At 42.0% G+C, this 114201-nt stretch overlaps 4 protein-coding genes across 4 annotated transcripts; all 4 read right to left on the bottom strand.

The window, feature by feature from the left end:
• Window positions 1-6761: 6761 nt before the first annotated feature.
• LOC308308307 (putative ribonuclease ZC3H12C) lies at window positions 6762-23386 on the bottom strand. Its single transcript, XM_080753694.1, has 6 exons — window positions 23122-23386; window positions 12059-12961; window positions 11117-11256; window positions 10683-10917; window positions 10217-10323; window positions 6762-9397 (listed from the first exon to the last, which is right to left on the bottom strand). The coding sequence occupies exons 2-6, from the start codon at window positions 12844-12846 to the stop codon at window positions 7872-7874; spliced, it is 2796 nt and encodes a 931-aa protein (XP_080609820.1). The 5' UTR covers window positions 12847-12961; window positions 23122-23386; the 3' UTR covers window positions 6762-7871.
• On the bottom strand, window positions 19353-45491 carry LOC308307480 (interleukin-1 receptor type 1-like; the record flags this gene model as incomplete). Its single annotated transcript, XM_080752745.1, has 13 exons — window positions 19353-19377; window positions 21202-21313; window positions 22112-22215; window positions 34973-35117; window positions 36677-36883; window positions 37666-37830; window positions 38981-39115; window positions 39678-39817; window positions 40876-40927; window positions 42163-42337; window positions 42502-42673; window positions 43164-43368; window positions 45464-45491. 13 exons carry the CDS (start codon window positions 45489-45491, stop codon window positions 19353-19355), a joined length of 1665 nt encoding a protein of 554 aa, XP_080608871.1.
• A 4644-nt stretch (window positions 45492-50135) lies between these two features.
• LOC308307479 (interleukin-1 receptor type 1-like) lies at window positions 50136-60887 on the bottom strand (the record flags this gene model as incomplete). Its single annotated transcript, XM_080752744.1, has 11 exons — window positions 50136-50785; window positions 50920-51314; window positions 51431-51601; window positions 51972-52112; window positions 54668-54789; window positions 57984-58128; window positions 58358-58423; window positions 58922-59093; window positions 59547-59739; window positions 59970-60198; window positions 60815-60887. 11 exons carry the CDS (start codon window positions 60885-60887, stop codon window positions 50492-50494), a joined length of 2001 nt encoding a protein of 666 aa, XP_080608870.1. The 3' UTR covers window positions 50136-50491.
• An 8244-nt stretch (window positions 60888-69131) lies between these two features.
• On the bottom strand, window positions 69132-84033 carry LOC308307820 (interleukin-1 receptor type 1-like). Its single transcript, XM_080753124.1, has 12 exons — window positions 83892-84033; window positions 77573-77647; window positions 76859-77111; window positions 75797-75989; window positions 75126-75297; window positions 74305-74373; window positions 73463-73601; window positions 73152-73306; window positions 72112-72255; window positions 71607-71774; window positions 71116-71435; window positions 69132-70974 (listed from the first exon to the last, which is right to left on the bottom strand). The coding sequence occupies exons 2-12, from the start codon at window positions 77643-77645 to the stop codon at window positions 70681-70683; spliced, it is 1980 nt and encodes a 659-aa protein (XP_080609250.1). The 5' UTR covers window positions 77646-77647; window positions 83892-84033; the 3' UTR covers window positions 69132-70680.
• Between the last annotated feature and the right edge of the window lie 30168 nt (window positions 84034-114201).

The raw sequence follows: 114201 nt of genomic DNA, 5'->3' as shown, positions 1-114201 counted from the left end.
GCTCTCTACGTGCCGATTATTAAACTGTTTTATGTTATAGCGCTGCACTTCTTCCACTTTATCACAGATGCAATCTGTTACTGTTTTTATAATTAACAAAATAATGTCTATATTAATCTACTCGTGCAGACTCAGAGGGCTTGCCAACAAATAAAATGAATAAAGTGGGCGCAAGGGAACTGAGTAGCCTACCAATTCATATGATTTGGGCTTTTACATCTCATTCAACCTTAATATGCAAACATGTTTTGTTTTGTTAATGTTATGTCATGATGGCGCAAGCAACTTGCCTGCATCGTCACCAACTTTCACCACTTTTCTTGGCACTTAATCCATCCATTGCTGTGATCAGACAGTCACTGTTCTAGCTCGTATCCAAGTGGCACTTATTCCACGACCCATAGAAGTTTGTATCCCTGTTTTATTATCCTCAACCGGGTCCGGTTCAGATCACGCCCGGTTCTGTTTGTCATAACAGTAAACCTAAACCCCGACTCCAAGCGAACCAAGAAGTCCCGTACGCGAGTGTGTTCCTACCATAGGAGACGCGTGTGCGTCCCGTACACCGCGCTGATAAATTGGAAAAATGTGCTTCGAGCCTTCGCCGTACGACGGTGTTTCTGCATATCTAAATGGCAGATATACAAGCTCTCAACCTGGCGAGTTGAGACGTGTTGTGAGCCTGTAGCTCTGATATTTTCAGCGCGCAACACCATCGTACGACAAATAGGCTGATCTATAACAGCAAGCTGTCAGGACAGAGAGTCCGAGCACGATACAAACTTTAAACGATTATGAATTTTTAATGGTTGTTCTACTTTATCGAAATAATAATAACAATAATAGGCTTAAACTATAAAATAGCCTAATAACAGCATTTGGCCAGGCGGCCACATAGCCGGTGGTCTTTATAATTAAGAGCCAATTCAATATTTTAACAGTCAATGGCATATATGCCTATTTATTGAAGCAAACGTGATTTGATTCTTATTAATAGACTTAATATTTATTTGTTTGTTTGTTTTTATCCCACGATGTTGTAACCCATGTTCGGTGTCAATTAATTATATTATCTAATGTAATCCTGGGCGCTACCTCTGCCAACCTGGAGACAAATAACGGACTATTAGACTTACTTCTATAGCACTTTGTAACAACTGTGGATAGCATGACGTCTTCCCAGCCGTTTCGTAGGCCTATCAGGATCGGGAAGACAAATTATAGGCCTACCCCCATCTAAAATTAGTTTGGACCTCCTCTGGTCCTCTATTTCTGTAATCTGTACTCTGTAGCGTATTGTTTTGGTGGTTGCAGATTTAAAATACATGCTGCACGGCAACAGGCAACTAAATCCTTCTTTAATGCATTTGACACAACAATGTCACGGTCTAATAGATAGCGTCTTAGATGAGGAACATTTAAATTACTATATTGGTCATCTGCGTCCGTCATCCTCCAAGACTATCATCAAACCCAATTGCGGCTCTGAGATGCGCCCCTAGCGTTGGATGCGCATGGACCCAAACAATCCCAGAGACCTTTGCGAATACCCGGAATGCATTGCGCCATATCCAAGATGGCGCTATTTGCGTACTGGGTTATTGCAAACATCTGTTTTGCACAAAAAACATTCCTTGGGCTAAAACGGCCCCCTCAAAAGTGTGAAAAGAGTCCAAGATGGCGCTATTTGCGTACTGGGTTATTGCAAACATCTGTTTTGCACAAAAAACATTCCTTGGGCTAAAACGGCCCCCTCAAAAGTGTGAAAAGTGATGACTCATCACTTTTCATCACTAAACCATGTCGTTTTTAGCCCAAGGAATGTTTTTCGTGCAAAACAGATGCTTGCAATGGATTCAGAATCATGAAAAAACCCTAGTTTGACCCCTCATATCTGCTACTTGAAGCAGATACATTTTTACCTTTTTTTTCCCTGTAATGTAAAGCTACAGAAACCTACATCCTAGCACTAAACGTGTCTCAAACAACAAGGCTAAATATTGACTTTTTCCAAATAAAAGATGCTTACCCATTCAAAGACTGCAACTTCATCTGAAGCCTCTGCAGGTGGCAGTTTCTAAAGAAAAGTGACAACATAAATATAGCTAGTCAAGTGGCTAGCGTACTAGCGTTTGCTATAATCTATATTTCACAAGTTGCTTTCGGCATTTTAACTCCAAACATACCTCTGGTCTGCTTCTTTTGGCAAACAGGGGTTGAACAGCAGTCGAAGTGTACGCCTCAGGCTCAACGTCACTAGTCAGCAGTCTCTTGGGGGAATATGGATGGAACCACGTTCTCCTTCAGGATAGCCCGGGCTTTCCTGGTCTTTCCCTTGTCCATCAGTTCTTCCATTAGATTCCTATCGAAGTCCTCGTCCATAAAATGTTCACTACACACTCACACTCGCAGAGGTCAGAGTTATCGCTGGGTCTGTATTTTCGTTGTAACGTGGGTGTTTGATAGCTCTCAGCCACTGCTTACAACGCTCCCGTCGCCGGTGACGGCCGGTCCCCCTTGTGTGATAAGACACGTGGGTCATTTCTTCCTCTTTCTGGCCTCATAACATCCAGGCACAAAACAAAACAACGGCTAGTACAACTACTGCTACTATAGTGTGTGCCAGCGCCTACGTCATTGTAGTCCTTAGCGGCCATTTCTTGGGTAAAACACAGGTGTTTCAATTGTTTGATTGCATAGAACTAATGCTATAGTTTAATCAGAACACCTGTGTAAGGCTGTGTTTACCCAAGAAATGGCCGCTCTTAGAACTACGTCGACTCGACTGTTGGGCGAGTCGCGTAAAGCACTGTGGTTAGTGTAGGAAGTGAGGTCATAGTTTCGCGTTTCGAAAAAATGTTCAATGTACCACCACAATAAAATCCCTTTTTGTTTTAAGTTCGAATATCATAATATTGTATTACAAAAGCCCTTAAATAGCGGCGAAGTAAGTTACAGAAGCATGTGACTGTGAGGGGTCTAACTATAGGGTTTGATTCTGAATCCACCACAAGCATTTGTTTTGCACGAAAAACATTCCTCGGTCCAAAAACGGACCCACAAAACTGTATAGTAAGTGAAGGGACCCAAACTTGAACCCCCTGAATTCACCTTGATCCACCAAGAATATAGTGGGAAATTTTAAGATGTTTTTGGATGACCCTAAGGATCATAAAAAACCTTCAACCATTACTATTGCAATTTCTTAAGCCTGAACCTCACAGACACCAGGATACTGACACCATACTGACCAGTACACTTGCATCAGGATACTGACACCAGGATACTGAGACATAGCAACAAATAATAAAATATATATTGGGCCTGACCATTTATGGTTTATGCAGTAATGTATCACAAAAGTAAACTATTTTTTTAAACACAAGGCTTCATTCACTAGTGGTGATCTGAAGTCTGTCTCAAGACCTGTCCTACTCTGCCTCTCATTTGTGGTTGAATTAACCAAACAACCTGTTCTATAATGTTTACGGTATCAACCTGTGGACATGTTTTAATGTTTGACTTAAGAATAAAATGTCATAACATTACATGTATTTTCTTTATTTATAAATACAGAAAATACAAGATATATCTTGATAGGCCTACAAATTATATCAATTATTTTCCCGTCTACAAATGACAAAATACAAAAAAAGGATTACTTATTTCAAATACATTCAGGCCGGGTACACATTTTAGTGTATGGGAGGGGCTTACAGTACATGTACAGTATCAACATATTTGTTTTTGTAGGCTAATTTCTGATTTGGGCCTAACTATAGGTTAGGCCTAAATGGGTTAAAATACTGACATTCTCTGTGTGTAGTCAAGTCTATAGCTTTTAATTCTTAACTGAATTGTAACGCTTTTTTACTGTATTTTATTTCTCCCCTTGTCACAACACCAAATTGGACCACAATGGAAATGGCTTTTTTGCGTCGATCCTTTTGATCAAAGAAATCTGTTGTTTTGTGCATTCTATGCTTTGTTGTCAATAAAAAAATATAATCAATCCATCCTGTCCATCTTTGCGTATAACAAGTGCACTGCAAATATGAGAACAAAATGTTAAAACAAGCTTGAGTAGCACTTTATTGCTCAGTTATACATAACATTGAGAGTTCAACATATTTCACTTTTGGCCACAGTTCATTTCCCTGAATGTGTTTGTGTGGCACGCAGGCCAAAGCATTCAAAGGTTTTTATTTTTATTTTTAAGCTTTCATTTTGGGTTTCATTGCCTAAAGCTCTGTTCATCAGCAAACTCTGAAGTGTTTCACTTCAAAAGATATTTCAAATCATTCAATTATTTGTTATATTACAATAAGACAAATTATATATTTTTTTAATATGTAAATGATGTAAGATTAGTGTTTCTGACATGAAAAACACAAACAAACAACATGCAGAGTTTCCAGCTCCAAGACCTTTCTTTAGCAAATACCATTGTTGAGGACGGGGCAATATGTTATTGTAACTAACTAGGGGTAGGTTTGAAAAAAGTGGTGTTAGCATTACAGCTGTATATCATTGGAAATGTTTTGGCAAACATTTTAACACTTTTACAAAATGTTAGAAAAGATATTACAAAATAATATTAACAGTTCTTTTTTGTAAGTATTCTGATTGCATTCTCTGCTTTGAAACATAATGATAATTTCTTCTTATACTCCATCTGACCCTTTTTGACCAGTGTCTTCAATAACGTTTCCATTAAATTAAGCACAAATTAGATACTACTATCATATTTCTGTAAACTTGTTATTTTATATATTTTTGGTTGCCTTTGGCTACTTTTAGTGACACGCAATGACACACATGTTGAAGTATCAGAAGTTTATCAATGTTTTAGTCTGGTAAATGGGCTATTTGAGTTACCGTATTAATTTGTAACACTCGTTTTGGAATGTAAGAGTGACAAACAAGTGGAACACTGGTGTTTAATTTTGGTTCTACATGACCACACTGATCCATATGAGGCCATAACCCAGATTTCTACAAATCAGGGTTACAATCTACACGCTCACAAACCCATCCTTATTTATTAAAAAAACGAATTTAAAAATGTCTCTCTGTAGCAAAAATAACATTATATGAGCAGACAATCACAAATGAACTGGCATTGATATGTCCAAACACATCAGCACCAGAGTATTTTGAAGACTAATAAAACATACAATCCTTTTAGGCGACAAGACCCTAATGATTTTTCACACACAAAAAGAAAACTCTTATTGCTGGTAAACATCACATTGAAATGTAAGATAGAAAATGTTTTCTCTCTTTTACTGAACATGGTTCAGAATATCCAGAGGTGTGTTAACAAAGCACATAACCATGTTGTTCTTAGATTGTGCCCACACACACTGGTACACTAGCACACAGTGCTAGACCACCAGGGTGGACAAAGCAGGTTTCCCCATCAAGGTGCTTCTGCAGGGACAGTAATGTTATGCCGAATCTAATGTCCGTCATACAACGGATAGCCAGTTAACAAGCCGATTTACAACAAGAAAATGCAGTAAAAAAGTGGAACCTCTTAAAACTTTACATGCTGTTGACAAATAAAAAAAATAAAAAATGCATTTCATGCTCTCAAAATACTTAAGGCCCCAGAACATATACTACAGGCTAACATGCAGTGGCAAAGACAATATTTGCCACATACACTCAAAGCAATACTTTCTTGTATAAATATTCTCATATAAAACAATGATCTGGTATTACGATAACAGGATACAATTTGTATCAACAAGAAGAAGCGTTCTCCAGCCACATGTTGCTTGTGGTCATTCAAGGCTAGATTTACACAGAGGCAGGACATCTTTTAAAAAAATATATAATTCCCATGTTCTCCAAAAGGTAGTTGCTGTACCAATTCCCTCTAATCCGAAAATAGATGATCTACCAGCTCACAATGCCTCGTGCAGCTTGTAGATCTGCTATTTTTGGCTAAAGTTCTCAGAATATGGACACTGGGGTTCAAGTGGTTAATATAAAAAAGGAGGAAAAAAACATTCTATCACTCAAAGATTTGGAGGACCCCCTGTAGTAACTCTGAGGAGGGGTTCCGGACCCCTTGTTGAAGACCCATGCACTAGGGGGGGGACATAACGCATATCCCTGCCAGTTATACTTCCTGCTGAACAGGTTCCCCGACCAACCTGTAGGAGTCATGAGTGCAGTGACAAAGAACACCCTGCCAGATTCCCAACCATGGACACAAAACTGTATTCATTGGAGTGTTTTACCCCTACAGTCAAAAAAAAAAAAAAGAAAAAGAAAAAGAAAAACATTTCTAAAATTCTGAGATCTGGATTTTCCTTGTGGTTTGTGAATAGATAGAAACCAAACCACTATCCATGATGTGGTCTTACAGTATGTCGTCGACACCTCTTTCACATTTCAGTCATCAGCCAACTATTTAAGTCAGGGAAAGCAAGTATGAAAGTATAACATCACTGTCGGGCAGAAACCTCGTATCTCCAAGTTTCAAGTTTGTACGTTTTTTCACCAAGCAAAGCCCTGCTTCATCATACAAGGCTGTCGCACAAAAGTAGTGAAAACAGCCACTCTACAAGCACACAACGCCTCGCGGGTGCGAGGCGTGGTGTGCTTGTAGATCTGCTATTTTCACTAGTTTAGTTCATTTTTAAAATGATAAATACAAAACGAACAGTCTTGGACATACAAGGTTTCCACCCGACAACGACGATAAGTAAGCAAGCGTTACATGTATTTGAAAGTGGTCACTGAAGCAAGCGGTATGCAGGCCTGCTGCAGAGGCCAGAAATACCCTGTTTCATCTGCCTGGAACAACACGGTGCTGAGATAAGCTCCCTGGTGACGACAGCCTTGACACGTGCCACGGCCCCATCCGACAAAATCACCTCCACTTTAATATACAGAACAAAAAAGACAAGAATAAATTAACACTTATGTTTAAATAAATAAAGATAATTAAAACGCCAATTAAAAACAGTAGTTAATACCTACTCCAGTGCACCTGCACTTTGTTTCTCAACGGCCACTTGAACGTTATTTATGTTTTAATTCAATCAATATTGCAACCTCACAAACTGAAGTCAGCTGACAGGGCTCTCCCAGTAAGAGGAAGTGAACACGGCTTCAAAAATAAACAAAGCAATAGGGGGTTATTTTTCCCTTTAAGACATTCAGCTGTTTCACTTCCCTGAAAGGGAAATTCATCTAATTTAACCACAGCCACTCTGAAACAGGTGGAAGACCTGTTTAGAAAAGAAAACCAAAACCTCTTCTGCTGAGATAATTCATGCATTATGCATGCGAATGTTTGGTAGGAATGTTTGATTTTCTTATATATATTTTTGTTATCATGTGATTGCCGATTTAAAATGAAAGCTGGTTAAATAATAATTGTAATAATAAAAAAGTGCAGAACAGATACACAAATAAAATAACTTAACATAAATAAATAAAAAATGCACAACATAAGAAAAACAACACAGCCAACCTTGAAACACAACAAATCCCTCCCTAAAGCACATTGCCAATGCCAACAAACCTAGCTTGATGTTAAGTGCTGAAGGTGCTCGTGAGCAGAGAAGCAACTTTGAAGATAAAAAATAAGGTACTGTACTGTCCACATCCTCTTTAAATAGAATTTCAAAAAACACAATTTCTCTTGGTCTTGTGGCCATAATCTATAGACTATTACATCCAATAAGCAGTAGGAGATTCATATCTTAAACCTCAGGCCTGGCCGTAACCTTTTCAAGTTGTCTATAAGCTGCACAAGATCAAAACGACCCAGATCACTTAACAAATTTGAATCGTCAAAGTGTGGACCCACACATTGTTTACGGGAGCCATTCTCCCCACGGTGATTACTATCAGTAACCCTGTTGGGACTTCTCCATCAAAATGGCTGCCGCCAGCTGCTGAGCATCCGTCACATGGGGGTTTCTGCCCATCACCACCCTCACCAGATCTGGAGGGAAGATATTACACAGGTTGACAAACACATTCTCCCTCAGGTCCTGGTATCGACCCAGGATAGGGGACTCCTGATGCTGGGGGGCCACAGACGGGTGGTTGTTGCTGTGAGGGCTGTGGGACAGAGGCAGAGAAGTGTGGGGGTGCTGGGACGTCGATAGACCGCGAGGTGACACGTGACCGTCCCTGGCCCAGGGCGAGTGCCAGCCCTCGTCACGGCCCTCCGGGATGCTCTGGCAGAGAAAGGGTTTGGAGGGCTGCTGGTACTGCCCCTCCCACCCTGACAGATGCTGCTGCTGCTGCTGTTGATGATGCTGGTTCAATCCAGCATAGTCCCTCCTGGCGTGAAGGGGCGACCCCTCGTACAACCGGGAGTCCTGGGGCCTGCTTTCCTGCCACGGGGAGCCGAATAGACTGTGGCCCAGAGCGGAGGTCTGGGGAAGTGCAGGCGGAGGGGCTGGGTAGTCCCTGGGACACCCGGCGCGGTTGCTTAGGGACGAATGCTGCGGGCGGAGAGGCAGGTAGAACACAGGTGACTTAAAGGGGTGTGAAGGGTGGGGGGGGTAGGAGGCCGGAGGAGGCTCCTCCGAGCCAAAGCCAGGTAGCCTCCGGAGTGTCTGAGGCAAGGGGTAACTGTAGGGCGGGTGAAGGCCCACGCTGTTAGCGGAGTGGCTGGCCGGAGGGTAGGAGCAGCGTTTGGGGCAGTGGTGATGGTGGTGGGAGTGGGTGGTGGGGCGGTGGTGACGGTTGCATTTCATTCTGTCGTCCGGCGGGTCAGGCGAGAAGGAGTCCGAGCTGACGCTGCCCTCGCTGCTGCAGTCTGACGCCAGCGACCCGGCCCGCAAGTCAGCCGGGAAGAACCTCTCTGGACTCTGGGGAACCAGACTGAGGCTGGAGTAGGCCCTCATCAGGCAGCTGTAGTCCAGCTCGGGGGACTCGCATGTGGGGTAGGTGTCAGTGTGGCCTGGCCCCGATGCTCCAACGACCCTTGTGGTCCCCCCATCTCCTCCCCTGGATTGATCCCACCTGTCCTGGCTTCCTATTGGCCCCCCTGGAGCAAGGTGGCCAAGGATAATGCTGCTGCTGCAGCTGCTGCTACTGCTGCTGCTTCCCCTGCGAGTATCAGCTTTGGCCCGGACACCCAGCCTATCTTCCAGGAAGTCACTGAAGCAATCACTATGAAGGCCAGAGTCCAGATTTTTCTTTGAAGGGCCCCGGCCAAGTTCTGTCTCCACCAGCATCCCATCTGTTTGGCCCTTGGGTAAATGGAGGCTCTTTATCATCAGGGTGTCTCCAAGCAGGCTTTTGGCAGACAATGAATTTTTGACGCTGGCTCTGAGCTCATCAGCCACTGCACGCAGGGGCTGGTTGCCTCTCTCTGGGTGATAGAACTTGCACTTGTGGCCATAGGTGCATTTCCTCCCTAAGAGAGAACAGAGTTTTTATTTCACCTGCATGTACAATGTAATTACTAGGTTCACCACATGAACCCTAGCGTCCTTCAGCAAAAATAGCCAATCTAAAAGCTGGGACGCGGTGTGAGGCGTGAGCTTGTAGATCAGCAATATTTGGCAAAGATATTTAGTTCAGACCAAAAACATGAGTGGGCATTCAGGTTCAGGTTCAGGTTCGGTTTATTAGTCAAATGCGTATCCATACAAGTACAGACAAACAATGAAATGCTTGTGCCAAGAGCACTCTCAGCCTTATTGCACACAAAACAATACGACAACAACAGGTCACCCAGGACAACCCAAAAAACAACAAAACAACCATACAGTGTGACAGTGTACAGTTTAAAAACTGCGTATATTGCACATGACTACCTACGTCTCGCTTCCATCTCTTCGTTAAGCAACCTGATTGCTTGAGCATAAAAACTATTACTGAAACGGGTGGTGTGAGATTTGATGCTCTGGTAACGTTTTTTTGATGGGAGGAGATAGAACAGGGAATGGGCGGGATGACAGCTGTCCTTTAATATGGGGGACCCAGGTCAACAAAGTATATAGGGTTTAAGTGGTTAAGTAATGTCAGTGCTGATTCTGTATAATACTGATGAAGTGATTTATAGACTAGTTATAGAAAAAGACTTGTTGAGTGTGGCGCCTGGCATCATTTCACTTACATCTGAGCTAGGCCAGAATGCCCGTTGGGTAAGGAGAGATTCTGGAAATTGCAGCTTTAATTAATTCGTGTCACAAACTGTTTTATGAGCGTAAAGGGATGTTGGTGTGCTTACCGTAGGGGCAGGGCTGCTTCCTGTGTTCAGGTATGATGGCTCTCTTCCTCAGGAAGTTCTCCAGACTGGGCCCATGTCGACCCAGAGGGTCATCAGGTGGCATAAACCTAAATCCACAGGTAACAAGTTGAAAAGTGTTATTTTTGTAGATAGTGTAAAAAAATAAAAAAAGAACACCAGTTGTGTATTATTGCTTAGATTTTTGTCATTATCCTTAGCTCTATACGTTTTCTACATAGTAACATTTGTTTTCTATCTTTAGCTGTGTGTTCTTGTAAATCAAACAAACCAATCAAACAATCTCACAACATGCACTCCAAAAAGTAAGATGTGCTTTGGGGAATCTTCAGGGCTCTTCAGTTGCAATCTTTGGGGAACATTAGAAGGTTCTCTTTGCAACTATTTGTCAGGATCTTCACAGAACTCTTTAGTTATAGTTTTGTTACAGTGAGAAGAGAACTCTTACTTGTCGTTCACAAACGAGTACATTAGTAGCCTCTCATCAATGAACTTCTTCCACTCTGGCTTCTCATTGGCCAGGTCACGGTAGTTGTCATTGGAAACGATGATGCCGTCCGACTCATAGGCCAGCTTGACAATGAAGCGGTCGTCATAGCAAACAACCCGACGACCCTGAACGCGACGGGAAGGAGTGAAGACCAGGATCTTCTCTTTCTCCAACCTGCGCAAGATCTCTTGGTCTGCATGGGGAGACAGTACCATCACAGTGGTTTAATCATCCATGTCTTGGAAAGGGTATGGAAAGGTTTGGGTCCCAAAGCCTTTCCATACCAAGGACCCCAAATAACCATTGCCTCTGGCTGCACAGGAGACAGCGTTTCAAATCTGGGGTAGAACAGGAAAGTGACATAATACATTCATATGAAGGTTGTCTGTTACCTGTTATGAGTGCATCAGGTCGTGACTGTTCCTTCCTCCAGGCAGGAACAAATACTGTGATGTCACGGTGACCTCGCTCCAGGAACCAATCAACAGCGAGCTGGATACCTTGACAGGAGAACACTTCCTTGTTTCCGTGACTGTGAAGAGGAACAGAGCAAAACATAACATGGTTATTGTAAAAGCCTATTCAGATCAGAATATTGGGGAGTAAAGAATGAGAGAAGACCGACCAGGGTTCTCACAGTCATGACATTCCTGGAAAGATTTTGAAATGAGAAAAACTGTTTTCCAGGTAAGGAAGGGGTTTGGAATGAACAGCTGTTTTGGAAAAGGTTTGAATATAATTTTTGTTTTGGCTATAGCTTATGTTCATAAATAAATGTGCAAAACACATAACTTGTATTACTAATACAATATAGTGCATGAGCCAACACTCATAGTTTCCCCTCCCCATAAGGTGTGTTACTCAGCATCACAGTGAAAACCTGCATCCACTCAGGCACATTAGGGCTTGACATTAAGGCTTGTCCTGTTGTCCGGGACAAGTAATAAATCCTTCTGGACAAGTTCATTAAAACTGTACTTGTCCGTTGGACAAGTGGCTCTTGGCTTAACTTTTTCTGTGACGCTCCTAGCAGCTTAGTGCTGTATGCAGACTATTGACTGCCCATGGGGTGGAGGGAGCAAGGGGGGTCGTTACAGTCCTTTTGTTATTCATTCTATTTAAATATCTGACTCCTATGCATGCATTTAAGAAAGAAATGACTGTGTCTCATTTTTATGCGTGACATTTGTGCTTTGACAAGTGAATGGGAAATGTACTTGAAGGACAAGTGCCTCAAAAAGTTAATGTCAAGCCCTGCACATGACAGGAAGCCCCTGCAGGTCGTAATGACAGCATGTTGTCCCATTCAGTAGAGTAGACCCCCGATTACTCACCTCATGGCCACGTTGCTCCCATCCAAGACCACCGGCCTCAGGTTGTCCTTGTCCTCCAGGAGCCGCGAGGGACACAGCAACCGGTAGGAGTCCAGGGAGGAGGTGGAGGAGGAGCAGCAGGACGAGGAAGCGGAGGAATGAGCAGAAAAGGAGGAGGACTGGTGGTAGCCTGTGGGACCTCCTCCACCCTCTCCTAACACACCGACCTGCTGCTCTGTCTCCGTCTTTGTTGTCCCCAGTTTGACCAGCTCTCCCAGTATGTCGTTGATGAGAGCGTTGGGACCCAGCTTCCTCAGCACCAGCAGCACCAGCTCTTCAGGGTAGCCGAGCTTCAGGGCAAAGTCCACCTTGGCGCGATAGTCCAAGAGGGGATCCGATGCGGGGGCGACCGGTTTTGCTGCTGCCGGCGGCGGCTGCGAGGGCATCGCCGCTGTCGGAGGAGAGGCCCGGGGGGATACATTCTGTCTGGAAGCGTCCTGGTGGGGCGTGGTGGGAAGCCGGACCCGATGGACCCGTTCATCATCGCTGTCTGAGACGGCACTTTCCTCCGAGCAGTTGCTGCTGATGCTCAAACTGCTGCTGGTACTGCTGCTCCTGCTGTTACTGCTGGTGCTGCTGTCGTTACCAGCTCCCGCCTCCTCTTCTCCCCCGACCTGCGGGGGCCCTACGTGCCCTGCGGTGGCGCCCCGGGCGGCGTGTTGGCCTCCTTCCACGTGGAGGTAGTTCAAATCCAGCCCCAGGCTGAGCATGCAGCCTGTCCCATCCTCCAGATGGTCGTTCAGGCCCATGAAGCTGCCTCACACATCCAGTCCCTCGCCTGCTAGTGCCTCCCTGACCGCCCTGACGCCTGGGGGACCCCGTCGTTACTGCTGATAACTCACTGACCAAGCCTGAGAGGGAAGCCTAGGGGAGAGGGGTTCAAACAGAAAGGTTTAGTGCATGGGTCTTCAACAGGGGGTCCTCAGAGTTACTACAGGGGGTCCTCCAAATCTTTGAGTGATAGAACGTTTTTTTCTCCTTTTTTATATTAACCACTTGAACCCTAGTGTCCATATTCTGGGAACTTTAGCCAAAAATATCTACAAGCTCACAACTCCTCGCGCTGCGAGACGTTGTGAGCTTGTAGATAGGCTATTTTTGGCAAAGAGCTTTGGTGTAGAGGGGACTAAGTACAGAGTTGAAAGGTCAAGTTTATTAAGTATTGGCGGTTCAAGTGGTATGAATATCTAAAAACACAAATTGACATGAATCCAAAATACACTCACTGATTGTCTGTCAAACAATGAAACTATTAACTATATGGAATCTATGATAAGGTTGTGAGGGTCCCTACTTCATCTCTCTCTCAACAAAGGGGTCCTTGGCCTGAAAACATTGAAGACCCCTGTGTGTTTGGGTTGTGACTTGTGAGTAATGAGATTGTACCACATGCTGTTTACATTTCTGTAAAGTAAAGTAAATGACAAAATAATTGTATTTCAGAATTAAATTAACACTTCAGGATTTGATTCTGCACTAGGCAGACATACTGTGCTCATACAAATTGGAGAAGGTTGTTCTTAACCCCAAAATATATTTTTTGCAATCGATTACTCACCCCATGCAGACTTGAATTCATGGATATTGTTTTGTTTCTGGTGCATTCCTAAGCAGATGGTTTGAGGAGACTCTTTGTGTCTCTATAGGCAGGGAACACAGCTCTTTGTGTCTCTATAGGCAGGGAACACAGCTCTTTGTGTCTCTATAAGCAGGGAACACAGCTCTTTGTGTGTCCATAGGGAACCACTGTTGGTCATCAAATTATTGGCTTAGGAATGTGACAAAAACAAAACAATAAATTCAAGTCTCCATGGGGTAAGTAATCAATTGGAAAAAATATGTTTTGGGTGAACTATCCCTTTGAAGTACAGGAGGTACTATACTGTAGTGTACATGACAGTAATCCTGACGTGACAGTCAAACTAGACTTGTGACATTTTCTGTCGGCCAGTCCCTGTGTGTAATTTGATACAAAGCTAAGGCCAAGGGGCATTTCATCAAAGGCAGGTTGCAAACTGTAATAATATGTCTCCTCCCTCTGCACCTGATTTGCATTTAAGCAGCAAATGTCAAAGTGAACAATCAATCACACCTGAGGTGAAATACCAGAACAAATCCTGCTTTAAACAAATCACTGAACTATACCGATTTCCATGTGGAATAAGCCAATGACTAATACCTTTTATGAATTATTGACTTTAAAGGGGACTGTCATGGGTGTATTATTATTATTATTGTTTTGGAGAGCGACTGTGTGCAGACCTCTTTCTGACAATAAGCCACTTTGGGCTACTTGCATACTTGGTATTTACTTGTTTATGAGTATTATGGAAACCTCACTAAAGTCTTTGATTATACATAGGTGTAAAGTGACTAGGTATATTATTTACTCAAGTACTGTACTGCCATTTTAAAGGTATTTTTTACTTTACTTGAGTATGTCCAATTTTCAGTATACTTTTACCTCTACTCCATTATCTCAGAGGCAAATATTGTACTTTTACCCCACTACAATTATTTGACAACTTTAGTGTATTGTGAGTGCATTGAAAAATCATTCAAGTTTCGTTCAATGCTTTTCAATGAGAATGGAGAGGTTTGCTGCCATTTGTGGATTTCTCATAGGTAAAAAAGTGTGTTGTGACCGTGCCCTTACAAGTAAAAGTACAGAATTCTAAATTTACTGGAGTAAAAGTATTGGCAAGTACTAAAAGTAAAAGTTCTCATTGTAGAATGTCCCATTTCACAGGTTACACATGTACAGTATAAAGTTCAAAGCTTTAAAAGTTTAAATAGGGTTGAAGTGGTTAATGTATGTTTTGTAATAATCCAAATCTAAAAAGTAAACTAGTAAAACTGCCAACGTACTACTGTACGTTTTAAAACCTTAACACCTACAGTATATCCTTCAAGGACTTCAAAGTCCCTCAGGGGTCTTTCCTTGAAATTCCCTTGAAAAATGATTGAAACCCCTAAACTCCACGGTGGTGGGCTGCGTTTAGTTGTGGGATTCCACAATAGTTATAATCCTTAGATTTTTTAGTTTTTGTTTTAGACTCTATGACACTATGGGACCTTGGTTTAGTCGAATCAAAGAGGGACCCGTTGTGTTGGAGAAGTGCTTAGTGACCTTGTTAAAACAAAAAAGACATAATTATGTTCCTCTACACCCCCCCCCCCCCCACACACACACACACACACACACACCTTTCTCTCATAAGTCACATGCACGATTGCACGCATGTGCACTCTCTTCGTCTCTCTTCTTCTTCTCTACACACAATCTCTCTCCCTCCCTCCCTCCCTCCCTCCCTCTCTCTCTCTCTCTCTTACTGCAAACCTTTTGCTCATTGTTCTGCAGATTAGGCAGAATGCAGAACAATGTTAGATCAGTCCTTTATTCATGAATACATGTTATTTTCTTCAATAAAAGAAAGCTTCAAGGAACCTTGTAAATCAAGCTGGTGGTCAGCTGTTAACCACTTAAACCCTTGGTTGACCGGTGTCCCCTGGGCTTCATACTAAGCCCCCTCCTTTTTACCCTAGTCTACACCAAATCTCTTTGTCAAAAATTGCCCAAAACCATTGCAGCATATAGGACCTGCTATTTTCACAGAATGTTCCAGAATAGGGACTCTAGGGTTCATAAAGTCTATTAAACAGATTTGAGTTCAATGAAGAGATTGTGTCCACATCACCTGTTTTAGTTGAGCCACCGGATAACAAGACAGAGATCATAGCAAAGTTCAAATATCTTTTTTATATATATTTTATATATATTTGGCTCACAGGTTTTGCTTTACCAATGACTCTAATATGTTCCTCTGTCTGTCAAAAACCATATGTCTGATGAAGACCTAAACGGTTGAAACATCGACCTTTGAATAACCAATAATATAGTGGTGTTGCCAATGTAGAATAATTACCGTAAGCAACACTACTGATGACAGTGATTTGGACATGATGCAAAATGCCAACGAGTCCAACTGCCAACACAGTACCAACTCAGTAACATCTCAGTTAAATTTACACTCAGAATTCTACTGTGTGCTTGGACATGGCCTAGTATATCAGTATTATAAAATACTGTATGTGGTCATCGCAAAGTGGGATGGGGGGTGTGGGGGGGTCTTGTTGTCAGCCCACCGGAAAACGGGGGCCCCCTTAATGACCCGACCCCCATAGCATCCCAGGCTGCCGCGTCACTGTTTGTCTCCATGAATGCCAGAGGAGGGCTGGAATAATTTAGTCCTCCAACAATGAAAGTAGCACAATAGGAGAAAGCGAGAGTGTGTGTGTGTGTGGGGGGATTGGCGGGGCTTCTCTCGCGGCGGGGAGAGAAGTGTGTCTGGCTTGCTGTCGCTCAACAAAACAGCTGCCAAGCCAATCTGTCCTCCCGCGACGGAGGTCATTGTTCACTAGAACTATACGGCATGCACAGACGGAGGCTGCATCTATTCATGCAACACCCGTCCCCACACACACACACACACACACGCATGCACGCACACACGCGCACACTCTCTCACACACACACACACGCGTACGCACGCACACACATACACACACAGCCAGTGACCCCTAGTAATAGAGCGCAGGCCTTAGTCACCCGACAGGATTCCAGGGGAATCAACTAAAAGAACGATGACACAGCAGCACATAGGAAATGTTCCGAGACATGTTAACCACATGAACCACTATACCACCCCTATATTCTGCGGAGAACATTTGGATCCATTTTGGTTCCATGTGTACACGCAGAGTTAAATTGACAGTATTTTACTGTGTACACACTGAAGTGAAAATACTGATGATCTGGTGCATGTGAACAGTCCTGGGGTGCGACATCATAAAACATAATCGATTTTAATAAAATAATACATTTTCTAAAATAGCTAAAACACCTGACAACACATTACATGCGACATGTTGTGAGTTTGTAAATCTGACATTTTTACTATTTTTTTTTACACTGTTCAAAATAGGGCTTAAAGTCGATTATTTCAAAAAAGCTATTCACATTTTTATCGTTTGATTTATTTTTTTCAAGTTGAATCAACATCTTTTCAAGTTGATTCATTGATGTATAAAAAAATACACTGTGGATAAATTGCACAATGTGGATAAATTACATCCACACACAAACACTCACAGAGAGCCTGTCACAACATCAATTCCACCCGCACTGGCTTGTAACATCTTGCCACTACAATAAATGTTTTTTGTGAAGCGATCTACCTGTGTCCCTTAGTGTTGGAGGAACCCAAGCCATAGAGGTGGCTGGCTGCTATGAATAGAAAAGGTTATTATAATCTCTAATCGCAGGTTTTCCAAGAAAATATTCCTAGTCAGATGCTGATTTCATTCCATCACTTCTGCCAATCAGTCACCCAGGACAGGGTACCAGACCAGTGATAACAATGCAAAATGACATAGCACAGGGGACCAGACTAGTGACACCACTGCAAAAATGCAACAAAGTCACAAAAACTCAATACTGACCACAGCAACACTGGGATCTTTGCACTGGAAATGCAACAATTCTATTTATCATGCAGATGTGTGAGGATTTATGGCCTAAAGCAAATGGCCATTGTAACGGAATTAACAAAATATGCATGTGTGGTGGCTGTATAACCTACAACCAGCTGCTCTGCCATGGTATACAAATTACTGGCTAGAATGTTGTGAAATGTTTCCAAGAGAGAAGTATTGTGTTCTAGATTCTCTAATATCAAACTGTACTAAATTATATCCAAACAAAAATGAAATAGAATGGATTTCATGATTTACATAATGTACTTCTCTCAATACTATCTGTTGTGATCTCTTGGCATGAAAGTAAGATGAAAAAGTCACTAAAGCATCCAGATAACAATTTTGACACATTTGTGGCAAAATATTTGTAAGAAAGTATATATGCACATAATATAATGTCAACATCCCAAAAGTTAATGGGGTAAAAGACTGTTATTCCCACTTCACATTTCACACCTTGGCATGTAGCCTAGATAGGCAGCTACATAGCAAATGACTATCAGATTTTAAATTACCTCGCCTTAATAATCCCGTCATGAGGACTAAAATTATGCAAATTATTACTGGGACCACATTAACAGGACCATACAAAGCACAACATTGGATAATGGCAGAAAGTTAATCTAACTAAAAAACAATTGTGTACTTAACCAATCATCAAGGACGATGATACACGAAAGAAGAAGAAGATGATCTGTACACACCAATGCGTCGCATAACTTGCATTATGTTACATTGTGGGCTTATAGATTGCCTATTTTTGCAATTCATTGTACAACAAAGCATATAGAGGGTATGCGCATGCATAATGTGAATGGCAAATCGAGTGGCAAAGTGAGTGACAAAGAGAGTTTAACGTTGTTTAATGCAATCAGATAGGACATTTCTGTTCGGATGTATGGGATGTCAAGGCCAGAAAGTAGTTTTTTGCCACTCAGACATTCCCACATAACCTCCGGTGTATGATGATGATGTCACACGCATACCCTCTATCCACCTGTTTCCGCAAGACTTTACTGTAGCATTATCTGCGGGACACTTCCGGTTAACAGCAGACATGCAGTACAAGCTCACGCCGCGTCGCAGATGCAACCGTTGTGAGCTTGTAGATCACACTCGGCAGCGACGCCGGAAATGCCGCTCGCCTTCTGCGCAATGCACGATGGGATGTTGGAAAGTTGTGGATAGGGCTTAAGTGAGCCAGACTCAGCCTGGCTCATCTGTACTTAAACTAATTTATAAACAATACAACCACAAAACATTTTGTCTGCATAACAGATTTGGCAAAGGCATGGCCTTCAAAGCATGATCCAACACTCTAACCTTCCTGATCACTTAGATCAGCTAGAACACAGGAATGCTGTATGTGAGCCTTCCCTAACACATCCTGGACCCGGACAACGCTCCACATGTCCCAGATTGTTCTCCCTCCCTGCTCCCAAACTGTGGAATACACTCTTCATTAAGATTCGCCTCTTCAGACTCCACCTCACACCCTATCCACCTGTTTCCGCAAGACTTATTTACTGTAGCATGATCTGCAGGACACTTCCGGTTAACAGCAGACATACAAGCTCACGTCGCGTCGCAGATGCAACCATTGTGAGCTTGTAGATCACACTCGGCTGCGACGCCGGAAATGCCGCTCGCCTTCTGCGCAATGCACGCTGGGATGTTGGAAAGTTGTGGATAGCTCCTTTTGGAACCTCTCCCTCTGCTATACGTATAGCTCGATCTCGGAGCTATACGGAGGGAGAGGTTCCAAAAGGAGCTACTCACACCCCAGCACTTCTATCCCTTGTACCCCTTTTTGTCACCTTTTCTTTCCACTGATGCTAGTCCGGTATATGCAGACATATTATCTTCATGTCACATGATTGTTTTTGTTCTGTAGGTTAGTTTTTCTCTACCCTAAATGTGATTTAGATAGCATGTTATTCAGACAGGTAAATTGTTTCTTGAGGCACTGACTATTGACTACACTGTCCTCTCTGCACTCTATTTAGGGATCAGTTCATTGTTTATAGACTAGAGTTCATGCTGACTATCTCTGCTTATTCTGATCTCACACTTGTAAGTCACTCTGGATAAGAGGGTGCCTAAATGGTCAATTGTAGATGTGTTCTTATTTTACTTCCTTTCCTTGATCCGATATCCAAAGGGATACAGGTCAATTTCAACAACAAACAATTAGAATACAAAGCAGCTTCAAAACAATGGTTGGTCACCTGCCAAGCGGCTAGCAGTGTTAAAGAAACCCAGCAGTTACGGATTCAAATTACCATCATTTGAATGATGGTAATGGTGGTAATTCCTCACTGAATACTGTAAATACTGCTCCCACAACCTGTTAATTCCTCACTGTTTTCCCCTTTTGGTTTTAGTCTTAGTTTTAGTTAACACTGTACTGTAGTGCTGCTGTGACAACCAAGCGCATCATAAAGGATGTCAGGAGAAAAAAGAAAAAGAAAGGTCAACATGACATCAGCAATATTTGAAACATTGCGATGCCATTGGTAGTAGGGTTAGAGTTTACACATTTTCAAATGAACACAGAGGATTTTTAGTGTGTAGCTGATTATTAGCTTTTTGGTAAAGAGCATAACAAATATTTACCACTAACTACATCAAAAAGAATTGCCAATAATAACCACCTTTCTTTGCTATAAAAATCTGATTTCACTTATATACTAGCCCTATACAGTATATACTTTGTCATGCAATGACATGCGAAAATAGCCAATATATACAACAACTGGCGCCCAAAAATATGGATGACAGGTTGACAAAAAGGGTATTGATCCCTGAGAGTGAGATGATCAGTTCTCTATTGATGGCTTGCTCCAAGTGAGAGCACAGGGGAGCAGTTAGGGGTAAAGTGTCTTGCACAGGGACCCTTAACCAGGAGTCACGAAGCCAGGAGGAGCCAGGGATTGAACCGGGCACCTTCCGATTCCCAGATGGCCGCTCTACATCCTGAGCCACTGCCGCTCCAAACGATGTATAGGCCTATATATGTTTATGTTGTGTGGTTGTTGTGACCGAGTGCATGACACTAACATCCTTGCGCACTTCCCTCGCGTCGTTTCCTTGAGACTTTGCACCTTAAAATGTAATGATACCCTCACATCCTCCTCACAGGAGAGTGGTAGGATGGGCTTTGAGGCTCGTTGTTTTATGGAAGAAGAAGAAAAAACTTTCATGGGCTTGCAATTAGGAAAACATTCAGCTTGGAGTTTGGGGTTAGGCATTTAGAGGTTTGGTTGAGGGGTTGGGATTAGGCATTTAGCAGTTTGGTTTAGGAGCTAGAGATAGTTATGGCTGATTTACGTACTTTAAGCGCTGGTGTTGATCACTGAAGATAGCAAATCTACACATTGTGAGCTTGTAGATCGTCTATTTTCGACTCTAAGGTTAGGGTTCAAAAAATGGCAAAGAAATGTAAAAATGGCATGTGCGTGCGTGCGTGCGTGTGTCTATATGTCTGGGAGGGGATATCCCCCTGGGGTCCTAGAGAGAGAGTAGCGGGGGTGTTAGGGTGTCTTGTCGCTCCCCTGAGGCCAGACCTGTGTCTCTCCCCGGGGGTTTGAAAGCCGCGGCTGTGCGGCTGCCATTTGCCGGCTGGGGCAGAGGAGCCGGACACAGCCGAGCGGGTCCTCCACCACACACCAGTGACGTCTGCACGGGACAAAAGGGGACGACTGTGGGGGGGAGGGGGGGGGGGGGGGGGGGATTAGAGGCAGCAGGGGCAACAGATGCCTACTGAATCCACAGGGGACCATCCTGAAAGCACAGCCTCACACACACACACACAATCCTCCTCGTCTTACTTCTACAACTGCGTACTCTCCTATACCCCCCCCCCCCCCACCCCACCCCCTTCGGGCAACTGGTTCAGGTTCACGTGATCTCTGTGGCGCATCCTGCATCATCATGCTGATGACTTCAGCGTCATGTGATGGGAGCACAGAGTGGTTGAGGAAACTCAAAAAAAGTTCCAATTTTAACTGCGTTCATTCCATCACTTCTGCCAGTCGGTTACCCAAGACAGGGGACCAGACCAGTGACACCACTGCAAAAAACACTCTCTCCCTCCACTCTTCTATGCTCTCCCTCTCTCTCTCTCTCTCTCTCTGTGGCCCAAATATCTGCTAACTTGAAACATATCTTTTTAGATAGGTTTCCATTACCTACAGAGTAGCCTATATACACAACAGCAAAACAAGCAAAAGGAAGCACAGTTTGGAACTCGGACAGAGTCCAACCGTAGTTTACATGCAGATTAAATATTCAGTTAGTGTTGGTGACTGTTTGCATTTCTATGTTGTAGTGTCTTCTAGTTTAGAAGTTTCAAAACAATTGATTGCAATGTATTAGGGCTGCATGATTATGGCTGAAGGTGATAATCCCTATTATTCCATTATTAATCACAATGAATACCTGTTAAAGATAATGTATTTGTTGCTCATAGTTTACCAGTATGGTATGTGATGACCTCCATGATTTGATCTGATTGTGTCTGTGTGAGCCTGATGGATGGAGAGATGGCTGTGTACACAACCATCTCTCCGTCCATCAGGCTGACACAGACACAAAATAATAAGCACACGTGTGCTTATTATTTTAACCCTAACGCAGGGGTCTTCAACGTTTTCAGGCCAAGGACCCCTTAGTTGAGAGAGAGATGAAGCAGGGACCCCCCACTACCTTTTCATAGATTCCATATAGTTTAATCGTTTGACAGCCCAATCATCAGTGTATTTTGGATTCATGTCAATTTGTGTTTTCTGATATTTAACCACTTGAATCGTCAATATTTAATAAACTTGACCTTTCACTCTGTACTTAGTCTGCTCTTTTTCCCCTCTACACCAAACCTCTTTGCCGAAAATAGCTGATCTACAAGCTCACAAAGCCTTGTAGCGCGAGGCATTGTGAGCTTGTAGATCTGCTATTTTTGGCTAAAGTTCTCAGAATATGGACACTAGGGTTCAAGTGGTTAATATAAAAAAAAGAAGAAAAAAGTTTCTATCACACAAAGAATTGGAGGACCCCTGTAGTAACTCTGAGGACCCCCTAGGGGTCCCAGACCCCCTGTTGAAGACCCCTGCCCTAGTGTAATGCTGAGGAGAAGAGGCCACAGTGCAACAGCTAACCAATTCATAATCACATAATGGTGAAACATCACAATTTCTATACATTTTAGTGGGTTCATACTATGAACCATAGCTCAGATAGATTCATATAAAACTGACATTTAGGTTAATAAAATAGAGTTGTAGCACATAAGGTAGATAAGTAATAAAATAACAAAGAAAGAAGTAATAAGATAACAGAGATGGAAAATAAATTCTGCAACAGCATGGAAATGACGTGACTTTTTACCAATACATATAACTTTCAAACTAACCCTGTGGAAAATAAGAGAATTAACAATATACCATAACAATAAATAGGTTTGTGTACGACATGAAACAACAACTTACCAAAGGGCTCCGGTGAGAAATGACAAAAAGACTTGACTTCCTAGAATTGCTCTCTTGACATATCTTTGGTCATTCCAGCAAGCTGAGAAACCACATACACTTCTGCATGAATTCCCCAAATTTGGCAGCAGAGAATGAAAACTCCTCTATTATTTAATTATATCTCTGAAATCCAGCAGAGAAACTGGGTAAAGAAAACAAGGCTGCCAATCCAAATGGGAGAAGAGAAGAGCAGTGTCCCTCTAGTAGCAACAGTCCTTGGGGTTTCTTTGTTGTAGTTTTATTTGGTAGAGCTGCAGAGTGCAATGCCCTCAGACAGGCAGGTTCAACAGTGTGACTGAGACAACAAATGCAGCTGCAAAACTTCTACCATTCCCTCTTTGCAACAGAGGACTGCCCACCAGCCAATAGGAACGCAGTGACTTCACAATGAGGAGGGCGCATGCATGCATTCATGCACGCGCCCACACACACACACGCACGCACGCACGCACGCGCGCACGCGCGCACGCGCACACACACACACACACACACACACACACACACACACACACACACACACACACACACACACACACACACACACACACACACACACACACACACACACAAGGCACATGCACAAAAACATGTATGCAAGTCTCAGTTAACTTTCTTCTTCCAGACCTACTATGCATGCGTATGCAATTCAATTCACTTCAATGGAGCTTTATTGGCATGAGTAAACATACGTTTACATTGCCAAAGCAAGTGTCAAAACAAAATAAAAACAGTTGAAAATGGGGAACATAACATACAGTTGGAGCTGGTACAGCATTGCGTAAAAAGACTAAAAGAGCTATGTCACATTTTGTCGTATGCACAGGCAGTGTGTTCTCTCAATTCAGTTCAATTCAAACAGGCTTTTAATGGCATGTGAAACATGAATTGCCAAACACTAAACAAATGTGAAAAAATAAATGTTAAGTATGTACAGTTGAGGATATAGCCATACAAGAAGGAAATGTATGATGTAACCCTAACCCTAACCCAAACTCCTACCCCTCACCCACAGCCAAAAAGGACACATGAACTCAATGCTCCACTACTATCAGCAAACCCCCCCACCAGCCCATCCGCTGGCTCGAGCCGTGAATGGACAAGGGGGCGTGTTGACAATGGTGTGTGTGTGTGTGTGGGGGGGGGGGGGGGGGGGGGGACACGACACAAAGGGCCCTCGGAGAGTCGGAGGGCAGCTGCACGCAGACACACTAGGCCCAGGCCCATCACATACGCGCGCGCGCACACACACACACACACACACACACACACACACACACACACACACACACACACACACACACACACACACACACACACACACACACACACACACACACACACTCAAGGATATATATGCGCAGTCGCACACATACAAGACACACATAAGAAAACATGCATTGTGCACTGGCGCGCGCAACACATATGTGTGCATGCAGACGTACGTACTTGACCGAATGCACATATGCACACAAACGAACACAGATATAAGAGAGGGCCTAGAATTGAGCCTGTCTCCCTTGGCCTCTTTGTTACATACATGGGGGGGGGGCTGAACTCAGATAAATTATGGTGAAAGTGATGTATGTACCTTAAATGGGTGTTACAGGGTGTGTACATCCGTGCATGCGTACTTGTATGTACATATGTGTGTGTGTTTAAGAATGTGTGTTTACCCTAGCACTTGCACACCCTCAATGACCATACATGAAAGTTAGATAGCATTTTTTAGGTTTTATATCATTTTTTACTGAATATGTGCTACGTTCTTTTTTTCTTAGATTACTATTTATATGCATTTGATGTATTGATGTTGTTGTATTTTTATTACCTTGCTTATTGTAAATCGCTCTGGATTAAGAATGCCTAAATTGTAAATTGTAAGTAAGAAAAGTTGTGGGACGGCGGGTGGATATAACACCAAGAGCCTTATTTACCCTCTGTAGTATGGCGGTGTCAGTTTACAGTTTAGGCATTTAGCTGACGCTCTTAATCCAGATTACAGAGCGATTTACAACTAGAAAGATGCAATTGGAAATTGCAAGTATGGTTGCCTATTCAGTGTCTGGGTTTACTGACCAATCCTCAAGCTTGCACCACTCCCTCATTGAGCTCAATGGACTTAATGGTGACCGAGAATGCATGCTTCCTGAATGGCTAAAAGTTTATCCAGAACATTAAAAAGTAAGCTGGGTTAGAACTATAATGTGTTGCTTACAGCAACCACACTAATAAGCAGGGTAATACATCAATCAATACATCAACATCAATACATCAATTGCATAGAAATATCAATCTAGAAAAGAAATAACATAGGTATACCAAGCACCTAATCAGTAAAAAACGTTAAATAAAATTCTAAGAATGCTAAGTAGCTTTCATGTAGCCTACGTATGGTCATTGAGGGTATAGGCTACGGAAGGTGCTATGGGCTTAGGTGGAGTCGAAGAGGTGAGTCTTCAGGCCATGGCGGAAGCTATGGAGTGAGTCTGTTGTTCTACTTGCGACAGGGAGTTTATTCCACAGTTTGGGGGCCAGGAAGGCGAATTGTCTAGGACCAGTGGATTTTTGTCCTTGGCTTTTTGGAGAGGGTTCTGTCAGCATTCCTGTGTTCGCTGATCAGAGTGAACGGGTGGGGTTGTAGGGGTTGATCAGGATTTGGAGGTATGGAGGTGCTATACCATTGGCTGCTTTGAAGACCAGCATTAGTGTTTTGTATTCTGTCTGGGCTGGGCCACAACCGGGAGCCAGTGGAGGGTGGAGGGAGCCAATAGGAGCTTTACTTCAGAGATCATACTTCATGCCACCCTGGCCCTGCATAACTAAGTCAGTTCCATCGAGGCCAAAAAAGCCTGAAGACGCCTGTAATTTTGAAGGCAAGGAGCAAGCAACAGCCTCACTTAAGCTTTGAGCTGAAAGAGAGAGTAAGAAACTGGGAGGGAGAATGTTGAATAATCAAGGGCGGGGACAAAAGAGCAGAGGGGGGGGCATTTATTCTTTGGACAGGTTTGACAAAATAGTGGTGTGTCCTCAAAGGATTCAGTGCTGTGCTATTTCCCTAGCACAGAGGGGGGGCTGAGGGTACGTATCCCCCCCGCCGCACTGTTTGCATGACTACACCTGACCCTTGTTGCAAATATTTTAGTTTGAGCTTGTAGATTGGCTCGTATGATGTGTCAGGCAAAAGTGGTTGATGACTGCAGTTTGCGAAGCATAGAAGACTTTCTTTAGAAAATGTTAAGCATTGCCTTCATTTACATAAAAGGCCTGACCGACACCGCGGTCTTAACAGCATCTGCACAAAATGGTGCTGGTTTGATTTTCTCGCCAGTCATGGAGGCGGGCTCTCATTAGAGGTGTGTCGTTCGTGAACGAACCGAGTCGAATGAACGGCTCTTTAAAGCAAAAGCTGTGCGTAATGTCTGTCCTAGTCGTGTACTCTAGAGAGATGTTCGTTCAATGCTACTAAATATATATTTTCTGTTTTCTTTTTTAAGAGCTGGAGAGACAGGGAGACCCCTGTTATTGACCAAACACTCTGTAGCAATGCTTTAACTTTTCCCAAAATAAACATTTTGCTTTTGATTCAACCTGAACCAACCTGATTCAACCTGACTCAATAACTAATCCTCATAAATGAGCCATCGCCAAAATAAAAGTTTGGTGTGAAATAATCGCGTGCTTATTTGTATTGTTTATTTGCGCCGCTCCTGGTGTAATGGCCTACGGTAGTAACTTATATTAGAGATCCCTGATGCATGTCTGAACTTGAAGTGTAAATGGTGTGTGTTCTGTGTAGTGAAACTGACAGCGTTCTCTAGCCTTGAGTGATACATGGCCAGCACACAACATTGCTCCTGTCCTAGTCTCGCGTGGTCAGACTGTTGCCTCCGCGATTTGCAAATGCTCCCGGCATACAGTCTGGGGCACGGAAATAGATACGATGAGTGCGAGATAGAGCGGATGTGACGCAATCGCTCCCTTGGTGCAGTAGCAATAACATGTCCTACTGGAAGCGTTATGTCTCCTTTCAATATTTTTTGGGGGCATTATTTCGTCTTTCTCTGGTGTTGTTGGTGTTACTTCCATGATGTGTTCAAATGTTTTCTTAAACTAGACACCCATAACAAGAATATGCTGCTCGAATGACTCTGTCTGTGCGAGTGTGCTTCTGTTATGTTTCCAGTGGGACTACAGTTCCGTCAACTTCCGTGCAGCAGTGGCTACTTCCGATACTCGCCGTTCGGGAGCTGCCGTTCCAGACTCTATATAGCATTTGGAGATTGTGGAATAGTTGTCTGGCTACGCGAGACTACTCCTGACCTAATATACATAATGACCAAAAGTCAGTGGACACCCCTTAAAGTTAGTGTTTCTAATTTATGTTCTTTTTTTCTGCTGAATGGAAACCATAATGCTACAGCTATAATTGTATTAGGCTTCTGAATTCTGTGTCAGCAGTTTGTGGAAGGCTGAATGACACACTCTTTTCTTTTGATTTCTCTCTCTCTCTCTCTCTCTCTCTCTCTCTCTCTCTCTCTCTCTCTCTCTCTCTCTCTCTCTCTCTCTCTCTCTCTCTCTGCGTCTCCGCTGGTTGACTCGTGGTGACTCTTTAATTGGGGCTCAGCTGACAGTGTCTCCCTCAGGGGACTGGGGGCAGCACGGACCATCTGCTTCCAGAGCCAACATAAACAGGTGTCCCCTACTTCCTCGCAAAACAGACTCCCCACACTCGCATGCGTGCACACACACACACACACACACACACACACACACACACACACACACACACACACACACACACACACACACACACACACGCATGCACGTTACAGCACAGCACAGCGCAGCGCAGCACAGCACAGCACAGCACAGCACAGCACAGCAGAAATACTGTTTACACAAGATACAACCTGGAATCACGCACAACCTGGTTGCCCCAAGGTGGATTTAAATCTCTAGTTTGAATAAACATGTTCTCCACTCACTGAACTGTTTCCATAACACGTCCCTGTACAGCACACACTTCTGTCCCCCGTCCCAGTCCCCCCCCTCCCCGTCCCCCTCCCGGAGCAGGGTAGGAACGGAACCAGCCTTTAGCACTGTATTTCCTTTATAGAGACAGATCAGCACTGATGTTAAAGCCTAATTTATACTCCGTAGAAGGACGGTGACGCTTGCCTGAAAGAAAACTGATCAATCAGTTCTTTCAGTCAAGTGACACCGTCTTTCTACATAGTGTAAATTAAGCTTTAAGGGAAGAAGCGAGCACAATAGAGATGCATGCGAGAAGGCTCCGGAAGGCTTCAGGCCTTCTATAGAAGTGTAGGTGAACATGTGGTGGCAGGGGTTATAAACGCTACACTATCTGTGGGCACAGCACAGATGCTGTTTGCACAAGTAAAGCCTGATCAGCTTTGTTTTCCCTCCCATGGTTTAAATATTTCCAGGCAGTGGTTAAACACTGACTCCACTCGTCTCACTTCTACTTTGTAATATCCACAGGGGACTTCCTATTATTGCATGTCTTAAAGCAGTGCTTCTCAAACATCATGTCAACGGTAACATGGCACTGGTCCTTGTGAGCGACCCCTCAAAATTGAAATTACAATGGACCCACATTTGATTTTGTGCCAGCCAGGGACCCCATGAGAGAGTACTATTGATGCTAGATTAGTACAGCATTCTACTATCTGTAGGTAGGGAGATAACAGTGAAGAGTGAAGCCTATATCATCGTAATGAATTATTTTACCATATCTCATTGGGCTCAACTTCTAGCTGGTGAAAAGCCATTCATTCATATTAACTACAACTACAAGTACGTTCAGCCTGGCGATAGCAGATCCTCTGTTTTCAAACATTTTCGAAAATATAAAATAGGACCTTAGTGGTTAAACTACTGTTTAACCTCATTTAGCTGGGGAGCCCCCTGGAACCCTCTGAAGGTTATTATTATAAAACATACATTAACCCGCTTCAACCCCATTTGCATTTTGTCCATTTGAAAATAGCCGATCCACAAGCTCACAATGCGTCGCGATGCAACGCATTGTGAGCTTGTAGATCTGCTATTTTCAAAAAGATACACATTTGAAAACTTGAAATGGGACATTGCACATAATGGGTACTTTTACTTTTGGTACTCAAAGTACATTTTGATGCCAATACTTTTGTACTTTTACTTGAGCACATTTTGAATTCTGCACTTTTACTTGCAACAGAGTATTTTTATATTGCAGTATATTGATACTTTTACTTATAACTAAAACATTTTAGTACTTTATCCACAACTTTCTGCTGATTTTCCAAAGCATCCTAGCTGTGGATTCTTGAATTCTCAAGGAAGCCACTGGGATTCCATTCACTGGGGTGTAACGGGGAGGCCCTGGGTGTTTGAGGAGGTCAAAGAGGGGTTAATGAAATAGAGAAGCCTTGCCTACACGAAGGACGAAGACATCAGAAGAAAGGAAGGAAAGAGAAGAGGAAAACACAAGTTTAGATCAATGAGTTGCAGTGGAGGAACAGAAGGACAGCCTATGGCTCTTCCCCCTGATGTGGAAACACCTTTTCAGGCGGTGGGGATTACTCCAGCCCCCAGGCTACACGAGGCCTTCACTGGAAGCCAAAGAGAACAGATATCTTACACACGCACGCACGCACGCATGCACGCACGCACGCACACACACACACGCACACAAAAAAAACACACACACACACACACACACACACACACACACACACACACACACACACACACACACACACACACACACACACACACACACACACACACACACAGTCAGGGGATATTAATAAAACCTGGGAATAAATTCATTACCAAACAATTTCTTCACCAATGTGTTCATAAAGATGTCTGGTAACATATCTAAAAAAGACTGAAATTCAACATCCCTTTCTGGGTCTCATTCACTTATTATACACTATACTATAAAAATATGCTCTAAGTAGCATGTGAGGGGTCTAACTATGTGTTTTTTTTATTATTCTGAGTCCATTGCAAGCATTCGTTTTGCACTAAAAACATTATTGGGCTAAAAAACAGCCCCCAAAAAACAATGGTTTAGTGATGAGTCATCACATTTCACAGTTGTATGGGGTCCATCTTTGGCCCAAGGAATGTTTTTCGTGCAAAACAAATGCTTGCAATGGATTCAGAATAATTAAAAACACCCAGTTAGACCCCTCACATCCCATTGAAAGCAAATGTTTTGGGAGTAATTCTTTCCCTATAAGTGAATGAATTACCCTAGCTGTCAAAGATTCTCCTAAGGATGTTGAATTTCAAACTTTGTTAGATATATTACTAGACACCTTTACGAGCCTTTAGCTCTTACAAATGCTCCCACCTACAGGGAGGGACAGCAAGCCAGACAAACCCATAGCTAGCCTAGCCAGACCACATAGTTAGTGTGTGTGTGTGTGTGTGTGTGTGTGTGTGTGTGTGTGTGTGTGTGTGTGTGTGTGTGTGTGTGTGTGTGTGTGTGTGTGTGTGTGTGTGTGTGTGTGTGTGTGTGTGTGTCAGAGGAGGTGGGGTCGGGGTCATAAGAATTGGAAGGTACAAAAGGATGGCCTTAGGCCTAGTGCCCTCTGGGTCACTCAAGGAGGGCAGTGCAGAAGCACATGCACACACGCACACGCGCGCGCGCACACACACACACACACACACACACACACACACACACACACACACACACACCACCTGCTGTTTGCAGGCCTGTGTTTGGGGTAACGCTGATGGAGTGAGAGAGCCTCCAAACTAGAACCAGACCAATATATATATATATATGAGCCAGAGGCGTACTGTATATCCTCCCTTATTTGCCTTTTTTGATGACAACTATACATATTGAGTGCTTTCCCGAACTTCTTCGTGATTTCAGAACCGGGTGGGTGAATGTTAACCAAACCCTGACCCTAACCTCAGTAACCGTGACGCGGGTGAGTAGCTAACCTGCCGACGCTCATAGTCGAAAGAATGACCCATCGAAAGAGCGAGATTTCCCAGATCGAGAAAAGGTTGAGAATCACTTCTGTCTGTGGGAGAATGGCATGTGCATTGTGCACAGCACAAAATCATCATGACTTGAATCATGGGGGGAAAATGATAATAAAAATACAAAATGAATACACAGCAGCCTCAAACTAGTAACATTATATTTAACAAACCGCTGCAAGATATTGTTGTACGTCAAAACAAGTAGTTAGCAATCAACACACAGCAACAACACTACCAACGCAGTATGATTTCCATTTTTTTAGGCACACACACACACACACACACACACACACACACGTAAACGTACACACACACACACACACACACACACACACACACACACACACACACACACACACACATACACACACACACGCGCGCACACACACACGCACGCACGCACACACACACACGCACGCACACACGCACGCAAGCGCACTGCCCATTCAGTAGGTCAGGCCTTTAGGGGACGATCTATCATGACTTAATCAGAACGCTGTGTGTGCGTACGTGCGTGCGCGTGCGTGGAAGTGGAAGAGGCTTGTACTGCAACGATCTGTGGTCGTCGGCTACCGTTTGTTCAGGCATGTGATGGCAGGTGTGTGTGTGTGTGTGTGTGTGTGTGTGTGTGTGTGTGTGTGTGTGTGTGTGTGTGTGTGTGTGTGTGTGTGTGTGTGTGTGTGTGTGTGTGTGTGTGTGTGTGAGAGAGAGAGAGAGAGAGAGAGAGAGACAGAAGGGCGAGTGCCATGTCACCGGGTCCTGAGGGGGACAATAGCAGGGCCAGGTCCCCAGTGATCTGTAGCCAGCTGCTGGAGCCAGCGTCATCAGAGACAACCCCAGCCTGCCACTGTTCAAGACCCCTTCCCTTTCAATGGGAGTGTGCCAGTGTGTGTGCGTGTGCGTGCAGACACACAGACACACACACACACACACACACACACACACACACACACACACACACACACACACACACACACACACACACACACACACACATACGTATGAGGACATTAACATTTTATAAAATGTCATCTCATTTTTATTTTAAATCTCGGCTCGCCATTTTAACCCAAATCCTAAAGCTGACAATAGCTGATCTACAAGCTGACACAACACATCACAGCGTGATCACACTGATGTGTTGTGTGAGCTTGTAGATCTGACACTGGTGCACAACCAATATAAATATGGGAGGTCTCCAACCCCTAAACCTAACCTCTAAATGTCTAGTCCTAATCCTAACCACAATTTAAAATTGTTCCTATTTCCAATTTCTCTTGAGAGGACAATGTCTACAGTATTTCTCAAATTCTACTATACTTGTGGGGACATATGGCTGGGCAGGGGACGATATAAAAATTTCATATCATGATTATTGTGTCAAAAGAATATTATCGCGAATATTATCGCGATAATCAAAATTCATTATCCTGGGGCAGAACATTTGCCAAAAAATAGCAGATCTACAAGCTCACAACGCATCGCAAAACGACGCGCTGTGAGCTTGTAGATCGACAATTTTTTGTCAAAGACATTTGATAGAGGGTGAAAAAAAGACTGTATCATAAATAAAAGGTGAATTAAACCCAGGCAGTGCATGACGGATGACGATATCACCATAAATTAAATCTCCACGATACGATTATCATGAGTGTTTTTATCACGATAAACAATATAGTCCCATCCCTACATATGGCCCGCACAAGTATAGTATTACAAGTACACCCACACGCACAAAGGCACACGCACACACACACACATACACACACGAGCGCACGCGCACACACACGAGCGCGCATGCAGTCACACACACACGAGCGAGTGTACACGCGCGCACGCACACGCGCACACACAAACACACACACGCACCAGCGTCCCGCCCAGGCGAGCACGGTCATGTCTGGAGCTTGCCGCAGTAGGCGAGAGGGGGCACAGGTCACGTAGGGACATATGCAGAGCATGCACGGATGCACCGAGACACACACACACACACACACACACACACAGACACACACACACACAGACACACACACAGACACACACACACACACACACACACACACACACACACACACACACACACACACACACACACACACACCACGCAAATGTTTATTTTGTTATGTGCTCTGTAAAATGCAAGCTTTATGCATTTTCAAGAGAAGGCTCTCCCATCCTGTGCTATAGGGAGAGACCACCATTGAGCTGTACTGTTTCTCTCAAATACAGTGATTTTTTATGTTTTATAGTGAGTTGTATTCTTTGTGGAATATTTCATGGCAATAAGATTTAAGACTTTAAATGGATATCTTATCTGTTTATTCATTATTTAAATATATCCAACAAATACATAGTACATACATAATACAAATATTTCTGTATTTTCTGGAGTGCTGGGCACCGAGTGCCGCGCTGCGAGCTTGTAGATCTGCTATTTTTGAAAAAGTTGTGAAAATGTGTGCAAATCTTTGTGTATGTATTTTTAAAGCGAACGTTTGTAACTCAAATTTTGCTTCTGGGGGGTCCCTGGAACTAAATATTTTGAGATGGGCGTCCGTGGCCAAATAAATATCAGTTTGGGGGTCCTTCACATGAAATGGTTTGAGAACCACTGACATAGTGTCTCTCAAGAACAGACTAACTGAGCTCCAGTTAAGTGAAAAGGACCTTTTCTTTGACGATGGCTGGCCAGATTGCTGACATAGAAACATATAGGTTTTTCAAAAAACCTTAGAAGGATTCAAAAGACACTTATAGAATCGGGTCAAAATTCAAATTTTCACAATTTTTCAAAAATAGTAGATCTACAAGCTCGCAGCGCGGCACTCAGTGCCGCGCTGTGAGCTTGTATATCTGCTATTTTTCAATAGTTAAAGCATAAAATAATGATACACATTATAGTGTACCCGTTCTGAATGGGTTAAGTGATTAGCCAGAGAGCAAGGTAATGTACTGGCCAGTGCTACTGGAGGACATGCAATCCAAAACTATGAAAATGATGTTGCTATGTAAATTAAGCCAGCAAGCACGGTCAGGACCTGGACCAATCAGTGACGTCTCGATTGGGGCCAGATCAAGTCAAACCATGACTAGAGAGATCTGGCTTAGAATATCACCTGATTTCAACCAACATAAATCTTGTCCACGAAAACGGACGTCCTGTATTAATCAGAGAGGGTCCGATCGAGGCCAGATAAATATCATAACTAGTCAAATATGTCCCAGAATATAGCCTCACGTGCTCATATTTCAACTAACATTACAAACAACAACAATAATCCTGTCAAACTAAAAATTCCATATGACGTCCTGGTAATGATGTCAAGATCATCCCCATATGGGCTGTGATCTGGCCTAGTTCTAAACGTCACGGGGGTCACCGGAGGACGGTATCATAAAGTCATCATGACGTCATTTGGCTTGCAGGGAAGATGAAGATTAAGATAAGAGAAAGACTGTGTGCCGAGCTGCTGATATACTTTACAATACAAAATAAGTATATCTATCTATGAATTTCCAAAGGCATTTTCAACATCTTTGTGTTTTTCACTCTGGTGTCCCAGAAATGTGCATTTTGGAGATAAATCACTTCACAGTACACGATGGAGAGTAACTTTGGGCCATTTTTGCTATGCGTTTCCAGTGTGTTTTCAGAATCTGTCAATCTGGGCTCCCAAATATGGTACACAAACTTCCTGGTTTGGCTCCGAGGCTGAGAAAGGGGGTTTAACAACACCTGGTTTAGACCACAGTGCTGAGGGGTCTCCTTCCAGGCACTGGGGGCATGTAGTACCTCAGGCACTTCCAGAAATGTCCATTAGAGGGCAGTCTGGTGCAGCTTTGGTTCCCAGAAGAGGCTGTGTTCCATTGTAGCGCTCCTTGTTGCTTCCTGATGTAGCGTAGTGATGCTGAATGGCCACTGTAATCCAGGGGACCATCTGTTAATAAAACAGAACAGCACAGGATACACAGTACAAGATTAGAACAAAACAAAACAAAACAAAACATAACTGATTAAAAGAGAATGGAATAAAACAGAATAGATTATTAGTCTGACAGCAAGTGATTAAGCAAACTGTATATACACCTATATGTTACAACCCCGGCTTACATGACCGGCTTAGTTTTATCCAGCATTTAACTTGTTCCAGAAATGGACCACCCTTATTAAAACATGTGTAACCTTTAGACCAGTGGTATGGTGTGCTAGTTAAAGCAGACACAAGTCCAGGTGTGCCTTGGGATTGCAATAAATAAAATAAAATATTCAAAGAAGTTCTAAATTATGTTTGTACATTATCCAAATTCTATACCCTAAAAAATAATGTAGATATACCACTTTCAACTTGCCACAAAATGTTTGACATTCTACTTTTCTTTTGCTTTTCCACTCATTTTCTACCCATTTTAGTTGTTGCCTATTATTCCCCAATGTGTACCATGGTCCCTACCGTTTCCAACCCCCTCAGTGTGATCTGGTGGAGGGTGTGCAGACTGACATGCCCCCTCTGATACACTTGAGCCACCAGCCACATCCCGTCCGCAATAACACTGTGTGCCAATTGTGTTTATCAGGGCGGCCGGCAAAGCCAGCGGCACTGCTAACAGAAAATTCAACGGTCGGCACATGTTTTACCTCTATGCCAGGTTTTCCCAGAGTGGGTGACGTGGCACCCTAGGGTGCTGTGATACCAGTCAAGGGGTGCCACGGAATAATTGGATAACATTTGGAATCAAATATCACTACATCAATGTCACTTCTTCTTCTTCTTCTTTCTTTTTAATAAGGCATTTGCCTAGAAGGACCTTTTGGATGCCCTTTGTGCTTTTAACCCTTTTTTGGTGACCAAATGTGCTTTTAAATCTTCCATGAGATGTGTTTAATAGGTGCATTGTTCTTATTTTAAGGATTTAACAGTTTTTACCATGTTAGTCCTTTTTTATTAATCTTTTGTTGGCTCTGTTTTGCTTTTGCTTAGTTTTTTTGCCATTTTAATGTGGCACTTTGAGATTTGTTTCAAATATAAAGTGCGTTACAAATAAAATGTATTATTATTATTACTTCACTATGCTTAGTAAAACAGACCTGATTTGCACTGTACTTACTTTTTCAATCTACGGTCAACTCTCTTCACCAAAAATAGCAGATCTACAAGCCCACAATGCGTCACAAGTCACAACATGACGCGTTGTGGGCTTGTAGATCGGCTATTTTTGGTGAACCTTTCCCACAGAATAGGGATGCTGGGGTTCAAGAGGTTAAACGTCAAGTATAACGTTATTTTCAGTCAGTTCTGATGGAAACGGATATTTCTCCAATAGGATGTACGATTCTAAAAATTAACAGGTTAATACAGGGTTGCCGTGGATGAAAAGCTTATTTACAGGGGTGCCCTGAGTCAAAAAAGTTTGAAAACCCCTGCTCTATGCCACATGGGGGCTCCCTCAAATTCCACTGTACTTCTGATTTACATTAGACATCAGTGTCCATTCTCACCCATTTCCACCAGGATTACACGAGGGTCATTTTGCATCAAGGCGTCATGCAGGCCTATCTTCTGCTCGTAGCTTTCGTGGTTTTGGCTTTGCTTCAGCGGCAACACTTCTTCCATGCCAGCGTTTTTGGAAGACTGAACATCTGCAGACATGATGATGATCAGTCTGCGACATCCGCGAACCGACGCCGCTATCACATCATGTATCGCTGCAAGGAATGAAACACACCTGTCACTATTATTGTCCCCGTTTTTACTGTAACATGGCCGGATGGTGGCAAGCAGGCAGAAATGTGCGTATTGAGATCTGGCTATGGAAAAGTAGCCTAATCCTCTGTCCTCTATGCTTCTTTCTATATATAGTATTATACCAAAGTTTTTAATATATGAAGATAGTGCAACCTCATTGGATCCACTAGAGTGCGACATGCTACACAAAGCCTACAAATATCCTCCTAAGTGGGCTGACAGCAAATCTGGCAAACGTCCTGTTTACTGGCGCTAGATCCCACAAGAGTGTGTTGCTGGGACAGATAAAGGGCAATAATAAAGTTGATTTTCTCCTTTTTTGTGTCGCTGAAAAAAGCCATTTTAGTATGACAATTCTGTTAAGATTATGTGGCTTGTGACTATCGGGCCCAATATTTAATTCAGTGACCATGGAGCTAAATAATAGTTCAGAAGCTGTGTTCACGTTAGCTCTCTCATGAATAAGACTCCAAACATGCTTCCGCCTCCTAAAAAGTTATCCACCTACGTCACACAATACGGAAAGTAAACCGGAATAGCCACCTCTTGCTATCCCCTCTTGGATTATACAACAGATACATAACAGTCAGTGTGTAAGCTTGTCTATATTCCAAGTAACAGGAACGCATTTGAAGAGAATATCTTACAATGTTCAACTTAAAATTGTAATTGTTTAATTTTGACATAATTACATTACATAAACTCAGTGTCTTATAAAGGTGCACTGCACACTGTCTCTGACCTTCTCCTGGACAGTCATCCCGTCCTCTGATGTAGAGGCGGTAGCCATGTTGTTTCTCCAGCACCTCAGGAAGAACATGCAGGGCAAAGGTCGCCGTCCCAGACGAACTCACATCATCACCATGGAGATAGCTCACATATGCATCATACTCTTTACCGTCCGGAACTAGAGAGGAGAGGAGATTGTTGTTACTTGCGCAAACAGAGCGTGCAAGTACTGCGATCGGCTGGGTATATACTGTATGTATGTCGGTGTCCTCTCTTGTTTAAGACTGTAGCCCAATCAGGGACCAGCATATCTTGTAACGTCATCATTAACATGTATTCCTGGTGATGCCAGTGGTGAGCGCACCTCATGACGTCTCTACTTCGATCCCAAAGAGGATTTAGACTAGCAGTTGTACCAGGTAGTCTCAGCATTTAGAACAGCAGTTGTACTAGACATTAGTCACCTCATGACGTCTCCAAAGAGGATTTAGACTAGCAGTTGTACCAGGTAGTGTTTTTTTGGAAGCGGTGATGCCTACACCTCATGGCGCGCTCTGCTTGCGCAGAAGTAGGCCATATATGGCCTGCTTGTGTCCAAGACGACAAGCGGTTGTTTCATCTTATGCAGTGTCGAAGACATGGGGGAAGACAACCAACAATGCCCGACATGAAGACAAGCATGTTAGAATCAAATCGTCTAGTTGGATCACTTTGTGTGACAGCTTTCTTTATAGGTTTGATTGCACTCGAGATAAGCTCAGTGATGTTGACCAATCAGAGAGCCGTACACTCTACATCAATGGTTCTCAACCTGAGGGTTGGATCCCCCAGGGGGGTCCCCAGATGATTAACTTAATGTGCAACCTTGTTTTCTCACTCAACAGTAAACAAACCAACATAAAGTTTAAGTGTATAGAGGGTATCTGCACATTTCTAAAGTGACAATTTAAGGACTTGTTAATAGCTCTAAAATGACAAATTAAACATTAGCCAAATTGTCAAATATTAGAGGCAGAAGTTATGAAAATAGCTGATCTACATGCTCACAACGCCTCGCATTGTGAGCATGTAGATCTGCTATTTTCACAATAGAACCGTGTTATACAAAATGGAATGCCTCAACAAGCATGGGGGGTTAAAATATGATTTTTCGGGGGGCGTGGCCTGAAATGTAGAGTCTACATAATGGAACATAAAAAGACTAAACCTTGCGGATGTAAAAAAAAAAAAAAAGAAAAGTGTTGTCCCTCCATAGTTGGAGTTATCAGCATGACATCAGAGATCCACAGGTAACCTGTTATAGACCCCATGAATTTTACGATACTCACTTTGTTGATGAGGACACAGCTTCCTGTAGGCCAAGACCAGATCCACCCTGAAGAAGTAGCCAGACAGCAGAAGCACGACAACAAGGCCGAAGGCCAGGCCGACACCCACACAGGTGTGCAGTTCAGTGTGGTCCGCTAGTAAAGCATGAATGAATGGTGAGATAAAAAAGACAGTCTGTCAGAATGGGCTGCAAACAGCACAAGACGACGACAAGCGATGCTTGATCAACGAATCGATGAATCACTTAAGCCCTATTTTATTTTATTTTAAAAATAGTTAAAATAGTGAATCTAAAAGCTCAAGATGTGGTGTGGTGTTATTTTTCTTATCTTTGAATAAATATTTCATTTATTTTTCTTTTCTTTTCTTATCTTTTTTTTATTTCATCTATAATGCTGTGCCCAAAATAGGGATACCAGGTTGAATGTGGTTAAACTGGTGTAGCTCCATTGGACTTCATAGTACATTTATGCTGTATTTAAAACAGGGGAAACATTTTCTTTTCTTTCCTCCCGAGGTCGATTACTTTTTATAAAATCGGTTAAAATAAGTTTGATTAATAAGTGGCAGTTCAGAGTAAAGTCCTTTATGTGCTGCAGATTCGAGTGTTCTGCCATATAAACAGTGCTTCTCCTCCTGCAGAAATACTCGCTTGAAACTTTAATACAAGAGCAGAATGAGAAACCCCATTAATACCTTTCTGAAGCCACAGCCAGCCCTCAGCCTGGTTTGTGGGGTTCCTGACAATGCAGCGAATGGACACGTTGAGGAGTTCAGGGATGACTTCAGAGATTTTCAGTGTAGACACGCCATACACACCCTCACCCTCGTGGATGCTAAGAGTAAGTTCACCATATAGCAATCAATCACCAATTCAATCAAGCAAGAAAACGGTCAATCGACTGACCAGGCACTCATAGACATCAAAGTGCCCTCTCCAGACTTTGAATGCAGCATTTACTATGGTGAAAGAAATGCAAATGCAAACTCTCCTGAACTTGAATGCAGCATCTTATGTTGAAAGAATTGCCCTCTCTGTGTAGAAATTCATGCCGTACGCCACATCATTGACTTGATTATGCTTAGTTCAGTGTGGTATCAAGCACCGAAAATAGCAGACCTCCAAGCTCACAAGGCTGCGACGCGCTGTGAGCTTGGAGGTCTGCTATTTTCGAGATTTTCACCAAAGTGCCATTTTAGCAATTTCAGCCCCTGCATTCCCTGCACGTCCCTGCAACTGACCATTATGCACATGATTGCCATTTTGCTCTTATGTCATATTCATACTTTTACCCAAAGTGCTTATAGTAGGACGTTATGATATTAAAGGAAACTGGAAGAGAACTCACTAGACAAAGGGCCCAGTACTCAATAGACCATGGACTCTTGGGTGGTCATCAATGTGAGGGACATCAACCATCCAGTCCATGAAATTCTCCTCATGCTCACTCAAACCCAAATGGGCCTTACATCTTAACTCAGCACTGGAACCTGTCAAATGATTACAGTAAGTACAGTAATGTGGCAGGCACTTTACATTCCTTTATATCATAGTATCACCTATTGTGTATACATGTAACAACAAATACCAATATAGATATAGCGAAGTGTTTCTCAAACTTATACATTTCAAGGTCTCCCCTTAACTCTGACAGTGTACAGATGGAACCAAAGAGACGCGTTAGGGTCCATTTGGTTCCATTTGTACACTGTCAACGCAACAACATTTTGCTGTTTTCTCTAGAGACCGTTGTCGTCCCATTGTTGTCTGAACGTGGCCTCAGACCCCCCTGAAGGAACCCACAGAGTCCCTAGAATCCACTTTGAGAAACACTATAGAGGTTTTCTTTTGCTAGAAAAATGCACAGAGCTCTGCAAGGCTGGGTTGCCCTACCAAGGGCTATGTGAGTCGTGGAGTGCAGCCAAGGCTGACTTCCTCCAAGAAGCTGCATGGGGAAAATAGAATTTGTACGACAAAACAGTGCACCCTTTTGCGTTTGTGCCGCCCCTATCGGCAGAAGTAAAATCGCTTTTAGTGGTGCACAGTCTGCACACTTTCAACATGCGATTGCAATTTGGATATGATTGGATTTTGCGCCCCCACAGGTTTTTGATGCAAAAGTCTGTATCCAGGCCTGCCTGGGAGTCTGCACCTGAACAACCTATTGGTTTTTGGAGCCGTGGGCAGAGCCCATGGTCTCCCTCTGAGTGGCTTTGTGTGTCCTGTCTCACCAGTGAGAAATGTCCCGTTGAGTTCGAACAGTACCTTTTATGACCACACATGTTAAGGGAGGGGCGCTGTTTTCAGGCCAGGCACAGTCACCAGTGAGAAATGTCCCGTTGAGTTCGAACAGTACCTTTTATGACCACACATGTTAAGGGAGGGGCGCTGTTTTTGATTGATTGAATGATTATTTTATTAGTCAAAAACTGAGAAAGTACAAGTATAGTCAATACAATTGAAATGTAGTATAGTACAAGTACAGTTAAACACCCTGCCTAAAAATCTCAAATAAGACCTTTTACGTTGGAAGCCCTCAGTATTTAATTCATGGACATAATAAATAGCAAGCAAAGAAAACATTCAATAATATCGCATTTATAAAAACACTATGTACAGGGGAATGGTCAGTTCAATGGGAGTTGGAATGGTCAGACAACTCAGACGCCCTCTAAAGCAAGGGGCAGAGCAGACTGTTATTTCTAAGGAGGCTTGGGTCCCCTGGTGTGTGCAACAGGATGCTGCAGATGTTCTATGAGTCTGTCCTTTCTTTGTGCAGGTAGCCATGAAGATATACAACGACGCACACAATGGTCGCTTTGCTGGGATAATAGACTTAGGTCTAACACCAGTAAACCTTCACTCTGATCTTCTTGCACTGTATAGTAGTAGGCTAATATCATCAGTGGATTCTATTCCCCAGTAACACAGTGCAAAAAGGGGGTAAAAGATTATTGTCTACTCTAATTAGAAATTAATTACAAAATAAATTCTACTTACCTAGTTCAACCAGCCTTGTGTCGTTGTTAGGATACAACAGTCTGGGTGGAAAAATAACACCAGTTCCTGACAGAATCAAACAGAGAGTAAAGCAGAAGAGAAGAAAAATAAATGTATAATCTACAACAAATAAAGTATGTGTCATGGGACATACTCTCTAACCATTCTAATGAAACGTACTATTATGAATGTGGAGCTGGATGCTGCGTGCGGAGGTGTGGGTTTGTCCATCCAAGGTGATGTTAATTAGACAGGTGTAGACCCCATCATCGTCTTTCGAGGCTCCATAGAGCCTGAGTCCGCCCTCCATGTCGACTTCAACAGTCTTTCCATCCCGTTCCAGTGGCCTGCAGTCCTACAGTAGACACGTACAGAACGATGGCATTGAAGTAATTGCAAAACTGTTTCAACGATGTTGTGTGTGTGTGTTCATTAAGTGTGTATGTCCTTCCGCTCCTCCTTTCTCCATTTCTTTACAAATAATTTTGTAAGTGGCAGAGTTATTAGCTGTGCAGCTACCTTGAGCCAGCGTACGTGGGTTGTGTTCTTTTTCAGTCTAAGAATGTCCATCTGCTTGCAGGGCAGATCATCTGTGGTTCCCTGTTTGAATTCTCTGCGCTCAGCTGGATCAGGACACTGTCCACTAGTCACAGACACCATGAACTGCACCTCCCTTGCTCCTCTCTGGTTCCTGCAGACAAGGATATGCAGTTTAAACTCAACACTGATTAGGTGCGAATTAAAGTTTGGATATTATTTTTGTCATTGCTATAGGCTTATAGGGATTAACATTACATGTAAGAACAGAGCAGGTATAGTTGGTGTGAAACAGATTAGTCTTGCTATAGGCTACAGTAGTACCATGCTGACAAGTCACACAAGTTCATTTTGTAGTTGTAGGGCGGCAGTGGCTCAGGGGTAGAGTTGCCGTCTTAGAACACGGAGGGTTCCTGAAGGGTTCCCAGTTTGATCGCGGGCTCCCCCAGAGTTAGTGTTGAAGAGTCCTTGAGCAAGACTCTGAACCCCTAGTTGCTCCCGGTGAGCAGGTTGGTGCCTTGCATGGTTTCCACCACGATCGGTGTCTGAATTTGTGTGTGAATGGGTGAATGTAATACACAATCTCTGTAAAGCGCCTTGGATAAAGGCGCTATATAAATGCACCATTTACCATTTAGTTGTACCTTATTTCACATGTGTAAGTGCCATTATGAGAAGCATCCACGGGTAAAAACCACAGGTCTCCATTCCTGAGCTCCGTTCCAGAAGGGAGGCCCATGGTGTGGTTCTCCGCTCTGCTCCATGTAACATTGGAAAGACGACCCACGGTGCTCCCACACCTCAGCACATAGATGTGTCCAGCACTCACATAATGTGGCCTCCTGTGGCCTAGATGTGACAGTGCCAAAAAGAGATTTATCCTACTCCATTCAAAAGGAGATTGTGATCAATTGTCACAGTCAGACCAGGAGCTCCTTATCACGATTGAAACCAGAAAGAAAGTAAGACTGAATGACTCAGGTTGAAGTTGATAGACAGCACAGAGTTTAATTAGGGTTCAATGGGACACATTTGAACAAGTAGCCTGTAGGCTAGCTTATCCTTTTTAAATCTGTTTTATTCTGAGTTATTTGGCCTAATTCTGCTTGTTTTTATTTTTGTTTTAATATGGCTATTGTGTTATTATTGGTCATCCTTGACTATAGAAAGCACTTTAGGTCAATGGATTGTTTTTAAATGTGCTATGTATATTCATATATTTAATTTCATATTTTTTGTTGACAGCGTTTTTTTCTTCTTTTTTTTTTTGCGTAACAGTGAGAAGCATTTACCCAGGAGACCCTTTTTTCTGTCATTAGTTTTGTTAGGAAATAGTTAGCTGAGCTCTTACAGTATATGAACCTCTCCCTCTGCTATAGACCATATTCACCGAGCCATGTTTGCATTTTGCATTGAAAAAACAGGGGTGGCAACCACGGATATAAGCCTCTGAAGTCTGAAGTTCATTGGTGCGACTGGTAAAAAAGGACTGGTGGAAGTGCAGAAGTGTGGAAGGTACTCTGCCACTCAAAGTGACTACTGACCAATCACAGCGTGTCTTTTCGGGACTCACATTCAATTAAAAGCTTTATTGGCATGAGGAGACAAACATTTACATTACCAAAGCAAGTGCCTCTGGGAAAGAGGGAGTCCCGCATCTGATTGGCCTACCGAACGTCCCCTTCTGTGACGCATGCGTAAGCTTGCCCCAGAGCCAGAGGAGGCGTCTACCTTTCTATGGTGGCAACGGGGTGGCATTTCATTAACTTAATGGCAAGATGGCCGCCATGTGTATATGGTGTACCCTATAGCTCCGAGATGAGGTTCCACCCCGGCCCGTGGGCTGTCCATATCTGAAATCTCTGGTGAATGTTCGCCACTATACATGATTCTCACCTTTTTCGGCATATCGTATCCAAAAAGTAAAAAGTAAGTCCCCCTAATCTCAGATGTTTTACATTTTGCACATAAGGAAGGAAATTGAAACAAGCGTTTAAATCGGATATTTAGTCAGCCTGTGGCCAGTCAACCCCCCTGTGTTTTACAACTGTTTTTCTTTAAATATATTTTCTGCATAGTACTGTGTTTTATTTGTCTTGTCATTCAATGTTGAGTTGTAAAAAAAGGACCCCGATTGAAACAAACCCAAAAGGTTTCTTGATGTGTATCCTTTTAGTTGACCTTGTACTATGACACTGTACCTTTTCCTATGCAAACTTCTAATAAAGTCTTCAATCAATCAATTAATCAGTCAATCTGCATGCACATTACTGCTTCCATAAAATTGCATTGGCAAAACATGGCACATGCTGACTAAAACAGCAATTTAAACGCTTGTTTCAACCCATCGGTTAGATTTTCTTGGCCGCAAAATTCAATTTAAACATACGTACTTCTTGGATACAATGTGCGGAAAAGGAAAATAATCATGTATCGTGGGAAACCGGTATCCCGGAGCTATATAGGCCTACTGTAGAGGTGTGAGAGGTTCCAAATGGGGCTAGGAAATAGTATGAATTAGTAACTACCTTACAATAAAAAATGAAAAAGTGCTTAGTGCTTCGAGACAGTGAAATCAGGAAATGAAAGCAGCACGTCGATCAGGCTTTGAAGACAGTTGAAGCGTGCTCAGTCAGTGCTCAGTCTAAAGGTCAATTCCAGTGTTTGCTTGTGCAGAATGTGCATTGTGCACTGTAGGCTATGCATTCGAGATGGAAACTCCCTGGTCTCTTTAGAGAGGCCCCTGCAGCAGGGTTAGGGTTAGGGTGCCTGAACATAATATACTGTCATCAGTGTTTCTCACTCCCGTCAGAATCGAACTCCCTCAGGATTCTGACGGGACTGAGAAAATGACGCTACACCTGTCTACAACAGCTGTTATATTTCAAGACAGTGTGTGCGTGCGTGCGTGTGCCTGGCCTGCTCAACAGCGCCACTTAGTCACCCAGGCTGGTCACCAGCGGTATTGCCATGCTCATACATAGATAGTAACAGAAACATACCTACACACATGCCTACAGACAGCCACTCTAAGAAGACGGTGACCACCGCTCCAAAAATATTGATATTAACATTGTGATACCTATGGCAGCCGCAGTGGCACATGTGCTGATTTTCAAAAACCCCAAATGGACAAAATGTGAAGATTGTCAAAAAATAGCAGTTCTATTAAGTCACAGCGCTCAGTAGCATTGACACAGACAACTTTAAAAATTCATAGGCTAATATTGATACTGAAGTAGACCTACCTGGTCAAACATTATGATAAAATTGTGTCACCATATTGCTCAACCAGTAGCTAGACATCAGGTGAGGTGAGTGAAGAAAAGTCAGTCAAGTCACCTTTATTATTGCATATTTAAACACCAGCCAGCCATTGACCTAAAGTGCTTTCCTTCCAGTCAAAGATGACCAGCAACAACATGATAGCCAAATAAAAATAATAAAACGACCCATTTCTTGTTTACAAACATTGAGACTAAATGCATGCAGGTGACTGTATCATCCCAACAATCCCCAAACCTGTTGTTTTGGGGAGCGCTGGTTTCATTGGCTCATATTTGGTACCGACCTGCGCCCGCATCTAGGTTTTTATCAGTGTAAAGTGGACCAGAAATGCATATAGAAGCCTAATTAAACTGTGTGTGTGTGTGTGTGTGTGTGTGTGTGTGTGTGTGTGTGTGTGTGTGTGTGTGTGTGTGTGTGTGTGTGTTGTGTGTGTGTGTGTGTGTGTGCGTGCGCCAGAGAGAGGGATAAGGGTGTGTGTGTGAAGTTCATATTCATCACATGTGAACCAAGGAACCAATCAATCGAAATGAGCAACTAATTAACAGCCTACAGCGAACCCTATACCGACCTACAAGCTCACAACAAGTCAAAGCTCGACGAGTTGTGATCTTGTATGTCGCGCAAATACATTAAGTAGCCAATAACAAATCATTTATCAGGTGCTCGGTATTAGGCTACTTACTGTGTCCAATAGCAGGCGACGAACAGAGCGCAGATTGTGTAAGCACTGTAGCCCAACGTTGTCATCGTGGTTCGTGCCTGCATAAATTACTTTGATTAAAAATCGGCTATGCTTTTATCCTCGACGATAAGAAAGGCTTCTTCAGGAGTTACTGATATTGAAAGTGAGACAATTATTGCAAAACCAGAAGAACCAGTGACTTCCCATAAGGAAGTGACAGGACATGTTCAAGAAAATCCTCAAATATTTCCCCAGTGCCATAAATCTCAGCAACGTATAATAATAATAATGAATTGCATTTTTTATAGCGCTTTTCCAAGTGCTCAAAGCGCTTTACAATGGTTCATTCATTCATACATTGGGAAGTGAAGCGGCGAACATTCGACGCCAGCGTCCTCACTTCCCACATGTATGATGTATGATAATGGGTGGGAAATTCTGGGATGAGGTCGTAAATTCTTCAGTGTTAATTTAATTAATATCCTACATGTAGGCCTATTTGATTGAATTAATACAATGAGAATCAAATTTAAAGGAGTAGTTCACCTTCAATTTTTCTATTCATTACCGACGCCATGGAGACTTGAGTTCAATAATATTTAGTTTTTGTTGCATTCCTAAGACAAGACAAATATTATAATAAATTAATGATAATAAATGGGGGTACATTTATTTTAATCAAATTATTGTCTTAGGAATATGACAAAAAACTAAAAAATATCATTGAACTCTAGTCTCCATGGAGTAATCAATAGAAAAAAAGTCATTTTGGGGTAAACTGCTCCTTTAAGCTATATTAATGAGATCATATACTGCACTTTCCATTAAGTAATTTATAACAAGTATACAATATAACATTTTCTGTATCGGTTCAAAAATACATTAATTATGATCCTTTTTTAATCAATCCAATCAGATTATATGGCAGCACACAAAAAAACATGTAAGATTTTGTTCTACCCATCTGACAAAAGGTTAAATAAAGATAAAATATGGTATTTAATGCCAAATCAAATTCATATAGCCTAGAGCATATTTGATAAGAACAACTTACCGATTAGACTTGTCAGTGTGAGTGTGTAGCCAACTGTCAGTGTGTGATGCAGAACACCTTTGCTGTGGATTTTCCTGCACACAACCCACTAACACAGTTGGGTTTTGTCTTGACCTATTAAACATTTCCACTCAGCATTTCAGAAAGAGCACTCATAGTTCTAAAGAGATGTGCTTTTACCTGTTCCCTCACTGAAACATCTCAAAACAATGAACAAATGACTTCAACAATGTCCATATCACAGCATCGGGCTTACAATTTGTTTTTATTGTTGGTCGTGGTAATGGTGCAAATGTCTACATGTACTTGTTTTTGTTCCTTGTTTCTGTCAGAGCTGCAACATTATATGTACTGAAACTAAATACCACCAACCTGGTTGTGTGGCAATAAAAGTAACTTGAACTTGAATATATTTGTTTGTTCTCAGAAATCAGTATAGTACAGTATGTGATTTATAGTACAGTATGTGATTTTTAGATGGGCCTGACTTCACCAGGTATGCACCTATAATGAACGACAATAAAGTGCAGCCTTTCTGTGTGATGTAGAATCATTTCATGAGTGTAATTTATACTTGTTTACTCCTAATCTTTACTCTACTGCATCTTATCTCTGATACTAGAATTATCATTATCAGTAAGGATAATGAGTGACTGGCGCCACATATTTAGCAGCCATACTGCAAGAAGGCAAAAAACAGTCATTAAAAAATACTGTGCACTAAAAATAGATGATCTACAGTACGTGAAACACATAGACATACTGTACATATATGTGTGTTGCATTGTGACACGCTGTGAATGTTTTCCCCACACTATGCTTATTTTTATGGGTATTTCATAACGTTTTGGGTCATTGTAATGTCTACTCAGACTTTTCTGAGAACCCCAGACAGTTTTAAATTGTTTGATCACACAAGGCTGCCATCATTACTGTCAATACTGTTGTATTGTCTGTTTACACTGCAACAGCATCATAAAACGTGCAGATAACACCAGATTGATTAGATTAATAAGCAACAGTGGCAAGAGGGCTTATCTAGGAGGGAAGTGGAACACGTAAGTAACCATATGGTGCCAAGGAAAGCCCAAAGCTCTTTTTTCTTATTCTTTGTGCTTTTCTGTGTGCTTTTTCTCTAAATGTACACAAGACAAAACACTGTACATCATTGTTGACTTCATAAAGATCAAAGTAAATCACTTTCCTATTCCCATCAATGAGTCTTCTGTTGAAATGTGTGTTTTAATCTTCCGCGTAGGGTTTGTGTAATTTATGTCTCTCTCGGCTGGTGCTTGTCTCAGACATCCTCACATGGTCTCTCAACACCAACTGGATCCTCAAGAAAGCACAGCAGAGACAATGCTTTCTGAGGCGTCTCAAGACAGGCGTTTGCATTAGTTTCTCCCTGAAGCTATTCTGTGACTTGATTGATTGATTGATTGATTGATTGATTGATTGAATACTTTATTAGAAGTTTGCATAGGAAAAAGTACAGGAAAGTGCAGTTCAAATACAAGGTCTACTAAAAGGATTTAAACCACAAGAAAGCATTATGGCTTGTTGGCATTGGGGTCCTTTTGTACTCAATTTATAAAAACATTATGACATACAATTAAACACAGTACTATGCAAAAATAACAAAACAGTTGGTAAACATAAATACAAATTATAATTGGTATTTACAGTAAAAAAAAAAGTCAGGGGAGGTAAGGATAGGCTTTGTCTTTTTACCAGTTTCGGGTTGCAGCCGCTGCCCTGAAGGTGACTTTTCAGACCTTCCATCATTGTACTGTACCATTGTTAGTGTTTGAAAGGGTGTAACACAGCATGGTTTGGCAACCTGACTGCTCAGGGCAGACTGCTGCTAAGGACCGTAGACAGCAGCCTTGTTACAGAACAATCATATTTCATATAACATTTACAGCATGCCCAAAACATCAATAAGGACACTAACCGCCTGGCTCATGTTCTGTTCTCTCTCTTTCCATCTAAAACACCTTAAGGGAATATATCAAATCACACTCCACCTGTATCTGTAACAATATAATTCCACAGGACGTCAGGTTGCTAAACAGGTTGCTAAACAGACACACCCATGAACTGTACATTGTTATTGTAATATGTAATGTTATCCTGTACTGTAATTCAATTCAATTTTATTAAAGTGTCACATCAAATCAAAACAAGTTGACTCAAGACACTTTACATGTAGTAGCAGAGACCCGACAGTGTAGCCTATATTGTGTAATATATACTGTAAATGTTATACATTGTACAAACTACAAAGTCTTGAGTGTCTGTAGTGATATTACATCAATTTGTGATGTGTTTCCTGTGTTGTATACTGTACGTTGTGTTGTGTTAAGGCAGAGAGAACCAGAGAGCAGTATTGTGTAGCCTACTTGTGACAAGTTGTTTATTTTATTTGATGCAGATTATTTTGATCTTTACTTATTTCATAATCATTTATTTTATAGCACTCTGGTCACTGTTTCTTGTTTTAAATGTGCTTTATAGATACTCTGCCATTAGCATAGCACAGCCAATATTCATTCAACATATTTAGAAGTCATTTCACATGTGTACAGTCATTCACTGATTGATTCATCTTTAATTTTCCCCTCATCTTGATCATCCATTTTTCTTCCAGAGTGATCTACAGTACGAAAGCGAGTCCGAAGTGCGTCAGGGGGGTGAAGCAGTGGGGGTGAGGACGGGTTGACAGTACACACAACTGGAAGGTTGCTGATTCAAGAAGCAAAACCCAGCATAGTCTACACTGTGGTCAGAATGTGTTGTGAAATTCTTCCGTTTTGCACATACTGTAAGCAAGTCATCCTTCCCCTTTCTCCTGTGTTGAAGATATGTTCCCCTTCTTGTGTCTGAGGCATATTAAGTTTTGCCAGGAAACAGCTGCAACAGCCGTTAGCCACATTATTATGACTCCATCACAAGGCCAACAGCGACATATTCTCTGGACGCCCGGCCCTTTTACCCCTCACAGGCATGTGGTATCTAATCTCCTTCCAAAACCCGGAGGACGGTGACAGAGTCAAGGATGAAGCCTCTGGTCCTCCTTGCTCCTCATCGCCTCCCCTCAAACATGCCCCCCAGCCTTGAGAAAGCCTCTTCTGGTTCTTCCACCAGCGCACTGCTCCTTGTTTCTTCCACAGGTGACGCACCGACTCTGGGAAGAGAGCCAGCTGGGCCGGGCTGACCTCTTCCATCTCCACCAAGACCACCTGCAGAATGAGAAAACAGTAAATTATGCACAGTGAGCAATGTTGATCTGATATCGAGCTGCGTTTAATTACATTCATTGTACTGAGATGAAGAGATAAAAAAATATACAGACAGACAGACCAAATATATTTACCTTCAGGGATCCCTCCATCAGTGCTCTGTACATGGCGATGTCGTGCTCAAACTGCTGGCCAGGTCCTGGAATGTCTTCATCGTTGCAGGAATCTGATCTGGTACAGTTGTCACTGATGTTTATGATGTGGTAACTGCTATGACCACTGCCGCTGTCGCTGTGACCCTTGTGGCTACAGCTGTCGTTGGTACATTTGAGGCTACTGCTGTTGATCCTATAACCGTCTGAGCTTTGACATGTTGGGCTCTTGCTGTCAGCTGAGTTACATTTATCATCACTACTGTTACACTGATCGTTATTGTCACTGGTGTCACTGCTGTTGAAGGTGGAGGCGGTGTAGAGCAGGAGGAGGCAGCGACTGGCCTGGATGTTTTCCTCCACAGAGTCCACAATGGCTGGAAAGGAAACCAATAGAGGAGAGAATTAGAGTCAGAATCACTACATTTGGGAACATGCTAGCTGACTGGATTGTGCAGTTATACTCTTGTTATATAAGATATGGTACCTGTACCTTGTCCAGGCAGGCTGTCACGGCCGGCTATAAAAAGCTTGTAGCCACAGGTCCTCTCTAACACTTGAGGCAGCGTGTGGAGAGCAAACATCTCCACATCTCCACTGGCTCCACCAGCCGCAAAGCACCGTGGGTACGCTATGTATGCGTCATAGCATTTAGCATCGGACTCTAACAGAGAACACAGCATTAAGTGCAGAATACTGTTTGTTAGCCCTACGCTGCAAGTTTTTTTAGGATTTGGATTTGTTTGACCGCATCAAAATCTATCAGTTACAATGTTAGCTTAATCTGATTTCTGAACATTCAGTCCTGTCAATGATCATGTAAAAACTAAAAACAAAAGTGAACTATCAGCAGTGTTTTGCATTGTGGTGGTGATTTGATCTGATTGCACTCATAACCTACATGTGTGGCCAGATGAGTGTGTGTGTGTGTGTGTGTGCGTGTGTGTGCGTGCGTGCGTGTGTGCGTGCGTGCGTGCGTGCGTGCGTGCGTGCGTGCGTGTGTGCGTGCGCTTCATTGCTGTGTGAAATCTTACCTGTGTTCTTGTAGAAAACAGGAAAAGCCCATCTGAACCATAGCACAATGTCGATCTTGAAAATGTAGTAGAAGACAACGCTGATGAAGATAACAGTGACACCTCCCAGCACCAATCCAATGGGCAGCAGTATGTTGGGATCTGAGGGAGTGGAAATTAAACAAACCGGTACACATGGGCCATAAATTGTCAGTCACCAAGTTTCATATGCACAAGAGAAGTATCATCAAGGATGTTAGTGGTCTTTAGTCAGAGAATTTAAAACAGTCATGATGGCCTTTCTCAGAATAGCTGTTAGGAGAGTAGAATAGAGTCTGCATCCCATTTCAAATGGCCAAATCATCCAAGATTATTCGGATAGAGCAGAGTTGCCACTTTTTTTTCCCGCGCTACTCCTCTCACAGTTTTGGTGGCACGCACTTGGGCCATATGTATGTCAAATCGACCGGCTTCATCGGGACACGCATGCGTGCATTATTGCGACCAAAGGTCGCATATACTCTGAAGAATCGTGTCGCTTGAGTGTCCTTCCTTCCTTCCTTCCGTATCCTCGTGACCGTCCTTCCGTATCCTCTGTGATGTCAGTGTGATGTCAGCGAGTTGTGACATCACTTCCTGTACAGGGCGGCTACACGAAATGTGGATAACACTATATATGGAGATAGTCCAGTCCATCATGTCATATGGGACTACCGTCATAGAAAGTAGCCATTGTTAGGCCGGAGTCATTGGCTGTCTAAACATGGAGATGTGGATAACACTATATATGGAGATAGTCTAGTCCAATATGTCATAGACAGTAGCCATTGTTAATCCGGAGTCAATGGCTGACTGTCTGTACAGGAAGTGATGTCACATGACATACTTTTTATGCCCATATATGAGTCCTAACATGGAGATGTGGATAACACTATATATGGAGATAGTCTAGTCCAATATGTCATATGGAACTACCGTCATAGACACAGCCATTGACTCCGGCCTAACAATGGCTACTGTCTATGACGGTAGTCCCATTATGACATGGGACTGGACTATCTCCATATATAGTGTTCTCCACATTTCCATGTTTAGGCCCCATCGCTCACACCCTCGATGGGGTTGGCGATAGGGCCTTTCTGTGTGGAGTTTGCATGTTTCCCCGTGTCTCCTAGGGTTGATACCCTCACAAAAACATGAACAAACTCCCCCCAGAATGATAACAAATGTCAGTGTAATGTCAGCGAGTTGTGACATCACTTCCTGTACAGGGCGGCTACACGAAATGTGGATAACACTATATATGGAGATAGTCCAGTCCATCATGTCATATGGGACTACCGTCATAGAAAGTAGCCATTGTTAGGCCGGAGTCATTGGCTGTCTAAACATGGAGATGTGGATAACACTATATATGGAGATAGTCTAGTCCAATATGTCATATGGGACTACCGTCATAGACAGTAGCCATTGTTAATCCGGAGTCAATGGCTGACTGTCTGTACAGGAAGTGATGTCACATGACATACTTTTTATGCCCATATATGAGTCCTAACATGGAGATGTGGATTTTTTAGGTTTAGGTTTAGGTTTATTAGTCACATGCATATCCATACAGGTACAGACATACAATGAAATGCTTGTGCCACTATATATGGAGATAGTCTAGTCCAATATGTCATATGGAACTACCGTCATAGACACAGCCATTGACTCCGGCCTAACAATGGCTACTGTCTATGACGGTAGTCCCATTATGACATGATGGACTGGACTATCTCCATATATAGTGTTCTCCACATTTCCATGTTTAGGCCCCATCGCTCACACCCTTGATGGGGTTGGCGATAGGGCCTTTCTGTGTGGAGTTTGCATGTTTCCCCGTGTCTCCTAGGGTTGATACCCTCACAAAAACATGAACAAACTCCCCCAGAATGATAACTAGAATCGTCAGAGAAACACTGTGGTTGGCCAGATTTAATTTTCTCCATCTCCATCTCCAAATATGGAGATGGCTGACATCATATATGTCTGACATCATAGACCACATGAGACTGACACAGTATGTCCATATATGGGCTTTCCAAGATATGGGCTTAATATTGATGACATCAGGGATCACCATATAAGAGCATAAAAGGGACAAGGACTGACACAGAGATCTCCATATATGGCAATTAATTTATTAAGTGAATTAATTTTCCCCATTTACTTGAATGGGGACAATTCAAATGGTAAGGCGAAATTTGCGTCACGGCAACCACACTTGCAATTTCCATTTGCATCTTTCTAGTTGTTTAATCATGGAGGTAGGTAGTCTTTTTCTTTCCTCTTCATCAGTGCTATCTCAAATCTACTCAACTCAACTCATTCACTTAGAGTACATATACAGGTGTACACAACCGTTTTGACATTTCTCTCACCTTTCTGTATGTATTTTAGTGGCATGTGTATCCACTAAATGTGTTTAAATACACAATTTGAGCTTTAAAATGGTTACTCTAGTCTAATGACAAAATCGTATTTCATATTTGCAGTTATATGATATCTATTTAATTCTACTATGCAGTATCCAAGATAATCAAGTAACAATTCAGTTATAAAGCCATCACCCGGGGGAACAAGTTATGGTACTTGTATGTGAGAAAGAAAGTGTGAGAAAGAAAGGAAAGAGTTTGTACCTGCTGGCAGCAGAGTGAATTGCCTTTGATGATCACCTGGTCTGTCACTAGCGGCCACGCAGGTGTAGTTCTTGTAGAAATCCTGCTCTGTGAGGTGAGAGAACTTCAACAGGCGCTCCAACCACTCACCTCTCCATGGACTCTCTTCTCTGGTTGAACTAGGAGAGAAGAGCATTGTGAACAGGAGTGGCTTTAATATGGTTAAAGACTTAGTGGGTAGTTTAGAAATGAGCATAAATGCAATCATTTTATAAATAGAGAATATTGATTGATTGATTGATTGAAGGCTTTATTAGAAGTTTGCATAGGAAAATGTACAGATTCATGACGGTACAGTTCACTGGTACAAGGTCTACTAAAAGGAGATCCATGAAAAGACTAAGCTTATTTCAACAGGAAACCATTTAAGTATCTCATATAACATTGAATGACAGACAAATAGAACACAGTACTATGCAGTAGATATGTAAAGAAAAGGGGGGGAAAAAAGAAAAGAAAACAGTAAATCTAAACAAACAGTAAGTATATACAAGGAATATACAGTAAATCTAAACAAACAGTAAGTATATACAAGGAATATACAAGTATACAAGTATATACAAGGAAGGGGCAGGGAGGGTAGGGTTGGGCTAGGTTTTTTACCAGTTGCGAACGGCTGCTGCCTGTAAGTGGTTTTTCAGGGCAATTTTAAAGGATGCTAGTGATCCACACTCCTTTATGGCCTTCGGTAAGGCATTCCACATTTTTGTGGTATAGCAGAAGAACGAGTTCGACCCTTTCTTTGAGTTGACTCTGGGTTGAACGTGATCTGTGGCACTGCCTCTGGTGTTGTAATTATGGACATCCTTAACGTTTATAAAGTATTTTGACAGGTACTTGGGTATCATTGCGACCGTTAGGGAGCAGTTTACTACCAAAACCTCCACCGGCCGTCCGTCCGTCCGTCCGTCCGTCCGTCCGTCACACGTCACACGTCACACCTTTGTTTGTGTACGGTGTGATGTCATATATCTTCAGTATGACATCACACCACATGTGTACACAAACCTTTGTGTACGTTGCTGTGGCAAAAGTCTGTTGTTGCTGGTCTGTTAGTGTACGTTAGCAACCACCTTAGCAACCATGGTTTTACCCTAGCAACCAACTGTTTACCCTAGCAACCAACTGTTTACCATAGCAACCATGTTTTTTTACCCTAGCAACCAACTGGGCATAAAAGGGATTCTGTTAGGGATCTCCATATATGGGCATAAAAGGGATTCTGTTAGGGATCTCCATATATGGGCATAAAAGGGATTCTGTTAGGGATCTCCATATATGGGCATAAAAGGGATTCTGTTAGCTGTTAGTGATCTCCATATATGGGCATAAAAGGGATGCTGTTAGGGATCTCCATATATGGGCATAAAAGGGATTCTGTTAGGGATCTCCATATATGGGCATGAAAGGGATTATGTTAGGGATCTCCATATATGGGCATAAAAGGGATTGTATCCCAGATGATGCCCTGTTAGGAGATCCACACTAACAGAATCCATATATGGTCCTACCGACAGCTGCTATAAGCCAACCCTGGCGATAAGGTCTGAGTCGAAGAAATGCTTCTTTCCTGGCAAGAATTGCCCCTTTATACTGTAGGGCTCGTTTGTGTATTGTATGACATCACGCCACATCATCGGCTGAGGACTGTGTGATGTCATCATATCTCCATATATGGAGACATAAGTTGCTCATGCCCAAATATGGGCTGGTGAGGTCAGACTTAGTGTGATGCGTAGGTTATCTCCATATATGGAGATTCAACTTCAATGAGTAACCATGGCAAACTGTCAACTGCCCGTATGTCTTGATAATTGGTAAAACAAACTTTTGGCCTATTTGTGGAGATAAGCGACCAACGGTCGCTTATCTCCCGATTAGGGAGTCTTACTGGTAGTGGTGTAGTGTATCTTGTACACCAGGCTCATTGCAAGTTGCTGTACTCTGTCATCTACTCTGAGCCACCCCACTCTTAACTGGTGAGTAGCGGTGAGGTGAGTCTGATAGGGAAGGTTAAGCAGGACCCTAATTAGTTTATTTTGGGCTGTTTGGAGTTTAGTTTTAAGGGCTTGTGGGGCATCACGATACCATACGTGGACTCCGTAGTCAAAGAGGGGCTGGATTATTGCACCAGCTATGGTCTTCAGTGTGTTGAAGTTGACCATTGGGGCGATCCTCTGTAGGAAACGAGTTCGTTGGTTGATTTTTTTTATTACTTTTGAAGTCATCTTTTCGCTGGAAAGATTAGCTTCAAGGATACATCCTAAGTAAGAGATTTCGTTTTTTCGTGTTATGACCTTGTCACCCACTTTGATTGTGAAGTCATCTACCTTTTTGAGGTTATGATTTGATCCAAAGAGGATGGACTCGGTTTTTCCCAGGTGAATTGATAATTTGTTGTCGTTAAGCCATGTGCAGATCTTACTCAGTTCAGAGTTAAGTGTCTTTTCAACCTGCAAGTGGTCCTTGCCCGAGACTAGGAGAGCCGAGTCATCCGCGAACAGGAACAGGTTGCAGTCGCAAGCAGATGCCATGTCGTATGAGCCATATGAGCAATGGATTCATAATAAGAAATAAAAGGAGCAAATAACAACAACAACAAACATAGTGTGAGAGGGGTGGAGTGTGAAAGGGGTGGAGGCATTCATTTCTATACATGGTACAGAAATAAAGGTACAATTTACTTTTAATGGAAGCTCCTATGAGAACAACTTACCAAAGTTCTGCGGCAACCGTTAGCAAAGTATTTGAGAATATGAAAATTGCTCATTTGATACGGTTCAGAAGGCTAAACCCTTTTGAGAACATTGAGATTCATTAATAATTGTAAACCATTTTGTGTGCTCGGGTAGGCTCAGACTGGCATGCTCAGAACATCCATAGCCTACTCACAGTATATCCTTTGTAATCTTTGTAATTATTATTGTTTGGAACATTTATTACGACTTACTCTCTCCATTGCTGGTACTGCTATGCCATAGGTAAGAGGGAATGCCTAAATCTTGTTTTTGCTGTTTAGAGGTAATCAGGATTAGCGAAATAGACTTTTAAACTAAGGGTAAACCAACATTACTAGCTACATAAATTAAATATGCCAGGGAAGAGGCATGGTAGAATGGGGGAATTAGATAGAACACATGATATTGCTGAGGAGGATCGGCTGAAGATTAGATCAAGTCTCAAGAGGTGTTTTCATGTCATTGCCTTGTCCTAAATGCCTTGTTTCTAAAATACAATGGCGATTGGGCCACCGTATACCACCCAGACAGGAGAATAAAAGTAATGTTAAAGCCATACTGTCTGCAGTATAAACCTTTGTAAAACCATGTAAATGCGGTCAGAGGGGTCTTCAAAGATGTAGGTGTCTTCTTTGGGGCCGGGGATAAACCAATAAACATCCACATTGGACTTCCCCACACAGGGCACAAACACTCGACACCGCTTAGTAAAGCTGGACCCTGGGGCACACACACACACACACACACACACACACACACACACACACACACACACACACACACACACACACACACACACACACACACACACACACATGGAGAGAAACATATTCATAAAATGCACCATGCAAGTTACTTTGTGCACTTTTCATTGCACAATACAACAATTGTAAAAATAAAAAAGCTTATGTGTAATTACCGGTATTCATTTGGTTTCCTTTCAACTCACCCAATTTAGCCTTGATAAACTCATTGCTGGATGGCTCATGGATTTCGGGAGCTAATTCATAAACCTCTGAAAGTAGGAGATCAAATGTGATTGATTTGAATGTTTTGACGATAATTTGTGTGCACTTATAGGGACACACAACATTGTATGTTCTCCTTATTTAGAACATTTCTCATTTCATCTAGTCTCATCTTATCTCCTCTGATCTTATTGATTTTCCAACTCAGTACACACAATAATTATGAGATTAAATAATAATAAATGCTTTTAATATGACTGCTTTGATTGTCCGTTTTACAGGTCTCCCTAAAAGATCGACTGGACAACTGCAGTTGATTGAGAACACTGCTGCTCGGGTCTTTACTAATACCAAGAAACGTGCCTTGTCTTGCCCTGCTTTTGGTAAAAAGTTGCTTTATGAGATCTTCAATGATAAAACGTGTGTAGTTAATGTGTTCTCAGATGATAGTACTTTGTCATGTGTACATAGGTTCTACTGGACACATATGCAACATAGTCCTACAAAATGACCCCTCTCATCCGGGGGCTGGACTCTTGGCTCACCTTTAACCGAGGCAAAAATGGTCTCTGAGATGGAGACTGTGAACCCTGTGAGGTCAAAGGTCAGAGTGCACGTGTAGAAGTCCTTGTCCTGCGGTTCCACTCCTTTCAGCGTGAGCAGTGTCACATCACGGTAGGTGAACTTGCCATGTCCATCCTCTATGGGTGTACAGTTCTGGAAATTGCACCAGAAATGTACAATTTATTATGTAGGCATTTAGCAGACACTCTTAATCCAGAGCGATTTACAATAAGCAAGGTAATACATCAATACAATAAGCAAGGTAATACATCAATACATCAAATGCATAGAAATATCAATCTAGACAAAAATAACGTAGGTAGACTGAGCACCTAATCAGTACAAAAGTTATATACTGTATAAAAAATCTGAAAAATCTAGAATTCTCTGTATGTCCACACAATGGTAGACTAGTATGTCCCCGCAAAAGAAGACCAATCACTGCAGTGAACTATACCTACCTGTAAGTAAAAAAAGTCTACAGTACATGCTTATCTAAACCCGTCAGTACCACTCATGGTTCAGTTGGATCAGGATGAATGCATCAGCTAATTGTCTAAAATGCAAATGTCAGCATTTAATCATCTACTACATGCCACAACTCACCTTGTACCATTTGAGGGAGTAATCAAGCGAGTAACTCTCCAGTTTTTCTATGATGTCTTTCAGAGGGCAGGACAAGTTGTCGTTGACACGACTGGTAAGTGGTTGGTTAGCAGTATGTGGTCTGCCGCACTTTCCAGGGAGAGGCTTGTCTACGATCAGCTTTGTGACCTGTCTGTAGCACTGAGAAGGAGTGCTGTTCAAAAACAAAAGAGAAAATGTCATGCCTTCTTCTGGACTGACACAGAGATCTCCATATATGGCCATAAATGTATTACTGAATACATTTTCCCCATTGACTTGAAAGGGGAAACTTCAAATGGTAAGACAGAATTCATTTGCAAGTGTGATCTGACTCGCGTCACACCAACCACACTTGCAATTTCCAATTGTATCTTTCTAGCTCCAGAATGAGACTGTAGTTACCTCACAAAGCACACATAGTCCCCAGCATCCTCCAGGGTCACATTGAGGAACCAGAGTGTCTCCCCGCACACCACAATGCGTCCAGTCTCGTTGCCTAGTTGTCTGCCCGATAGCAGGTGGTACCAGGTGATGTTGAAGACATCTGGGGACTTTACTAATGTGCTGTTCAGCATGGCTGCGTCCCCAGGAACGGAAAACACAGACTTTAGCTTGGAGTCAGTACAGTTCTCTGAAGGAGGACAAAGAAAAATGCAATTCTCTAAACCAGGGGTCTTCAACGTTTTCCAAAATAGACGATCTACAAGCTTACAACGCCTCGCAGCATTTTGACTAATGTTCCACTCAAAATAGGGATGCTAGGGTTCAAATGGTTAATGTAAAAAACATGATCCTATCACACAAAGATTTGGCGGCCCCCCTGTAGTAACTCGGAGGACCCCCTTTATATATATATTTTCAACATATTGACGTAAAAACTGGACTTTTGATGTCAGTATCTTCAAATCAAAATGCACGTTGTCGATTAGAGGGTATTGGATTCAGCAATCAGGAAAAGGGGGCACTGAAGCCCAAAAAGTTTAGAACCACTGGCACCTCTGATACTGATGGCCACAAGGGGTCACTGTGGAGCTGCTGTGCTTTTAGCTTCTGTTCCCATTTTGGTTCATATTTTTCCACATATACGTATACTTGGTTCAAATATTTTTTACAATTGTAGAATTCTAGACACATACACATAATTACATTATTATTATTTATATACACTATTTATTGTATTGTATCTGTTTTCAGTCTCTTTCTCTAGTCTTCTTCTGTAATACGATTTGAGTAACAGTACAACACACCTCCTGAAGCTGAGGAGCCTCCAACCAGACACAGCAGAAAGAGGACAGCTGCCAGTATCTGACTCACGCCCATGACTGAAAGACAGATATAGGTAAACAAACACAGTCATTTACAATGTAGGCCTACATTTACAACATCGTATTTAAAAGATAAGAGTACATTTAGAATTAATGACTGACAGCTTACTGGAAAACCGACAGGGACACATAATGGCTGTTAGTAGGTGGCCTTAAGTGACAGCTAGTGTTGCCATGTTCGCTTATTATAAGCCCCTTTAGCTTGTGTTTCTGTAAAGTCTGTTGTTACTATGACAAGCTCCACCGGCTGTCCCTCCCTCCGTCTGTCTGTCTGTCTGTCTGTCAGTCTTTTGGCCCTACTCATATCTCCGCCAATGTTGCCCCTATCCATTCCAAACTTTGCACACACACTCCTTGGCTGGCAAACCACAACCTCCAGCCCTGATTTCTCACATGGCCCTCTTTTAGCGCCACCATGAGGCCGATTTTTGCAAAACACATTTTTGAACACTGCTCCTACAGATTTTGCCCTAAAATCACGCAAAGCAGTAGACAGTATCTCTAAAGTCATGTCATCAACATGGATCTGTCCCATTTCCCATATTCCCTCCTGATTGGCTACGAATCTACTATTGCATTCTAAAGTTTGTGTATGCGACCTAATCTCCCGATTAGGGCATCTTACTGGTAAATATTGGTAGTTGCGGGTTGCAGATTTGTTATTTCTAAAGTGTAGTTGCTTATTTTGGGCGTGCTTCCTAATGTTGTTTAAACCAGTGGTACTCAAACATATTTCATGTTAAGGACCCCCAGATTAATATATGTATTAGTTTTTATTGTTAATATCTACATGCTCACAACATGTCACGATGCTCCATAGATCTGCCATTTTCAAAACGTTGATCAATTTGCAGTGTGTGTGATCATTGACGAGGTGAAATGATATTCTTATGTTATGTTGCTTGGCATCGATGAGTTTGTATTCTTAAAAAGCAGGGACGTGCAGAGAATGTTAAAGAGGCAGGGGCTGAAACTTCTAAAAGGGCCTTTTGGTGAAAATATCTAAAATAGCAGACCTCCAAGCTCACAACACGTCGTGTGTAACCGTGCTTGCTAAAAAGATGTAGAGTTGCTGACCCATTTCTTACTCTACTAGGCTACTGTACTTTAGTAGCTATTATATTTGGAGTACTTTCTTGTGGAAAGTAATTAAGTACATTTATTCTCATACTGTACTTATAGCTAGCTATATATTTGGAGTATTTTCTTTTATAATTCCCTATAGTGCATACTTCTACTCCACTACATCGCAGAGGCAGTGTCATTTGACAGCTTTACATGTAGATTATTAATATGAAGCATACAATAACTGATAAATCGTCGTTGTCGGGTGGAAACCTTGTATGTCCAAAACAGTTTGTTTTGTATTTATCATTTTAAAAATGATTTAAACTAGTGAAAACAGCCGATCTACAAGCACACAACGCCTCGCACCGCGAGGCATTGTGTGCTTGTAGATCTGCTGTTTTCACTACTTTTGTGCGACGGCCTTTATGATGAAGCATGCAGGGCTTTACTACAAATTTACACATTTGAAACTTGGAGATACAAGGTTTTGTGAAATGGTCCAATTTTGAATACTATACTTGTAAGATATTATTTCTACATTTTGGAATGGCTACCTTGAAATTAAAATCTTCTTCCACCACTGCATGTCAATATGTCACATTCATACAGGCTGTATCATGTTCATCTTTCTTTTCATTCAACGTTCTTTCAGGGTAGATGGTATAGATACCGGTAGCTTATCTACGTATTAGAGTTATTTCTCTGCGGTGAGCTATACTGTATAACGGTAGAGACCTTTACCAGAACGCAGATGCAGTCGCATTCGATGGAAACCAAGATGAGAGGCGTGCGATAGGAAAATAATCTGGTTTCAAGTCTCTCTATGCCACAACAGGAAGACTTTAGGGTGTAGACATATGAAGAGTTCATTTGCAAAAACAGATAAAAGCCATTTTGGAAAAAAATGAGATGACTATTGTAAATAACAGTTAAGTTAGAGTTTTATTTGAATATAAAATCAATTTTGTTGTTAAGGCAGATATATCCCATTCTAAACGCCCTCAAAGATCAGGTTTTGTAGCAAAAACAGACAAGTGACATAGCTCTTTGTTTGCAGAAACAGATAAATCCATTGGGCAGCGTGTTTAGACCATGTGATCCAAGATGGTGCCCCATTATGCACCAAACTTGTCTCAAACATTGTTCAGGGGTCTGCCATGAGGATAGTCAAACCAGGGGCCATGTGTGGCCCCCAGGGACCATGTGTGGCCCCCAGGTGCCTCTGGGTGCCACAGGCGCACTTTTGCCCCGTTTTGCACCAAACCTCTCTCAAAGACTGTTCCAGGGGTCTGTCATGAAGATAGTCACACCAGGGGCCATGTGTGGCTCCGAGGGGCCATGTGTGGCCCCCAGGGGCCTCTGGGTGCCATAGGCGCACTGTTGCCCCATTATGCACACTGTTGCCACCATTATGCACCAAAAGTGTCTCAAACACTGTTCAGGGGTCTGCCATGAGGATGGTCACACCAGGGGCCATGTGTGGCTCCCAGGCGCCATGTGTGGCCCCCAGGGGCCTCTGGGTGCCATAGGCACACTGTTGCCCCATTATGCACCAAACTTGTCTCAAACACTGTTCCAGGGGTCTGCCATGAAGATAGTCACACCAGGGGCCATGTGTGGCTCCCAGGGGCCATGTGTGGCCCCCAGGGGCCTCTGGGTGCCATAGGCACACTGTTGCCCCATTATGTGCACTGTTGCCCCATTATGCACCAAATGTGTCTCAAACACTGTTCAGGGGTCTGCCATGAGGAAAGTCACACCAGGGGCCATGTGTGGCTCCCAGGGGCCATGTGTGGCCCCCAGGGGCCTCTGGGTGCCATAGGCGCACTGTTGCCCCATTATGCACACTGTTGCCCCATTATGCACCAAAAGTGTCTCAAACACTGTTCAAGGGTCTGCCATGAGGAAAGTCACACCAGGGGCCATGTGTGGCTCTCAGGGGCCATATGTGGCCCCCAGGGGCCTCTGGGTGCCATAGACGCACTGTTGCCCCATTATGCACCAACATTTTCTCAAACAATGTTCAGGGGTCTACCATGTGGCCCCATGTGGCGTGTGGCTCCCAGTGGCCCCTGATATACAGGGGCCCCTGATGAGGCCTGTGAGGTGGCCCCTGGTGTGACTATTGTCATGGTAGACCCATGGACAGTGTTTGTGCCATATGTGGTGCAGATCAGAGCAGCAGTGCGCCTTTGGCACCTGGGGACCCCAGGGGCCACTGATATGGCACACTGGGGCCCCTGGTTTAGCCCTTTGTGTGACTATTGTCATGGCAGACCCTTAAACAGTGTTCATGCTAAGTTTGATGCAGATTGGAGCAATGGTGTGCCTTTGGCACCCCGGGGCCCCCGGGGGCCCCTGATATGGTACACTGGGGCCCCTGGTTTAGCCCTTTATATGACTATTGTCATGGCAGACCCTTAAACAGTGTTCATGCTAAGTTTGATGCAGATTGGAGCAATGGTGTGCCTTTGGCACCCTGGGGCCCCCGGGGGCCCTTGATATGGTACACTGGGGCCCCTGGTGTGGCCTGTGAGGTGGCCCCTGGTGTGACTATTGTCATGGTAGACCCCTGAACAGTGGTTGTGCCAAGTTTGGTGCAGATTGGAGCAACGGTGCACCTTTAGCACCCCAGGGGCCCCTGAGTTGTCCCCTATTGTGCCCCCTGGTGGCTACATGTGGCCCCTATAAAAGTACAGACTACTTAAGTATGTTGTCAAAACTTTGTTTTTGCTCTCCTGTAAAATTCTGGAAATCCTTTTTGCGTCCTCGAAATGGCAAAATTCAATGGTGAAACATCAAATGTGGAGTTATCTGTTTTTGATAAAAAACTACTTTTGGAGTTATCTGTTTTTGCCAAAAAAATAAGTTTAAATTAAAAGAAAAACTATTTTCTAATAAAGTTACATTTTTTATGATATATCTATTTTGTTAAGTCATTTTTACTTAGTCAAATCCACCCAACTTCAGTTTGATTGATATTACTTTGAGTGCACAATAAAAAAACTGGATTTGTGAACATTTATAAAAACGGAGTTATCTGTTTTTGCAAATGAACTCTTCATATACAGATAGAAAGAGAAACAGCAAATGAGTGGTGACAGAAACATTTGTGTGGTTCAGGTCTCATGCAATGCAGCTGAGGTTTTGAGGGTTTGTGTAGTCTTTTTTTTTTTTTTTTACTTAAGTTTGTATTCACACGAGAAAAAAAATAAAACATGACCTAGGCATACAACATCAAAAAGACAAATTAAAATGTACAATCTAAGGGAATAAAAGTTGACAGTATACACATAACAGTTGTGGATCACAAGGCTATAGCTTCCCTTGAGTTATACTACTAGTTCCTACATCCAAAGGTTTTAACTTCTCGTGTTCCATCTTAATCAAATGTGTCTCTTGGAGTAAAAATATCTCCTTTCTTTTTTTTTCTTCAATTTGTCATAGCCCACCTTCTCTTTATGTGACTTCAACCTCTTTACATTCAGTATCTCTTATTTGAGCATGTATTAACTTTAGTTGTCAACTCACAAAAAAAGAAAAAGACAAACACAGACCAACAACATAGGCTACTGTACAAACCACACAAATGTGACTTCCAACTCTGGGGTGATATGAGGGTTTGTGTACAGTCTACAGTACATGCTAGAAAAAATAAGATAAGTTAGCCTAAATAATTTAGAACTACAATTTACAATTTAAGCATTTTGCAGACACTATTAATCCAGAGTGATTTACAGTAAGCTAGGACAGCACAAGGTAATACATCAAATGAATGTCATTTATTTCATTTCTGAAGATACCTTTGGTTGCTTTGTACTAGGCCAACATCAGTGTTTTGTATTCTGTGCGGGCAGTAACTGGGAGTTTATAAATAAATAACGTTGTTAGGCTTAGATTAGCCCTTGATTATGGCCCTACCAAACCCACAATAGGAATAAATATTCACAAATGTATAAATATATATGGCTAAAGGCTATCAATAAATATATAGGTACAGTCTATGTTTAAATATATATGGGTACAGTATCAATACATGTATACAGCTATCAATAAATATATATACGGCTACTAAATATACTGTATAATGCTACAGTCTATCAATACATATACTTTAATCAATATATTGTTAAAGTATTATCAACAGTTGAATGAATTATAACTATTAGAATGCACTACTGCTCTTTCAGCTTTCGGTTGTTTGCACTGTGCAAAACATTTCCTTACTCATGGTCACACAAACTCGCCTATTAAAACACACTGCAGTGCACACTACAAGCGTTGAACCTACTGTGACACAGAAAATGTAAGTTCAACATACATGCAAAAGTTTAAATTCAGATGACAAGGATTGCGTATGATAATTTGTTCTGTATTAGCATCATGCATTCTGGAGCAATGTTTCTTAAACAATGGCATGGGACCCACAGTGTTCTGACAAAGGTCTTTTATTTCCACAGCCTAAAACAGTTTGACAACAAGATTGGTGGGCGTGTAAAAGACTAAAATGGGAACTGAGATTTTTTTCTGGTGGGAATTACAAAAAATATACATATATTAGATCGTATTTGTCAGTCAAGTCAGAGTTTACAGCGATTTGAGGAACACTTCTTTCTTTCACAGAGGCACTTACAGATGTTCTGAAAGTAGAAGAACTTGAGTAAAAACTCACCTCAGGGAGAACACACACCTGCGCCGTGGAGATAGAAAGCCAGAGTGAGGAAGGATGTGAGCGTTTCCTAGAGAGAAAACGGTTGGGTGACCTTGGTAAGATGTTTAGGGAGTAACCAGATAGCTCGCCACAATTCACACTCGCCCTAATTTCTTTTCTGCCGACCTCACGCTGACTGCTCAGCGGGCGGTTCTTGTATTTGTGTTTTTGTTATTCTGAGGATAAGGTGGTTAGAAATACCTTCATGGGGGGCACGGAGGCGCAGTCGGTAGTGCTGTCGCCTCACAGCTAAGGTCCTGGGTTCGATTCCTGCCGGGGGACGTTGTGGGGGCTGGGGGGTGTGTTCTCTCCTCCGCGTCATCAGCGCCCACACCCTAGATGGGGTTGGCGAAAGGGCCTTTCTTGTGCAGTTTGCATGTTCTCCCCGTGTCTCCTAGGGTAGAATCTACCCGGTAGATATCCTCACAAAAACATGCAGTAATCCTGGTCTCTATATACTGCATCTCTATACTGCGGCCAGCCGGGGTGCCTGATGGAGGGGAAAGGAACTGGTTGGAATAACGTGTTCCTTCCACGCGCCAACCGGGGAAGCTCCCCCTGTCGGGTGTTAAGAAGCGTGAGCACTGAAGGAAGCATGAGCTCTCCCCAGGTTGGCAGATTACAGCTTAGGCAATTGGCACTGGGTGAAAAATGGGTTACAAAATCTTGGGATAAAAATTTAGAAGAAATATAAATAAATAATAAAAACAATATCTTTAGGGTTAGGCATAGTTTTACTGGGTTAGGGTAAAGTTTTGGTACAGTTTTACTGAGCTTAAAGGAGTAGTTCACCCCCAAAATGACTTTTTTTCTATTGATTACTCATGCCATGGAGAGAAGAGTTCAATAAATGTACCCCCATTTGTTCCGGATGGGGACCCGTTTCGAAACGGGTCCCCATCCGGAATCAATGGGGGTAAATTTACTCGAATCAAATTTTTGTCTTCGGAATGTGACAAAAACCAAAAAATATTATTGAACTCTACTCTCCATGGCATGAGTAATCAATAGAAAAAAAGTCATTTTGGGGGTGAACTACTCCTTTAAGGTTAGGTTCGTTTAACCGGTTAGGCATAGTTTACCGAGGTTACATTTAGGAATAGACGCCAGAGGCGAGTGTGAATTGGGATAAACTGAACACACATTTAAATCAAACAATGGAGAGAGACGAATAGACTGAATGACAGCACAACATATAAATAAAAATAACAATGCCTCTTTAATTTACCTTAATTGTGGTAGCCCTAATCATTATCATATCATCATAAATCATAAGCTACAGTATCAATGACTTCCTCATTAGCCTGTTGACTGGCACTAAAAAACGGGAACATATAACCCCGGTCTTAGCTTCACTCCATTGGCTTCCCGTAAAATTCCGTATTGATTTCAAAATCCTCCTTTTCACATTCAAATCCATAAATGGTCTGGCCCCTCAATACCTCTTAGAGCTCCTGAAACCCTATGTCCCCACCAGAGTCCTCAGATCTGCATGTTTATTTTAATGTACTGTAAGGTTTTAAAGAAGAAATACCATGACCTTTATATATATATATATATATATATATATATATATATATCAATCAATAAAATGATTTGGCCCACTTGCCATATCTTCACAGCCCACCCCTTGCTAATAAGTGCTATCCAGGAATTAAAACCATTATTGCGCTCAGTGTATTGCAACTCACTCTGGACAGGAGCATCAAACTATCAGTGTTGATTTAGCTCAGAATGTACAAATGGAACCAAATGGTCCCATTACCATTCGGTTGTAGTTGTACATTCTCTGAGTTAAATGGATTCTACCGTGCAGCTTACAGTGAAACCACGGTCCGTGTACCTGGGCTGTCCCCTTGGATCAGTGCAGGAATCCCCTGATATAGCCTACCACCCACACAACTACAGAAATTATTCAGTTCAAGAGAGCTCGTTGTGGACAGAATACTGTGCTGCTTGAATGTTTACATTTGAGAACTGTACAATACAAACCTCATGCATGCCGAATGTACCTGCCCACAGAAACCATCTACTCCCTCTTTCTCACCGTTTCACACCATCTCGCTTGTTCTCGGTTCTGAGAACTGAGATTTTTTTTTGCAATACTGCACACTTCCTCCCTTACTTACATTTTTGTTGTTGAAGTATAGGCCTACAGGTGATTCCATTTAATTAATGTTTTATATTTTGATTCTTGGGGTTCTTAAGAAGCAATCGCATGAGTTTCCACTATTCTAATACAATTTTCAATTTCAATTCAGGAACTTACTTTAGCAGACGGTCTTATCCAGAGCGACTTACAATAAGCAAGGTCATCAGATGGCTATTAGTGCCTCATGCCTATTTACTATGAGAAATATGTATGGACTATTATTTTCCAAGTTACTTGTATACAAAAGAAAATACATTTTTCATTATATTGTCATGCTGCTGGGTGTAGAGGAGAGGGAGTAATGAGGGCATGACAAGGATTCCTCAGTTTAGCAGACTTTACTAAAGAACGCAGATGAATATGGACAGTTTGCAGTATAGCTGGTCAGGTCAGGATGACAATAACACTGAATGTAACACTTGCTGGTACAGATGAGTGTTCCAGCACTTGGTTCCTCTTGTTCTAGCACAGAACAGGAGACAATCCATCCATGCTGTTGAACCTTGAGAAACCCTGATAACACTGAACTGGAAAAGCTGACGCCCCTTATCAAAACTAGCAGCAGCACACAGGTGCAGCCAATGACATCAACATGCACATCCAATAAGGCAAGGGGGCAACTCAAATCTATAGGCAACTGACTCCCACGTTACACACATTCACAGCTTGTCACATAATAACAAGGTGTCACAGGGCTGTACTGCCCATCACTACAATATTCACGTCCAAGTAAATATTGAGCATGGACTTTAGAAATGTGTAACCAAAATATTGTAACAGCCTGTTTCTGTTCACACAGCAACATCTGATAGATCTGTATCTGTTTGTTTACTTTCATTGTATTTCCTTTGACATTTTTTGTAAAAGCTTGCCTTCTTACCCATGTACAGTATTCCCCAAAACTTCATAGATATTAAGATAGCGGTACAGTCAGTATGTATAGGACCTTATCCGATCTGATAGCCCAAACTGCACTCTATATGTCCATAAGACAAAATAAATCATTGTTGATCAATGAGTCCTCCGTTGAAATTATTGATAACAACATACAACCATGAGGTTGTACAGTATGTTGTTTCTATGCTTGTGTTTTAATCTTATGTGTGCGACTGTGCGTGCGTGTGTGTAATGGGCTGCAGGTGTGCTTGGCTGAGTGTGTGTGTCCGTGTGTCTGTTCGCCTGTGTGTCTGAACAGCTCATCTCCGACACTGTTGGACAGACACTCCCAGTAGGCCAAGGAAGAACCTCTGCCCCAAATCGGCTTCATGATGGTGCTGTAACAGGCTGCTTAAACCTTTGGCTTATAGGTTGTACACAGTTTATTTCCCCTTGAGTTCTTGGCTCATGACACAACTCTCCATATACAGTAGGCCCTGGCCCATGGCCATTCGTGCATGTTGACATTTACATGTTAGGTGTGTGATAAAAAAAAAAAGAAAACTATACATATGTACAGGTCATTTCACATATTGTGAAAGTTGTCAGTTGTTCACTGATTGATTCATCTTTCACTTCTTCACATTTTTTCTTATGAGGAATCCATTGTGGTCTACATACTGTACGACTAAATGGTTACTGGTTCAAATTCCACCACCAACACCACCAGGCATTACACTGTGGTCAGATGTGAATTTCCTCAGTATTGCCCTTGAGCAAGTCATTCTTCCCCTTTCGCAGTCATGTCCCCCCATTTTCATCTATTCGTGTCCAAGTAGGTTCAATCCCAATCAAGATTTTGGCTGGAAAGCGGCTGTTGTCAGCTGAAACAACCTTAGACACAGACATACTGTAACTTACAAAGCATTAATATTCATGGTAAAGAAAGACTGTTCATCAGTTCAAATTATTATGACTCCATCACAAGGCCAACAGCGACATATTCTCTGGACGCACAGTCCTTTTACCCCTCACAGGCATGTGGTATCTAATCTCCTTCCAAAACCTGGAGGACGGTGACAGAGTCAAGGATGAACTATTGGGTCCTCCTTTCTCTTCATCGCCTCCCCTCAAACGTGCCCTCCAGCCTTGAGAAAGCGTCTTCTGGTTCTTCCACCAGCGCACTGCTCCTTGTTTCTTCCACAGGTGACGCACCGACTCTGGGAAGAGAGCCAGCTGGGCCGGGCTGACCTCTTCCATCTCCACCAAGACCACCTGCAGAATGAGAAAACAGTAAATTATGCACAGTGAGCAATGTTGATCTGATATCGAGCTGCGTTTAATTACATTCATTGTACTGAGATGAAGAGATAAAAAATATACAGACAGACAGACAGACAGACCAAATATATTTACCTTCAGGGATCCCTCCATCAGTGCTCTGTACATGGCGATGTCGTGCTCAAACTGCTGGCCAGGTCCTGGAATGTCTTCATTGTTGCAGGAATCTGAGCTGGTACAGTTGTCACTGGTGTCTATGATGTGGTAACTGCTATGATCACTGCCACTGTTGCTGTGATCCTTGTGGCTACTGCTGTCGTTGAAGTTACATTTGAGGTCACTGCTGTTCTGATTGTTATTGTCACTGGTGTCACTACTGTTGAAGGTGGAAGCGGTGTAGAGCAGGAGGAGGCAGCGACTGGCCTGGATGTTTTCCTCCACTGAGTCCACAATGGCTGGAGATGGTAAGGAAAGGAATAGAGGAGAGAATTAGAACCAGAAATGCTTCATTTGGGAACACGCTAGTAGCTGACCGGATAATGCATTCATTCAACATTCAATAACTTTGAGCATTTGTAGGCCAAGGTTTGTTCACTTCCGTCATGACTCTGTATAAGATATGGTACCTTGTCCAGGCAGGCTGTCACGGCCGGCTATAAAAAGCTTGTAGCCACAGGTCCTCTCCAACACTTGAGGCAGCGTGTGGAGAGCAAACATCTCCACGTCTCCACTGGCTCCAGCCGCAAAGCACCGCGGGTACGCTATGTAGGCGTCATAGCGTTTACCATCGGACTCTAACAGAGAACACAAAATATGATAAACATACCATATAATGTAATGTGCGATATAGCCCTAAGCTATATATGTATCAAGATATGTTTGACCACATCAAAATCTAGGTTATAAGATTCAGTTGTGAGCAAATGTACTGTTTACTCAGTCCTGTCAATGCTATCAGTGTTTAGCACATTGTGGCTGATAGATTTATTTGATTGCATTCATAACCTACATGTGTGGAGTGTGGACAGATCAGTGGTTAGGTAACAAATTGGCTGAGTCAGTGCGTGTGTTTGTGTGTGCGTGCGTCATGGGAGCACTTCTTTTTGATTACACAGCATTGTGAAATCTTACCCCTGTTCTTGTAGAAAACAGGAAAAGCCCTTCTGAACCACAGCACAATGTCGATCTTGAAAGTATAGTAGAAGACAACGCTGCTGATGAAGAGTACAGTGACCCCTCCCAGCACCAATCCAATGGGCAGCAGTATGTTGGGATCTGAGGGAAATTAAACATACCCATACAGTGTCACCAAATTTCATATGCACAAGAGAAGGAGGTTTAGTGGTCAGAGAATTTAAAACAGTCATGATACCCCCCTCCCCCCTACAGCGTAGCGCCTGCAATCTGCATCACCTTGCGTGCCTCCCTGATCAGGTCATCAGTCACATGATCTCTTTACCTGATCAGGGCGGGTATTTAAATCCCTCTACCTACTTCTTCATTCTTGCTTTTCTCCTGGCTGTGCGGCTACTCTGCTCGCTGTCTCTGATCACTCTCTGCTGCTTATGTTTTGCAATCCCACCACCTCCCCAGCATCCAGCTGTAGGTTCCGTTTCTAGATCCCCTTTGGGGGGTCTTAATTAATTCCCTGTAATTCTATCTAAAATGTTCATGCTTACAGGGAATGAATCGAGACAGAGTCCTATGGTTCATATATCATGCTCAGTAAATGCTCAATTAAAATATATTCTAATTAATCCAAGAGTTGTCTGCCTGAACCTGAAAAATTGTGATTGACCAGATGTGCAGGTGTGGAAGAAAAGGCAAGTGGTCTGCAAATTCCATTCTGTTCTATCTTCATACAACTACTTCTGTTTCCCCGTTGTGTTGACTGCTCAGTCACTGAAAATGAATAGCCTCTGGTACAAATTCTCTTCTTGTACTGTATTTGTATTGAGTGTCTCATCTTATTGGATCATTTAAACGTCAATGAAAGTGTGGTATTTTCATGAAAGTAGGCTGATACCGACAATAAGCCTCTCCCAACCTACTTATGAAAGTAGTCTTTTTCTTTTTTATTAACCGTACACAAAATATGCTATCTATGTGCAGTACTATACAGTACACATACAGAACACCACTGTATCCACTGCTGGTTTGTTGGTTCGTACCTGCTGGCAGCAGAGTAAATTGGCTTCGATCACCACCTCTGTCTCCTATGGCAATGCAGGTGTAGTTCTTGTAGAAATCGTGCTCTGTGAGGTGAGAGAACTTCAACAGGCGCTCCAACCACTCACCTCTCCTTGGACTCTCTTCTCTAAAGGAACTAAAGTAGGAAAGAAGAGCATTGAACAGGAGAGGCTTTTAATATGGTGGAATTTTGTTTCTAAAATTCAATAGGGAATGGGCCACTGTATGTGCCCCTCAAACATGGGAATATTAAAGTCATGTTAAGGTCACACAGACACACTATAGTACAAACCTTTGTGATTCCATGTAAATGTGACCAGAAGTGTCTTCAGAGACTTCTGTGTTGCCATTGATATACCAATAAACATCCACATAGGGCCTCCTCCCCACACAAGGCACAAACACCTGACATCGCTTAGTGAAGCTGGAGCCTAGACACACACACACACACACACACACACACACACACACACACACACACACACACACACACACACACACACACACACACACACACACACACACACATTGTTACATGAAATTAAATAAAAATATATGGTTAAATAAATAAATCCATAACATGAAGAATTATTTCACACCGAAATAAGACTCAGAGACAGCCCAGGACTATATTAATAAATTGTTGTATTGAGAGAGTCAGACAGGAGGACAAACAATCAGCATACAATTCCACAGTTGCAGCTTTCTCTCTCTCTAAAATGGAGGTAAAACATATGTATATAAAATAATACAGTATAACCGTGGAACTCTTTTATTGGTTCCCAGATCAAAGAATGTGACAAGACAGAAACAATAGGTTCCTCACTTCACTGGTAATTTTCCACTAGCCAGAACCTACTGTATGATCTCATAGTCAGGGTAACCACATTCGCACCTGTAAGTCCAAACCGTAGTTCACAGAATATAACTTCATGGTCATATGAGCCTCATGCATGAATCATACATTTATGGATCATAATCCATATCTCTCACACACACACACACACACACACACACACACACACACACACACACACACACACACACACACACACACACACACACAATTATTAATAGCATGCATCGTGCAAGTAAGTTACATTGTACATTTCTATTTTCAATGTTTTTACTCACCCCATTGGGCCTTGATAACCTGACTGGAACCGGATGGCTCATGAATTTCGGGACGCCATTCATAATCCTCTGAAAGTAAAAGAGAAAATGTGATTGATTTCACTGTCTTCATTGTGGGACATGGCATAGTGGCTCTTATTACTTTAGAACTACACTAGTAAGACGCCTCGGGGCGACAAGCAACCTCGCCCTAAAGGGCCCTAAAGGGCGAGGTCGCGCTATGTCTTTGCCATCTGGCCAGTGACGTAAATCAGACTAGTTACCCATATGTGGAAACCCCTGGTACACATATTGGAGATCCATGTACTTGTATATGGAGATATGCTGTCAGAGCCCAAACATGCTTACTCAGTTCGTTATGTGAAAGTCCTATGATGTCTAGGACATCTGACATCATACCCTTTTATACCCATACATGGAGATCCCTGTATGTAGAACCAGCCACACAGATATGGGCTGTCTTGGCCATATATGGGCATTCCCATATGAAGTCCTGTTAGATATAGGCTTAATATTGATGACATCAGGGAACTCCATATACAGTATGGGGATAAAAGGGATTCTGTTAGTGTGACAACACAGTGAAGCCAGAGTGTCATGTCAGACCTCCAAGCTCACAACGCGTCGCAGCGCAACGAGTTGTGAGCTTGGAGGTCTGCTATTTTCGATTTTCACCAAAAGGCCATTTTAGAAATTTCAACTCCTGCCTCTCTAACATTCTCTGCACGTTCCTGCCTGTATGTGTACGTTAACATACACAAACATAGTCCTACAAAATGACTCCTCTCACCTCCAATTCGAGGGGTGGACTATTTGCTCACCTTTAACATAGGCGAAAATGGTCTCCGAGATGGAGACTGTGAACCCCGTGAGATTGAAGGTCAGAGTGCACGTGTAGTTGTCACTGTCCTGCGGTTCCACCGTCCTCAGCTTGAGCCGGGTCACATCATGGTAGGAGAACTTGCCATCACCAGCCTTTATGGCTGTACAGTTCTGAACATGAAACCAAAGCAATTAACACATCAAATAGGTCGTAATAGCATGTTGGAGTTTTACAGATTCCTATATCAAAAAGTATTTTGATTGATTGATTGATTGATTGATTGATTGATTGATTGATTGATCAATCGATCGATTGATCGATAGTATTTTTTAGAAGTTTGCATAGGGAAAGGTACAGTTTCATGACAGTACAGTTCACTGGTCTACAATGCATCCTTGAGTAAATAAACCCCTGTCAATGGCACTGAACCCCTACCAATTCAGTTGTTATGGATAAATGTGTCAGCTAATGGTCTAAAATGCAAATGTAAGGATTTCATCATCTACAGCAGTGGTTCTCAACCTTTTCAGGCAGAGAACCCCAACATAATCATATTTGAACTGCACATTAAGTTAATCATCTGGGGACCCCCCCAAATTAATTTGGGGACCCCCCTGTCCCGACCCACAGGTTGAGAACCACTGATCTACAGTACATGCCACAACCCACCTTGTACCATTTGAGGGAGTAATCAAGCGAGTAACTGTCCAGTTTCTCTATGATGTTTTTCAGAGGGCAGGACAAGATGTCTTGGACTTTGTTCTCGACTGTCTGGGTAATGGTCAACGGTCTGCCACACTTCCCAGGGTGAGGCTTGTGTACGACCAGCTCTGTGGCCTGTCGGTAGCACTGAGAAGGAGTGCTGTTGAAAAGCAAAGGAGGAAGAATTCATGTTTTGTGACTTTCAGTGATGCCTTGATAGTTGGTATGTTTATCAAATTCACTGGTCTTAGAAGTTGACATTTTTTATTGTTAGCGCTAGACTGATATATTGGCCTTTGTGGAGGAATTCAGATCAATCAATAATCAATGAGGCATTGAGGAGACAAGACAATGTATTAGGTGGTGGTGGTGGTCAAGTTATGTAACATGATATCATGGACAGAAGTACAGTTTAACACTCAGGTCAGTGGTTAAGTAGTTCTGCCAAGAAGAATGGTCAGACACTATAGTTACTGTATACTGTGTGGCTTCAAGGCCTCTGGGACAAAGCTGTACCATAACAAGATAGGCTTTACCAAAACAATAGCTACTGAGGCCTGGTGAAGGCCTCTCGACTCCTAACTATCAAGTATCAGTATCATTATGTTTCATAAAGAACTAGATATTAAATATTATCTCTAATAATGTCACACATAATCAATCATGATAATATGATCTTCTTTGTCACCTTTCATAGATATATCTTTTTTTTACAGTTTACCTTATTGTCAAATGAAGTTTGACTGTTTCAGAGCGCTGATGTTATTTTGGACAGTAACGTTTAATTATTTTATAATGTTTTTTTGTGTTGTTGAATGTTATGGCGTGTCTCTGCGAGTCTGTGTGCACACGCACATGCGTGCGAGTGTGTGTGTGTGTGTGTGTGCGCGTGTGTGTGTGTGTGTGTGTGTGTGTGTGTGTGTGTGTGTGTGTGTGTGTGTGTGTGTGTGTGTGTGTGTGTGTGTGTGTGTGTGTGTGTGTGTGTCTTCTCCCCAGGGCTCTCTTGCTCCAGAATGAGACTGTAATTACCTCACAATGCACACATAGAACCCAGCATCCTCCAGGGTCACATTGAGGAACCAGAGTGTCTCCCCGTGCACCACAATGCGTCCAGTCTCGTTGCCTAGTTGTCTGCCCGATAGCAGGTGGTACCAGGTGACATTGTAGGGGACGACTCTGAAGTTGAAGAAGGGAAGGGATACGAGTGTGCTATTCAGCATGGCCACGTCCCCAGGAACGGAAAACACACTTTCAAACTGTCGCTTGTAGTCAGTACAGTTCTCTGGTGAAAATAGACAAAGAAAATCTGATTCTTCAACACGTATTAAGCCAGAAAGAAGGTTTAGAGAGGAGCTCTGCAGTTTTATGGTACAGTAAATAATTATTCGTGAAAAGGGGTCAGACTTCCTTTTCATAACATCAGAGCAAGGGACAAGAAGGCCTCTGCTAAACACTGTAGTCTGATGCCCACAAGGGGTCACTGTGGAGCTGCTCTGTGCTTCTAACTTTTGGAGGCAAAATAATAAGCTGAAATAAAAATGTGTCTCATATTTTCAAATACTGTTCTTGGTTCAACTATTTATATTTAACAGCTTCTTTGTTCATCAACCAAACTATTGTAGAATTCTAGACACTGCACTGTGCACACAATAATCTAGACAACATTATAGACTTGGTCTGTCTCTCTTTCCCCATATTTTTTTGTCTCTTTCTCCATTCTCCTGATTTGAGTACAATACTCACCCCCTAAAGCTGAGGAGCCTCCAACCAGACCCAGGAGAAAGAGGACAGCTGCCAGTATCTGACTCACGCCCATGACTGAAACACAGATAGTCAAACAAACACAATCATAGCAACATAAGAGGTTACAACAGTTAGTGTAAACCAACAGGTAAACACACACCCTAGTAGACAGTAGACACTGTCCATGAATTGCAGTTAACAGGCCACATAACATGCATTCATTCCTCCCTTTCTGAAGTAATCCTGAACTCCCAACCAACCACAGCATAACTGGATTGAGGCCCAACAGGGAACCACACTGACGCAATCCTACTGGACACTCCCACTCAGCGCTGCCGGTAAATGTCTGATCACCGTTCACTAGTTCTGAGGAAAGTGAGTGAGGGGATGACTGAACTTGTTGTGATCCATGATGTTTTTCCTTCACCCCTGGCCCTGTCGCTAAATGTCCTGCTCACTGTGTGTAATTTATTCAGAAGCACAGAATAAATGGGAAACAGTAGATGATCACAACTAAAATTGTTGGTGAGTTGTGCGTGCGACGTGCGTGTGTACGTGCGTGTGTGCATGCGTGTCAGTTAAGTTGCTGACCTAATTTCTTATCAGAAACCGTATGTGTTGCATGCAATGGTGGAGGTACATTTGCTCAAGTACTGTACGTACAGTATATTGTAATGCCAATTTTGAACACATTGCTTGTAATAGATTCTTTGTTTTCTAAATTTTGGTAATGGCATGTCAATAACACATTACAGTACTCCATTATTACCATAGGCTGTATCGTGTTCATCTTATTTTCATTCATTATTCTTTCGGGGTAGATGGTATAGATAGCTTATCTACTAAGGGTTTCTGTGGTGAGCTACTGGAATACACTTTACCAGAACGCAGTTGCAATCAGATGTGATGGAAATAACCAAGATGAGAAGTGTGCACCCTTAATAATCTAGTTTAAAGTCTCTACACAACAAGAAGATCATCAAAATGTTAAGACTGAGTGTATTATTTTTGTCAAGGGATAAAGATGGAAAGACATTACTCTCAAGTGGTTTTGACAGATTAGATTGAACAAGCTCTTCTAATATCATTGAGAGGCAAAGTTTAAACTAAACTAATAAACTGTGCACAAGTTTTTCTGCCCTGACAGTCTGGATGTCGTTGAGAGATGTTTGGAATCCGTAATACAGTAGTAACTCCCAGGGACAGGCCCAGGCACAGTGAGGAGAGCGTGGGAAGAAGATTTTCCAGGCTCTGGTGGGGGCTGAGACGTGGGAGTGACGTATGGGAGTCAAAGTTCAACTGAACTGGCTGAGTCACTTGAGGGAGGGAAGGGTTTTCAGGTATTCTCCCTCTCCATTCCTGATTGTGTTTTTGACTGAAGGGCGCACGCACGCACGCACGCACGCACGCACGCACGCACGCACGCACGCACGCACGCACGCACGCACGCACGCACGCACATACACACACACACAGACACACACACACACACACAGACAGACTGCTTCTGTAATATATTGCATGTCTGCTCTAGTCCACTCCATATGCCTCCTGCATTCATTTCTTGAGAGCAGCTCTGGGGAATTAAAGGGGGGGTGCATCAGCTCTGTCTTTCCTATGTGGTCCATGGGACTTGAATCAGATATTACACTCAAGTGGTTTCAGTCCTAGCCTTACATTAACTAATTTAGTGCCCATGAAATTAACGGATTATAAAGTCCACGATGCCAGTCTCAGGTTGGCATCACCCCCGTTATCTTATTTTGAAGGCCAGAAGTCCACAGCGCAAACACTTCCGGTCTGACGCCATCGCGACCTGCGCCGGAACCGATCGTTGTCCACGTGGAGTTGTGTAATGGCGGACCGGGAGCTTTTATACATGTGTAACATAAGCGAGCATCTGCCTCCATCCTAGCTTCTAAAGTGTAGTTTTGAGATAATGGACATTAAAGATGAGATCCCCCGTCCACCTCAATGTTATGGATGGGACTATTTTGTGCTCGTGGAGCCGTGATGATGCGAAATCAGCGACGGATTTCGTCTCCGGACCTCCGGCCATTGTTCTCGGTAATGTATCCGCCGTTACAGTAATATATTACTTTTCACGAGAATACTCGGGATTGGCACCATGTGATACTCAAGTATTTTTCACGAGTCTTCTCGGGATTGGCACTATATGAGTTAAGAAGATCCTACCGAGACCTCCGCATTGTGACGTTGGGACGACGGTGGGAGACTCTTACAGACTTTGTCATACGCTCCTGTATGATGGTCGGCAAAATGGTCTCTAGTGTAAATATTTTTATTGAAAACAACGGACATTGTGCAAGGTTACCGCCATAATCATTAACAGTTGGGAGAATTACTTATATTTTGCATTTGTGCATGTGTCGAGCCACTAAAGGCCGCTTTGCCGACCATGCAGCAGGAGTGTATGACAAAGTCTGTATGACTCGTCCCAACGTCACAATGTGGAAGTCTCGGTAGGAACGTCTTAATGTAAGGCTAGTTTCAGTCCTACCTCTTTGATAGGACAGAATATGTCTCACTAGGCGGGTTTAAGTCCAAATCGCTCCCTGTCACCTGTGAGTCCCACAGGGGTTGGTCCTCGGCCCTCTCCTCTTCATTATTTATATGCTACCCCTTGGTCGTGTCATCAGCAGACAAGAAATGTCCTTCCATTGTTATGCTGATGACACCCAGCAGTACATTATAACTGCCCCCAGCCCCTCTGCAGCCATGTCATGTCATGTCAAACTTCCTGTCTGGAGGAGATAAGGCATGGATGAGCCATAATTTCCTTCAGTTAAACAGCAACAAAACTGAAGCTCTCCTCGTTGGCACACCCCACCAAGTTCAGTCGATCACATCTCACCTACCGGACATTCAATAACCATATAAAGCATCTGTGTAAAACCGCATTCTATCATCTCAAAATCATCTCCAAACTCCGCCCCTTCTAACCCTGTCAGATGCAGGGAACCTTGTACATGCCTTTATCTCCAACAGACTGGACTACTGCAACATACTCTTTTTTGGGTTTCCAGGCAAGAGTACTCAGAAGCTGCGGTACATCCAGAACAGCGCTGCCAGGGTCCTAATGAGAGTCCGTAAGCATGACCACATAACACCTATCCTCTTCTCATTGCACTGGCTCCCCGTTTCAGGATCGATTACAAGGTCCTGATAATCACCGGACTTGCCCCTCCCAACCTACAGGAACTAATTAAGCCACCACAAACCTCACAAACCTCCACCTGTACCCTCAGATCAGCAAACAGATTCCTCCTCGAAGTCCCTAGTACTAATCTACGCACCATGGGGGACCGGCTCTGCAGCACAACGTCTGTCGAACAGCCTTCCCATTAAGAGCACCACAGACTCTGAACTCTTTTTAAATAGGCCTAAATACAGGGATGTTCAATGATGATCAGCTATTTTTGAGCGGTGGTAGCCGCTCCTGTGATTCGCTTTCAAGATGTTACTGGCCGTGTATGTCTGTCGCCTGCCGTGTATGTCTGTCGCCGGCCATACCTCTCCTGACCACACACACAGACCACACACACACACACACACGTTAAAGGAGGGGCGCTATTGAGCAGGGCAGGCAGACAACACACTCTCTCTCTCTCTCTCTCCCTCTCTCTCTCTCTCTCTCTCTCTCACACACACACACACACACGCACAGCGCAACGGTGGGGGCTTGAGTGTGGGGAACACGCACCACTGAGGCAGACAACACACTCTCTCTCTCTCTCTCTCTCTCTCTCTCTCTCTCTCTCTCTCACGCGTTGGTCAGGGACCGCGTTGGTCAGGGACGTGCAGAGAATGTTAAGAGAGGCAGGGGCTGACATTTCTAAAAGGGCCCTTTGGTGGACAATTCTCTCTTAAAAGGGCAGGGGCTCAAGCCCCGTTTGATGTCTGTGTGCACGTGCCTGACGACTGGCGTTGGTAAAAGCAAGAGCAGTATCATCGCATCGTCTATGCGAAGCGTGGAACAACCACGATGTGAAACGAGCAATTATAATCACACCAATGGATTATGTTTTCGTTTGAACCAAATTAGGTAGTCTACAGAGGGACGGAGGGAGTTTTACCGTGAACGTGGCTGCGTGCAGGCAGACTCGTGAGAGAAGAAATCCATGCTTTACACAGTGTTTTCGGTGGAGAAGTCTCGTAAACAGTCTGCCTTCCCGTCCCTACCAAATGAGTCGCCCGTTTCAGCTTGACTCGTTATCATTCTGAATCAATTAATGTTACATTGTGTGAAACGTGAGCACGTTTAACTCAAGAGGCAAAGCACTGTCTGCTAGGCGGAGGACGGTCAGTGTAGGGAAAGTTCAGTAGCTGGAGGTTTATTCTTCGCTGTATGTCGGTGTCGCTAAACAAGCACCCTTTTAATTAATCTACAAGCCCACAACCTATTGGATCAGTGACGCATTGTGGACTTGTAGATCAGCCCACTTTTGCAGCGGCGAATGGAGACTTCTGCCTCGCGAGACCAGCCACATTTTAACGTTACACGCGAGAAGTGCTGCAGATTTGTTGTTTTAATTAAATATAAATTAATTCGAAGCTCTAGGGGTTGGTGGGTAAACCACCGCTCAGTTCACACGGGTGTGATTTTTTTGTTTGTTCCGTTTGTAGCTTTTTCTGCTTTTAAACCCTGCTAATGTTATTGATGAATTGATTATGTGTTTATTCTGCAATGTAGCACTCTGAGATTCCTTGAATGAAGAAATAAAATGTAGTATTATTATTATTATTATTTAAAGTGAATTGACTCTCAAAGCGATTGCTGAAACCCCAGTGAGGTTGGGACCCTAAATCCAAGGCATTCTCACCAAAAATGCTGACACTCTACCAGAAAATGTGGAAATAGGATGTCAAAAAGGGAACAAATCTGTGCAATGTTTGCTGACAGGACATGATTCTACCGGAGGACAGCAGATGTTTCAGTCTGTCCATTATGTGTGAGAGATGTGTTTGCCAAAAAATCAGTTCAGTCAGATGAACTTTGTCCATCTGTTTTAGGGTCGCTGTTGTGAAATGGCATAGTAAAGAAGATGCCATAAGTACAAGGCTGTAAAACCACAACACTGAACAGATGAAGAATCGAAAAACAAATCTACAAGATAACATATGCCAGTTTGACAGACTCGTTACAGTACCACAATTGCATATATTTTAGTGGGCTAGTAGAACCAGAGAATACACCAGACACGTTCATTAAAATATATTCAGTAGTATTCAGTAGTTTACGTTACCATAAATTTATATAGCACTTTTCTAAATTATGAGTCATTCTGATCAAGCAAACACCAACCATGATTCAGCAACACGGCAGAATAATATTTTTAAGATACTGTAGGAGCAGGCAGAATGATGCTATAGAGACATTTGAGTGGATGACACTGTATGCTCTGCCAATCAAATGAACAACAATTGGCCATGGGGGGGTTGAGGACATATTTTAATGTAAGTGATGGAACTCAACTCTTAGTGACATAACTAAATACTCAATAAACATTATCTCAGATAATGTAGCCTGACCCTGTTGAGGAGACTGGGTGCCAGCTAGCTATCAGCTCAGCCTTTGAATTATGATGGATGGTGAGAAAGTTCTATAAAGCACATGAAGGTTAAACAGCAAAGAAAGCAGTTCAGCCTGCTCTGTTTATGGGAAGTTATGTAACGCTGAGCTCAAAAAGGAATGTGAAAGAAAAAACAAAAGGTGAAAGGTTCACTAGAGTCCACACAGCTTTAAGCAAATAAACATATTTCACACTGGGTGAATACATTTTATGCATATGTAGAGTTGATATTAACCATGGTCAAACGGTTATTGCACTAAAAGATGAAGGCATATATACACCGCAATGTATGCATATAGGTGACGGATGTGCCGGAGGTTTAGGAGAAGTCTAATATTTGCAACAACAGATGTGCTAAGGAAACGTCTCAGATGGTCAGGTGACATACCAGCAATCAGGATTGATTGAAGAAGGACACAAGTGATACTCAATTATTGTAAGATCCTGAATAAGTAAAATAGTGTAGATAAGCCTCGATTTTGCCACTAACAAATCTACAGTGCATTACTTAATGAATATGCATAGTCAGTCAATAAATGTACAGCTGTGTTACGTCTATGCAATTACTGCATGCAATTTTATTGTCAGGGAACCACTGTACTATACTGAATACTGAAAAAACGTTGTGTGGTGGGAATTAAAATAAAGCTTTGAAAACAGCAAAAGCACTGAAAGACATTCAGATCAGATCTGTCTGAGGCGCTTAATAGAAGAACTAATCTCACCTCAGGGAAAAGGCAGCTCAGACACCAGCACTGTGGAGATTGAAAGCCAGAGTGAGGAAGGATGTGAGTCCCTCTCGACAGGGAGAACACTCAGGAGAGGAAACCTCTCATGCAGGCAGGAGGGCCTGAGAGACAGAGCCATCGACCAATGCAAACAAAGAGAGTATAGCACACATCAGAAGAGTCATACAAAACAAGTACAGGGGGGCCAAAGTCTGATGGTTTTTCCCCCTCTGGAAACTAAACCAATTAGATTATGAGACATCCTCCTATGTGAAAAGCCGACAGTTTGACTTGGTGGAACAAGAAGACTTGGGGTCACTCCAAATAGTGTTTGGAGTGAATATTCCGGGAGCAAATCTGCCCAGTTTCCCCAGATATTGTCTGTCTTTGAAAATATTGTGGCGCTGTCTGTGTATGTTTTGTATTTATGTATTGCATTTGAATATTTGTGTATTGATAATTGTGAAATGATCAATCATAACAAAATAAAAGGTTGTGATGCGAGGAAAAAGGCCAAGGGGTCTCCAAGATTTGTTCTGTAAGGATATGGGGGCATTCAATTCAAATTTAACCTTTTAGCTTGCCTTATTTTTTACTTCCTCCATTTGGTGGGTTTTGGTGAGTCATATTGTTGTATGTGGTGAGTTCGGTGTATCTCCCTGTCCTCATTTTGGTTTTTAGATCGTGCCGTGGTAGGAAAAGAGAGTGATACAAATAATACTTAGTTTTGGATATACTGTAGTGTGGTGGAATTCAGATCAATCAATAATCATGAGAAAATAAGGAGACAAGACAATTATATTAGGTGGTGGTGCCATAACAAGATAGGCTTTACCAAAACAATAGCTACTCAGTCCTAGATAGACATCGGGGCCCTATTATGATCCAGGTCTTATGCCTTCTGCCTTAACATCTTTACCTTTTTTTCACTATTTTGAAAAACATTTTTAAATACTTCACATCTGCACGTTGTGAACTTGCAGATCAGCTATTTGAAATATTTAAAAAACAAAAACAAAATAGTAAAAAAAGGCAAAGAAGTTAAGGCATAAGGCATAAGACCTGGATCATAATAGGGCCCTAGACTCTTACAAGCTTTACAATATCAATGATGTGTCATTAGGCTAGATATTAATATAATCAATGAACACTTGATCTACTCTATAACGTCACACATAATCAACCTCTAATCTACGACAGTAGATATAAGTTCCTTTTGATGCCTTTATATTATTAAGGATAGACAGTAGACTACGGGTCAAGTAAGCTTGTTGATCTGTGAAGATATTTATTTTAGAGCGAGGCGAGGGACATTTCTTTGCCATTTATAAGTTGTTCTGAATGCATTTCATCAACTATATGCTTATAAAGGTTTACCTACTTGCTGTTGGCTATTTGTAATGCTGATTACACTTGCTAATATGTGCTATGCAGGAATTAAAACTCACTCTGGACAAGAGCATCAAACAGTACTATACAGTACAATTTAGAACAGCATTTGTACACTAAAATAACGCTATCGATTACAGTGTGCATGTGCCTAAAACATCGAACGTGTGCAAAGCGTGTGAAACCTAGCTTGGGCTGCATGGGCTGTCCCCCTGGATCGATGTAGGAAATCCCCTGGTATATTTAACCTGTATACCACACACACGCTACAGGAATGAACCATCCACTGTGGTGCCTGTTGCTGAATGTTTGAGTTCGTTCACACGTTTTGGTTAAGAAGCGCTGTACCACAATGCACACATGGGCTCCCAGATCATGCCCCTGCCACCCACTTGCCCACAGAAACCTTCTACTCTTCTCTTTCTCACTGTCTCGCTTGCTCTGGGTTCTAAAAACATTTAGACCACATAGGCCAAATTCAAATTACTTGGAAGTGTTTGATGAAAAAGTAGGGCTGCTGCCGTAGCTACAGTACATGGAGAAAGGTGTTCAGTGATTTGCAACACGCAGTAATGTATTACATTTTGAAGAAAAAAAAATGTGTGTGTGTGTGTGTGTGTGTGTGTGTGTGTGTGTGTGTGCGCGCGTGTGTGTGTGTGTGTGTGTGTGTGTGTGTGTGTGTGTGTGTGTGTGTGTGTGTGTGTGTGTGTGTGTGTGTGTGTGTGTGTGTGTGTGTGTGCGCGCGCGCGTGCGTGCGTGTGTGTGCGACTGTGCGTTTGTGTGCGTTTGTGTGCTCGTTCCATACTTCCATTTGTTGTTGTTAAAAAATAAGTACATTTCACCAGCAAGTTTCATAACATCTAAAAGATTGGCCAAACACAAAAGAAGAACAAGAATATACAGGATGTTACTGCATGTGAAAGCAGCAGTTGTTCAACGCATCTGAGAATCTGACCCCTTTGAACCAACACTTGCAGTTGCAACAGTCATTTTGATGATATACAGTACTAGTAAGACACCTCAGGGTGACATGCGACGTCGCCCTTCTGGCCAGTGATGTACAGTATATAGGACCAGTTACTCATATATGGAGACCCCTGAACAATGTCAAAACATGCCCATATATGGGCATTACCAAATATGGGCATTCCCAGATATGTCCTTAATATTGATAACATAATATCCTTAATAATGTCCTTAATATTGATAATATATAGGAATCTCCATATATGGGCATAAAACATATGTTAATAGTTTAAGCCAAGCAGGGCCTTGGCGAGTTAGGGCCTGGGTTTGATGCCTGGGGATCTCCATACGGTATATGGGCATAAGGGGGTACCCTAACAGGGCATCATCTGGGAATGCCCATACTGTATAGACATTTTATTTATTTTACCCTTTATCAATACTAGAAGCTGGGCCGCCCTTCGGGCGGCCCAGCGTCTAGTCGGCAACCTGGCCAACTCGGAACAATGTAAATAGGGAATGAATGCCCCGCCCTTTAATGCAAACACCATTATACCTGTTTTCATAGGACCCGTTTTGACCATCTGTCTGCCTGTGTCCATTTATGCCCATATATGGAGATATCTGTATCTGTCTGTCTGTCTGTCGGCGTCCATTTTATGTCCATATATGGAGATCACTGCAGTTATAGTTCTGGGTCCATTTTATGCCCATATATGGAGATATCTGTCTATCTGCGTCCATTTTATGCCCATATATGGAGTATCTGTCTGTGCCTCCAACTGTGTTGCAGACACAGTGCCGGTTCCCCCTTTAATGCAAACCTCATTATACCTGTTGTCATAGGACCCGTTTTGAACATCTGTTTGCCTGTGTCCATTTATGCCCATATATGGAGATATCTGTATCTGTCTGTCTGCGTCCATTTTATGCCCATATATGGAGATCTTTGACCATCTGTTTGCCTCTGTCCATTTATGTCCATATATGGAGATATCTGTATCTGTCTGTCTGCAATCCATTTTATGCCCATATATGGGGGCATTCATTTTATGCCCATATATGGAGAACGCGCGTGCCCGTGGGACGAACGGTTCTCGAGATACGCGGATTACATACATACATACACACTCACAGAGATTTTTTGTTGACTCATGTGGCGTACGTGATGTCAGAGCCTTTTATGAAGTGATGTCACAATGAGTCAGAGCTTTCGCCGATTTCCTCCGGAACAGCCTGATGTCAACAATCAACCCCGCATAAGGAGATTCCGAACGTTTCGCGCCGGTTCGGGAAAACCGCGCGTCGGGTCGGGTCGAGACCCGGCACTGCACTCCGTGCCGCGGCGGGGAACGCGCGTGCCGAATCTGAAGCCGGTGGGACGAACGGTTCTCGAGATACGAGGATTACAGACACACACACAGACAGACAGACAGACAGACAGACAGACACGCAGAGACTTCTCGCATTTATAGATAGATATATCCATATACATATGGACATATGGGCATATATGGGCATAAAAGAGATTTTGTTTCTGGGAATGACCATATATGGACTTTCTATTTTATTTGATCCTTTATTAATAATAACTAGCCCTTACCCGTTCAAAGATATGAGCTCCAAAATGATGTGCAGTGTGTGGGTTATGGGATGTGCACTGTGCATACAGTATATGAGGGATGGAAAGTAACTGTAACTGGTGCTTGCATGATAATATGTAGGAGCATCAATGTAAGAAATACCCGTTTCGTTTAATGGCTACCCCCCCCCCCCCCCCCACCACCACCACCCGCCCACCCGCCCACGCACACACCCGCCTGCCTGCACACACACACACACACACACACACACACACACACACACACACACAGAGAGAGAGCTGGTTAAACATGTTGCCTCATGCTAGATGCAGAATAGATGAGCCTCAAGCTAGATGCAGAATAGATAGTAGATACACCATAAAAATGCTAATATACAGCATACGATTTGTGAAAGTGACAAACGGGCTTCACAGTTATGTTAGGTGTGTTCATATGCTAATTGTGATGCGATTTCAGATCAATTGCTCCAGCCACTGAGGAGAAACGCTGTGACAGACAGACAGACATTCGCAAAATTATAGTATAGATATGTATCCATATTTTATGCCCATACATGGAGAGATCCCTATCTGAACCAGCCACACAGATATGGGCCATGCCTTTGCCATCTGGCCAGTGATATACAATGACATCAGGGATCTTCATATATGGGCATAAAAGGGATACCCATATATGGACTGTCACTGTGATATCACCTGTGATGTCACAGTGACAATATGAATATCCAAGACTCAGCTCTCAGCAATAGGCTACAGAAGTTGGATAAATACATCACATCCTTTGCTCACAGCGCCGCGCTGCAAGCTTGTAGATCTGCTATTTTTGAAAAGTCGTGAAAATGTGTGCAAATCTCGAACTCAAACAAACTCAAATTTGCTTCTGGGGGTCCCTGGAACTAAATATTTTGAGATGGAAACATAGGTTTTTCAAAAAACCTTAGAAGGATTTGAAATATTCAAAGAATGCACACATTTTCACGTTTTTTCAAAAATAGCAGATGTGAGCTTGTATATCTGCTATTTTTCAATAGTTAAAGCACAAAATAATGGGTTCCCAGTCTAAATGGGTTAAACCCCCTCCCCCTATGAAGAACATTCATGGGGGGCCCGCAGTGAATCCTTGTACCCAGGGCCCAGAATTTGGTGCGACACCGCTGTTGCACAGTGAGTTTGTAGATCGTCTATTTTCTACTTCTTAGACATTTGTTTTCTAATTCATGGAATTTTATTTAGTAATGAAATCATTGCATTTTGTTTTGTTTTTTGAAAATGTTGAAATAATAATGAAAAACAATGTACAATCAATGTAGGAAACAAAAATTAACTCCCGACTCCCGAACCAGTTGGGAACCAGACAGTATAGCCTAATAGTCCAGTAATTTTAGGCCAAAATTACGCTAAACCTAAAACAAATTGCAATAGTAGCAAACTCAACTGATTCTGTATCCTCATTATGTCCTTAGTGAGGGAAAAAAAGTCCCAAGGAATCCCATCGGGGCAACGTTTTGAAAACGACCTACCTACCTTCACCTTCACTTCACACAAAGGAAAAATGACTCCCAAAAAGATCTGCTTTAAGTGGGATGTGAGGGGTCAAACTAGGGGTTTTTAATTATTCTGAATCCATTGCAAGCATTTGTTTTGCATGAAAAACATTCCTTGGGCAAGAAATGGACCCTCAAAATGATGGTTTAGTGATGAGTCATCAATTTTCACAGTCTTTTGGGGTCCGTTTTTAGCCCAAGGAATGTTTTTCATGCAAAAAAAATGCTTGCAATGGATTCAGAATAATTAAAAACCCCTAGTTTGACCCCTCACATCCCACTTAAAGCAGATTGTTTTGGGAGTCATTTTTCCTTTATAGTGTAGTGTATAGTAAGTGAAGGTAGGTAGGTCGTTTTCAAAACTCACTAATTGGACATAATGAGGATATAGAATCAGTTGAGTTTGCTACTATTGCAATTTGTTTTAGGTTTTTTCATATAATGACTGGACTATAAACTTTAAAACATAAGCACAACGGGGAAATCTCGCTCTTTCGAACGACCGTCATTTCGACAAAGGAGCGTTGGGAGGGTTAGCAACTCACCCCATGGATAGGTTTAGGGTAGGGTTAGAGTTGGGTGTCGAAAAGATGACACGTAGTAACAGCGAAACGCTCCCCCCCCCCACACCCCCCACACCACTCGTGTAGAATGATAGGTGGGTGGGGTTTATACACACGTGCTTGCCTAATAACACAGACCGGTAGGTAGACCTATTTGTTAAATAGTAGGCCGCAAATACATTCTTATTAGATAAAATCTGAAAACTTACCGATTTATTTAGTTATTGTTCTTCCCGCACGTTGCTCGTAGTAGGTCTAGCCTGGGCTATAATAGTCTCCTGAAGTTAAATATAAAAAAGAAAAACTGCAAGATATTCTCATTCACGTCTGTCTAAAAGTGAGCTTGGAGTTTAAAACCATGCTTTAGTGCTAACCAACTCACTAAGCGAAGTTGTGGATGTTGCAATTTCCTGCAGAGTCTTTTGGAAGTTGTCATCCCAACTGCATGTTGAGCAATAACTGTAACAGAGGGTCGAGGCTATAACACTATGAACATTTGGGGTGGTGATTCACCCCACGAAGAAGTTAAGTTTAGTTAAATCCTGTTAGTAGCTAGACGCGTAGGCTACGTGCATCTGAACTGTAGTCTTTTCCTAGCCTTACATTAAGCCGCTGCAGGACCGACTTTGTAAGGCTAGTCTTTTCCTATGCAAATTACTAATTAATCAATCAATCAATCGATCAATCAAAGTTAGTTAGTTCTACTAGATATATTATGTATGGGGGCCTCCCTGATTCAAAATGTGATGCTGAAAGTTGAGGATGCTGGCATTGTGGCATATAGTCTACTGTAGGCTACTGTACACATTATTGTAATGAACATTATATTTTGAATAATCTGATAATTTAGGTTAGGCTATATTTTACTTTGCATAACACTTATAAACGTGAGGATTTTTGCAATTTGCAAAAAAATATTTTATCATGTGCATTTCTTTGAATAATTGCACTCATGAGTAGAATGTAGAAGTGTTAGGTTAGGTGTCCCCCTATTGGCTGTTAAAGATACTTTATCTTCTGCGTGTTCCTTTTCTTTCTACAGAACTAAAACTTTATTTTCTTTCTACATAGCAATATGTATGATGAATTCTACTGATTGTCCCATTTTGTGCATGAGGGCCAAGCTGGCGAACAACAATACAATGTTTTTATTTTGTTTTTCATTCAACCTTTATTTATTCTCGAAAAGACATTGAGGTTGCCCTCATTTGCAGTGCCATCGAGATACATACAACAATATTTATATGCAAATTTAAAAACAATTGCAGACATTCGTGGGTATAGGTTGTCAATTAAAGATTTAAACTGACCGTATGTTATGGAAAAACATATCATGACATTTAGCTGTAGGTCATTCCAAGTGGTTGGGGCATTAAAGCAAAAGGCTGTCTTCCCCAGTCAGAGTTTGCTTTGGGGACCTTTAATGTGAGCCAGTCACTGGAGCGTGTCCTATGTCACAGTCTTCCAATCCAGCAGAGATTTAATATACATTGGTAAAGTCCCATCAATTGCCTTAAAAATGAACAGGTACCAATGATAGTTTTGCTTGTCGGTCAATGAAGGCCAACCCACTCTATCATGCAGGATACAATGATGAGTCCTGTACTTATCTCCAGATATACAGTAAATCTCAGAGCAGAATGATAAACTGTATCCAAGGGCCCAAGGATTTGAAGGATTTCAACTGTAATGTACAGTATGATGTAAGCCAAAGTATATTTGAATACATGGTTAATGGATGGTGATAATGAAAGTAGGCCTACTTCAGATTGCTTCCTGTCTTTCTTTTTCTTTAACTCTTTGTAACTCCATGTAATATCACATTTAATATAACAGAATTTGAACAAAGACAGAAGTGGAGCAGATCATTTATAATAGCAGTAGTGGTAATAACACTCTTTCAAAAAGCACTAAGTGAGACACTAGATATCTACTATGCATTCTGAAACTTTTAACTTGTGATCATTGCGCTTACATAATATGGAATGTTGCAGTTTTGGCTTTGGGTACCTTGAAAAGCGCTATATAAATCCAAGCTATTATTATTATTATTATTATTAACATAGTTTCACTGCTATTAAATAGTTTTGTGTTGTTAGTGGGCAAGTCAGTGCAATTGCTTTTATTATAGTGTTTGTCAGTAAGACAGTAGAGTGATACAGTGGGTCTTTATTCATTTTTCTATAAAACATATTTTTACTCTTGTCAGCGAAGTAAAACGCACAATCTGTTTTGTCTCTACTGAAAATATCGAAGATGGCTGAAGTTGCACAGATAACAATGACAGCTCCAAACCCCCAATAACACGACTGGCAGACTTTGGTGTTCAGTAGGCCTGCTGTAGGTTATCTATACTATAATTTTGCGAATGTCTGTCTGTCTGAGTGAGTGAGTGTCTGTCTGTATGAAACAGCGTTTCTCCTCGGTGGCTGGAGCAATTGATCTGAAATCGCATCACCATCAGCATATGAACACACCTGACATAACTGTGAAGCCCGTTTGTCACTTTCACAAATCGTATGCTGTATAATAGCATTTTTATGGTGTATCTATATCTATTTAGCCTACAGTACCTTTTGTGACCACACATGTTAAGGGAGGGGCGCTGTTGTTCAGGCCATGCACAATCACACACAAACCCACACACACACACACACACACACACACACACACACACACACACGGGGGGGGGGGGGGGAGTGTGTGTGTGCAGGCAGGGGAATAGTATCTCTGTAGCCATTAAACGAAACGGGTTTCTTACATTGATGCTCCTACATCATGCAAGCACCAGTTAAAGTTACTTTCCATCCCTCATATACTGTGTGCACAGTGCACATCCCATAACCCACACACTGCACATCATTTTGGAGCTCATATCTTTGAACGGGTAAGGGCTAGTATTATTAGTTTCTCTGCCCCTGACCTTCAGAGCTCATATTATGGGTTTTATTTCTTGCCATTAACATGACTGAATGAACAACAGACTTTTAGCTGACTGACCACTGGGTGTCGCTATATGGCTACATATCAAAGTGACCTACTTTTAATGGAGGTTAGGGTTCTAAAAGCTCCTTTTCCACTTGTAGTGCTCCTGCTGCCCCTCTACTGGTGGACAAAGGCCCCTGAGTTCTTTTAGTTTGTTTTGAAAATCCAATTCAGTTTAGATTAAATTCTAATTCTTGTGTTTCAGGTGTACGATGGAAAGTGTTTACATTTTTCAATTATTTTCTCAGCCCCTTTAATATTGTAAATCACTTTTCTTTCTTCGACTATAAAGTATTAGGGTACTGTAAGTAGCCCATTAATTCCCAGGTTAAACAGGTGAATATAATATCTTAGGTTAATAATAACTTGGGTAAAAAAGAAAACAGGTACCAGGTAAATATAAATAAAGTGAATGCTTCTTATTTAAATACCCAGAACACAATGTCCAGTCAAGCAGTTATAAAAAATAATGTTTACTTAGACAAACACATAAACAGACATAAAATGGCTTTTCTATTCAAAAATAACAAATAATGTTCACAGCCCTAGTATCAAAAACACTTGAAAATACCCCTTTGTATAATTTCAAATGGATTGAACCAAAGAAATACCTTTTGTATTTAACCTATGCTAAATTAACCCTTGTAGATTATTCTAATTAGATTAAACAACAATACCTTTTTAAATCAGGCCTATATTAAATTAACCTATTTTCGATCCTAATTAGCACCTTTTATAGATGACAAAATAACCCCTTTTTATATTATTATAAATTAACCCGGTGGGAAAATGCACAAAGACTAGTGTTTCTCTTCTGGGGCAACATTCTGCAAAACTAGCAGCTCTACAAGCTCACAAGGCATGTTGCGAGCTGTAGAACTGCCATTTTCAACAAGGGTTTAGTGCAGATTTAAATGACTGCCCTGGGGGATCCTGGTCCAGTGGTAGAAAAACTACTCGTAGCAATGTAGAATCTGGAATTAAATTTGACTTGAGTAAAATGTATTTTAGTACAAAAAGTAGAAAAGTACCCATGCGACTGTCCCTTTTCACAAGTTGTCAAATGTATACAAATATTGCGATTTCAAAGGCCAAATGTATACTGTATAGGGCTTAAGTGGTTAATGTATGTTTTGTAATAAAAATCTACATAGTAACTAAAGTTTTGGTGGAGTCAAAGTATAATATATATAATATTTACTAATATTGTTGCTGAAAATGGCCCCAAGTGTTGTGAGTTTGTAGATTGGCCATTATCACAGAATGTTAGCTCTGGAATGAGTTGCTAGTCATTGTATCTACAACCGAAATGGCCTAAGATTCAAATCACAAATGCTTTGTCTTCTCTCTATCCAGATATGGAGACTTTTCCTCTTAGAGACGAGCACATGCTCTGTGCGATCTGTCTGGATGTGGTCACTGAGCCGGTCTCCACACCATGTGGTGGACACAACTTCTACAAGGCGTGTATTCAACACTACTGGGACATAAAGGTAATTTACAAGTGTCCTCGGTGCAATACAACCTTTTCAACCAGACCTCAAATGCAAGTCAATACTGTCTTGTCAGAGTTGGCTATACGACTTAAGACGTGGCCACAAGTTCTAGACCAATCTGCTGCTGGTGTTCTTTGTGTGTGACGTCTGTTCTGTGAGGAAGGACAAGGCTGTTGTCTGTTGTGTCTTGTCTAGTATGCCTAACATCTTTCTGTGAGACGCACCTGGAGCCTCACTTGAGTTGCAGGCCTTAGGGGCCACACTCTAACTGCTCCTGTATCAGGTCTTGACTTGGAGCATCAACATGGCCTTGATCACAATCACCTTGTCTGAGTCAGAGAGCTCCACAGAGAGCTCAGGGTGTCTGGAGGATGACAGAGATGTTGTTCTGAGGAAACATTTTGAGGATCTGTGTGGTGATGATGAGAGCACTACTGGAGACACGTTGACACAGACCTGAGGAGTTTGGAGTATGATGACGCGGACAGGAATGGTCGCCTGAGTTTCTCTGCACGCTTCCTGTCACGCTTCCACAACCGGCTGAGGGTAGGGACAAGCCAAGCTCCGTCCTCTCTGCGCCTCCCCTCTGTTATCGCAGAGGAGCCACGCGACACAGAGGTCCAGCCAGAGAATGTCCCTCGTCTCAATTGTCCCCTAAGCAGCCTCCTCTCTCAGGCAACCACAGGTCCGTCTACCCTCCATCTGGATCTGTCTTCAACCTATTTTTCCAGCCCTGCCCTCATGCCTTCTAGCCCTGCCCACATCTCCAATCACACGTTTAATCACTCCTCCACCATGAGTCAGGAAGAACCGACGCTCGTCATTGACAACACCACAGAGGAACCAATCGGTGTCCAGCGATGTCAGCCCGTCATTAACGAGTTGACACGCGCCGCGCGAAACGGGTTGTCGAACTGTGCAAGCAGGTGAGGAACTCGGAGCAGTACAGCCAGATTGCCTCAGACCTGAAGGGAGTGGTCTCTGGCGTCCAGTTCTCAGCTGTCTCCAGAGGAGTTGCCAATACGTGAGGAGACTACTGGGGCTCTGCTGGAGAAGTACTCCACCATGTTGGTCCAGAACTCCCTCTGCTGGAGAAATACTCCACCATGTTGGTCCAGAACTCCCTCTGCTGGAGAAATACTCCACCATGTTGGTCCAGAACTCCCTCTGCTGGAGAAATACTCCACCATGTTGGTCCAGAACTCCCAGAACCATCTGTTAAAAGGTTAGCAGGTTAATAACTTAAGTAAAATAAACAGGTACCAGGTAAATATAAATAAAATGAATGCTTCTTATTTAAATACCCAGAACTCAATGTCCAGTCAAGCAGTTATGAAAAATAATGTTTAGACAAACACATACAACAGACACGAAGGTTAATAACTTAAGTAAAATAAACAGGTACCAGGTAAATATAAATAAAATTAATGCTTCTTATTTAAATACCCAGAACTCAATGTCCAGTCAAGCAGTTGTGAAAAATAATAATAAATAACAAACACATACAACAGACATGAAATGGCTTTTCTATTTAGAAATAGCAAAAAATACAATAAGGGGTGGGACGATATGAAAATGTCATAGCACGATAATGATGACCCAAAATATCACAATTCACGATATTAGCGCGTTGCTAATAGCATTCTTAAAATGCTAGAAAAACTGAAATCACTTTTCCAGGGGTTGACACTAAGGTCTCAGAGGCACTTGCCCGGCACTAAAAAGTTGAACAGATTTAAGATGCTTGCTATTACAGTAGTTGTACAGACTGAAGAAGGTGCTAACAGTGGTGTATAGTAAGTAATTAAGTACATTTACTCCAGTACTGTACTTAAGTACAATTTTGGGGTACTGGAGTATTTCCAATTTCTGTACTTTTACTTCTACAGTTCTAGTCCACACTAGGAAAATATTGTACTTTTACTAATTCTTTAAAAACTTGCAGATATACACATTTTCTACTCCACTACATCTTTGAGGAAAATATTGTACTTGTACTAATTCTTTAAAAACTTGCAGATATACACATTATGATATTATAAGAGCTAGTTGTGGCCTAAAACGAAATGGCCCCTTCACACCTCCGTGACGTTGGCAAAATGGCACCCCATATGTTGAAAACATATATAAAAATGGTGTCATTCTTTAGTGCTGGATTTGTGCTGAATTGCGCCGTACATTTTATCATTTTTTTTTTAGATATTCTAAGTTATAGTTTACTGAGCCTTGCACCCCCAAATTTGGGATCCAAATCGGGAAAAATTGTCTCATTCTCTAGTGCTGGATGTGCTCTAATTTGTGCCATTGAAATCATCAATTGTGTTTTTATATATATTTATATATATCAATATTTATATGGTTATGAATTGGCAGATTTAGCAGCAGTATATTGATTGCCTACAGAGGGCGGTGTAGAGCAGCAGTATTTCATTGTAGAACATAGGAGCAGTACAGTGGTGTTGTGTAGAATATCTCAATAATGGATACCAGCACAAATTATAAAATGTACGGCACAATCAGCACAAATCCAGCACTACAGAATGACACCATTTTTATATATGTTTCCATCATATGGGGTGCCAACTTCACAGAGGTCCCCTACACTCTCCTGAGCAGGGAAAATAAAACAAAGGTACCTTTAATGTGTAACAGTGTTTGTGGGTGATGAACAGTTCAAAGCACTCTCCAGCAGGTAGCGCACCTCCGTCCCGACGTCCAAACAGCTGCAGCAACAACTCTCCTCTCTGGTCCCGACGTTTAGCAGAGACTTCTTGACTCTCTTTAGCTCCAACACTGTCTCTCTGCACTAGAGCTAATGAGACTTAATTGACGATAAAAAGTCACTATGCCCTCGCTGATTATCACAACTTGTAGAATATCATGGTTTGTAACGTCGGACTGACGTTCAGTCCACTTCCACACGTGATTACTGCAATTTCCCCTCGACTGTCGAGCAGACACACTCACAGAAACTAGCCTACAGTCCAATACTTTCTTTTACATAAAGTTACAAACTTCTTCGCACAACCAACTGAGTCTGACAGCCTCTGCACTGTGTTCATGTCTCTCCTCTCTCCCTCTCCCAGCAAGTATAACTCTCTCCCAGACTCCTTGATTGGAACCACACCTGTTCACTCAACTCTGGCCTCTGAAACCACCCATCAACCACATTCACCAATCACACAAGGTAAGTAATAATTGACCCAAAAGTTACATACTTTTCAGCTTTGCCCAAAAATAAAAGTCACATTACAAAATAAAGGCACCAGTCACTGAGCCAAAATAAAATCACAGTTCCACCATATTAAACCATTACCCATAAAATAAAATATCCACCAGGTTACACTGACATGGTGAGTCAATAGATGAATCGTGTATGAGACATTGATTCCCACAACTTTTCAATGAGGCATTAATTGTGAAGGGAACTAAACCAAGAATGTGATGCTGTCTAATACCCTGCGCTGTTTCACTTCTGTCTTTATCAACATCTGAGCTATTTCTGCTCAATGCTTCCCCAATGCTCTCATACTCTGCTTCTCTTTCTCGCACGCACGCGCGCGCGCGCACACACACACACACACGCACACGCACACGCACACACACTCACTCACTCACTCACTCACTCTCTCCTCTCTCTCTAATTAGAGCTGCAGGTTGTGTTTGTGAGTTATTGGTCAGTATGTCAGTTAGTTAGTGGGTTAGTCAGTTAATCAGTTGGTTAGTTAGTTAGTTCAATAGTTTATTTGTTTTGTAGTACAGTAGTGCCCAGTGATGATTTGAGGTTGAGTGACAGCACCTAGTCATTGCTTGCAAACAGCCAGCAAGCAGCCTGCATAGTGCATAAGCCTGGCCAGGAGAAGCTTCACTCAAGCCTTGTTTTTGTTTTGTTGCCATGACTGACTCATACACCTGTGCTGTGTGTGTGTGTGTGTGTGTGTGTGTGTGTGTGTGTGTGTGTGTGTGTGTGTGTGTGTGTGTGTGTGTGTGTGTGTGTGTGTGTGTGTGTGTGTGTGTGTGTGTCTGTGTGTGTGTGTGTGTGTGTGTGTGTGTGTGTGTGCCATATCCATATCCTTATACTGTATGCTTGAATATAGACAAATTAAGTTGATGGCAGGGACCATAACCTACACGCTGGACCAATAGTTGACAGTACAATACCCACCCGGCCTCATCCATGTCTGTCGTCAGTGCTGTCACAACCATATTTCTACAGTAGTAGATGAACGGATGTTGAGTAAACCTCTTTTGAGTGTCAGTATAGCTTACCTAATTTACGTCTACAACATGTACCAGTTTCCCTTTTTTATAGAATTGTTGCAGTACTAGTATGGTATGTGCACGTCATGGCAAATTTGCACGGTTGATCTGTGCAAGGGGAAGGTAGAGTACGCACATCCGTTGCCCAGGTGCAAGACAAGCTAAAGTATCATAAAAAAGAATAGTCTGCACACTGGTGATGCTGAAAAGGCTGTGCTGTATTTTTTTATTGTGTCGTCAATGTTTCGATCTATTCAGATCTTCATCAGGACATACAAGTACATTTTTACGAATACATGTATATGTCAGACTATTCTTTTTTTTATGATCTTTGCAATGAAGTTTATTGTCATATCACACAAGTTGTAAAAGATTGGTAGCTCACATTGTTTTGCAGTTAGAAAAATAGAGAATGAAACAAAGGAAAAAAGTCAGGACAAGAAAATTGAATAATATACATACAGCTAGGTATAGGTATATTTGAAAGGGTCATCACCTCCCACAGTCCTTTTTTGGGGGGACCCATTTGAGACAGTTAAAATAGCAGCTAAATGAAATATATGGTAACAGATTAGATATATTATGAGGTAAAAGAAAACAATTGCAGCGCATGTATACATAAAATAAATGTGAAGCAATAGTCTCATGTGCAGGTGAGACATCTTTTAGCAGGATATTGGCTGTCAGGCATAGGCGCATGTGTTGTGAGCGCATGTGTGCACGCACACGTGCAGACACACACACACACACACACACACACACACACACACACACACACACAAAGGAAGGTCTGCTTAACTCTGCCAACTGTTCTTTCTGTGCATGGCCTCACTGACTCACTTGGTGACAGACAGTTTGACTAAGGAGGAACCAACAAACCAACTCTGACTACTGTATTTTTATGTTGAATTTGACTGTCAAAGTTCCATTCTTGTTTCTCACACAGACATAACGATTGATTGTGAAGAGGTGTATATTTTGCTCAAAATAGCTACTCTACTTCTAGTCACTGATTATTTTGTTAACACAAATTTTATTATTTTGTTAACACAATTCATTTTCCCTTGAGTGAGGCGATAAAAAGACATGCCAGGGGAGAAAGATGGGCACTGCAGCCAAGACGACAACTAACACTGACTTCATATGCCCTCACTGCAATAGACCATTATTCAGTCACTCCAAAACTCACCAAAAGAAGTAGAATTCAATTCATCATCGGTTACGAAAGCAAGTAAGAGTGTGTGTGTCTATGAGTGTGTGTGTGTCTATGAGTGTGTGTGTGTGTGTGTGTGTGTGTGTGCGTGTGCGTGTGCGTGTGCGTGTGTGCCTGCCTGCCTGCCTGTGTGCTCAGGATATGAACGACTGACATGGCCTGTTGCTTGCATCAGAGGCAGCTAGCTACACACACACACACACAATTGTACAGAATGTATACAGTATAGGATGTATACAGTATATATAGGCCTATATAGGATTTTATTTGTATGCCCTAGTGCAAAACTGTGGTATCATAGTTAGTGTAGGGACCTTCAAAATGAACATTTAAGGCAGGATGTCCAAATATATATATATTATTTTTCTTCTCAAGCTTCAGAGACACACACATGAGCCAAAACACACACACACACACACACACACACACACACACACACACACACACACACACACACACACACACACACACACACACACACACACACACACACACTGTGTGTATTGCAGTTGATGCTCAGGGCAGGCTAGACTCAACAGCACCTCTCTGGTCACCCAGGATCATGTGTACCGATTTTTGTGACATTTGAAGAAAATATGTAGGAAAAGGAGCAAAAAGTGTGTTTTGGAGAAAATTCAAGATGGCGGAAAATCTATCCTGGCGCAAATGGGCGTGGCCTATATGGGGAGATGCGTCTTGACCCAAGGAATCCAGGGAAAAAAGAATTTTAATTTTCCGATCTATGGTTCAAGAGTTACGGGGCAAAACGTAAAGTGGGCCGTTATAGCGCCACCATGAGGCCGAGTGATGTAATTATTTTTCGATTCATTCTTAAAATCATTATGAATCTCCTCTCCGAGGTTTGAAACTGTAGCTCCTATGGTTTACGAGAGAAAAATACTTGAAAGTGATTTCTTGCATTGTCCCATTATAAGTCAATGGGGACAATTAAGCGTCGTTTTTTGCCGATTACGTCGGCATGGTAAGGCGGATCGGAACGAAAGGTAATAGAACACCATTCCCGGCCGAGCCGCACATTTTGATGTATATATTGCGCGAGTGGCGTAAATGGTGCGGCACTAGTTACGCGCCGAAGTTTAGGCTACATACAGACACGGACGGAGACAGACAGACAGACAGACCCACACACACGGCCACGTATAGGGAGCTTGTGTTCCACACAGCTCCAAAAAGCTTGGACCAAACACCCTCACATGATGTTGATTCCCTTCCTCTTTTTGAACGCACTGGGTTGGGTTTAAATTTGAGAGGTACAGGGGTATTTTCAGTTTCTGACCTGTTACATTATATGTACCGTATGCTGTTTGTTCTGCTTCTGGACAGGATGTCCAGTAAACGTGACTATCCGGAGAATTTCCCGAACACGTAACATACCGTATGTCTTTCCCTCACTACAGCAGTCAGCCATTAATAACAGTACTGCTGCAGGAACTGCATGTGCAGTCTCTGTTGTGTCACCATTTAACCACTTGAACCCTAGTGTCCCTATTCTGGTTTGAACAAACATCCTTCGAAAACGGTAAATCTAACACTCTCTAAGGCTTTGTCCTCATATCAGTCGATCTGTCTGAAAATATGAGTCCATATTTTGTCATAAATGTCCATCTGGTGATGCAAATAATCTAGATATAACTGGATAATTCTGCCTTTCACTGGACCAGTGTTGGGGGGGAAGGGGCCTTCCAATTTACAGCAATGTATTTCTTTGCAGCGATGAATGCAAGGTTGCACAATTTTCTTTGGTAACTGTCTTCACATTTGAAATTGACGATTAGACCCAGACGAGACAAAGGTTATTGTCTCCACCAGCCGAAGGCTGAGGGAGAGTATGTTTTCCCCTCCGTCCGTCCGTCCGTCCGTGCGTCCGTGCGTCCGTCCGTGCGTCCGTGCGTGCGTCCTCGCAGTTTGTGAACAGCTAATCTCAGTCACCGTTGGCCCGATCGCTGCCAAACTGAGCACACACACTCCCTGGATGCCAATCTAGAACCTCTGCCCCACATTTTTCAAATCGGCCTCATGGTGGCGCTATAACAGGCCGATTTGTGTGGCCTGGTTGTTACCAGCTAATCTCCGGCGCCGTTGGCCCGATCGCTGCCAAACTGAGCACACACACTCCCTGGATGCTAATTCAGAACCTCTGCCCCACATTTTTTAAATCAGCCTCATGGTGGCGCTATAACAGGCCGATTTGTGTGGCCTGGTGGAGACCTGTGCTCGGAAGAGCACTGCTTCTAGTTTAATTTATTTTTACAGGCTAATTTGGTTTAGATGGAAAAAAGGAGCTGACCTATTATAGAGCCCTGGCAGACCCCAGTCCACTAACAGCATGTGTTGGTCGACAGGTTAGTGTTGAGAAGAACCATTAAGCGGTCAACCTGATTGTGTTGACGATTAAACTGCACACTGAACAAATTCAGTGTGGACTTCACTGTGTACAAACTAAATGTACAATTATTTGTACAATGTCTTGAGTTGCTGACTGTTAGCATCACCACTAGAGCAGGTTAATATAAATCTTTAGCTTTTAACAACGAAAACCAACAAATATCGCTTACACTACCTTTAACCAATGGCTATAGCCTGCAGTTAAACTCTTGAACTTGAAATGCAAAATTATGTTCTCTGCCTGACCTGTCAGCCAAGCAATGATTCTGTATGATAAAGTGTAATTGTCATGTTGCGGAAAATACCTACTGCAAGCTGCTCTTCTAGCTGAAATTACACAACATTGCATGTTGAAGAATATGTTTCCACAGAGGTAGTTGACGCATATTGAGTCAGAGCCCACCGTACCAGGTACATTTAAGCCCATCTGTGAGTAGGGTGTTTTGAGCAGGCAAGGCTTGCGCTTGCCTTTTAAAAAAAGATAACTTTAAAGGAATTTCTGCTTTATTTTATAAAGCAGACAGTGGATGGAAGTGTCAGTTATATCTATGCATGTCTTACTGGTAGTTTATGAAAATAACTGTGTCAGGGGTTGATCATTGCTTTATCAGAGCAAAAAAAGTGTGCTTTTTTTGCATCAAAGTCCTGTTTTACATGATATTGGAGCTGCGTATTGGGGATGATGCACAGTTAAAGCCAGTGGATAACATCCACTGGCTTTAACTGTCCAATATGTAAAATACAGAGCTTCCAGCCTATAGCCTAGGCCTGCCTGGCCCTAGGCTCTAATAGTCAACCATTTACAGAGGGCTGATCTGAATGAAAATGACTCATGTCATATTCCAGGTGAAATGTCAATAACCAGGGCACTCCTAGGAACGGTGTGAATGGGGATTCCCTATTGTTGGAAGATACTATGGCTAGGGCCGGGCTATTGGGATGAAATCCCAATCTACTGCCGGTTCAGGTGTGGCAGAATAACTGAGCATTGTCTTAGTGTACATACTGTACAGACTCTAGAAAGGTTGCCAGGCAGATCTGGCTCCCAAGAGAAGACAGCTGTGCGATGCACACAAGATGAGGTGGCCCTTCCTGACTACCTGCTACACACTTTACCAAGACAATAGGGACACTGCCCACAGATTACAAACACACAAAAAAGGTATCTAGCCACATATATAGTGTACAGTATGTAGCGTTAACACCACGTCTCATGCTCTGTTAGCAATATACATTATATCGCTTCCCCACTTAAGGAAAACAAACACGCAAAATAATGTGAAAAACGTGACTAATAACAAAAAACTCCCATACCTGCTGGGTGGAGTACAGCAATGTGCAAACACAGTAGCAACATTTGTGAGCTCTTGCGACAGGAAGAGTTCATCCACTCAAATACAAACAGAACCACAATAAAGACTGACAATTGTGTACAGTATTTTCTGGACTATAAGGCGCACCTGACTATAAGGCGCACTGTCAATGAATGGTCTATTTTCAAACTGTTTTCATATATAAGGCGCACCTGACTATAAGGCGCACATAATAGACGCTACCGTTGCGTTATGCATCAAACAGATGGAGCTGTGCTAAAGGGAATGTCAATGTCAATGAATGATCCATATATAAGGCGCACTGGACTATAAGGCGCACTGGAGGTTTTTGAGATAATTAAAGGCTTTTAAGTGCGCCTTATAGTCCGGAAAATACGGTATATCTGCACTGACCCTGATCCCAGAACATAAACCTAGTGTACACAAACAGAGCAGATACCATTAAATATGTTAGAATTGGTGCTATACAGTATTTTCCTCTTTCTTTCCTTTTTTGTAGTTTTGTATCTCCATGTACTAAACTTGACTATGACACAAACACAGCTCTGTTAATTTGCTTGTTTTATTTTGCACTTGCTTAGGCAATGTGTGTGACACATGTGTCCCATGCCAATAACACACGATTTGAACTGAAGGATTGAACTGTTTTGTTCCACTTAGGCGGACTGTTGTGTGTAGCCTATATTATATCTGTTTGTAACTATGTGCTTGTGTAGCCGTGTGTTCCCTTAATGTGTAAACAAACTGATCTCTCCCTCTGATGTCAACAGCAGATGATGTTTGCAAGAGCTGCACTATTGTAAACACTTGTCAAAAATAAGACCAGTTAGCTGGTACACATATTGCACACACACACACACACACACACACACACACACACACACACACACACACACACACACACACACACACACACACACACACACACACACACACACACACACACACACACACACATTGCTTCCGCATCATCTGTAAATAACGCTGGCGTCTCGCTTCCCTATGTGTATGATTATTTGGTATAGTGTGTGTTATACTTAAAATTCCAAGAAAATAATTACAGGCATACAATTTGGCCTAGTTATTATCATGTGTGCGTGCGTGCGTCTGTGTGCGTTGCGTGTGCTTGATTCTGTGTTTTGTCAAACTTAGAGAGAGAGAGTGAACACTGTGCATTATATTGGGAAACCTGTGAAATTTCCATGGTAGATGTGAGGCCAGTTTAAAACCCCCCACCAACTAGCTGTCAGATCACACAGGAGACAGGAAGCAGTCACATGCCGTTACCTTCCCTAGCTGGATCACCAGGATTATGGACCACTCTATCGTAAGTACTCTAGGAAACCAGAGAGTGTACAAAAGGAACCTAATGGAAGTGTTCCATTTGTACACTCTCTGAGATAAATTGTGTATGTTGGTGTCTTGGCGAATCCCAACTTGTGGGCGGGGGTCCCTGATTGGGCCGTGAGGATATTGCAAGTGGGCCTCCAAATAATTTGCAAAACACTTAATTGTATAATTTAAATAATAATTTATGTAAAATATGTTTTCATTGTGATACCGATGAATAGGAACTCAAAATATACTCTTGTCAGTTCCATTTATTTATGCCGGAACAGAATTTGATTGATTAAAATAAACATGCTTTGAAAATGCACACATATAGGTGGGCCATAAAAGCTTTTCAGTGGGCCCTGATCCAGAAAAGGTTGTGAAAACACTTACAATATACTGTATATTATGTTAAAGTGTGTTTAACACAAATAGGCCTATATAATTATATGTGTGTGTGGTGTTCAGTATACGGTATGTTATGTATAAATGTAATCTAGTAATGCATATGATTGATTTGTCCATAATTATGGTTGATATGATGATGTTCATTTATAGTACCAGCACACCTACAAATATTACGGAATGACTCATAATCCTAATTCAAACAAAAGAATCTTATGGGGGAAACCATGCATCACTCAAAGCTGTGTGATGCATAAGGATTGCCCTGCTTTTGTAATGAAGCATTTCAGGACAACACACACAAAATGAAAGGGGATTTGTTTCCAGTAATGCGAAGTACACCAGTACCAAATGAATCCCCTGTGGGACTCCTCGGGACTTTTGGCAATCTATATTGTCAGTTGAGCCGTATTCTTTTTGTGAACATGTTTTAGAACTTGTGTTTATTTTATCCTTTTTATCCCTACCCTTATTTTTAATATTTAACCACATGAACACTAGACTCAGTGAAACATTCAGTGAAAATAGCAGATCTCGTGGGCTTGTAGATCTGCTATTTTTGCTATTTGACGAGGAAGTATATACGGTGGTGGTTAATTGGTTAATTCTTGTTTGTGGTGTTATGCAGATTTTTATCATAGATTTTTACTTTTTCTTTTTACAATACATTTAAATTTCCCTCTGGATTAATCAAGTACCGACCAGCCTACTAATCTACCTGCCTGCCTACTGACCTATATATACTGTAAACGGGTAATACAGAATGGAATAGACTATGATTGGGCTTCAATAGAACTACAGTTTCACTATGATTCTATTTAAAGCCTCGCCACTTTTATCAATGACCTCCGGACGCAGAAACTTCCATTGCAATAAGAGGAGTTTACTACGTAAGCGCCGGTGGTTTCATTTCGTCACATCTCTTAAGCTTGGTCACTGACTGGTGACAGGCACGCAGACAGCGGGGGCAGAGATGGGAGTGTCATACTGTGATGACGTCACACGCTCTAATACATATATACTGTTCATTTCCAACATGAGGGTCCTAAATGTGATTGAGCATTTGTGTGATCAATTTAGGACCCATCTGCCTGAAGACCTGAAATGAGTATTTATGTCAGTATCGTCTTCTGTCTATTATTAGTTTCACAACTGCATATAATCTTTTTTTAACTTGCATTCAACTAAGTATACAGTATAAGTAACATTATACAACAACAATATAGTTATGTTTTTATTTCTTCCTCATATTGAATCATGTTTTATTTAAGCATAGTAGCCTATCAAATAGCACTAGTTGGAGTTGTTAAACAATTGCTATTATGCTAGTAGTAATTTTGATTTAATTAAATTAACAAATAGGACAGAATTGAACTTTTACTGTATCTTCATCTTCATAAATCGGACCACAAACAGGTGATATTTATGGAGCAAATTCTATTCATACTGAATAACATTTGGCATCTTGTTTAAAAGCTTTTCATTGATGGCATGATTTGTATTTTCTCTCATTCAGAATGTTATGGTGTTCTTGCTACTATTGTATGTTGTGGCCCTCATTGGCTGTGTGAATGGACGGCGAGCTCTACCTCCTCTGCCAATGAAAGGCAAGTATACTATTCTGAGGTACTTGTACTTTTTTGATACTTTATACTTATACTCCATTATATCTCAGAGGCACATATTGTATTATTTTTACCCCTTTACAATTATTTGACCTCTTTAGTTACTGGTAACTTTGCTGATTTAGATTACAAAAAACATACTTTAAGTGATAAATGGTGAATGTTATTGTTAGGCTACCCAGCCACAGATAAAGCAATTAAAATGTACCAGCTGCAACATTAAATTGATGAAAACATTAATGTATTACTAATTACAATCCAATAATATAGCTATGAAAATGGCCATTCTGCATAATCTCTACTTTTATGTTTGGTACTGTAAGTCACATTTTGAATGCAGGAATTTTTTAACAGTATTTCTTTGTGATAGGTACTTCTTCCAACACTTGTGCATGATCAGTACTGTACTGTATGTGTGCGTAGTTGTATTAATATGACTGCACATTTAAATCTTTCTGAGACACATCTGCTTTTTAGAAAATAGTTATTTTAACTCGGCTGAAAATGAACACTCACATGGATTTTGCTGCAATGCAAACACTGTAAAATCACAAGGGTTCACTTAACTCTGAGCTGAGGGTGTACCAATGGAACCAAATGTAACTAGAAAAATATTGTTCCTTCGAAACAATAGTGGGCTCGCTTCAAGCCGGAAAACAATGGCTATAAAAGCACAAAATGTCAAGATCGCAGGCAGTGCTCTCTTTGACGTTACTGACGTCAAAGATTGGTCCATTTTGTTCCAAAAATGTGTTGTGCAAAAGTTGACCCGCTGGTGGCGCTATAACAGGCCAATGTGAGAAGGTTGGTATCTGTTCCTTGACCTATTGGGAATGTGCTTGCAAGATTTCACGCACATCCCAGGCTGTGTTCATGATTTGAGGTGTTTTTGGCTTTGGACACTTTATCGCTGCTTGCAGCTATATTTATTATTATTATTTTATAATTTTTTTGTGTGCACTTCATAGGCATGTTAGATAAAGGTCCTTAGATTGCGTGTAGAATGTTTCATGCAAATTGCAAAAAAAAATCCTAGAATAAAAACGGGTTTAAGCGTTTTACAAACTGCTCAAAATTATATAGCGCCCCCCTTTGGCCATTTGGGGTAAGATTGGTTTCAGTGATATTTGAACTAACCCTCTACACTATTTTGTCATGAAAATGTGACTTTGCATGTATGTTTTAGAGGCAGAAGAATAATTTGCATAAAAATGCAATATTGTTTGAATTATTTAAAAAAGCATGTTTCAATGTTAAAGAAATCCGATCTGACAGATCTTTAGATATCGGTCCAAAGTTCACGTAAAAAAAGTTTTGTGCACGTGACGCGAAAATTCCAGAATAAAAGCGGGTTTACGCGTTTTACAAACTGCTCAAAATGGCGGAAAATCAAAGGGCGGAGCTTACTTAACAACGACACAGATGTCTTCCGCTTGAGTCAAAGCACGCGTGTAACAAGTTGCATGTCTTCGAACGAAACGAGTCATGACTTATGCCCGTTTGAAGTTTGAATTTTCAGACGCTTCGTATAGCGCCCCCCTTTGGCCGATTGGAATAAAATTGGTTTCAGTGATACTTTGACTAACCCTCCACATCTTTGCCAAATGCCATGAACGTGTAACTTTGCATGTATGTTTTAGAGGCAGAAGAATAATTTGCATAAAACCGCAATATTGATAGAATTATTAAAAAATTATATTTCACTTTAAAAGAAATCCGCCGAGATAAATCTGACCGTATTGGTCCAAAGTTCATGTAAAAAAAGTTTTGTGCGCGTAACGAAAAAAACCCAGGAGGAGATAGATTTTTACTGTTTTTCATATTATTCTGAATTGTGGGAGACCTAAAGGTCAGAGGTCAAAAGTTAGAGGGTAAAAGTTGTTCGGCATGAGGAGACGCATAAGTGTATACAGGTTTCATGGCTGTACCTCAAACACAGCATGAGCTATACCTGTTCAAAGATCGCACTTTCGAAGGCTTCCTACAGCGCCACCATTTGGCCGATTGCTATATAAAATAATAGCACACTTCGCCACTGTAAACTGAACACATTGATGTTTTTATTTTCATTTTCTCACTAAGTATGTAGGAGTAGAAAGGAACCGAAGTTTTTTGATACTTGATATGACTGCCTGCCTGATAGATAAATAATGACAATATCTAAAGTGTGCTCGCCAGGTACTGGCGAGCCCACAATAATGACAATATCTAAAGTGTGCTCGCCTTATAGGCGAGCCCACAATTATGTTTTTACCTGTGAATTTGCAGATACAATACCATGTATACACTTGTACTTTATGTTGGTTTGTTTACTTCTGAGTGAGAAAACAATAATAACTAGAAAAATATTGTTCCTTCGAAACAATTGTGGGCTCGCTTCAAGCCAGAAAACAATGGCTATAAAAGCACAAAATGTCAAGATCGCAGGCAGTGCTCTCTTTGTCGTTACTGACGTCAAAGATTGGTCCATTTTGTTCCAAAAATTTGTTGTGCAAAAGTTGACCCACTGGTGGCGCTATAACAGGCCAATGTGAGAAGGTTGGTATCTGTTCCTTGACCTATTGGGAATGTGCTTGCAAGATTTCACGCACATCCCAGGCTGTGTTCATGATTTGAGGTGTTTTTGGCTTTGGACACTTTATCGCTGCTTGCAGCTATATTTATTATTATTATTTTATATATTTTTTGTGTGCACTTCATAGGCATGTTAGATAAAGGTCCTTAGATTGTGTGTAGAATGTTTCATGCAAATTGCAAAAAAAATCCTAGAATAAAAACGGGTTTAAGCGTTTTACAAACTGCTCAAAATTATATAGCGCCCCCCTTTGGCCATTTGGGGTAAGATTGGTTTCAGTGATATTTGAACTAACCCTCTACACTATTTTGTCATGAAAATGTGACTTTGCATGTATGTTTTAGAGGCAGAAGAATAATTTGCATAAAAATGCAATATTGTTTGAATTATTTAAAAAAGCATGTTTCAATGTTAAAGAAATCCGATCTGACAGATCTTTAGATATCGGTCCAAAGTTCACGTAAAAAAAGTTTTGTGCACGTGATGCGAAGATTCCAGAATAAAAGCGGGTTTACGCGTTTTACAAACTGCTCAAAATGGCGGAAAATTGAAGGGCGGAGCTTACTTAACAACGACACAGATGTCTTCCGCTTGAGTCAAAGCACGCGTGTAACAAGTTGCATGTCTTCAAACGAAACGAGTCATGACTTATGCCCGTTTGAAGTTTGAATTTTCAAACGCTTCGTATAGCGCCCCCCTTTGGCCGATTGGAATAAAATTGGTTTCAGTGATACTTTGACTAACCCTCCACATCTTTGCCAAATGCCATGAACGTGTAACTTTGCATGTATGATTTAGAGGCCGAAGAATAATTTGCATAAAACCGCAATATTGATTGAATTATTAAAAAATTATATTTCACTTTAAAAAAAATCTGGTTGATCAATCTGACCGTATTGGTCCAAAGTTCATGTGAAAAAGGTTTTGTGCACTTGACGCGAAAATCCCAGGAGGAGATAGATTTTTACTGTTTTTCATATAATTCCGAATTGTGGGAGACCTAAAGGTCAGAGGTCAAAAGTTAGAGGGTAAAAGTTGTTCGGCATGAGGAGACGCATACGTGTATACAGGTTTCATGCCTGTACCTCAAACACAGCATGAGCTATACCTGTTCAAAGTTCGCACTTTCGAAGGCTTCGTGCAGCGCCACCATTTGGCCGATTGCTATAAAAAATAATAGCGCACTTCGCCACTGTAAACTGAACACATTGATGTTTTTATTTTCATTTTCTCACTAAGTATGTAGGAGTAGAAAGGAACCGAAGTTCCCGTCTACTGTCTGACTGACTGACTGACTGACTGATAGATAAACTAGAAAAATATTGTTCCTTCGAAACAATTGTGGGCTCGCTTCAAGCCAGAAAACAATGGCTATAAAAGTACAAAATGTCAAGATCGCAGGCAGTGCTCTCTTTGACGTTACTGACGTCAACGATTGGTCCATTTTGTTCCAAAAATGTGTTGTGCAAAAGTTGACCCGCTGGTGGCGCTATAACAGGCCAATGTAAGAAGGGTGGTATCTGTTCCTTGACCTATTGGGAATGTGCTTGCAAGATTTCACGCACATTGCAGGCTGTGTTCATGATTTGAGGTGTTTTTGGCTTTGGCCACTTTATCGCTGCTTGCAGCTATATTCATTATTATAATTTTTTTGTGTGTGTGCACTTCATAGGCATATTAGATAAAGGTCCTTAGATTGTGTGTAGAATGTTTCATGCAAATTGCAAAAAAAAAATCCTAACGGGTTTAAGCGTTTCACAAACTGCTCAAAATGATATAGCGCCCCCCTTTGTTCAATTGGGGTAAGATTGGTTTTAGTGATATTTGGACTAACACTCTACATCTTTGCCAAATGCCATGAACATGTTACTTTGCATGTATGATTTAGAGGCAGAAGAATAATTTGCATAAAACTGCAATATTCATTGAATTTATTTAAAAAAGCATGTTTCAATTTTAAAGAAATCCGATCTGACAGATCTTTAGATATCGGTCCAAAGTTCACGTAAAAAAAGTTTTGTGCACGTGGAGCGAAAATTCCAGAATAAAAGCGGGTTTACGCGTTTTACAAACTGCTCAATATGGCGGAAAATCGAAGGGCGGAGCTTACTTAACAACGACACAGATGTCTTCCGCTCGAGTCAAAGCACGCGTGTAACAAGTTGCATGTCTTCAAACAAAACGAGTCATGACTTATGCCCGTTTGAAGTTTGAATTTTCAAACGCTTCGTATAGCGCCCCCCTTTGGCCGATTGGAATAAAATTGGTTTCAGTGATACTTTGACTAACCCTCCACATCTTTGCCAAATGCCATGAACGTGTAACTTTGCATGTATGATTTAGAGGCCGAAGAATAATTTGCATAAAACCGCAATATTGATTGAATTATTAAAAAATTATATTTCACTTTAAAAAAAATCTGGTTGATCAATCTGACCGTATTGGTCCAAAGTTCATGTGAAAAAAGTTTTGTGCACTTGATGCGAAAATCCCAGGAGGAGATAGATTTTTACTGTTTTTCATATAATTCCGAATTGTGGGAGACCTAAAGGTCAGAGGTCAAAAGTTAGAGGGTAAAAGTTGTTCGGCATGAGGAGACGCATACGTGTATACAGGTTTCATGGCTGTAACTAAAACACAGCATGAGCTATACCTGTTCAAAGTTCGCACTTTCGAAGGCTTCCTACAGCGCCACCATTTGGCTGATTGCTATAAAAAATAATAGCGCACTTCGCCACTGTAAACTGAACACATTGATGTTTTTATTTTCATTTTCTCACTAAGTATGTAGGAGTAGAAAGGAACCGAAGTTCCCGTCTACTGTCTGACTGACTGACTGACTGATAGATAAACTAGAAAAATATTGTTCCTTCGAAACAATTGTGGGCTCGCTTCAAGCCGGAAAACAATGGCTATAAAAGTACAAAATGTCAAGATCGCAGGCAGTGCTCTCTTTGACGTTACTGACGTCAAAGATTGGTCCATTTTGTTCGAAAAATGTGTTGTGCAAAAGTTGACCCGCTGGTGGCGCTATAACAGGCCAATGTAAGAAGGGTGGTATCTGTTCCTTGACCTATTGGGAATGTGCTTGCAAGATTTCACACCCATTGCAGGCTGTGTTCATGATTTGAGGTGTTTTTGGCTTTGGCCACTTTATCGCTGCTTGCAGCTATATTCATTATTATTTTTTATTTTTTTGTGTGTGTGCACTTCATAGGCATATTAGATAAAGGTCCTTAGATTGTGTGTAGAATGTTTCATGCAAATTGCAAAAAAAAAAATCCTAATGGGTTTAAGCGTTTCACAAACTGCTCAAAATGATATAGCGCCCCCCTTTGGCCAATTGGGGTAAGATTGGTTTTAGTGATATTTGGACTAACACTCTACATCTTTGCCAAATGCCATGAACATGTTACTTTGCATGTATGATTTAGAGGCAGAAGAATAATTTGCATAAAACTGCAATATTCATTGAATTTATTTAAAAAAGCATGTTTCAATTTTAAAGAAATCCGATCTGACAGATCTTTAGATATCGGTCCAAAGTTCACGTAAAAAAGAGTTTTGTGCACGTGGAGCGAAAATTCCAGAATAAAAGCGGGTTTACGCGTTTTACAAACTGCTCAAAATGGCGGAAAATCGAAGGGCGGAGCTTACTTAACAACGACACAGATGTCTTCCGCTCGAGTCAAAGCACGCGTATAACAAGTTGCATGTCTTCAAACGAAACGAGTAATGACTTATGCCCGTTTGAAGTTTGAATTTTCAAACGCTTCGTATAGCGCCCCCCTTTGGCCGATTGGAATAAAATTGGTTTCAGTGATACTTTGACTAACCCTCCACATCTTTGCCAAATGCCATGAACGTGTACCTTTGCATGTATGATTTAGAGGCCGAAGAATAATTTGCATAAAACCGCAATATTGATTAAATTATTAAAAAATTATATTTCACTTTAAAAAAAATCTGGTTGATCAATCTGACCGTATTGGTCCAAAGTTCATGTGAAAAAAGTTTTGTGCACTTGACGCGAAAATCCCAGGAGGAGATAGATTTTTACTGTTTTTCATATAATTCCGAATTGTGGGAGACCTAAAGGTCAGAGGTCAAAAGTTAGAGGGAAAAAGTTGTTCGGCATGAGGAGACGCATAAGTGTATACAGGTTTCATGGCTGTATGTATAACACAGCATGAGCTATACCTGTTCAAAGATCGCACTTTCGAAGGCTTCCTACAGCGCCACCATTTGGCCGATTGCTATAAAAAATAATAGCACACTTCGCCACTGTAAACTGAACACATTGATGTTTTTATTTTCATTTTCTCACTAAGTATGTAGGAGTAGAAAGGAACCGAAGATCCCGTCTACTGATTGCCTGATAGATAAATAAATAATGACAATATCTAAAGTGTGCTCGCCTTATAGGCGAGCCCACAATGATCAAGTACATCAAGTAACACTAAGGACGTGTTACTTCCATGCAGTACACTTGAAAAAAAGATTCAAACCCTTGTCAGCTGACACACGTAAATGATCAAAGATGTTCACAGACGGATAGACAGACAGACAGACAGACAGACAGACAGACAGACAGACAGACAGACATATAAT

This window comes from Nannobrachium achirus (assembly GCF_963921795.1).
Source record: "Nannobrachium achirus genome assembly, chromosome: 22".
In the NCBI taxonomy this organism is placed as follows: domain Eukaryota; kingdom Metazoa; phylum Chordata; class Actinopteri; order Myctophiformes; family Myctophidae; genus Nannobrachium; species Nannobrachium achirus.
Note: the sequence above shows the minus strand (reverse complement) of the source record. Positions and strands in the feature narration are given on the sequence as shown.

Excerpts from the sequence above, each read along its gene's own strand:
- LOC308308307 (XM_080753694.1), bottom strand. The coding sequence starts at position 12,846 with ATGGGCCTGAACGACCATCTGGAGGATGGGACAGGCTGCATGCTCAGC. Across the intron at positions 11,257-12,058 it reads GGGAGCAACGTGGCCATGAG|TCACGGAAACAAGGAAGTGT; the intron begins GTGAGTAATCGG and ends TCCTCTTCACAG. Across the intron at positions 10,918-11,116 it reads ACCTGATGCACTCATAACAG|ACCAAGAGATCTTGCGCAGG; the intron begins GTAACAGACAAC and ends CTCCCCATGCAG.
- LOC308307820 (XM_080753124.1), bottom strand. The coding sequence starts at position 77,645 with ATGGGCGTGAGTCAGATACTGGCAGCTGTCCTCTTTCTCCTGGGTCTG. Across the intron at positions 77,112-77,572 it reads AGGCTCCTCAGCTTTAGGGG|AGAACTGTACTGACTACAAG; the intron begins GTGAGTATTGTA and ends TATTTTCACCAG. Across the intron at positions 71,775-72,111 it reads TGTTTTCTACAAGAACAGGG|AGTCCGATGGTAAACGCTAT; the intron begins GTAAGATTTCAC and ends GTTCTCTGTTAG.